Raw genomic sequence first — 144,179 nt, 5'->3', positions numbered from 1 at the left:
CTCTAATCTTAACCCTCACTCAAACACTAACCCTATCCCCACTATAACCCTAACCATAACCATAACCATAACTCTAACCCTAACCTTCACCATGAGCATTACTCTAACCCTAACCTTAACCATAAACATAACTCTACCCCTAACTCTAACCCTAATTCTAACTCTACCATAATTGGACTCTAACCCTAACCCTAACTATAAGCATAACTCTAACCCTAACCTTAACCATGAGCATAACTCTAACCCTAGATCTGACTCTACCATAATTAGACTCTAACCCTAACCCTAATTTTAATCCTAACTCAAACCCTAACCCCAACACTAACCCTAGCCTTACTATAACCCTAACCCTAACCCTAATCATAACCATAACCATAACTCTAACCCTAACCTTAACCATGACCATAACTCTAACCCTAACTTTAACCATAAACATAACTCTAATCCAAACCTTAACCATAACTCTAACAATAACCATAACTATAACTCTATCCTTAACCTTAACCATAGCTCAAACCCTAACCCTAACTCCAACCCTAACCCTAATGCTAACCAGAACCCTAAATCTATCCCTAAGGTTAACATTATATGTAATGGTAACTTTGTCCCGAGCCATATATCTATGTATGACTATAACATTTTACATTACAATATCCCAAAAATAAAATATATTTTTTAATCTAAATTAAACTCCTTATATTAAATTTTTAAAAATATTTTGAAGCATAATTTTATAGAACCTTTATACAACTCTAATTAAAAATTAATTAACAATTTTATAGTAACCTTATCAAAACTAAACTAAAAAAGTAAATATTTTTTCTATTGCGTCATGATTGCCACTAGATTATATATATAACACCGAGAGTAATTGTTCTTGAGCCGCCTATTTTCATAAATCCCAACTATGATTAAAATTACCTTGGGATTAAATAAAAATAGGTGCCTTGAGAACGATTACTATCAGCGTTATATATATATATAAGCTAGGGTGCAAACAATGTCAACTAGGCAAGATCACAAAATCAAGCTTTAAAAGTAAAGCTTATACCTCTAAGGAAATACTTGAAATTGTTCATACTAACTTGTGTGGACCTATTGAAGTACAAAGTTACAAAGGAGATAAGTATATAATGTTGTTTGTTGATGATTACTCTAGGATGATGACAGTCGTGTTTCTAAAACAAAAATTAGATGCCTTTCAAATGTTTAAATGGTACTTGACAAGAGTGGAAAAAGGAATAGGTAAGAATTTGAAATGCTTGAGATCAGACAGAGGAGGTGAATTCACTTCAAATGAGTTTGAGATGTTTTGTAATGATAGAGGAATCAAGAGATAGACATCTTCACCTAGGATCCCTCCACAAAATGGAATTGCTGAAAGAAGAAATAGGTCTCTAAAGGATTGTGCTAGAACACTCATGATGGAGAAGAATGTTGCTCTACAATACTGGAGAGAAGCTATAAGTACAGTTGTATATACCTTGAACCATATGCAACTCAAGAAAGGTACTTATTCAACACCTTTTGAACTATGGCGTGGCCACTCACCCAATGTGAAACATTTCAAAGTATTTGGAAGAAAATGCTATATTCTTAAATATGTTAGAAGTGGAAAGTTTGATGCAAAGAGAAAAGAAGGTATATTCCTCCGTTACTCCACAAGAAATAAAGCTTATAAGTGTTTAAATACTAACACTAACAAAATTGTGGAAAGTGCAAATGTGAATTTTGATGAGTTTATCGAAGTACATGAGGTTGAACCTATAAAAGAACCAGAAGCATACAAATCATTTGTATACTATTATAAAGGAATGCCTGCTAAAGAAGATGCTACAAATCATGTAGCAAGCCACTAGCAAGTTTCTACAACTGTCGAGTCACAGCCTATAAATGCTAAGTTGCATTCAGATGCCAAGTTACAGAATGAGGAAAATGCACAATCTGACTCTGAGATTAGCACACATGAAAGAGATGCTAAAACACCTAATAGAAATACATAGAATGATACTAAAACTGAGAGACAAAATGTAGTCACAAGAAATAAGCCTAGACTATCCAAATATGTCAAAAGACATCATCTTGTAGATTAAATCATTGGAGACAAAGATACAAGGCCTATGACAAGAAATAGATTGAGAGGTGAATCATGTTTTTTAAGCATGAAGGAACCTAAGACAGTGAGAGATGCATTAGAAGATGATGACTGGTACAAGGCTATGGAAGAAGAAATTTAGCAGATAGAAAAGAATAAGACTTGGAGTTTAGTTCCTAGACCAGAAGACAAGAATGTGATTGGCACAAAATGGGTATATAGAAACAAGTTAGATAAGAATGGTGAAGTAACAAGAAACAAAGAAAGACTAGTTTGCAAAGGGTATGCACAAGAAGAAGGAATTGATTATGGTGAAACATTTGCCCCTATTGCAAGAATGGAACGAGTGAGAATTTTGCTTGCTTATGTTGCATACAAAGGTTTTAGAGTTTATCAGATAGATGTAAAGTCTGCATTTCTAAATGGCATATTAGAAGAAGAAGTCTACATACAACAGATAGAAGGTTTTGTTGATAAAAATAATAAGAACATGGTATGTAGACTGCACAAAGCCCTATATGGATTGAAACAAGCACCAAGAGCATGGTATGAGAGACTTCATACTTATCTTGTTAAGATTGGATTTGAAAGGACAGATAATAACAATAATTTGTACATGAAGACAAATAAAGAGAAATACTATTATCTGAAATATTTGTTGATGATATCAAATTTGGAGGACAAGATGCTTTGTGTAAGGATTTTGCAAATCACATGAAGCAAGAGTTTGAAATGTCAATGTTTGGTGAGATCAAATTCTTTGTGGGATTACAAATTTATCAGATGAAATATGATGTATATATCACTTAGTCAAAATATGTCAAAGAGATATTGAAGACATTTGGACTAGAGGATTCAAAGCCAATAAGTACACCTATGGTGATAGCACTCAAGCTATCAAAGGATGATGAATCAGCTGAGGTAAATCAAACATTATACAGATCCATGATTGGAAAATTTCAATATGTAGTACATAGAAGACCTGATATTGCATTAGTTGTGGGGATAGTTGCAAGATTCTCTATTAACCCTAGAGAGAATCACTTGATGTCTGTGAAAAGGATAATGAGATACTTGAAAGAAATAGAAGAATATGGTTTATACTATAAGAAGAATAAAAAGTTTGAACTGAAAGCCTACACTAATACTAATTGGGCTGGAAATATTGATGAGAAAAAGAGCACTAGTGGAGGAGCATTCTTCTTAGGTAGAAGACTTCTTACATGGACTTTCAAAAAGCAGAGTTGTACTTCCCAATCTACTAGTGAAGTAGAGTATGTTGATGTTGTTATTAATTGTACAAACATTGTATGGATCAAACAACTACTTAAGGGAATGAAGGAAGAGATCACTGAACCAGTGACACTTTATTGTGATAATAAAAGTGCTATCAATATATCAAAGAATTATGTAATGCATACAAAGACATAGCACATTGCAATAAAGTATCATTATGTAAGGGAATTGGTTCAAGATAAAGAGGTGAAGATGGAATATATCAACACAAAGGAGAAAATTGTTGATATTTTCATAAAAGCATTACCTAAGGATGCTTATGAGTATCTAAGAGGTAAACTAGGGGTGGTACCCCTATCAAAGGCTATGTAAAAGATAGAGGGAGTACCCTGCATCAAACAAGCTTACATTCATTTCATTCAAATTGATGCAGAGGATCTTACTTTAGGGATTGCCTGAAGTAATCACAAAAATGGAATTACAAATTAGTCACAAGCAAGACAATAGAGGGAGAAAATTGAAGAACCTACAAAAGTCTATATCTCCATATAACAAAGATGCCAAGTGTTGAGTGTATATCTTTGGCATTATTGTCAAAGAGAGAGAAAGTACATTAAATTGATCAAGGGAGAATGTACATTAAACTGATCATCACAAGAGGAACAATGGAGAGAGTACATCATTAGAAGATCAGAAGACTGAAAGAAAGAAAGAGGGAGAAAGAAGAGAACAAAAAGAGGGAGATATTCTGATATTTTGTTGATCCATATAAGAAGAAAATGTTATATTTTGTAACCTAATCAGAAGAGGGAGCTACTGATAGAGGGAGAAAGTTCAAATCACAAGCCTTCTTTTTTTTGTATTGCCTTACTATTTTAACCTAATTAGTCTGATGGAACAAGATGTTCATCATTTGTTTGATTCATTGATCAGTTTGGTTTGCCACCAGTGCGAAAGAGGGAGATTGTTGATATTTGAGTGAAAAGGTTGTTGAAGAGGACTGTGTGTTTCAATCATTCTTTTGTCACTAATGTTAAACCTGCTACATGCTGGTAAGACAATTGTTTATATATTTCAAAACACTATCACTTAGTTGATTGATGAGGAGGATTTGATCAACAAGATGTAACAAAAGTACCTGGAGGAAAGGTTGAGTTATGATTATGTATTGAAGTGCAAGAATCAATTAAGATAGTGATAACATAATGTATTGAAGATCTACTTGAGGTTACAAAATGATTGGCTACACTTAGAAAGTTTCAAAGAGTAAAGTTAAGCAAAGTTCATTTGCCAAGCTTGACCAAATTGACAATAGGTGCCGAGAAAAGTTAGTGGAAGCCGAGCAAAAAGTTAGCTGGAGTCGAGTGAAAGCAAATTCTATTGGATGTCAAGAAAGTTAGTAGGTGTCGAGCAAGTTAGTTGGTGCCAAGTAATTTTCAATTGATGTTGAGCACCAATAAGATCCAGTTGATGCCAAATGATTTTACAGTAGATGTCAAGTAACATAGTATGTGCCAAGCATCAGAAGATTAATAATGTCGAGCTGCTACATTATGAAAAAGATAAAAAATTTGCCAAATAAAAGCCAACAAGTTTATTTTCTTGGAACTTGTGAATTAGGAGGAAGATAGGATTGATGAGTTGGTGGCACATAATCTTATGTAAACTATTTTGGAGGTGAATTCAAATGGATTCTAGGAGAAGTTTCTAGAAAAGACAAGATATGGGGTAGATACATTATATCCTACTTAATCCATCAAAAACCCTAATTTTGGTGATGGATAATGAGCAGGAAAAGAGTTCTCATTTCCTATATGTAGGGATGTCTAGTCATTAAGCAAAAAAAATGGTTAGAGATTTTTTATGCTAAAATCTGACAAGGAGAAGGAAAGGGTTTGCTTCATCAAGTGACCTAAGTAAGAAGTCTACAATGGCATACTAAGAAAGAAGGCTTAAAGAGGATGAATGCTTGAAGGGTAAACAAGTTGTCAAAGCTGCAAAGATTGGAAGCCAAGCAGAGTTGAGGACAGAATAGTGATCTATAATCTACAAGTAAGGTTGTAAGTTGTATTAGATCAAATCTCTACTGTTACTTTCTAACAATTATATCAGCCTAGGGTAAATCCTTTGAAGTAAGTTTGACTTAATAGTCATTGGTAAATCCTTTAATAGGGTGGAATTCCAAGTGAATGGCCTAAAGTCCTCTAACAAGGCTCACTTTTAACAGGGTGATTGAAATCCCTTAACTAGGTCACATTTAACAGTGTGTTGTAACCTTTAACAAGGTTGGCCTTTAATAGGGCATCACTTCAGAAGAGTGAAAAAGGAGTAGCATGTTATTGGTGGTTTTTCTCAAATTGGGTTTCCACGTTAAATCATTGTGCCAAGTGTGTTGATGGATATGTTGTGTTTTATGCTTTACATTTATGCAAGTTGATTTAACAGTAACATATCAGTTTTAGGTAACACACAATGAATGCATGCATGGTTAAGAATGTTTTATGGGTTCACTGAATTGTGAAAAGTTTTATTTGTACATCTGGACCTTGAATAACTGATTCAAACCCCCCCCCCCCGCCGTTATTCTAAAGAATTTCAACACTTATGTCCCCTCTTTCTTACTTTCATTAATATGCCCTTCAAATTTTTAATTAGTATTGTATTTAAAGTTTTTAAGAAATTGGTTTGCACGAGTTCATTTACACCACTCTTATGAGAATAAAATTATCATCATCACTTGTTTTGTCATCACTTTGAAGAACATTTTCTTTTATTTCAGCTCCTTCATAGAGAAGGGATAAATTCTTATTAGTTGGATGAGAATTATGAAGTTCAAAAGGAGGATTATCCCTTATCTTAAAATCTTAACTAAATCTTTTAGGGTATGTCTAGGATCATGGTGTGCCAAAAAGTGACGATGTGAAAAAAGTGGAGTTTAAAAATGTCTAAAAGTGTTTCAAAATCCACTCTGACTATTTTTCACCCATCCTAATACCAAGGCTAAAAAGTTAGGACCAAGCCTTTTTGAGTATCTAATCGGTATTCGAGTATTCAATTTCATATCGAATACTTGATATTATATTAGGTATTTGATATGAAATCGGATACCCGAAACCTATAACATATATTTAAAAGAAAAAAAAAAAACCTGAGAGCTCTTTTTACATTGTGTTTTTTTGGTTTGAGTGTGGAGGTCCATTTGGGTATCAGATTTCAGAACAGGTATTAGTTGAGGTAAGTTTTTTTTTTGTTTTTTTAATGTTTTGAATGAATATTATTATAAATTAGTTATTTATAATTGAATTTGTCAAAAATTAGGTTTTTTTTAATAGAAATTGTTGAAATTAAGGTTGTTTTTAATAGTAATTATGTTTTGCAAATTAATAGGTATGGCTGACCCAAGTGATGATACTAAGGTAGGAAATAATGTTCCTCGTAACCCTCCACCAAATGATCCCCTACCCCCTCAAAACCCTCCTCAAATTAAAGATTTGATATTTGAAAATCTTGCCGAACTAAGGGTTTTGCGAACCACATATAACACTATACCTGCATTGGCTCCCATGTTATCCATGTTAAACACCATAGTGGATAATATTGAAACACTTACCAATGAACAAAATACTGCTCTTCATTGGCATGACCAAATGCATGCCATGTTTGATGATGGGTTGGACTATGATGAGGTTGTGGCCCTAAATATAACTAAAGATGATATATTTAGCCTTTTGGTGGACCAAAAAACTGGTAAACAAGTAGAACGCACAAAGCACAAACTATCAATTAAATGGTGCAGAAAAGAGGCTTTGTCTACGAACTTTTCGGATTGTTGGTGGATGGTTTTTGACATCCCTCCACACAAAAATTTAGAGATCTCATTTTATTTCATTAGAAAAGAATATGCCAAATTTGTGTTGCACCTCAAGGTGAACTATTGGAGCATGAGGCCCAACATGGGTGTAGCAGGAGGAGCTCTTCATAATAGACCCTTTTCCTAGTGGAAGAAAGGTGGCACTTTTGTCCCCCCCTACTAATGACTACGCCCTCCTCTAGTGCAACATCTTGATATCATTATAGAGGCTAACTCTTAGACTATTAGAGCCATCCATAGATTGAGTAGCCTATTGATATCCCAGGCTAGGTTAGTGTTGCCATCGCATGTTGATGCTGCTAGTGTGATTTCATCATCGATGAGCTTATCACATATTTGTGTGCCCCATACTTGCATATCATGCAAGAATATTTGTCCAGGTCCCATAGGTGATCTTTCTGAATATCAGTTTATATTTGATGAGGATACACTAGATGAGTATACAGAGGCTACACACCCTGAAGTGAGAGAGGAGGGGCATGTAGAGGCATGGAATCCTTCTGTGTTAGTACGTGTATACATTTTCTTGTTATGACATATGTGATTTAAAGTTAATATTTATAATAGAGTAATTTTGATTTTTAACCCATACTAACTTATACATGTATGTGATCTTCATTCATGTTTAGTTGATGACTGAGGAGGAGCTCAGATAGGTTGATAATGTCACACTCTTAGCTATTTCATTTGGCCTTGAGACATTTATGGTATATTATTTTGTGTTCTCATTGTTTTTTCTATTTGATATTGGAGCATATATGGTTTCTAATCTTTCTTTTCTCTTGTAGGTATCACCTGTCAGTGGGGAGCAGAGTACGAGGGATGAGGCACAACTCATTGACAAGGAAAAGGTAACTAGGTTCTTTTAAAGTAATTAAATGTTGATGAATTCTTGTAAAATGTTTGTGGTAATGAAATTTAATTACATTATTATTGTATAGGTTGTGGCTACTGGTGATGAATCTAGGTAGATTCTGTTGCAAACCTTTTGGCATTTCCATTCGTAGTGAGAGCCCCATCGTATGTATAAGTACCATTTATTTTTTATTTTCCTTATTTTCATAAATAAATTCAAAATTTATTTCCATGATATTAACAACTAGTATTTTGTATCTCATAGGAAACACCTAGTGCATAGGAGATTGGATGCCAAAGTTTTGTATCTTTGCTGACTCGGCCATTATATCTAGAGGAGGAGTTGACACAAGTAAGTTGTAGTTTGAATTCTTGATTATATGTTATAAATTTAGCATACTATGAATTATAATGTTATAGTTTAAGTTGTAGATTCATCTAACAAACATACTTGAACATACATGAGCCACAATGAATGAGGTTCAAGCATTAGATCGAGGACATATGAGAGGACTCTTGACTGACACAAGAGGTCAACGAGAGAGGTATTTATGATGAAAGTTTAATACTATAAATACTCATTAAAAAATGATCATTATGCATTTGATTAATTCAATGTTAGATACATAGAATCATATAAATTTAGTAGTTTAACTTTGGGTTTTCCTTTTTTGTTTATGTAGGAGATATCTGATCCACCTAATGCAACAAAGAGGCTGCATTTTGATCATCCACCAGCAACATAGGATAGTATAGTTGTCATGGGATGTGTCATGAGACATTTTGAGATGGCATATGCCACATTGTATACATAAACATTGATATTATACACATTCTAAAGGCATGATTAGCCACATTTTGTATATGGATCTATGTATTTTGATATATATTTGTGTAATTTGTCTATGGATACATGAACTTTGATATATATTTGTGTCATTTGTCTATGGATACATGTATTTTGATTTTTTTTTTTTTCATTTATGTGCACAATGATATACATATTAATTTAGTATAGTATTGTTCAATTTATTGTGGATCATGTGTATTGTTCATGTTTATGGAATATCATTCATTTTGATCAGGTTTGTTATATTTGATTCAAATGTATTAATTTGTGAATAACATTTTAACAATCTTTATTATCAAATTTTGATGCAATGTTTAATTTGAAATGCTATCATATATGTTTAATTTGAAATAATCTTTGCAATCCCTTAAGATGTCAATACAGTTCACCTTCCCAAACAGACTTAGAGCACCTTGGAAATGAGATAGGTTATTGTAGGCCTTGACATGACCATCCCATAGCATTAAACATTTCATTGATAGCCCTCATGAGCTTTGAGTTATGACCCTCGAAAGATCGACCTCAAAACACACTAAGAGCACCTTGGAGACTCTTCAGTACAGAGTGGTCGCGAATGATGGAGGCTCTCCATGGCTAGAAAAAGGGTGCAACTAGGGTTCATATGTCCATATAAAGCTAATGGCACTGATAATTTTATGCCAAGATCATTGGTTTCAAAGTTATGCTATGATGCCCCTATGAACTGAGGCACACTGTGAGTTTTGGCATCGAGCGAGATCATTGTGTTGAATCTAAACATAATGTGATCTCTTGAAAATGAGATAGGTTATTTTAGGCCAAATTATAACTATCCTATAGCATTCAACATTTCATCAATATCCCTCATGAGCTCTGAGTTACAACCCTTAAAAGATTGACCTTGAAATGCACTTAGAGCACCTTGGAGACTCTTCAGTACGAGGTGGCTGCAAATGATGGAGGCTCTCCATGACCAGAAAAAGGGTGTCATTAGGGTTCATCTGCCCATTCAAAGCTAATGGCACTGACAATTTGATGCCAAGATCAGTGGTTTCAAAGTTATGTTGTGATGCACCTATGAACTAAGGCACACTACGAGTTTTGGCATCAAGTGAGATCATTGTGCCGAATCCAAATGGAATGTGATCTCTCAAAAATAAGATAGGTTATTTTAGGCCTTGGCATGACCATCCTAAAGCATTCAAAATTTCATTAATATCCCTCATGAGCTCCGAGTTACAATCCTCATAAGATCAACCTCGAAATGCACTTAGAGCATCTTGGAGACTCTTCGGTATTATGTGGCTATGAATGATGGAGGCTCTCCATGGCTAGAAAAAGGGTGTCACTATGGTTCATCCACCAATCTAGAGCTAATGGCACTAATTATTTGATACCAAGATCAGCGGTTTCAAAGTTATGTTGTGATGCACCTATGAACTAAGGCACACTACAAGTTTTGGCATCAAGCGAGATTGATGTGCCAAATCCAAACATAATGTGATCTCTCAAAAATGAGATAGGTTATTTTAAGCCTTGGCATGACTATCCTATAGAATTCAAAATTTCATGATAGCCCTCACGAGCTCCAAGTTAGGAACCTCAGAAGATCGACCTTGAAACACACTTAAAGCACCTTGGAGACTCTTCAATATGGGGTGGCTGCAAATGATGGAGGCTCTTCACGATTGGAAAAAGGGTGTCTCTAGGGTTCACCCACCCACACAAAGCTAATGGTACTGATGATTTGATGCCAAGATCAATGGTTTCAAAGTTACGTTGTGATGCACCTATGAACTAAGCCACATTGCGAGTTTTGGCATTGAGCGAGATCGCTAAGCCAAATCCAAATGAAATGTGATCTCCCAAAAATGAGATAGGTTATTTTAGACCTCAACATGAATATCTTGTAGCATTTGACATTTCATTGATATCCCTCACGAGTTCCAAGTTATGACCCTCAAAAGATCAACCTCAAAATGCACTTAGAGCACCTTGGAGACTCTTTAGTACAGGGTGGCCACAAATGATGGAGGCTCTCCATGAATAAAACAAGGGTGTCACTAGGGTTCATTTACCCATCTAGAGCTAATGACACTAATGATTCAATGCCAAGATCAACAGTTTCAAAGTTACGTTGTGATGCACCTATGAACTAAGGCACACTTCAAGTTTTGGCATCAAGCGAGATCATTGTACCGAATCCAAATGGAATGTGATCTCTCAAAACTGAGATAGGCTATTTTAGGCCTCAGCATGACTATCCTGTAGCATTTAAGATTTCATCGATATTCCTCATGAGCTCTAAGTTACAACCCTTAGATTATCGACCTCAAAATGCACTTAGAGCACCTGTGAGACTCTTTGGTACAGGGTGGTCATGAATGATGGATGCTCTCTAAGGCCAAAACAAGGGTGTCACTAGGGTTCGCCTACCAGTTCAGAGCTAATAGCACTAACAATTCAATACCAAGATCAGCAGTTTCAAAGTTACGCTATGATGCACCTATGAACTAAGGCACACTACAAGTTTTGGCATCAAGCGAAATCATTGTGTTGAATCCAAATGGAATGTGATCTCTCAAAAATGAGATGGGTTATTTTAGGCCTCGGCATGGCCATCCTATAGCATTTAATGTTTCATTGATATCCCCCAAAAGCTTCAAATTACAACCCTCATAAGATCGACCTCGAAACGCACTTAGAGCACCTTGGAGACTCTTTGGTATAGGGTGGCCATGAATGATGGACGCTCTCTGTAGTCAGAAAAGGGGTGTCACTAAGGTTCACCCGCCCATCCAAAGCTAATGGAACTGACAATTCAGTGCCAAGACCAGTGGTTTCAAAGTTATGTTGTGATGCACCTATGAACTGGGGCACACTGTGAGTTTTGGCATCGAGCGAGATCACTATGCCAAATCCAAATGGAATGTGATCTCTCAAAAATGGGATAGGTTATTTTAGTCCTTAGCTTGAACATCTTGTAGCATTCAACGTTTCATCGATAGCCCTCATGAACTCTAAGTTACTACCCTCAGAAGATTGACCTCAAAATGCACTTAAAGCACCTTGGAGACTCTTCGATACGAGATGGCTGCGAATGATGGAGGCTCTCTACAACTAGAACAAGGGTGTTACTAGAGTTAGTATTAAGTAATAACATTATTTTTTACCTCTCTCAAGTTTTTGGCATTGGGAACATTACAAGTTTGGTGTTAGTATGTATTAAAATCATCATTTTTTAGGTCCCTCCACATGAATTGCATTAAGTAAAATCATATTTCTTTCTTACATTAAATCAACAAGTTTACATTTACAATATCTCAATTGTTTCATCATTATTACATCAATACACAACCATCAAAAATCGTAGTGTCAAAAATAGTAGTGTCAAAAATAAAATAGATTTTTCTTCATTCTGCTCCTTATTTAGTTTTTTATCTTCATGCCTGGCTACTCTTAATGATGTACCTACATTTCAATATCATAAAAAATATTAATGACTTATTGTATTAAACAAGATAATCATCGGTTCACCAAATCATTATGAACAAAATAACATAAGAAGTAAATATACCTGATCGAGTGTTCCAGTAGGGTCCTCTCTCTATTTTAGGGTCTCCAATAGGGATTCATGATTAGAATTAGCTATAGTAAAAAGTTATTTTACTTTTGGTCTTCCTTGATGCTTCAAAAACTTCACATTTTTTGCTTTAATAAGATGCGAATATATGAAAAAAAAATTTTGCTTCTGATAGTCCTTGAATGCAGGCTTTCCATTCCTTCTAAGTACACATATCCACAGCCATGTTCTAGAAACAACCACTGAACTAGTAGGATATGTGAATCCATCATCATCTATGATCGATTGTGTAAGCTTTTATTTACCTCTTACACAACGTGCTAACCAATAATCTGATTTCTCATCATTCCCCTGTGGTGCAACCAATACAAAGACATGCCATGGCTGAAGAAGATCTGATAAATGGTTATGCTCAAGTGAACTTTCCATGTCATCATTTCTGATAGAGGTTATGATAGACAATGGAGTAAGATAATGTGGAGCTGATGTCTCCACCCACTCACTCGACTCACAATGATCCCAATCACACCAAAAACAACTAGGACAAAAGCAAGCTACTTGTCGTGTCCAAATGGTCCATGTACTAGAATCAAAGCTTCAGAATGAATGCATTTTTTATGAGTCTCTCACTGTAGCACAATCTAATCTATCATCTTGGACCCTTCCTCAACCAACCAAAAGAACCTGTGTACTACTGAATTAAGAGTCCCCCTTGTGATAATGTTGAACTACACCAATCAACAATGCAACAAGCATCAAAAAGTTGTGCTCCTAAAATCTTCAATTGCTCCTTCACTAGAGCTCTCTTCACACATGCCCCTACTCCATCATGTTCCCCTTTCCCGCGATCGGACTCAAAAAAACTCCAAATATGAGGCACCCCTCTCTACATGCATCCTACACAACCAATAAAACATGCGAGCATTCTTGAATTGACCTGTGCAATTATCTAAGTAGATGATATGTTTATCCATAGCAATGTCATGCTCCTTTAAGAAATCAAAATAATTCTCGAAACAATGTTGCACAAACTCGCGAGAGTGAGATCTATCATCACTCATATAAAAATTGTACTCTCTAATAATCTTTTGATTATCTTCCACACTATCAAGGGCACATCTATATGTTATGTGGACAAAAATAGCAATCTGAATGGAGTTGTAATACTGAGATTGTATCTCATTTTGAGGCTGCAATGTGTAGTTTTTAGTAAAGTTAACAACTAATATAATAGTGTCAATGGGAAAAATTTCCTTACACATTCTATATTGTTGATCTAACCACTGAGACCTATGACTATGTCTTGCATACTTGTAGAAAAGATTTTTCTTGAAATCTAAAATAAAACTAGCCACACTGATTTCTTTTGCAACCAATTCACATCTAGAGCCCTCACCCCCACTCTTCAATGTGTATTTCACCATTTCATATACCTTTTTTTTCACTATTGTCTTCCCAAGATCTTGTTCATACCCCTCATGGAAACATGTGTCAAACTTGGATAAGCCACCACATTCTAAACACTTCTCATTTAAGCAAGCATTTCTATAAAAGAAACAACCATCAACTCTATGACATAAAAATTGATCTAGCAAGTCTCTTGATGATTTTGGAAGCCCACTAGCACCACAATTGTCTAACATTTCTTTACTATGCAAAGTAGAATGGATGGAGCATAATAGTTTATGGTGCATAGAAAACTCAACATGATATTTGCAACATGTATTTTGAATTTTAAGTGGCACACAATAAAATGGCTTCAAAGATTCAAAAGCCCTTTGTGATATAGGCAATCTTGGATGACTCTCTCTAAATTCTTTGAACAACATAGTTTGACTTACCTCCAAATAATGTTTAGGATGTGGTGTGTAGTCTCTAATGCCAATTCTCAACTTTAACACGTCTTTTAGCATTGGGTGATACTCTTGAGCTAGAGTGCCAAAACTATGTAGTTTCTCCCTTCACATCATCAGATAGCTTCTTATCAAAACGTGGAAGTCTCCCACCAAAAGCCCATGTTATATTTTGAAGAGGATCATCGATTCTCTCTCATCTACTAATTTATCTTCTCAAAATAGTATGATTTAGGTTCAAGTCAATACAAGTTTGTCTCATATATCTACCCTTTCTCAAATGATGACTTACCAAAGAGGTTGTAATAACCCTTTGAGCAATTCTCTTATCCTTCTCCCTATTTTTTTTTCAATGCTATTGAGACCATTGAAAAGATTCTTCACAATAATGGCATTTCTTTCCAATTTTTTATTGACATGAATCTTCAATTTGGAAAGCATAGGTCTCGTCTTTTGCATCTTTAATAAGTGCATAAAAAGTTGACATTGCTCCACCACTAACTTGTTGTTGAAAAATATCTTATATAGTCTTGAAGCCCATAATCGAATGGTTCTTTGTGATTTTTTCCTTGCCAAATTGGTAATAAACATTTCATCAATTTCAATTATCTATTTTGATGTTCTAGAACCTTCATGTCGATTATAATTAGGGGATATTTAATGTTCCTATGCATTTTCATTTTTGACATGGTCAATCATGCAATTTTAATTATAAAATAGTAAAATTTTAATTTCCAAATTTTCATTCTCTAAATTTTTAATCCTAACATTATTGTTATCAATTGGTACATTTTCATTCCCCAATTGTACATATTCATTATTTGACTCTATGATTTTACTTTCGATCAATACATTGTCAACTTGACTCACATTTAACATACCTTGTCTCTTCCTTTGGTGATTTACCTTGTCCATTTCCCTATACACTGCAATGTCTTCATTCAATACCTTCCTTTTGCGTTTAGCCTTTCGACAACTAATGCTCCCCATTCACAAAATAATATTGGACACCTAATCATACATTATAGAACTTTTTTCGATCGTATGAGCCCCAAGAAATCATTTTTTCTCCATATCTGTGAAAATGTCCCCAAAAAACATGATTATCGGGTCTATAGTGATAGAGAATATTTTGTTAAAAGTATGCCAATATTTTGGATACGTAATCCCATATCAAGTACCCGAAATGGATGCCCAAATTTTGGAGGGAAGTCAAAATTTGCAAAGTGTGGGCAATGCAAACAAATATGTACAAATGTTATTATTGTTATTATTATTATTATTATTATTATTATTTTATTATTATTATTATTGATATTATTATATTCAATTTAATATAGTAATATATATTATTATTATTATGACCTATAAATGTAATATATTAATATATATGATTAATATAGATGATCATTATATTATATTATTATGATTTTTAATGTTATTATTAAATATAATATAGTAATATATATTATTATTGTTATTATTATTATTATGACCTATAAATATAATATATTCATATATATGATTATTATTATTATATTTAATAAGATATTATATATGATTATTATATTACATATGATTATTACTATTATATATGATTATTATATTATATTATTATGACTTTTACTATTATTATTAAATATAATAAAGTAATATATATTATTATTTTTATTATTATTATGACCTGTAAATATAATATACTAATATATATATATATATATATATATATATATATATATATATATATATGATTATAATTATTATTATATTTAATAGGATATTATTATATTTGGTTGTTTTGAATGCATCGAAAGGGGTTGTAGGTTAACCTATAACCCCTTTCAACGCATATTTGGTTGTTTTGAATGCATTGAAAGGGGTCATAGGTTAACCTATGACCCCTTTCGATGCATTTCATGACAACATATGTCCTTATTGGTTTTAGGACCCCTAGAGACCGATTTGGTTGGTTCGAATGCATCAAAAGGGGTCATAGATAACCTATGACCCCTTTCGATGCATTTCATAACAACATATGTCCCTAGGGGCCCTAGGACCCTTAGGGACCCATTTGGTTGGTTTGAATGCACCGAAAGGGGTCATAGGCTACGGACCCCTAGGGACCCATTTGGTTGGGTCAAATGCATCAAAAGGGGTCATAGGTTAACCTATGACCCCTTTCGACACATTTCATATTTTCCTAGGGGCCCTAGGACCTATTTGTTTGTTTTGAATGCGTCAAAAGGGGCCATAGGTTAACCTATTACCCCTTTCAATGCATTCAAAACAACCAAATAGGTCCGTAGGGGTCCTAGGGCCCCTAGGGACATATGTTGTCATGAAATGTGTCAAAAGGGGTCATAGGTTAACCTATAACCCCTTTCGATGAATTTCATGATAACATATGTCCATAGGGGCCCTAGGACCCCTAGGGACCTATTTGGTTGGTTCAAATGCGTCAAAAGGGGTCATATGTTAACCTATGACTCCTTTCAATGCATTTCATGATAACATATGTCTATAGGGGCCCTAGGACTCCTAGGAACCTATTTGGTTGGTTTGAATGCATCGAAAGGGGTCATAGGACCCTTTTCAACACATTTCATGACAAGATATGTCCATAGGGGCCTTAGGACCCCTAAGGACCTATTTGGTTGGTTTGAATGCATCGAAAGGGGTCATGGTTAACCTATGGCATCTTTCGATGCATTTTATGACAACATATGTCCCTAGGGGCCCTAGTACCCCTAGAACCCATTTGGCATACGTCCCTAGGGGCCCTAAGACCCTTAAGGACCCATTTGGTTCATTTGAATGTGTCGAAAGGGGTCATAGGTTCGATGCATTTCATGACAACATATGTCCCGAGGAGTCCTAGGACCCCTAGGGACCCATTTGGTTGGTTTGAATGCGTCGAAAGGGGTTATACGTTAACTTATGACCCCTTTCGATGCATTTCATGACAACATATGTCCCTAGAGGCCCTATAACCCCTAGAGACCCATTTAGTTGGTTCCAATGCGTCGAAAGGGGTCATAGGTTAACTTATAACACCTTTCGACATATTTCATGACAACATATGTCCACAGGGGTGTTAGGACCCATTTGGTTGGTTCAAATGCATCGAAAGGGTTCATAGGTTAACCTATGACCCCTTTCAACACATTTCATGGTAACATATGTCCCTAGGGGCCCTAGGACTCCTATGGACCTATTTGGTTGGTTTGAATGTGTTGACAGGGGTCATAGGTTAACCTATGACCCCTTTCAACACATTTCATGACAACATATGTCCGTAGGGGCCCTAGGACCCTTGGGGACCTATTTGGTTGGTTCAAATGCATCAAAAAGGGTCATAGGTTAACCCATGACCCCTTTCAACGCATTTCATGACAACATATGTCCCTAGTGGTTGGTTCAAATGCGTTGAAAAGGTTCATAGGTTAACCTATGACCCCTTTCAATGCATTTCATGGCACCATATGTCCCTAGAGGCCCTAGGACTCCTTGGGACCTATTTGGTTGGTTTGAATACATTGAAATTCAATGCATTTCATGATCACATATGTTCATAGGGGCCCTAGGACCCTTGGGGACCTATTTGGTTGGTTCAAATGTGTCAAAAAGGGTCATAGGTTAACCCATGACCCCTTTCAATGCATTTCATGATAATATGTGCCCCTAAGGGCCCTAAGACCCCTAAAGACCCATTTGGTTGGTTCAAATGCGTCGAAAGCCTTTTGATGCATTTCATGACAACATATATCCCTAGGGACCCATTTTGTTGGTTTGAATGTATTGAAAGGGGTCATAGGTCAACCTATGACCCCTTTCGACACCCTTTCGATGCATTTCATGACAACATATGTCCCTGAAGGTAAAACGTGTCGAAAGGGGTCATAGGTTAATCTATGATCTTTTTCAATGCATATCATGACAACATATGTCCCTAGGGGCCCTAGGACCCCTAGGGACCAATTTGGTTGTTTCGAATGTGTCGAAAGGGGTAATAGGTTAACCTATGACCCCTTTCAACGCATTTCATGACAACATATGTCCCTAGGGGCCCTAAGACCCCTAGGTACCCATTTTGTTGGTTTGAATGTGTTGAAAGGGATCATAGGTTAACTTATGACCCCTTTCAATGCATTTCATGATAACATATGTCCCTAGGGGCCCTAGGACCCCTAGGGACCTATTTGGTTGGTTCGAATGCGTTGAAAGGGATCATGCATTAACTTATGACCCCTTTCAACGCATTTCATGAAAAATATGTCCCTAGGGGCCCTAGGACCCTTAGGGACCCATTTGGTTGGTTTTAATGTATTGAAAGGGTCATACGTTAACCTATGACCCCTTTCAATGCATTTAATGACAACATATGTCCCTACATGCTCTAAGACCCCTAGGGACCCATTTGGTTGGTTCTAATGCATCAAAAGGGGTCATATTTTAACCTATGACCCCTTTTAATACATTTCATGACAACATATGTCTTTAGGGGCCCTAAGACCCATAGGGACCCATTTGGTTGGTTCAAATGGGTCGAAAGGGATCATACGATAACCTATGACCCCTTTTGACGCATTTCATGACAATATTATATTTAATAGTAATAATATAATATTGTATATTTTAATATGATAGTAATATATTACTAGATTCCATAACAATAATAATCATATATATTACTATATTTAATTATAATCATATAATATTACTTTGTATATTTAATAATTATTATTATCATATATATTACTATATTATATTTAGTTATAATAATCATATTAATTACTATATTATATTTAATAATAATCATAATAAAAATTATATATATTACTATATTTTATTTAATAATAATCATATCTATTACTATATATAATAATAATAATCATAATCATATATAATAATAATAGTTAATAATAATAATGCCCACACCACCCAAATTTTGGTTTCCCTCCAAAATTTTGCCTTTTCGGTTACCCAATATTAAGTCGGGTACCCGATTAGGCTTGGTATTTACCAAACCTCGTGTTTGGAAAAGGTTTCACTTACATTTAGACTTTGATTAGCCATTTGACAATATTATTTTCATTAAAATTCAATGAAATGAAGAGGGTTTTTTTTATAACACTCTCAAGATTTCATCGATATAATTGTTGTCAAATTTTGAGTTCGATAAGTATTTATTAGTTAATTTTTAATGAAGATGTCTGTAAAGTGTTGATTGACATACTAATTGAAAAATAGCTATAACTTTCAAACAATATAACATTTTTTAAATCCAAAAGTTGCATCACATTCTATGCTTTGCCTAGTACAAGCGAAAAAAAATTAATTTGGTAAAGTTTTCAATTAGTTAAGGTGATCAGACATGGAAGTTTTTTAATTCTAGAAAAGTTATAGTAGAAAATTCATATTTAATTATTTATTTGGAATAAAAATACCCAAAAATATGCGTCACATCTGGGCATGAGTCTACTTTTTACATCTATAATTATATTTAAAATATTATTATTTGATTTTGATTAAGGTGGTTAGACATACACCTACTTTTTTTTTGCCCTAAAATTTTTGTAGTACTGCATTATAATCCAAAATTTTGACCAATCAATTAATTTTTTCTCCAGATAAGGCCTAGTAGTTTAGAAATTACATTCATTTTCCTACAGATTATTTTCTTACAACTTTTTGATATAAAGTCTAGAACCACTTTAAAATTATGTGTCAAGTTGACATAACCCTGATTTGTTCACTGCCACTTAAGGCCATAGTTTGGTTGACAATGATCCTGCACGTACCCTATAGATAGATATAATGCATTCATACTACCCTAATTAATTGCAATACCATCTTTTCAGATTTCAACTCAACCTCTATAATGTCAATTGCATTCTCATATTAACATACAAAAGAAAACTTAGAATTCGTAGATACCCCTTGTGATCCATAAGATAGATTATTCTCATGATATATAGCTAAAAATAATGGTTTTGGGATATTACTTTTCATCCTTATTGAATCAAATTTTAAAGGAAATATTTTTTTATTTCTTGCATAAACAAAATTTCCATCTAACAAACATGAAGGATGGAAATTTGAGTTATTCACACCATTACCAATACTAATCAAAAGAAATTCATGTACATGCATCTCCTTTCTTTGTCCATCTTGCATACATAATGAAAAGGATCTGTAATATTCAATCTTGGCTTGGTGTGGACTTTCTCTCTATTGTTGATACTGATCCCAAGGTGCTAATGTGTATGTTGTTGTTGGTGTAAAATCTTGTTCCCCAAGAACTAAGAAATTAGGAGACAATGATTCTTTATTTTTTAATTATTTCTTTGGTATTTTTGTTGAAATCAAAATCTCTTGTTTTAAGCTCACAATGTAGTAATATCTTTGGTACACAAATTTTAGTAATAGGGAAGATCTTAAATCTTCAAATAAATTTAATATGTTAATTTAAGTATCACAAATGCTTCCTTTAAAGGCATTCCACAAATATTGCAATATTTGATCATTCTCAAAATTCAACTCTTCAACAATTGGTCTCTTTCTAAAATGTTTTCTTGGTTGGACTTCATGCTCACCACTCTTAACGTCATCATTATTAAAAGGACTTTTAGCATTCAAACCAATCTTAGAATAAAGAGAAACTATATTTCTTTTTCAAGGAGATCTCCTTGCTCAATAGTTGACAAAAACTTATGTATGATGTCTTCTTCACAAAGAAGAGTATCATCTAAACCAACCAATACTTCTTGAGGTTGCAACACTTCGTTGGCATAGCTATTATCCTCCTCTACATTCTCTTTAGAATTTCCTTTCTTAATCATATTTTTATATTCTTGAACCTCTTGGACACCACATGGAATTTTTTTTTTCACAAGATTTATCAAATAAAAATTTACATTATATCACTGTATTTTCAACATAAAATGATTTTACAATAGATTTTTTAAAATTATAAACAAAATCATTTGTAATATCCCCTTCTATAAACTGATGCAGGAGTATCCAATAGTGTAAGGGCAATCCTATATCACCCAAAAACATCATTAGTGTTAGTTTCTATTTTATTTTATTTTCATTTCTAGATATCCATTTGGGTCAAATAAAGATTCCAACTCTCATAGCTCCACTATTGGTTTTCTAGGTTAGAGTTTTTTAGTACCTTGGGATACATGCCAATATAGAAAATAGGTTATTTTTTAATTGAGAGATAATTATAATGAGTTAGAGGGTGTAAATTGGAGGGATGATTATACTTTTAATTTAAAGCAATCTAGAAAAAGAACTAGGTCAAAAGGATTTATGGTTTAAAAGTTATTGCAGTTTTAAGTTGCCTGGAGACCTCCTAAGAGCACTTCAAAGTCAAATTTCAGGTACTAAATGGCCTCATATGGGCCTAAAAAATGAAGAATGAGCAAAACTCATCCATAGGGATATAAAGAACTTAGAGAGCTTTTTGTAAATGTAAATGGTTCATCAATTGGAGTCCCAAATCAAAAGTTATGCCTCCTAGAATTTGGACTACCATTTCTAGATTCTTCTAATTTTACACCAATTTCTAATGTGTTTTCTAGAACCTTCCATTTTGGTGGTGGATTACAAAATGACATATTCTAAAATGTATTCCTAACCCTAAACCTAATTTGTTTTACTTAAGGATATTTTTGGCACTGTAAAGGCAATTTTTTTAGTGGAGTTTGGGAGAAGGTACTATGAGAAGGGTTTTCTCCAGAATCTAATTATTGTAAGCCCCATAGGGCATGTCATGGAGTCTATTTTCATTGTACTAAATATAGTATTAGACCACTTTTGATAATTATATTCCCCTTTCCTTGTTGGGTTGTCATGCCCAAACTACGAGGGCAAGAACACACACAATCTTTTCTTTTCTTTTTAATTATAATAATTAGAGTGCTCAAAGTTTTAATCTGATTCCTGCAAGAGAAGTAAAGGTTCACTATAATTCATCTTAAGTTTAAAACTCTAGTGGAGGAATACATCGTTAAGATTGATATCGATCATAAGATACGTTATTTTATTAGCTTACAACAATATGAAACAATTATTTAAATGATAATGTAAATGTATTCGAGATTTAGATTAATTGAAAGGTATCTAAATCAAAAACAACTATAAATCTCTATGACAAATATTGATTAACAATCTAACCGATATTATAAAGTCACTTTTAAGAAAAATGATTAACTAAAATTAAAACTGAATATATTTATCTAAAATTTATTAACTTTAAACATTTCAACTATCTAATCTTACTAAATTTAAATTTCATTTACTAACAACTAACTAAATCTAATACGTACTAACTAAATATAAATCAATAATATATTAAAACTAGTTTAAAAAAACATATTAGAAGAGAACTATAGTTCCACAAGTTAAATGACGATAGAACCTATAATTTAGCACGATACATAATTTATAACAAAATTAAACTTATCCTTTTAATTCTAATAAAATCACCATTCAATTAACGCCAAATTAAAACTATAATTGCTACTAAACTATATTAAAATATATATCTATTTAAAAATACTAACTAATTAAAACCTAAACTATATTACATTTAATATTAATTTGATACTAAACTAACTTAATTTGATATGAAATAACTAAATTTACCTTTACAAAGTTAAACAAAACTAGATTAAAATAACAACTAACTTTAATGACTAATACTAAAATGAAAATTACTAAATTAAATATATATATTAAAACTTAAACAAAAGACTTGCATAAGTTAAGGCTAACGAAAAAAAAGATTAAGAAATTAATTTAACTTAAATTAGACTAACTTAAAAACTTAAATACTTTAAACTAATATAAACTATACTTACAAAACCAACAATAGAAAAGCTAGAACAAACTTTCATAACCTAAACTAATTAACTATTTAAATAAGTTTTAAACTAACTACTAACACCTACATCTAACCTATACTAACTCTCCCTCACATCTTACCCTACTCCCTTAACTTATATCTAACCCAACAACATACCTAATCGCCCCCACTTGACCACTAGCCATGCTGACATGACCCCCCCAAAACTCTCCTCCCAACCAAGCTTGGTGTGATTTCCCAACTTCCTTCCTTGTCAAATCAACCCCCTCCTTCCCTATCTACGCTTCCCAAGCGCTACCATCAAGGACAACGCTCTGCCCAACATGCGCAAACCTTTCCTAAGGTGGCAATCAAGATAAAAATGAAGGAGGGAAAGGAATAAAAAAAGAATGTTTGAAAACTTAAATGCCAAACCAAACACAAGGTAAAAAGAAGACCATCGATTTCCAAGAAAGCTTTCCCCTTGCACAAAGCTGAGATGGTGACAGGGTGATGTCACCCAACATGATTACCATTTGACATTTTTAAAACAAAATTCTTATCAAGCCCTATACAAGGAGCTACGCCCAAAAAGGGTAGAAGGAAATAACATTAATTACATAAAGTTATATAGGTAGATTTTAGGATGTTTAGAAATTTTAGGCTATATAGTATTTTATATAATGATTAAATTATAAAAGTATAATTTTTGAATGATATTAATTCTCTGATGATATTTAAAATATAAAGGAATCTCAAAAGATTCTCTGTCACCAAAAGGATTTAAATTTGGTCTCCCATACAAAAGGCAGAGAGTTTTACTCTCTTGCAACTCTTTTGTTTTTGATGAAATTTTCTAAGTATAGAATTTTCAAGGCAAGTATATATATATATATATATATATATATATATATATATATATATATTTTTTTTTTTTTAAATTTTTTTTTTAAATTTTTTTTTAAGGTGTATTTTTTTTTTAATAGATTTAAAACATTGATACCAAAATCATTTGATCTCCTATAAGCCTTAAATTGGAATAATTCGACCTTTGTCAATAATTTCTTTTAAATGAAAATCCATAAAGCCTAATTACAACCTTAACATACCAAGAATATGAATTATCCATTTTATTCAATAATGTAATACTTGTTTGATTCAAAAATCATGAAAACTGAATCTACATGTATGATCGTAATTTTCATTTTCCACATACAAGAAAACTTGAAAATTTGCCAAGTTAAATCAACATCAAATCCATCCTATTTTTGATATGCATCCATCTAAATTTAAATCGCAATTAAATCACATGATAACCAAAATATACTCAAACACCAATTTTTTATTGGCAAACCTGATTCAAAGGCTTAGTCGAGAAAGAACTAGGAAGAAAACCCGGCTTCGTTGCCATTTACAACAAAGTTTAAAATACAATTTAAATAGGATATCAATCCCAAATTTCAGCAATTTAATTGAATTTTCTTCATGCCCTCATCAAGGGATTTATAATGTTTTCTGCAACACATTTCTAGAACCATGGAGGGAACAGAATCTGATTGGGTGACCAAAAGCATGACCAAGAACAATTCAAACATGCATATTCATACAAGGTTTTCACAATAAGATCCACAATGAATCAACACTAGGGAAAGGTGGATTCTTCCAACCAGGAGAAGTCAAGCACAACACCAAATAGATGCCCAATCAGGGCTATAAACCTAGAACTTCCGTTCATACAAGGTTTGTGCTGACAGGTAGGGGCCCATAACACCCTACCCTTTCTCCCTCTTCTCATCCTGAGAAGAGACTCTACACTGGTTGGAGTCTGACTAAACAGACCTTTCCCAAAATTGGTCACTTCTGCCCTCTCCAAGGGTGAGTAATACCAAAACACCCATGCAAGAAAAATCTCAAAATTGCAAACATAAACATGAAAGGAAAACATCCAAAATAACATGATTTTCAAAGCTTCCCAACATACCCACAAACATACAAACATTGAAACAACAACAACGTAGCATAAACATGAAACAAGAATGAAATCTGAACAAGGGAGATGACAATTCCTACCTGCACAAAGAGGTAATGGCAAATAAATAAGTTTGAGTAGAGCTTCCCTTTCCTTCCTTCAATCTTCAAGAACTCCTCTCTAAATGTAGAGATTGGGTAGCAACCTCCACTAGTCCAAGAAAGGCCTCTAAATAAGCCTCCAACTCAACCACCCAAAGGAATAAATAACTACACCCACCCACTTACAATTCTAGAAACTCCTAACTCAACCCACACTATGGTTAAACACTAAGTGGAGGTAAGGTGAGGTAACTCAAGATAACCACTTGCAATTTTCGCACAAAGGTAAAATGAGACTTTTTGAGTGGCCTCAAAAGTCAAAAAAAGGGGCTTAGGGGTTGGAAAAGACCCCTAACCCATACCCATACCCTTTGGGTATAATAAATTCATGTTTTAAGCCTTAGGAAAAAGGTTTAGAGCCAAACAAAATTTAGGAATAAAATAGGACCATCTAACTACTCTAACATGCAGATTAAGCACTAACCCAGATTAGGGATGAATAACCTCGATTAAAAATCCAATTAGCAAAAGATACTAACTAAATCCGACCTAGGTCCAAAGGTTACACAGCCAACCCTAATTAGCACACTGAAGAACATAAACAATTCACAAGTGTCAAGCGACACTAAAAGAACATAGTTACAAACATTAACATTTAATGATCACATAAGGATACATACATACATCTCACAATACAATACTTGAATTACGAACAACAAGGTTTCCAAAATTAGCACATAGAGATCAGTTATGTTCCTCCGTAGGGTTTCTCGGCTAAATATCTGCACACTCATTGCACACATCAGTAGTCCCATAAAATCACATGTACATATATGTATACGTATCAAAAATCCACATAAATTGGAACATACATCATTCAGGGTTTTCTTTCATCCTACTTAATTATTAACCATTTAAAATCTCTTAAATCAAAGTATCAATCTTACATTTACTGATTTCATTAACATACATATACATATAACATTAAATGACAACCATCAAACATCAGAAAATAACATCACACATCATGTAATAATATGATATGTTCAAGTATCTGAAAATGTCTCAACATCCTAAGCCGTGAGTAACAAAAGATAAAGTAACAACTAAGGCTACGAAGAGTTGGGGCAAGGCCTCACATGGGTTCATTTTTGTCTTGGGTTGTGTCCCCATCAAGTGGTAATAGAGCTAGTTTTCCTAAGTGTGTAGACAAAGTGCCGAATATGAGGCAGTTTGCACCAAGACTACATGGTTGTGGGTTTTGATACAAGAAGATGCCTCCATGAAGGGAGTGTAGTGGAAGGGCTGAAGTTGTTACTCCTGAGGTTAGAGCTCTCTAGAGATAAGTCTAGGCATTGCAGGATGATATTTGCAAAGGTATGAATGTTGTTGTAGGTGAGGAAAGTGAGGAATATTTTGAGTATGAGGATATTGGGGACCCTAAAAGGGTTAAGTTTGCGAAGGAAAAAATGAAAGGCCATGGAAAAATCTAATGGAAAGAGATTTAGTTGGAAAGAAATAGGAGAGGAAAGGAGAAAATCACAAGATGGGATCGCATGGTGGACAAACTAAAGAAGTAGTTCGTTGTTGTTGATTATGAGCTTGATTTGTTCAAGAAGATGTAAGGGTTAAAGAAAGTGGGAAGATCTGTCCAAGAATGCATAGAGAAATTTTACCTTGTCCTTATTAGTGTGGGGCATGCAGAAGCAAACAAGGAGAAGGTTGCTTGTTACCTTAGTGGGTTAAGACCTAGCATTCAAGAGGATTTAAGTCTGATGAATGACCAACATTGAAGAGGCATACCATTTTGTCTTGCGAGTTAAGGAGAAGTTAAATAAAAGGTTTAATGGAAGGCAAAGAGAGCACATTGAAGGAGAAAGGGGCAATGGTAGATCATTTGGAGGCCGAAATGAGAACTAGAAGAAAAATGAAGATGTGGGTACTAGTCGAAACCAAAGGAATGAGGGTTTCAACCACTCTCATGGTCAAAACTTTGGAGATCAAAGAGGAAGAGGAGGCTTTCATGGTACCTATTATCATTGCAATGAAGAAGGTCATCGTGCCTTCAAATGCCCTCAACACCAAGGAAGGACAGATAGGAGAGCTAATGGTCAAGCAAGGGTTACTCATGTGGATGATGATGCACAGTCATTGCATTCAAAGGATGCAGAAAGAGGAGAGGTTCTAGTTAATGAAAGGGTATTACTGAGCGGTGAGATTGAACTTGGACAAAGGAGGAGTTTGTTTCGTACCAAGTGCAAGTGCAAGGGTAAATGTTGTGATGTGATTATAGATGGTGGAAGCACTAACAACTTGGTGTTAGAGGAGATGGTCTCAAAACTAAAGCTCAAGAGGGAGAAACACCACCAACCCTATCAGATTTCTTGGGTGCAGGATGATCATAAGGTCCTAGTTAGTGAAAAATGTTTGGTAAAGTTCAAGATTGGGAGGTACCATGATGAGGCTCTCTGTGACATCATTCCAATGGATGTCTGCCATTTATTGTTGGGAAGGTTGTGGCAATTTGATAGGCATGTTATACATGATGGTCATGCAAATACATACTCTCTGAAAAAGGATGAAGTTCACCACAAATTGAAGCCCTTGATAAAGGAGGGTGAAAAGGTGTGTAGTAGTGCTAGGGTATGTCTTGTTGACGGAAGAAAATTTCTAGATGGCATGAAACATCAACATGTGTTATGCTTTAATTCCTAGGAAAGATAAGGAAGGTAGTAGTGAAATTCCACTTGAAGTTTTAGGTCGATTAAGTGAGTATGGAGATGTCATCTTTGATAATGTTCCAGAAGGGTTGCCACCAGTAAGGCAAATTAGTCAACAAACAGATTTAATCCTTGGAGCTAGTTTTCCTAACAAGGCTGCTCATAGGATGATTCCTACTGAGACTTAGGAGCTAAACAAACAAGTTTAGGAGCTATTGAGGAAAGGTTGATTTGAGAGAGCCTAAGTCCATGTGGAGTACCTATAGAACTAGCACCAAAGAAGGACAAGGAGTGGAGAATGTGTATAGATTCTTAGGCTATAAATAGAATAACCATCAACTATTGGTTTCCTTCGCCAAGAATGGATGATTTTATGGATTGTTTGAGTGGAGCTCAGTACTTCACAAAGATAGATCAAGAGTGGTTATCACCAGATATAGATACAAGAGGGAGATGAGTGGAAAAATACATTCAAGACCAAGGAGGGTCTATATGAGTGGTTAGTCATGCCCTTTGGACTAACCAATGCACCGAGCACCTTCATGCGGCTTATGAATGAGGTACTAAAGAAATTTTTGGGAAAATTTGTTTTTGTCTATCTAGATGATATTTTTATTTTTAGTAAGTCTTTTGATGAACATTTATTACACATTTGTAGTGTCCTTGAAAGGTTGAGGGAAGAGAAATTGTTGATTAATTTGAAGAAGTGTAGCTTTGTCAAAAAGGAGTTAGTCTATTTGGGGTTTATTGTATCAACTAAGGGTCTCAAAATGGACCCAGAGAAGGTGAAGGTCATCTTGGAATGGCCTACTCCAAGTTCTGCCACTGAGGTGAGGTAATTCCATGGTCAAGCTAGTTTTTACAAGAAGCTCATTAGGAATTTTAGTAGTATATGTGTACCCCTAACTGAAACAATGAGGGGAGATAGAAAAGAGTTCAAGTGAACTATAGGAGCTATAAGGAATTTTGAATTGTTGAAGAAGAAGGTGACAAAGCAACCTGTGTTGGCACTTCTTAATTTCAACAAAGTATTCTAGTGGATTGTGATGCTAGTGGTAGTGCTATTAGAGTTGTGTTGAGCCAAGAAGGTAAACCTATTGCCTATTTTAGTGAAAAATTGAATGATGCAAAGAAGAAGTACTCTATTTATGATCAGGAGTTCTATGCAATAGTTTAGACATTATTTGTTGCCAAAAGTTTGTCTTGTATACTGATCACCATGCATTGTAGTACCTAAATAGCCAAAGTAAATTGAATTAGGGACATTTGAAATGGGTAGAGCTCATGCAAATCTATACATTTGTATTGAAACATAGAAGCAAAAGGTTTAATAGGGTTGCAAATGCATTAAGTAGGAGACAATTGTTGCTAACAGTAATGCAGATTGAATTGGTTGAGTTTGATAAACTCAAGAATTTGTACCCTGAGGATCCTGACTTTGCAGAGGCTTGGAAGGCTTGTAAACAACCTGTTACTTTAGATAGGACTAGGTGGCTAGATTACTTGATTCAGGATGGTATGTTGTTCAAGGGCAGACAATTATGTATCCCAAGGAGTTTTATGAGGGAGAACTTGATCAAGGAGAAACATATTGGAGGGATGGCAGGACACTTTGGTTGAGATAAGACCATTGTCATCATTAGAGAACATTATTTTTGGCCTCAATTGTCACATAATGTGAAGAATTTTGTGTAGAGTTGCCAAGTATGTCAAACAACCAAAGGATTTATTCACAATATTGGACTCTATCAACCATTGCTTATTCCATCAAAGCCTTGGAAGGACATAAGTATGGATTTTGTTCTTGGATTGCCAAGGACACAAAGGGTTAATGACTCAATATTTGTGGTGGTTGATAAGTTCTCCAATATGGCACATTTCATTCCATGCCACAAGATTCATGATATAGTACATATTACAGATTTGGTTTTTAGAGAGGTGATGAGGCTACATGGTCTCCCATAAAGTATTGTTTTTGACAGAGATACTAAATTTGTTGGGTATTTCTAGAGGACTTTGTGGAAGAAGTTGAAGACAAAATTGAAGTTTAGTTCTGCACATCATCTGCAGACCAATGGACAAATAGAAGTAGTGAATAGAAGTCTGGGCAATTTTTTGAGGCATTTAGTAGGAGATAGACCCAAGGGATGGGATTTGATTCTATCACAAGCATAATTTTCTTACAATAATTATGTAAATAGGAGTACTGGTAGATCACTATTCCAAATTGTGTATGGGAGTAGTCCAAGGATTGTACTAGAGCTAAGGAAGATGGAGCAAGGGGAGAGGACAAGTGCTAAGGCAAAAGACTTTGCTAAACATGTCATGAACCTACATGAGGAGGTGCGAACCTATATTACCAAGATGAACCTATAGCATAAGGCTAGAGCATATCAAAAGAGGAGACATAAGGAGTTCCAAGTTGGAGATCGGGTTATGGTATATTTGAGAAAGGAATGATTTCCAGTGGGTACCTACAACAAGCTGAAGATGAAGAAATATGGCCCTTGCAAAATTTTGAAGAAACATGATTCATGGAATGCATATGAGGTGGAGTTGCTAGATGGGATTCACATTTATCCTATTTTCAATATTGAAAACTTAACAGAATATCATGATGATGGTGCAGATGAGGATTTGATGCTTGAGCCATGTCTAATTCCTACTTCTATGAAGGAAGAGATTGAAGAAATTTTGGATAGTTGTGTGGGCTAGAGTACCAGAAATAGGCAATATATCTTACTACCCTGCACTTTCTTATCCTGATGATGGATCATGTAGTGTGATCCGAAACGTTGATGAAATAAACAAACACAATCTAATCCAGAAAACTCAGTACTTTACAAATGGATTGTGGAAATCTGTTACTGTTAATTAATATAAAGAATGTTAGGAATAAGGTGTCTCAACCTTGTATAATTCCTATTCTTATTATTTGTTTTGTAAAATGTATTTCTTGCAAATAATGTTGATGTGTCGACATCTTGAATTGTGTGTAAGGAGATCATGACTAAAATGGTTATGACGGATTCCTATGACACGTAAGAGCTATGTTAGGAAGATTCAATGATAGGTGAAGACATGTGGCAACTAAGATATTTGAGTACTATACACTCTACCCCAATAGTGGGGTTCCGAGCATCGCCACAAAATTTTTTTTGGGGTTCCTATTTTCTCGGAGAATGGTAAAACCCTAATACGGTTTACCTTTTGGGAGTAGCCCTAAAGTGAAGTGCATGTTATAAGCGTTTTTAGGGTTGCGAAGAGATGTGATGTGAAAAGGGTGTATTGTTGGTACTGTGAGTTGCTACTAGAGTCTTCTGTTGTTTATGTTGAACTTGCATTGCAAGTGTGTTGTAATCTCGTGTTGAATATAATACATTGTGCAGGTTCTGAAGGGGTGGGGTTGTTTTACCGAAAGGTTTTTCCCCACCAGAAAATCCTTGTGTTATGTGTTCCTTTCTCTGTCTATTTTCTGTCTGCATGGTTGGTTGCAATATTGTTGTTTACATGATATTGAATCTGTAAGTGTAGAAGATTTTAATAGAATTTGCATCATACTTTCCTTATGAGATTAGTGTAGGAAGTTATTTCCGCACCTGAGTTTCCTTACAAATACCTGGTGAAGTGGAAAGGATGACCAATAGAAGACTCAACTTGGATATCCACAACGGAGGTTGCCCACTTGGTTTTTCCTCTACCAGCTTTAAAGTGACAGGGTCACTTTTCAATCTACCCTGGGTATCTGATGCAGGAGCATCCAATGGTGTAAGGGCAATCTTGTATCACCCAAAAATATGTTTAGTGTTAGTTTTTGTTTAAGGTGTTTTCATTTTTAGATATCAATTTGGGTCAAATAAAGATTCCAACTCTCATCGCTCCACTATTGGTTTTCTAGGTTAGAGTTTGTAGCATCTTGGGATACGTGCCAATGCAAAAAATAGGTTATTTTGTAATTGAGCCATAATTATAATGAGTTAGAGGGCATAAGTTGGAGGGATGATTATAATTGTAATTTAAAGCACTCTAAAAAAAGAATCATGTCAAAAGGCTTTACGGTTTGAAAGTACTATAGTTTTAAGTTGCCTGGAGACCTCTTAAGAGCACTTCAAAGTCAGATTTGAAGCACTAAATAGCCTTGTATGGGCCCAAAAAATGGGGATGAGAAAATCTATCCATATGGCTATAGAGCACTTGGAGAGCTTTCCAAAAATGTAAATGGTTTGTCAATCAGAGTCTCGAATCAAAAGTTATGCATTTCAGAAGTTGGACTACCATTTCTGGATTCTTCTAATTTTACACCAACTTTTGACATGTTTTCTAGAACCTTCTATTTTGGTGGTGGATTCCAAATAGAATATTCTAAAATGTATTCCTAACCCTAACCCTAATTTGGTTTACGTAAGGAAGTTTTTGGCATTGTAAAGGCAGCTTTTTTGGTGGAGTTTGGGAGAAGGTACTGTGAGAAGGGTTTTCTCCAAAATTTGATAATTGTAAGCCCATAGGGCATGTCATGGAGTCTATTTTCATTGTCCTGAATATAGTAGTAGATCACTTCTGATAATAATATTCCCCTTTCCCTGTTGCGTTCATTTTTGTCTTGGGTTGTGTCCCCATCATAAACTTTAAGGCTTCATATTCTTCTTAAGTATTGAGATGAAAGATATTTTATATTTTATAACAACTACACATTTCTTGTTCTTGTTGATCCATCATGCTTGCCTGATTTATATCTCGTGCTAGAATTATATTAGAAACATCAAGTGTAAAAGATTGAAATTCTAAAATAAAAATACTTTCTAGAAAGATTTCATTTAATTTTTCATAATCAAATCTTTTTTCTCGTGTTGATTATCCATGACTTCTTGATCAAAATCATTTGTTGAAATTGTGTTAGAATTATTGAATGAAAAGGTTTGCAAATTTGAAAAAGAAACATTTTCCAGTGAGCTTTCATTTGATCATTCTTTGTTAAATCCCTTCTCAATAGAATAAGTATCTACGCATGCCATTAAATTCTCTAATTTTAAATTGTGATCATTGTTGTCTTTAGAAGAATCAACATTCTCCACATGCAAAGGATAAATTCTTGCAATGTGAGGATATATTTTTTCAATCCCAAGACATGCATGAAGATATTAATCAATAAAGATTGTTAAATTTTGATGGTACGAGATAGGAAAAGCTATTTTTTTTTCATCTTTCATAATGCATTTCTTTTGCTGAGGCTTTTTCTTGGAATAACAGTTTTGATCATTAAGACAAATTTTAGATTGAGCTACATTCACAACACATTCATTTATGCACTTCATCTTACTTGAAAATATATCATCATCTATTTTAGTAGCCTCTTTATGTGCATCTTTCAAATTTTTCATTTTCTTGTATTTTAACAGGAGTTTAATCTTAGTTTTTAATGCTATAGTAAAAACACACTACTAATTATTTTCATTTGGTTGGCATGCTTGAGAGATTTTACCAACCCACCTACTAAACCTATCAATAAAATCTCTCATAGATTCAGCCTTTTCCATCTGGATTTGAAATAAATCCAACAACAACTTATAAGTATCAAATTTACATCTTGAAATATTCTAAGAAATTTTACCTTTAAATCATCACATTTGATAATGTATCCCTCTTGTGAATTCTAAAACAATTCAGTAGCATTTCCAACAATTCTCTCAACAAATAATCTGACAAACACATTTTACTTTTGCACTTTGAGAATCCCACATGCAATAGTAACTACTCTAATATGATCATCCGAGTCTTGATTTTTATTTCCAAGAAACTTTGGAGGATATTATCTTGATCTTTTAGGAAAGGTTGAATGTTGGGGTAAAATGAAAGGTCCAATTTGTGTCCCTGTAAATGAGTTGCAACCAAAGCCATATTTATACTAGATTTCTTTTACCAATATATAATCAAATCAAACACAAAATTTCCAACTTTACACATGCAAAAATAAACTAAAGAAATAAAGTAAGAATTTGTCTTTGATTCTGATTCTCCAATGGAGTTGCCAACAATCTGTTAGTTAATAGATTTATCCTACAAGAATAGATAAACAAAATGACTCCAGATTCCCCAAAAAAGAATAAATTGAACTAACAATTGGATAAGTTATCATTAAATTGATAATTCTCCTCTAAATTGAGAAGTAAAACTCCCTCTTAAAATATGTGCAACGAATGAAAATATTGATATGCTTCTTACCAGAAAGTAATAAAGGAAAATAAACTTTTGTCCATAACAATGAATCAAATGTACATGACTCGCCATAACAAAATTGATAAAGATAAATAAAATAATGTGTATTAATCTTCAAACATGAACATTAAGAAAGTTGAAAATTAATGGAGGCTCACATTCTTTTGATATATTTTAATTGTACAAATAAACTTCTAAAATTTATTTATGTACACAACCTCTATGATAGAGAAATATAAATGGGTGATTACAAGATATCAAAATTGCATTAAAATTGGAAGAAATAATATTAACAATGCAAATATTATAATTACTATCTCTCCTTTCATTTATATGAATACAAAAATTCAAATATTACTGTTCTCCACCTCTTGTTACTGTTAGAAAATAAAACTTAGGATGTTTTCTATTTTTTATCCATGCTTTATGGATAAATCTTCTTTTCTTAGTGTGTAAGCTAACTAAAGAATACTTTTGATTTTTTCAGTTTTATTCATACTTTTCCTCTACTTTATGCTTTGAGGAAGCCTAAATTACTGTCATTCTTTCATTGTAATCAATGAGAAGTTTCATTTTTCATCTTTTGTTTTGAATTTTTTCTTTCTACAAGTGCATATTTTGTTCTATCATTCTACATAGATTATTTGTTGGTTAAGCTAGAATTTTACATGGTATCAAAGCTTTTAAAGAATGGATTTTTTAGCCTTTGCTAGTTTGATGCTAAATTGCTATTTTAAATGGAAGCCAAAGATTCTGCTTCGACTCAGAAGTAGAGACTTGCATGGAATAGTAATGGCAACAGAGGTTGAACTAAATTCTATTGGTTGATCACAAACAGGTCGAGATCATTCTCGTTTTGCATGGGGCTTGCCTACATCTTCTTCTTAGTGACACACAATTTTAGTGGACCTGTCATGCCTTTCATTTCAATATTTTGGAGGGTTTTCTATTGTTAGTGTCAATGCTTCCTTGGTTCCATATTTGATCAATCTTGTAGACAATTGGCATCTTTATTTTCAACTAGAAATTTATTTTTGCATGGTTGAGTAGTGTTGTTTGGGTCATTCATATAGATTTATGTGTCATCTACATCCTTAATTGATAGATGTTTTGTCTTATGCTTGAGTAGTGTTGTTCGAGTAACTCGTATAGATTTATGTTCATCTACATCCTTAACTACTATGTTTTTTCTTTGTTTTCCATTCTATTCATTGTTTTGGGGCTTCTATCCAGATTATTGTCTTTTGTATCTTCGGTTGACAAATGTTTTGCCTAGTTTTCCATCTACTCAATATTAGAGTAGTGTCATTGGGGGCACTCATGCAAATTGATCTTGAGTTTCATCTTGGTTTAAAAGGAGGTTTTTCATTTAGCACTATGACAATTATCATTCGACAATCATCCACACTTTTCTTGTGTCTCAAAAGATGGTTTTCTAATGCATATTTTGAGGGGGGGTTTTATTCCTACTATTTTTTCCCTCTTTCCTCTTTCCTATTCTTAGGCTTTTGTATCCTTAGTTAGACTTGGGGGGGTGATAGAAAATAAATCTTAGCATGTTTTTTGTTTTGTATCCATGATTTATGGATAAAGCTTATTTTCTTAGTGTGTAAGCTAACTAAGGAATACTTCTAATTTTTCCAGTTTTATTCATGTTTTTCCTCTGCTTTATGCTTTGAGGAAGCCTATATTATTGTAATTAGATTTCATTTTAATTAACGAGAAGTTTCATTTTCTCTCTTCTATTCTAATTTTTTTTCTTTCTATAAAGCTGCATATTTTGTTCTATTATTCTAGCTCGATTATTTGTTGGTTAAACTAAAATTTTATAGTTACAATTATAATGCAAAAAATTAATTCCTTGGGAGCCCCTTTTCATAGTACACAGTTTTCTATAAAAAAAATCTAAAGAAAAGGAAATTTTTTATTTTGGGAAAAGCTTGCTTTTTTATAGATATTCTCAACTCCTTCCCATAGCTTTCCTAAATAACTACTTTGTGGTGATTCTTTTTTTACATCTTTCTCACGTTTGTGAGTAAAAATCAAGTTAACTCCTCCACTTTCTTTCCTTCATTACTAATTTTTTATATAGAGAAATAAAATAATTCCTCCTTATTTGCTACATTTCCAACCAATTATTTAAGCATTACTTTTAATTTTTGTATTTGGGAAAGTAGTAAAATAATATACCATGTATGCTTATATGGTTATAAAAAATAAATCAAGGAATATTTAAGGCAAAAATGATAGGTGGGTCAGCCTTAGATTCAAATAACTAGCAACTTTCTTTATTGTATTTTTGAACCTACAGATGTGTACATAGAAATCAAATGCCATGTTGAACCAATGAACATGCTAAAATAGTTGAATAAGTTTTAATCTAAGAACATGTCAACCTAGTTGAACTCATTTGAACTTGGATGGATGATATTGAACTTTTGAACCTAGTTGAACCCATTTTCAGAACTTATTGAACCTAAATTTTAAATTTATAAGTCCTCCCAAAATTATTTTCCTTCTTTGATGGAATTTTCCCTTTCATTTTCATTTATGTCAAACATTTTGAATCTAGTTGAACCACCTTGAACCTTTGAACCTAGTTGAATTGGTTTATGGGGTTCAGTAACTTGTTTTTTCACTTAACAAGAATTTTAACGTGTGAATTTAAAGGGGGGAATGACTATACAAGTATGGCATGCAAATAAAGGGGTTGGCTTTAAAAAAATATTTTGGGGCACTATAAGTGGACTAGCAACATTGAATAGGACTACCACAAGATAGATAAGGATACATATATTTTAGTACATTCTTTAGCGAGAACCTTCTATTGATACACCAACAATATCTATACACATCAATTGATACAACAAAACCATTGAGGCATAAATGAATATCCTCTATGCATTAGATATGTTGACCTTAATGACAACCATTAATGACAATTACATGATTAGCAAAAAGATCACATTTTAAAAAAACTCCCCCTTTTTGTATTCATGGTGACATTCATCAATAAGAAAATACACAAGCAACATCAAATCTCATTACCAGTTCTTCTCTCCCTTTAACAACAATGAAAAGGGTTGTAACTCCTCCTTATCGACTAAATCTATTCCCCATGAGAGAAATTCATCTAGCATAGACTCGAAAAAGAATAAGCATGCAAATCACTTGACCAACACACACATTGGTGAATTTAGTAAACACTTGGAAGGGGAAGAATGCCTAGCTTCTCCTTGAGATACTCAAAAGTATCCTTAAACAAATATTTTGTAAATGTATCTAATAACTACAACTTTTTTGACATACTCAAGCTTTACTACACCTTTAAACAATTTATTTCTCAAAAATTGATATTTAATAGATATATGTTTTTTTTAGGGAATGCTTGACTAGATTCTTTGGGAGATAGTTCATCAAAAGTGATTCATATATCCTTAAAAGTTTATTTCATCCACGATAATACCTAAGTACAATATAATGACTTTGCAAATTTGTTGAGTGTCATTTTCATGTTTAATGGAAATGGTAGAGGCATAAATTTGAAATAGATTTCTCTCTTAAATTGATGGTAAAATAAACCCCAAGGTTCCTTTAAGAGGTTTGTTAATTGCCGGATAGCTCAATTGAAGACAAATGTGATTGTTCACAAGCAAGCCTTTATTGATTTTGTGACAATATAGGTAAGATGACATAAAATACTGATATTATTTCTATTTTTATTATATATTTTAGTTATATAATGAATATAGATTTATCAGTGCAACTAAAATGACTACAATGCCATACATAAATCATGAAGAGATTGAGGATCACAAAAGCATAAGTAAATCACAGAAATTAAACCTAAACGAACATAGTTGTCGAATCCTCTTGTGAATTAAAACATCAACAAGATGAGGGAAACCCTCGTAGCACATAGAAACACAACTAAAACTTCATAGGTGCAATCATTGCTCAAGGAATTTTGTAGAAGATGTATGATTTATCAAAATTTATCAAATTGCGAGGCCACCTTGATGTATGTACACACAGGATGAATTTATCTTAATAATCCATTAGAAAATATTCTCTATAATTCATCACAACAAAATAATTTAAATAATTAAAAGCTCGAAAAATCCTAATAAAAACATATGTAATAATCAATTAGAACAATTGGTTCTTTCAATTATATAAATTAACAATTCATAATTCATTAAAAAATGCCTACAAGCATGACTAACCACACTATGTATTGAAACACTAATTGCATATACTTTATTGAAAATTTTGTCAACCCTTATTACATTATGATTTAGTACTTTTATATTGATTATTAGTTAAACTAAGAAACCCCTAGCTAGAGTTTTTCCTATACTAAAAAACTAAAATAGTATGCAATTATAATTATTTGTAAGAAAAAATACCCCTAAATTTTTTGCTAACTAGCATGCATGGATTTTCATTTATTTTTCCTATGCATGAAATCATTACATGTTGAGAAAACAAGGGAAAATGAAGAAAAATAAAAGAAGAAAGAAGTGCATCAAAATTGGTATTCAATAGCTTCCTTAAGCTTCACTTCCAAAAATAACACCAAATTTGAATGCATGACCTTATCTAATGATGCACAAATGATTGATAACTCAAAGGCACTTAAACTTATCCAAAAATCTACATGGAAGCCCAACAATTTAAAAATGCCAAAACACATTGTGGACCAAAATTCGTGGAACCCAACTTCAAGTCGAAATTTTTTTCTTCAAAATTTCCTTGAGTGTTGATCACTTTTAAAAGTTATTAGTGTTAGTGTAAATAATTATTATTTACACTTTATTTAAGTTTACTTAGGATAAATGCATTATTTTATTATTTCTTAGGTAGACACTTAGGAGTTTGAGTACTTATTTGAGTTGTCATGTTGACAACACTGGAGTAAGCAACTCTATTTAGCACATGGTGTCTACAACATAATTATACATGCTACACCTTCATAGACTTATCCTCTCATCATCGCACTAACTCCTGTGCTTAATGGAGGATAATCCACTCCTTGTGGACATGTGCCTAGTTGTAAGACTTATCATGTTGCTAACTCCTAGACATTCTAGATGCATCATAGAGGCCTTTATATAAAAGCACCTCTAGTGTACTATACAATTGAATTGAATATCATATTTTTATTCTGATCATACTCTCTTGGTCTTTTGTGTTAGTTGTTGTGCTTCTTGATTTTGGGTGAATTCTACCCTAAAGAAAATTCTTACATGGTATCAGAGCTATACCAAATTTTTACATGGTATCAAAGCCATAGAGGCATCATTTCGTAGCCACTAGAGATCAATCTTGCTTCACCTCTTAAAGAACACCTCGACATAGATCTGGAGAATCCATAGATATTGGGAGTGTCTAGAGCCAAAGCAGACCTCACCATTGCGTCTGGAGCATTGATTCAATGAATTTTGACTATAAACTTGCCTATGTTGGACAGTAGTCAAAATTGAGGCAATTTTTTTTGCAAACCGATACCCAAAGGTCTGATTTACAGAATTGATATGATCATTTCAGATCTCTGAATGTAAATTTTAGATCTGCATATTTTATTATTTTAGTCTTTGCAATTTCTCTGCATTATTTTTCAGATTTGCATATTTTGTCCAGAAAATTTTTGGCCATCAAGCCAGTAGGAGATATTTTTTGCAAGTGAAGATTGGTGCTTGCTAGTGCAAATCAGATATTGACATCATATTCAAAAGGTCAAAAAACCCCCAAATTGACTTTTGTTTCACTAAAGTTGGACATTTAAGGTGAAATCTAGAGTCACATTTTTGGAGGTGCGACAATGGTGATTTAGGAAAAATAATTATAGATGTGATTTTCAAACAACAATATCCGCCTCATACAAACTCCTTTTTGCAAGCAATTTTTTTTTTGTTTTGGGGTAGAATTTCATGATTTACACATTAGTGCAAGATGTTTGACCTCTCTATTCCTAAATTTTTCTGCAAATCATAAATCCTAATTTTCGCAACTTCAAATGCTTAGTACGGGCTCATCTAGACACATAATTAGGTTCCTTTTTTTTTTGAAAGAGAATATTTTTTCATCTACTTTTCAGATCTGCAATCAAATTATAGGTTTGAGTAGACAAAAATATCACTTTTAGAAATAGGTCCTTTCTTTGCTTTATATTGCTTCAAAATTATTGTACATTTTAAAGTTCTAGATTTGAACTATCCAAGGAGGTTGTAAACTAAAAATCAAAAGCCTACTAAGGTCAAAATTGACAAAATAGCTCATTGTAATCACACTACTTATAAAGTTCCAAATCACACATTAGGGGGGGATGATTGATTATTTTTGCATTTTGTGGGGTGCATACATAAATTAATCTCATGGAGTTTTGTTTCACATGTTGACATAGAGTTAGACCCCCGTTGATAAAGAGGAACTATCAAACATGGAGTGCCTTAATCATTAATCATCTACAGAGAGAGCATACGGAAGTATTTCCTTGTTTATGTTACAACAAACTGATCTCTTCCACTGAAGAACAACCACCTATTAACAAACTCTTCGATATTATTATATTCAGTATCAATTTTGATTATTGGCATGTCAATAAAAAGCTCATTCACCCTTATGATATTTGGATGGCTCTTTGGAAAGAATATGGAGATCCCACAGTTCCTCCTTTTCCAGAGGACATTATATCTTTAGTCGCTTCAGTAATGTTCCTCCAACTTGAGATGAGATCCCACCTCCTGATGCTCCTATTGATTTTACTGATCTAGTTCCAACCACAGATGCTCCTGATTTAGTGCAGCAGATATCACCATGTCTTCCTACTTTAGCTTCGTGGGATAACTTCCTTCTAGGCATTGCAGGGTTGTTTGTGGAGTCTGACATTGAAGATGTGGGAGACATCACCGATGACATCAATTTTCTCTTTGTTTAGGAGACTTCTTCACTTGTTGCGAGGGCATACTCTAACCCTCAACCACTTGATCATTCTGACATGATTGTGGCTTCTTTATAGTAGTTAGAGGAGGACTCATTTACTTATGAGGAGATATATCATTCTGTGGTGATTGTATTTTAGTTTCCTCAAACATCATATTTTTTGAGGATTCTTCCTACTAGTTGGGGAGCATTCTCTCCCACACCTATGGCACCATTTCTTCCCACACAGAGGACCCTCATTCAACTTTCATGGTGTAGCTTCTTCGATCATCAAGGAGCTTCTTTCATAGGTGTGCCTACACCATTGAAGGGAGGCAACATTGCTTCTCTTCCTACATTTTCCTATTTGGATGCTTCATCGTCTTTAGAGTTTGATTCAGTTTCATGCATAGACATGTTACCTTGCTTGCCACCATATTTTGGGCTTCCACTAGATTGGTTTGTGGCATCATTCATTAAGGACTTGACGACATTTGAGTAGACTTTAGAGGCCGCATCCACTACGTACTACATTTGGATCCCTCTTCCATCTTCCTATCCATAGTGGGAAGCATACTTGCACCTATATCTGGTGTATCTTCTTCCTAGAGGGAGAAACGTTGTTTGTTGGCATTATATTTTCTTTTGTCTTCAAACACTTATCATTATGAGATCCTTCACTAAGAGGGGGATTTCATTGAGGAATTCTCTATTGTATATGCATGATGTATGTCATAATGGGGGGCAGGGGGGGGCGGGGTGTCCTGATTACTCCATCCATTCATGCATCTTTCTTTCTTGTACTTTTCTCTCTTTTTGGGGGAGGGTTTTTCCCATGAGGTTTTCCCTCTTTCCCCGTTTGTAGAGAGATTGCATTGCATTGTGTGTTTAGCATTGCATTTGTACTTAGGTACCTAACATGGCCTAGTGGTCGGGATCCATTATGCATTTCATCATAGCTTTTGTGAGCTTAAGTGCATTCGCCTAAGTTGCACTTAAGGTGGGGTGTTAGTATAAACAAGGGGAGCATGCACCAAAGTTCCTGCCTTCATGTTTTTATGGTTGACTGAAGTAGCTTCTGCAATGATCTCTATCTTGTCAATGCCTCTATGTTTTACTGATGGAAACTTATGGCTCAAGATTAGTTTTTTGTGTTTAGTGAGGAACTAACAGAAAATGTTGAAGTGTATTTTAAAATGGAAACATTCATAACATTTTTTTTGTATATATACAACTAAGCTAGTGTTGATATCAAGGATGTCTATGGCCCATGGGATATAATGTTATATGAAGAGAGAGCTAAAAGAGAGAATGATATGTTATTATAAGGACAAGTAAAGGTAGAATAATAGAGAGAGCTGAAGAGATTTTGAAAAAATTAATAATTTTATTATTTAAAAAATATATAAATAACAATAAAAATTATATTGTATGAATGAACTACTCATTTCTACCAATTCAATTATAAGTTGAAATATTTAATTAATTTTTTTTTTGATTACTTAAATCAAAGTACCAAAATATGTAGTAAGTTTGAGGGGTATTATTAATCGTAGGAAAAAAAATTGAGCAAAATTGTAAAATAGTAGAAAATAGTAAATGTGTTTAAAATGAGAAATATATTTAACTTTATATTTGATTAAAATATCTATATTTGAATAACATTTTACAAATTACAAAAATAAACATCAATGTAAAAATAGTAATAAATATATTTAAAATAAGAAATATAAAACATTGAAGTCTATGTTTGAACTTAATATAGATAGGAAAAATTACTATTGATTAGACATATTTGTGGGGTGGAAGATAAAAATGATTGTTTTTTAAAAAGTTTATCCACTTGTCACAAATGTTGCAAATATAAAGTTGCAACTAACGCATTCATTAATAGAGGTATTATACAAATAATTTTAAAAAAAGTTTATCCACTTGTCACAAATGTGGAAAAGATAAAGTTGCAATTAATGCATTCATTAATAGAGGTGTTAAAAAATATATTTGTATTTTTGTTGAAGAAAATTGAATTTTTTTATTGCCTTTCTCATCATCATGACCCAATAGTTTATTTTAAAATTTTTTATTTTTCAATTAAAATTTTAGATTATATAACTAAAACCTCATGATTCCATCGTGGGCGGTAACTAAAAATATTAAAATGATAAATAATCTTTTTCGTAATGCGATTTGTACAAATTTATTTTCAGAAACTACCAAAGTCAAATGCAAAGGCAAATTAAAATCGGGTCCTAGACGATGATGTGGCACTTGCTGTTGTAGAAAGACATCACATAATTGAATGCTTCCTCTCGCGAAAACTGACACACTAAGAACTTCAATAAAGAATAGGTCATTTAATCATTGGCCCCAACTTCGTAACTCTCAGAAAGATACTTGTTCAGGCTTCTAGTAATCACCTAGGCTGCGTTTCTTCTGAGGAGTGTGAGTGTGTCAAAGTTCAGCCGACCGGCTCTTTTGTGACTTTTGAGGTAGTAGTGAACTATCGTTGTTACTGTGGGATGTTTTATATTTTATATGTGATTTGTATATATTAAAATTTGGATAATCTTTGTCTGCATTGAATTTTTGAATTCTTCCTTAGCAGTTTCGTAAGGATCATTTGATCTTTCAGAGTTGTGGCTTTTGTATCTGGACTATTATATTGATACAAATTTATTGTATATTTTCATTTTTTTATCTCAGTGCTTTGTAATAGTTGTGTTTTTTTGGCAGGGCTGTATCTAGACACGCCTTAATGGCAACGGAGGACACGCAGTCATCCTCCCCTTCAGCGTTACTGGGTAACAATATTCCTCCCAGTGATGCATGGCGGCAAGCATATCTCAGAGTTGCTTTTCAATGGAAACAATTGAAGCAATCAAGGGTTTGCATTTTCCTCCTCTGGTTCCGTTGCAGTAATTTTTGTGATAAGAATTGAAAATGTACTCGATGTTTGAACTGTTGATCCCAGGGTTTTCTGTATAGTTTTCTGCATAATTAATACTTCAGCATCAAGATTCATGTTTTGAAACAAAAGGATACTGTGTGGTTTTATATTTAACAATGTTGTTAGGATTGAAGATAAAAGTTTTAGAGTTTCTTGGTTTATGAATCTATTAGATTTCGTAGTGCGAAGAATTGGAAATCAGAGAGTGATTATTTGGATTTTGTTTTCAGAGACCTCTTATTCAAGTACCAATTTCAAGAGTTAACCAGCTTGACGCTGGTAAACTTGATGTTGAAATCTCAGCTATGTTGAAGGAACAGCTTGTTAAGGTTTTTTCCGTCATGAAGGTATGCATGTGCACATTACGTATATGTGTCTGCCATTTTTTTGGTTATATTGGAGCACTCAGGAGATTGATTATCTGAGGGAATAATGTTGGAGTAGATTGTTGGATGTTGGTATTTGAGACAGTTTGGATTTTGGAAACTATGAAACAGGTTATGGAAATGTGCTTCTTAGCAATTCAAACTGTTTTTATTATGTCTAGCCAGGATGGTTATTTCGATACGAGCCAGAGCTAGATGCATTTCTTCAATTCCTCATTTGGCGTTTCTCGATTTGGGTGGATAAGCCAACCCCTGGAAATGTACTTATGAACCTGCGGTACAGGGATGAGGGATCTACAGTGGTGGTGCCTAAAGAGGAAGGTTAGGTGACAAGACATTGCTTTCTTTATTAGAAATTTATTATCTTTCTAATCAATCATTAGGCATAGGAGACCCTTTTGTCTTTTGTTTGTTGTTTTGTAAGGATTAAATGTTAAGCCGTGATACTTAGCCTCGAGGGATAATGTGATTATGCAACTAAATTTTTCTTTTTGAGGTTTAGGGCAGCTTTTTCTTGATAATAAGGTGAACCAAGGGCCATTTACTTGTTCCTATTTATGATTATCTAATTGTCCTGATATGTGATGGTAACGGCAGTTAGAGGCTAGTTGGTACTTACGTTTTAGTCTGTATTCATAAGCTACTTGACAATTCAGAAGTAGATGACAGTTTTAATATCATTGGGCGAGCAATTCTAAATTTTAAATGTGATGTGCACTTGATGTTAAATCCTTAACGGATTTCACAGTTTGCATTCTTGTAATATATATATATATATATATATATATATATATATATATATATATATATATATATATATATATATATATATATGTATGTATGTATGTATGTATGTATGTATGTATGTATGTATGTATGTATGTATGTATCTCAATTCAATTTACTTTCCAATGTGACAAATCAATGGATAACAGTCACAAGATGATGTAATCACAAGGTTTAAAACCTATGGTAATCAGAGACTAATCTTGTTGACACAATGTCTACTAGAAATAGAATACTAGTTTCTTCAAATGAATACCAGGGCCAGCTGTGGACCAAGTACAAACTGCTGACAATAACAGAAAACAGATTGAAATGCAGAGATGAGTATTGTGATTTCTGACCTTAATTACGGCAGAATTAATCCTTGATCAAATTCAGATTTGAGCACAATTCATTTCCAGTTTAGAGACACATTAGCAGATCAAAATAGATGATTTATTTATCCAGATCTGAATATGATTACAATGCCCAGAACTTCCTGGGTTTATGTCCAGCAACAACCATCAAGCCATGCACCTCATTAGCACACTTGACGTCCCTGATGGTTGCAACACTCATGACAATGGACTGGATTTTTCAATTAGCTAGCTGCACGGCAGTCCTCTAATCCCAGTCAAAGAGGCTTACTGTTTAATAATGATAATCAGATCCCATGCCATGAATAGCCCCAATATTGTAGCTTGAGAAGGCAATAAAATTAAATTGCAGACAAGCCAAAACAAGTGAAATGGAAACACCAACACCAAGACATAAATTTTCAAAGCAGGTGAGCTTGAATGCTTAAGTAATTCATCCCTTTCTGATTCAATCAGCAACAGAAAACTGCAAATGCATTTCAAATTGTTCCAGCAGGGAATAAATACTGAGCGCTGACCTTTAATCTAAAGACCATTCTCCAAAGACCAACTTGATCATCTTGAGTCCAGACTAGGTTTGCAACTATAACTTACCAATCACAATCTGCGAGGAGAAATGGTGTCCAGCAGTGGCTGAAGGAAACTTGCCAAGACTTTAATTGGAGCTGAAAAACATTTTTTTTATAGAACTCACAGTTACTTGGCTGGAAGGAATTTAACCAGCGACCCTCATTGTAATGACTCCCACATGTCCTGGAAGGTAATAGAGATTCAAGTCAAAGTTAGTAGAACTGTAGAAGCATTGGCTAGTTAATATGGATGGTTCTTGTTCCCACTTGATTATTTAATTTCACTTACAGATGTCTGTCTGTAATGTGCCCTTTTTTAAATAAGATTGAATAATAAACTTAAAATACAAAAGCTTAAAAGTTAAATTTAAATTTAAAATATAAGAGAGTAAAGTTAAAATATAAGATAATTAAAATGTGGCTAAATTTAATGAATGGCCAAAAGGTGTGAAATGAAAAGTTGCGTCTCCCTCAAACATGAGATGTAAAAGGTAGAAGACAACTTCATTTCAATGAGGGATATGGAAGGAGGAAAAACAAATGGAGCGGATGAATTGGATACTAAAAACAAGACAATAATTTCTACATACTAGGGCACAAATCTGATAACAAAAACTTTTACAACTGGGGCATAAATATGGATTCTCTTTTCATTACAGTAGTTTCATTCCAACCCAGAATTTCTGATCAGATTTCAGTTCAGGATTAAAATTGAAGAGATGCAAAATTCTGATTATTACACTTAGAAAATGACATTTTAAACACTTGTAACTCCTCAGAAAATTCCAAAACTAAAATTCAGACATATCCATCAAATAAATATGGAGATTTTATACCAAAATAGTCCAGATTTGTGTCAGATTTTTTTTTTCCTTAACCCTAGCCGACCTTCCAAAAGTGGTGTTGGTCTCCCAAATTGATCAGCATTGAGTCTGAAACTGATGCTCTTCAATAGCTGTCCACAGAAAATTCAGAAATAAATAACTTGCAGTAGTGAATGTTCCCAGATCGAGGCTCTGGCACTGATGTTGTCCTCAATTTGGCCTCTGAATCTGATGAGTTTTTGCAGCTAAGTTTTAACAATGTGCTAGGGTTTCTCAAAGTGGAGGTCTTACACCAAAACAACGTTATTGTTACGAGGGAGAGCCCATATATCTCACCAAAATCAGGGACACCCAAGGGTTTTAATCATCAAGCCAAGTTGCATCAGCAGACAAAAGCAAATCTCATCACATAATAAACTCAAAATGAGCCTTTAGGATGTTATATGACAAGTCCTAACAATATAATTTAATCTCTAACCTCTGAACTTAATTTCTTTATCCAGGGATTTACGATTAAGAAAAAACCTGCTTTTATCAGCTTTCAAAAGCTGGTTGCCCCCTAGGTGAATTGCCACATGTTTTAAGATGTCACTTAAGTACATGAAAAAGTGACAACTTAAGTCCCATGGTTAGGCGTCACTTTAAGCTGCCTAAAAAGATGTGCCCAACTTAAAATAACTGAAGATCCCTTAAGTTGCATAAAAAGCTGCGCACTCAACTCAAAAGTTAGAATTTGGAACGAGCCAAGGACTTCTTTTTGTACCCAATGATGCTCTACGTCCTCTTTCTTGTGGATAATCAAAGGAAATGACAGCCAAACTGCTGCTACTTGTCTTGATTTGAGTTGGGGACATTACAAGGAAGAATAAAGAAATGGGAGAAAATAAGGAAGTGATTTTTCCAAAGGGAAAAGGGTTGTATCTCTTTCAAAGGGTGGTAACTATAGAAGATTATGACTCCCTCAAAGGGCAGGAATGGCGAAGGGTCGTGACTCTTTCAAAGAGTGCTAATTGTGAAAGGTTGTGACTCTCTCAAAGGGAAACAACGATGAATGTTGGGATTCTTTCAAAGGGTGGTAATTATGGAAGATTGTGAAGCTTTCAAAGGGTAGAAACAATGAAGGGTTGTTACTTTCTCAGAAAGTAGTTAATGTGAAAGATTGTGGTCATTGCAAAGGACATACATGATGAAAAGGTGTGGCTCTTCCTCACATTGGAAGATATATGTTAATGTTTTGCCTAGAAATAATGAAAACAACAAGAAAGAATAACAAAAATAAGTACAAAAGACACAATGTGTTCAGCCCGTAGGTGAACAAAGGAAAGAAACATATAACTACTTATCAAAGTAAAATACTATTCATTAATCAAATGCTTCTATACATAACAGTAATGTTCCATACCATGATGCCAAATACATAAGTGAAAGCCACATTTATAATATCTGATATGGTGCTTATGAAACGACACAATTGTGCCCGTACTGGTAACTGTTTAACGACTTAATTTGCCAGACAACATCATCCCCCCCAAAAAAGAAAAGCCGTCTCCTGGCGACTCAAAACTGACAAAATTAGGAGACAACATACAAACATAGAAACAACATAGACTAAGGAGGAGGTTGCGTCCCAGGAGTGTTCAATTGCTGGCACAACTCGTAAACTTGATCAGTGTGTATCCGTAAGTCTTTTTACGTCTGTGTGTTAACTTCCACTGTCTCTTTCAGGAGAAGTATTGCCTCCATGGCTTGAGTCTGGGCCACTTGCAATCCTTGTTCGGTTGCTTGCAATCCTTAATCAGCCTTTTCCTTGTCTCGCAAGAGCGCTGCTCGCTCGGCCGCCCATGTTGCCTGTTGGTTAACCAATTCAGCAACTATCTTCTCTTGAGCTTCTACCTCAATTGCCTTGGACCTCACAGCTGTAACCCTCTTTGCTTTCCTATCTACCTCTGCACGCCGATGAGCATAGTAGACGTCTTTATACACCCCTACTATCTCTTGTGCAACCTTCTCCATAGTAGTGTTGCATGGTCCCAACTCAGGCTCTGTAGTCCAATTAGCCAACATATCTGGTGTTTCCACGATTGGTTATCCTTTGGCCTCAAAGCAAGAGCGAAAACGCTTTGGACAGACCCTTTGAATATAGGCTCGAACCAACTGCAACTCCCTCCTACGGGTCAAAGCTTGATGCCCAACAATTCGACCTCTCTCTAGCACAACCTCCATGGCTCTGATGTATGCCTTGCATCTCTCCTCATCCGACCCATAATTCACTCTGTCCTCGGTGCTGACATCTTGCGCCATATCTGTATCCATCTCTGTCTCTTCTGTAGTAGCCACGCCCACATCCGGTGCGACCTCCTCATCTCCGGGCGCATCCTCGGAGTGTGGTCCTCTTGACTCCTTTGGCACTAAAATGGCAGCTACTCCCGGGGATACTTCTCCCTCCCTTTGGCCACTTTCTTTTGTCTTTCCCACGGCTAACCCGTTTCGACGAAGTTTTTCCTTCTCTTTTCCTGTCTGTTGCTTTTCTCTTTCCTTGCGGAATGTCGCCCTACTCTTCTTCACGAATATTGTCTTGTTTTTCCTTTTTTGCGGATGGCGGACCTTTCTCCTTTTTGTGTAGAATGGTGTCCATGGGATGGCATCATTCAACAAAAATCTATCTTGCTAATCCATCTTTTCCTTCTGCAAACCCTTGTTATTTATCTTCTTTGGCAACTAGAGGATTGAAAGTTGCCCTCATTATATATCATAAAGCTCGATTGTATTTATTATCTCTCCGCAGACTCTCTTGGCAATCTCTGTGGGAGTTCCTGTTTTCGCTGATTCTCCGCAGGGTTTTCTAATTTTTTCCTTTCACCACTGCAGGCTCTTATATGCAGGCACAATGTTCGTGGGGACATTACCCGCGGAACACATGTCCGTGGGGGCCTTGTCTGGGACATTGCCCATGGGACACATGTCCGCAGAGACAATACCCGTAGGACACATGTCCACGGGGATATTAGCCGTTGGACACTTGTCCGCAGGATACGTCCAACACATTTAATTTTTAATTATTTATTATTATTATTTTTAAATTTTAAATTTTTTTTCAAAGTAAAATACTATTCATTAATCAAATGCTTCTGTACATAACAATAATGTTCCATACCATGATGCCAAATACATAAGTAAAAGCCACATTTATAATATCCGATACAGTGCTCATGAAACAACACAACCGTGCTCGTATAGGTAACCATTTAACTACCCAATTTGCTGGACAACACAATGCATTTATTTGGCAAAACACTACAATCTAGAGGGAAAATCCCAGCCACACCAGAAAAATATCACTTTTATTGATAATAAATGTTCAAGAACAACGCTTTTCCACACAATGACATGTCACATTACACTAGGCAATTGCACAGAAATATTGAAATGAGAGACTTCATATCACACTTGAAGGTCTTTTCAATTTCCAATTACAAGAGTCTTCATGTTTTCAAATGTATGGATCTTTGCACTACACATCTCTTCCTATAATATTATCTCAAATATATAAATATCTTCTCCAGCTGTTGACACAATCTACTCTATTTCAACATATAGAAAAATTAGAGATAAAGATCTCTATCTCAGCTACAATCTTCAACACTCCTTCTTAGCAAGAGGGAGATCTTTAGTATGCCAAACAGACATAGCTGCAGTCAAAGATGTCAATTATAAATTCCCATCACATAGATTCTTATAAAAATATGTTATCTCAGCATTACGTAGTTCAGCATAGTTACTTCCTAAGCACATAAAATTGAAGTCATGGAGTCACACACATGATTTCCACCATGCCTCCTTATAGAGGGTTGTCCACCACACCTACTCATAGAGGGTGGAACAAGGGCTTTCACCTTAGACTTCTCCTAGAGGAGAATGCATTTCTACCATGCCTACTTGCAGAGAGTGGTCCACCATACCTACTCGTAGAGGGTGGAATGGGGGATTTCACCTCAAACTTGTCCTATAGAAGAATGCATTTCCACCATGCCTACTTGTAAAGGGTGGTCCACCATACCTACGTGTAGAGGGTGGCACGAGGGCTTTCACCTCATTCTTCTCTTGGAGAAGAATGTATTAACAAGTAAGAATGGTTGAGATTTTCTCTCTACAGAAACACCCTCTTAGTAGGAATAGCTTTGAAAAACACAATAAGATAGCTGATTCCAATTTGACCAAACAGGGAGCTTTAGCAGTTCTACCGCCACATAAGCATGCAAAGAATTAGATGCAAGCTCCCTCTGAATATCATTTCCTATGTATGATCTTTCTCTTTTAATGAAGAAATGTATCATCAATTCAGTCCAAGACTGCAAAGAGCGTCCCCATATAGTCTGCTCTGCTTTTCATATAATCTCTTGTCATCCCATTGCTTCCTGATGCATCCTTCAACCAAGACAGATTAATAATAACTCATTAAGTCAACCTATCATAAAGAACAATGCAAAAACATACACTAATAACAAAAATTCATAGTCGTAGAATACTTATCTCTTTTAGATAGACTTCCATGTGATCCCAATAGAGATGACTCCGAATCACCATTGATTCTGACAAATCAGGAAGACAGAAATATATTAGAACAGAGATAGTAAAATCTCAGCAAAAAGACTATAAATATGAATAACAGTCTGCTCATAAATAGTGAGCATGCTGAAGCAAAAAAGGAGACATCGATTTGAGACTTCAGTATGGTCACAATTTCAAACATGATAGATCGAGTGTACACAACTAACAAAAATAGCCACAACTCCAGGGCAAATTTGAAGGTAAGGACACCTTATAACTCAACTCATGCATTCAATGTAGAAGTTTACATCAAGAAAGCAATATATAAAATCAAAATGGAATAATTTCTTCGCTGATTGTATCTCGTTTAACTTATTACAAAGCTATAGATAAAACAAAAATAGGCAGATGTTCCCTTTACAGAGAAATGGAAATAAAGGCAAAAATCCAATTCTGTTTTCTAAACGAACAAGTATGAGACATTTCAGAATGCAGTAATCCAAAGAATCCTAAAAGCAAAGTTAAAACTCCACGATTCATATCGTGATATGTATGAACTACACAGCAGAGTCAGATTCCAGACCAAACGCATTTACCTTGCAAACATCATAGATGTTTGACATAGCTCCAGTGCAAACAATTAATTGTTTAATAAAATAAAAAACCAAGCTAATAAAAACTATGTTTTGAGGATTCTTATCACTATGTTCTGGAAAAAATTATCTATTTGACAGTGCTCAAAAGTTTCAATTGTATCTGCAACATTGTTACTGAAAATGATAGGCAGAAGGGGTAAAGAGAGGACCCTCGACTGTGCATACGCCCTTGCATACATCTAACAAAGACCTTTCATTTTTAGAATAAATCATTAAGCATGAGTGAATTGCAGACACCCGAAAGACTCAAAATTTATATATATTGATCTTATGCAGATAAAGAAAAATTAATATCTGTTCAGAAATCACCCTGTAGTAAATCACATGAAAAACTTCTTCTAACAAACACCATGGATAACACACACACTCAGGCAGCCCTGCACATGACACCCAGGCACACAGGCAACAATCAATAATCGCATCCAAACTACTTATGCTGTGGAAAAGCCATTCTCCCTGAGCTCATACCAAAAACATGCTTCTATGAGAAACAAATAGTCTTTCACAAAGGGAAATGAAAAGTCCGCGGTCACAATCATAATCGAACCAAATCAACATATAGATAGTGACCAATAGTTATGAAATGTTGGTATACAAAAGAAAGCATGACCACGATGGCAAGGCATTAACCCATGATGCCAAGTCATCCTTTCTCAGCAGTGCTGAGTAGTCACGGCTTGAAGCCACATCAAAACCCTGATCTGGCAAAATCTTTCTATGCAAATGATGAACAAAACAGACAATAAATTATTGTATTGCATTCCCACAAACTAGAGAAGCCATGCAGACACTAAATCAAAATTCCTTCGACAAGATAGAATAAATGAGCACCATCGAACACAATAATTGCATGAAACAGAAGACCCTAAATTGATGACATGGCCAAGTCATTCACAATGTTGAGTCATGCCCATCCAGCAATGGAAGAATACGAAACCATAGGAATAAGCTGAGATAGAAAGCACTGAATAAAAAGTATCTGAAACATAATAAGGAAGCCAACTGCTAGACCACAAAACAGAAGCCAAGTCGGGTCTCTAACTAGAAGGGAATGATAACTGACAAAGGCCAAAGCACTTTGAAAGAATATGAAGTTGCTCTTTATTAGAACAATCTAACAACCACTTTCACCGGGTCTTAAACTAACAACTAGTCATATCAAAGAATACAGTTAATACTTCATATTCATAGGAAGATAGTTATAACAGATATGTTCATGGAATGGGATCAATGGTTAGAATAAGTTAAACAGAAATTTCATAACTAACAATGAAGATACCATCAACGAATTTAACACGAAACTTAAATTCTACATACCGTAGAATTCAAAACCGAAATCTGTCTAGGGACGCTTTTGCAAAATCTAGGTTAGTCTATAAATACTACTTAGGAACAAATAGCTATACCACTTTATCGAAATGACAAATACCATCAAATACTCCTATATCATTTAGGTCATCAAATACCATTGTATCTTTCCTTCTCCTTCCATTGCTAATTATGGCAATAACATACAGTTTGAAGATACGTTCATATTCAATATTCACATAAATGAAAGATAGAAATAACAATCCATCAGATAAACCTATCTCTTGCATATAGATATATTCCATGTTCAGTTGGAAGATCAACCGATCTAACTAGTTGCTAATTTCATTGACAAGTAAAGTTGTTTTCATTTAAAGGAAATAACTAAATCAATGATATAAATCAATCTCTCATATCTTTTGCTTGTATAAACATCAAAAAAGTAGAATACATGTTACCAACAAATGTTTGATTGCATAACTTATCTTTGTCTGGTGCATGTCTTGACATCTTGTGGAGAGGGGAAACATTGTGAGGGGCTTAACCTCTCAAACCTAGACCCTTAAAATATCCCCTCCAATTTCATTCGAGAAAGGCCCTCCCTACCCAAAATAGACATAGAACACCTTGTCCAGCCACTGAGCATTCTGGTTCTTAATTCCACCACTCAACTTGGTAGCAAGGTACACATTGGACAAACATGAGCTTACTTGGACGTTCTTAGAGTTTAATTATATATTTTATCGTGTTTGATAGTTCTGATTTCTGTTCTTCCTTTTGCAGGGATCTCCTCCACCTCTTCACCCTCTTTTATTGGTCCTTCCAACCAGGGCGGATCCTTGGTGATCGACCATGCTGTTAAGCATGGAATTCCTCCATTAGCAGTATATTGCTGACTCTCAGTTGAAAACATGAGATAAAACAACTCTAGCATTAAGCTGTTCTTGTGATTCAGAAATCATGAAATAAGTTGTTTCACAAATGTACATAGAACTGTTCTTTATGATGTTCACACTTGTGCATTCCGACTCATTTTAGATGCAATACAGTTGGCATTTAATCATGAAGAAAGAAACAATAAAAGCCGTTAGACATGAGCCTAGTACTAATACTTCACTTGTAACATTGAATAGAAAATGGTTGAGGAACAATGGTAGGTTTAGATTAATCAAGATAGTTACTGGCATCGATTTCTGAATAAGAAGAAATGGAAGTAAACATAACTTGATTGTTGATCACTGAGACTCAGAATGTCTTGTCGTTCTCGACTCAAGCCTTTTGAACTATAGAGAACAATGCTAGCAATCTGGTATGTAAAATTCATTAGATAGATAAAGCTCGACCTTTTAATGTAAAGAAAGTCGAGAGGGAAGAAAGGCTGAATGTCATTCTCGGCAATGTGAAAAGTTTTAAATATAATGCCGTAGCCCAAGGCGGTAGTTTAAAAGAACAAGATCCTCAGTTTTTTTGAATTCACCGATTTTAAAAGGAAGAGGTGGCAAATGTACTCAACGTCTCTCATAGAGATTTATAATTAAAACCAATATCAAAGGGCTCCTTTGAAGAGTTATTAAAAACAAGATCTCCTTATATATATATATATATAATTTTCAAAATGACGTCATCATACTATTATTATGTCCAAGGTCATACCTATTAAAATATGCATATCTATATACATGCATAATTCAAAGAATTATGATTTATCTTAACCTCATATCCTCTCAATATATATGCATGTATATATTTATACATATGTTACTGGAGATGAACTATAGATTTAATATCATGGTGGTATCGTACATATCTATATATATATATATATATATATATATATATATATATATATATATATATATGATGATGATGATGATGATGATGACAATGAAGAAGAAGAAGAAAAATGGAGACGCCATCATAGAACAACAAAGGTAATGGTTCTGAACGTGAATTTTGATAATGATAGCTATATATTTTATATGTTTCACCAAGTAGCTCATGGTATAGTCCAACGTAAACTCTTGCTTGCCTAATCATTTACCCTTAGCCATGGTGATTCAAGGTTCACACCTATTTGCCCAGTGATGGTGGTGCCCCCATGGCCAATTCTTTTCTAACAATGCTTCCACCCCTTCGACGCGCTTCTACAGGGAATTCTCCAGGATTATATCATATTCCTCAATATAATAATAATTTACCATAACAAGTTATTATTCATAAACTATCATAACGGCTAACCACCATTCTACTTCCCATAATGAATAACCAACTTTCTAAGATTTCAAGATAATCATATAATAGCATCATAACGATTAACTAACATGTTATCTTCATATGAAATTATAGCGATTAACCATCTTACTATTTCACATGATCATAACAAATTTTAACTGTCAATTGACTTCATGTAAAACCTCCACGACTATATGAACATTTTAAATTGGGTCAAAATTTGGGATGTAACAAACAATACATACCAAAGATATTGTGGCAGAGAGACAACAACTCCAGAGAGTACAACATAGAGAAACAAGAGTATAGAATACCATCAAAGGGGTAAATAATATCTATTGGTGCAACCAGAACTTCAACACATACAGATAGCCTAAAGCACTCATGAAATTCGCAATAGATTCATGAGCTAGAGAAAAGAGACTTCCTTAATTGCTGTTAGCTAACCTAGCTTTGATACCATGTTAATGTTTTGGCCAGAAATAATGAAAACAACAACAAAGAAGAACAAAAATAGGTACAAAAGACACAATATATTTATCCTGGAAAAATCCCCCAATCTAGAGGGGAAAACCCAGCCACACTAGAAAAATATCACTTTTATTGATAATAAATGCTCAATTACAATGCTTTTCTACACGATGCCATGTCACATTATGCTGAGTAATCACATATATAAATTGAAATGAGAGACTCTTCATATTACACCCGAAGTCTCTTCAATTTCCAAATTCAAGACTCTTCCTATTTCAAACACATGAATCTTGGCATGATGCATGTCTCTTCATATAATATTCTCTCAAATATATAAACATCTTCTCTAGCTGTTGACACAATTTAACTCTATTTCAACATGCAGCAAAATTAGAGATAAAGATCTCTATCGCAGCTACGATCTTCAACAATATAAAGGGGAGAAGGTTTCATTTGAGGACATCCAATGGAGATCAATTTGGGGAATAATATATTATTCACAAAGTCAACAATGAGAAGTGGTGACCCAATTCTTATGAAAGGTGTTGATCCTTTCACCAGTGAAGTTTAAAGGAGAATTCATTCTAAGTATTGAAGTATCACTTATAAATTGCCATTCATGACTTCATCAAAACAAATCCTCATTCATCTATTAATCATTAACACCTCAAGAAATTAAGCAAACAATCAGTTGACAAGATCGAGCAAACGATCATCAAATCCGCATCAATCATCACTTTGCCTTGCTATCAAGAAAGCAAGCAATTCAATAATCAAGGATCTGTCTATCAAATCAGCTTTCATTCAATCATTTTTCGCTAATATATCATACAACATTCATTACATTACCACTCATCGATCATCTAATGAACAATCAATTAATCATCAGTCATTAATACCTAAAATCACACAATCAAAGGAATTCATTAGGCAATCAATTATTCATACATATATTAATCATGTAACAAATGATCTAGTGATCAATTGAATGTGATCACATCTGAGATAAGGAATCTGCATTGAGAAGACAACAAGCTTGTGATCTAATAAGCATTGTGGAAGGCAATGTGATGATGTGTTTAATATCTTTCGATATAGTAAACAAGGTGTCAGTATCAAGGAACATTGAGAGGGAAGGGGTTTGATTTAGTGTTCTACAACTTTTTACTTTATTCGATTGATTTCATAACCATAAACCAAGAAGAATGACAAATTGCATAGGCCAATCATTCTACAGTTATAAGAGTGGCTGCATCAGGATAAGTAAATGCTACTTGACTACTAAGTAGGATATCAAGTTTTGGGTAATTTGACCTCTGAGCTCATTCACCTACTCTTCAACTTCTCCTTTGTCGTTATCAATGTTTTGATCTTGTCATTCAAAGATATGACTTGAATTGCATGCCCTAAAGAGAAAGTTGTCAAAGGATCATATGATTTGGATATCTCAGACAACTTATCTTCACTATACCTAGTTACCTTTTCAATATTTGCAACACATTTTTGTGTATTCAGTGCATGCTCTATATGTGTTATTATTGTGACCTTTTCATGCCATTACCCATTACAAATGGGGACACCCTCTTTTACTTGTAATTGTTAGGTTGGTTAGATTTTGGCACTAAATTTAGCAGTTCGGTGCTTTAAAAGATTTGAGGGATGGCAAAGAAGTCAAGTCTCCAAGTTGTGGTCTAAAGTGGAGACGTTAAAATTGAAGTCTTTTGGGATCAAGTTATAGTGGGTTGAACGTGAAATCCTAAGTCTATTTAAATTTTTGCTAGTCAATTAGTCCAAACTTACACATAAAGGCATATTCCATGTATAAGGGCCTAAAAACTCTTATAGAAATTGATTTTTCATACTTGAAATTGCCAGAAACCTAAGAAAATTTCTTTATAGAAGTACACAAAGGAATAATAATGAATACATCCACTCATTTTGATCAAAATCCAGACTTACATTGAATTTCTCCGCTTATTTTGATCCAAATCTGGACATAGCATGAAATTTTCCACTTTTATTGGTCTTTTCCTGAATTTTTTTGAAGTGTTGGGGATACAATCTACATCCTATGAATTTCCACCACTTTGGATGACATTTGCTGAAATTATGTTAAGTGTTCAAATTATCTAGAAATGGGTTGATTTCCCCCATTTGGAATCCAGAGACAAAAGATGAAAATGATGAGTCCAAACACGAGACAAATTTTCCTTTGGTTTTTTACTTAGCCAAAATTTGGAGGGCGAAGTTGTAATTATCCAGGCCCAAGTCATTTTTCCCTTTGGAGGTGTTGACATGAATTCTATTCCATTACAACATACAAAATCAAATGCTCAATGTTTTGAAGTGAAAGATCAAACACTTAATCCTCTCTTGAATAAGGTCATGTTTCATGCTAAGTTTGCAAAGTAAAATCACGAAATGACTTCAAGGTTCTTTCAATTGTGGATATTCACTTAGTTGAAATCGTGTGATTTGCTTGATCAATAAGGAAACTTAAGTTGGTTAGAAAGACTTGGGAATAAAATTTCTAAAGCTTTGGCTTACAATATGCAATGAAAATATACTTTATGGTTTACCAACTTCTTCTTCAACTTGAACTTAAACTTAGCCACTACTTCTACTTCTAACTAGGAATGGAAAGAAGTAGGGACGAACTTGGACTCTACTAGATGTAGTATAATCAATGACTCCACCCACCTAGTGCAAGCTTCTAAGGAATACTCAATTTATTTTTAAATCAATATCTCCTCTTTAATCCCATCAAATGGATACAAACTAAAGATTCAACACCAAGTGAAGTTAAGAACTTCATTCATCGACTAAACACACAAGGCACACTTACAATATGTGAGAGGTTAGTGGCTCGGATTTGTTAGACTCAAGCAAGCAAACATCCACAATTTCTTTCGTTCAACTAGATTACTTGAACCAAAATCTATTTTAAACAACTTGAAATGAAAATCTATTGTAAATGAGGGATGTAGATCACCATGCAACAATGCAAACTTGATCACAACAATTCACCATGCAAGACACAACAATGGAGGAGAGCAAATTTGGTATTATATTAGCAATGGTTCTCAAGCAACCTCTTCCACAAATAAGAGGGGTGGGGGTTTATTTAGGAGCCCCAATTAGAATGAATGACTAGGATTGATTTGAAATCAGTGGCTCATATTAAACCATTACAAACCTTAATTAGGCCAGCCAAAAAAAGCCAATAGAAATGAAGCACCACAATATTAGCTAATGAGAATACTCAAAGGCTTGAGGACCAACAAGAAGCAAGGAATTTTCCTAGTCATCATACGTATCAATATCCAAGATGTACACTCCTTTCTCCTTCTCCCTTTTATTAAAATCAATAAACCTAAGTAAAATTACTCTTCCTCCTTGTCAATATTAGGAAGGCTTTCATGTTGTATCTTCAAAACCTGTTAACTTTTCCATGCAAGATTCCTATGTCCTATCCCAATCATTTATAAGAACCTTAAGTGACAGGAATCCATTCAGTCGACTCTTCTCAAGAGAGTCTATGTCTCTGAAATAAACTAATTCCATTCTTGTCTTTAGCTCATTCAAATCCAGTTCACAGGAAGCATCAAAGTTAATACCAAGCAATTCCTTGATCATAACAAGGACCCTCAAACATATCCCTATGAGAGAACCCACAATATGTTAAGTAAAGTCCACACACAATTGAGGGGGGGGAGGGGTGAATCAGTTGTGAGGAAATAAACTTAAATCCAAACTTATTAATTCCAACTCCAACAAATAAAACAATGATGCACAACAAGAGAAAACCATACACCATAACACAATGTTTTGTTGACTAGGGAAACACTTGATTAGAAGGAAAACTTTGGTGGGGATGGCACTGACAAGATATTTTACTAATAAATAAGCTCCTTGTGAAAGGATGTGGCCTTGTTAAGAGCCAGTTACAATCCATTCAGTACAACAGTTTTTGCTAGAGGACAAATCCCTGTTAGGAGACCTTGAACCCTTGTTAGAAGGTTCTAACCTTGTTAAAGGTTAATAAGGAAACAACTAGACCCACTATCTAAATTGCTCCAGCAACTGTGAAGATTAAACTTCAGGATAACATATCCAAAACCAAGTGAACTGACTGATCTGCAACTTGCCCAAATAGTTCCTTTGAAACCCAATACAATATACCAACTCAATATCTGCTTTGCTATGTTCATCCAACATTAAACTCACATCCTCTGACCACATCCATGATTCATGATAAATGTGATACTTTACAACAAAGGAAAACATCTTTCCTTTATTAGATCAGCCTATTAGAGCTTCCCTAATGTATGATTAATATCATAGGACCACACTAAGGCATACATGCCTTCTTAAGCGTCATTACAATTATTACATTAAGGTTCTCACACATTACAATACAATTAATACATTTTAAATGAAGATCAATATGTTTTTTTAACATAGTTGGTTATTAGTAAAACATATCATATGTTTCACTTCAATGACCTTCCTGGAATGATCTCTAAGCCTTGCTATCACGAACATGGCATTACAAACATGTCTTCAACCACGATTCAAGCTCATTGCCGTTACTTATCCTCACTAATAAGATATAGCTGATATGCTACCAACAATCTTTGACAATCTTTCCAGTACACTGGTCTACTCCCAGTCTTCACCAAATGAATTGTAACTCAACCAATACTCAACATAAACTCTAGCGAACATAGATGTGATATCCGTACTCACCCATGAACATAGTCCTAAGCTCGCATAGCTTAATGTGTTATATGCCAACTTCATTGTGCCAATAATCTCCCTACGATATAAAGAATCTTTGTTTGTCATGATCACATAAACTTATGTTGTCATCAATGACAAATCCTGTCATTAATACAACACATAAGTAGTATATCCAAGTGCCAATCAAACCTCTATTCCTAACATAATATCCTCACTCTGCATGCGTACATGCTCTCATGTAGTCCTCCTTGTAACCAATGAGAGATACCAATGGCCAAAGTCATATGCACTCCCTCTATCAAAAACTCCCTACCAAGTCAAGACCGATGTGGGAATAGTCATTAATGCCTTGAGATGAGGAATAAACTCATGTTTAATGGGCTAAAAAAAATTCCACACCTCATACAATCCCTGCATTTCATCTATAAGTATTGTGGTCCTCTGATGTTCTGGAACCATCTTAATAAGAAATCTCTCTGCCTCTTCTATGATATAGGAAGGCATTCCCTCTTTATGCTTATCCTTATTCATACAATAAAACTCTGACAATTGCTTGGCCACCTCCATCAAGACCATCTTATTTGTAGGATACTTAGGAAGTTTGTAAGCTTTTGAAGAAAATCCCTTGGATCCTGATGTAAGTAAAAGTGGGAATTGGATGTAACGATATCTGTACTTTTTGCCTTCCTAGATAACCTCTTATGAAGTCCACCCTAGAGTGTGTGTGATGTTCATGGCAAAAATATCATTGACTTTCCTATAGCTATCTCCTCCATGTAGTTGTAACTCAAGATAATACTTTGATACCTTGAAATGACCCTTATCATTTCCTTTTTTTTTACTAAGTTCCTTAGTGTGTCAAGATTGTTGCTGATCATCCTGGCCCAATTCATGATCATATTTCCTGAAGCTATTTACTCAATGAAATAATACATCCAAGTATGAAATAAAGTCCCTTGGGGTGTTCCTATGATCTTGTTCAATGTGAAAATCATATCACTATAATCATCTTTGAAATCCTCATGTACAAACTTGTTAGGTAATTTGGAGCGATGCTTCCTAGGTTCACTAGCCCAATTGTTGTTGATGATATCCATGCACACATCAAGTTTCTTCTCATACAATGCTTGAGCCTCTTCCTTTTCTTATCTGCATCCTTGGGTAATATGGAATTTTAAATGTCTCTCTTATTGCCTCCTCATTTATGAATGCCAACAGCCTTCCTTTAACTTTGATTGTCCTATCTGAATTGTAATTCCTTGCGCATTCCACCAAAAGTTCATTGCACCAAACAGCAGATGGGAATCCAGTTACTGGTAGAGGCCACTCTTCACTATGTTGACTACCATGCCTCAAGACAAGTGGTCATTAGCTTTGAACATCCTCTGGTTCATTCTCCTTATGTTTACCTGTGTTTTATGTGAGTATCTGCAATCTTCATCCATTTAGAGATCATCAAGTACTCAAGATAGAACCCCTTTTTTGACAGCTTCCTTATCAACACTTTCCTAGCTGCTATCCCTTTGCCTTCTGCCAATCCCTGCTCAAAGCTCGAAGTCGGTGTAGTTTCAGGGACCTAAAAAAGGAACAATTTTCAGACCTTATAAACATTTGATTCAATCCTGAAACCCAATTCAATGATTTTGAAAATTTATTTTCACAGGCTGCAAATGAAATATAGATTGGAATAAAGTCTAAGGACAATAAAAATGAACAAATTTAGCTTTTAATGCATTAATTTACATAGAAAATCAGGCTTTTGAGGTCCCTAAATTCTGAAAACAAAGTCTGAGGACTTAGCTTGCAAACTATGTCCACAGGCATATCTAAGCGGATCTCAGGACTACTCAAATATGTCTTTAAATGACCAAATTTATCTTTTAGAATGACAAAATTTGGACCTCATTAATAAAGAAAGAACTCTGATTTTCTGAGGACATCCTTAAATCAGTCCTAAGTTCCTATTACTTTGTCAAATTCATTTCAAATCATGATCAAAGGTTTCAACACAGATAAGAGATCAGATTGCAAACCCAAATTTAAGGCAGAACAACTTTTATCATAATGAAAAAAAATTGGCTTCCAAGGACAATTCTGAAACTTCCCTCTTTCTGGATGATTTTAACCCTTAAATTGGTGCCTTTGGTGCAAGAGTACTCCCCCAACACTCAGCAACAGCTCTTATAATGATTGGACAAGTTAATGATTTGTGGTGATTTGTTCAAAAATCACCCCTGCCTAGGGATCTTCAGACTTAAATCTGAAGAAAAATGTGTTTTTGCCGCTTTGTTGCCTTGGAATTTGCATCAAATCTCTCCAATAGATCTGCAATTTATGGCAATCAGACTTGATGACATAGAATAAACTTAGAATATTTTCAAAGAAAATTGAACCATATGGAATAACTTTTAGTAAAACTCACCAGTTTCAGCTCCTTAGTTCCTTAGCTGCCTCAAATCAGTCCCCAACTCTGATTTTAACCTCTTAAACAGCCTCCAACCAAGTTTGGAATGATTTAATTGTTTGAAATTTTTTCATGATTTTCCAAAAAAAAATTGCACCATGTAGGGAAATCTTTAGATTTAGTTTGAGAACACCCACTTACAGCTCCATAGACACCATTAAAATGGTCTTGAAACTCAAGTTTTTTCTTTCCAAATACCCTTGCAATCTGACATGGTTGGGTGAATTAGGAAAATTCCAGAAAATTTGAAAAAATACTTCCGTGGATTAATTCTCAGATTTTAAAATCTGAATATACTTGTTCTTTGTCATCTTACATTGTGCTTATCTCCACCACTTGGTTTGATTTTTAGCCCTCCAAGCCTTGGGTGATTTCTTTTCCAGCCTCTTGGCTTTTGTCTTCACCACCTTTGTCCACCAATAGTTAATACTTTGCATTTGCATATTACTGTTGCGTGCCTTTTTAAAGTAGTTCTGGGTTGAAGCTTTACTCACACAACCAATGTAGGACTGAAACTACTTACATTGAAATTCATGCAAACATCATTTAATTTATTTCCCTTTTATTTAATTTATTTCCATTTTGTTCTACTCAGGGAAATCTATTAGAATATAGTTTTTATTACTATTTAATGGTCATCTTTGTATAATATGTAAAATGTGTAGATAAGATCCTTTCTTCGATCATCTTCAGTTTCTTATTAGAAACTTGCTAATTTTGTGTTCTTGTAAATCCTTTATAATGAAGCTTCTGATCATTTGTTAATACAACAAATATCTAACCTATTATTTGTCAGTAATAAAACCAACTTTGATAAGGATTGCATTTTTTTTGTAAGTCATCTCTTTATGATCTCCAAAGGGAGAAGTTCGAACTGCATAGAGATTGTTCATTATTTCTTTTCACTTGTCCAATTTGGGGAATTCAATCGGCATAGGGATAAATTCCCATCTCAATGCTCAGTCAATTTAATTTCAGTTTGTCTGAAAAGGGGAAATATTATCCCCATAAGAATTTCCATTTGTTTCACTTCAATTATCCAGGTGAGGAAAATCGATACTCATCTGAATAACAATAATTTTCATACTTAGAGTCTTTCACTTATCTTTAATAACCTCCAAGGGGAGAATCAACCTCCATTTGGATTTTGGGAGACTTCTATGTTCATCTCGACAAAGAGAAATTTCATATTTTGTCCAGATCTCTTGAAAAGGGGTAAAAACCATACCCATCTGGACAAAGTATCGTATAAAATTTTCCAAGTCCGATGGGAAAATCAACCTTCATTTGGAATGTGATGTCCCTATTTTGAAATAATAAATAAAAATAACTTAATTTAATAAAATTTTAATTATATTATTAATATAGTATATTAAATGATATATATACTATTATATTATTAATCAATATAACATAATAATAATATATTATAATATAAATAAAGATATAATAATTAATTTAATATCATTTCATAATAATAACAATAGACTTAGAATATAGAATATATTTAAATAAATAAATAACATGATAATGACATGATATAACCCATACTTGACGATAAAATGATAACAATAATAATTTTATATTAATGGATTACATAATAGTAATTAATGATATACATGTTATAATATTAACATAATAATACTAATAAATAATGAACAATATTAATAATTATTATTATTAATAATGAATCTTAAATATATTTGGAGATTCATGTTTCCTTATTTTCGTCCTGAGGATATAAAATGGCAGAACTATTATCTCTCTAGGGCATCGGGCAATCGTTCATATTTAAAAGTTTATGTTCTGCTTTGTAATTATAAAAAAAGGCAATCAAGGGCACGCACTTCCAGCCAACAGCGTATCAACCTTAACCATTCGAAAAGGAACATTACAAGTGTTATCAGAGCATGTTCCTGCCAGCTTTAAGGGAAGAATAAATTATATAGAGACAAAGATATAACAAGTATAAGAATATCCATCCAATGTTGTGCTCAGAAAATGTATAGGGATGGCAATATTGGTATGTTGGAGGTATGCTGTTACAGAGGAGGAATACAGACGAGTTTTCTTAGGAGATCAAGATGGTCAAGAATTCTTAAAACTAATAAATGATTCCTGTTGGAGATCATATAAGGAATCTATGACAAGGATAAAGGATATGAAAGAGTCAAAGGAAGTTCACGAATTGATAGTTGGAAGAAAACAAGCAAACACCATGGTTTTAATCTAAACACTATTGTGCGTTGCTTAGATGGAGGGAATGGGTCGCAAATATGAAAGGAATATTGGAAGAAATATATCTCTCTTCTTAGGAGCTTGGTAGTGGCACATTGTTCCTAATATCATAACAACGATTTGTGTGCATAGATGGCGATACTCTACTGGACACATGTCTGGCAGATAGTCGAAGATATAGTGCCAAACCTATAAGAGAGATATATGGTTTCAGTCAATATCAAATATCACAATGGATGTAGCATAGAGAGAGAAGACAACATGAATATAAGTCACTTTGAATGTATTAGTGCTGCAAATAATTCCTTGGCAAATCATGGTTCTACTTTGACCATAAGGAATTATAGAGGACGGGAATCATTATAAAGTTATTCACCTAGTATAAATTTTGGATACTCATCAATTGAGAGTTTCTCTCTTTTACTTATTATGCCTGATGGATCTACGTTGGGTGGATAGATTGCGTACACCCCTCATCTTTTAGATCACAGTAACACTATTGCGAATAATAAGTCAGTTAAAGCTATGATTTTCCGTAAGGGGAGAGGCAAAAGGAGATTGATCGCTCCACCCACTACACAGACCAAAGCTGCATCAGGCATTCATATAAGGATGTCATCAGCAAATTCAGATTAAATATCCAGCGAATAAGCATCAAACAAAGGAATAGCCGCCATTAATAGGAAGAGTCAAACAGGGAAAAGCATAGTTAGCTGCACTTATTGGAAAAAAAAGTCTTTGAAGGCTGTAAGTCAGTGTAGAGGATCATCACATAATAGAAGGAATGAATTTGATATATATTAGATCTAGAATCAGAAAAGAGATATGATCTCCAATGTTGGTAATCATCGACAAAAGCAAGAGATAGAACTTATTTGAAATATTAAATGTAGTCAACAACATAAAAGGAAGGAGAATTGGAATATGTGGGAAGTTAATTTAGGGATGACACTATATAGAAGAAAACCCCCATAGTAGACTCTCATGATTGACAAGGATATTCTTTTTCAGACACTACAATAAGAAGATAAAGCAGAAGCATTGAAAATTAAATGTCTGTGTAATATCTTATAGGGAGCTTCATATTTGGAGTGTGAGGCTCTATACTTAGTAGAGAAGGAAATGAAGAAAAATAGAACAATTAGAAAAATAGAGAACAATCAACTATTGATTCAACAGTACGAACGAAAAAGGAATATAAGAAGTTAATTACATGTACAATCTGCAAACTGCATATCAAATACAGACAGTCCCCTGCTCTGCAAACTGCATACAGTTAGGTCTCTTACTAGCCAATATCATCGAGCAAGTCAGGAAGACATTCAGGTCATAAGACAAAGCTCTATGAATCTGGTAAGAACAGTATTGTCTATATAAATTATATCAATAATATCTAATAAGAAGAAATATCAGAACATTATCCTTACTTAAATATACATGCTCAAACTAGTTATTATTTCTAAGCTAGGAAAGAAGAGGAGGAGTGCAATAAGGGAGAGGCCTGCATAAATCCAACCAACAGGTCATTCCCAAGACAGGATAAGGATCAACGTCCCTGAGTGCCTTGCGGACAAGTCCAAGGAAGGCTTGAGGGCTTGGACCTATAAAACCTTGAGGGAAGTTGTTAAGTTTGGTGTCTAAGCAACCTATTGCATCTCAGCATTCTTCTAGACTAGAATAGCATGATCTTCTCAATTCACATATAGCTTATTCTCTAATTTACCTATAGTTATCTTTAAAGCATGAATTAAGTTAATTAAAGTATATTAACCATAGATTCATTTATGCACAATTAGTTGAACTTAGTTGGTATTAAGTCCGAGAAGAGAGAACATAGTTGTATTCAGGGAAGCCTAGTGTAAATCCAGGCAATTGGTTATTCTTAAGATACGATAGGTATCAACAACCCCGGATGCCTTGCGGGCAAGTTTCAATGAAGTCTTAAGGGTTTGGATCTGTAAACTTTGAGGGAGACCATTGAGTTTGGCGCTTAAGCCATTTTTTACATCCTAAGCGTTCTTCTCCATTGGAATAACAATAAGAGAAAAACAAACAAGCATCCGATATAAGTATGGAAGCAAAATAAGCATCCCACTAAGTAGGCCACCTCACACGGATGCTTAGGGGGCTAACGTTCCACTCTTGGACTTAGTAAGGGATTGGCTTGGAGTAATTTATCGTGACTCATAATTTTTTGAAATTTATATATACATGTATGTACCTATGATAACTTGGTGGTTGTAGAGCTCATAATCAAAAGCATAAGGAATAAGTAAATTTTGTAAATCAGTTTTCCTTATCCCAACTCATTGTAAATTATAGAATGTAAGGTTTAATTAAGAATGCGTGTATTATGGGTCAGCATTGTGTATGCTTTGTGTCTATGTGCATTCATGTCGCTACATCTTGTATGCTTCGTGTCTTCATGCATATGCATCTTCTTCATGTATGGATCATGTATACTACATGCATCATTGATGTCTTCTTGCATCCTAGTGTATACTTGTATGCTATTTCAATGGCAAAATTTGAGAGGGGAGAGTTGTGATGTCCCTATTTTGAAATAATAAAACTAAATTAATGAATAAGTAATAATAGAATTTTAATTATATTATTAAAATAGTATAATCAATTATATATATAATATAATATTATTAATTAATGTAATAGAATAATATTACAATATAAATAAGATATAATAATTAATTTAATTTCATTTTTATAATAATAATAATAGACTAAGAATGTAGATTTTTTTTGCAATAAATAATAAGATAATAAAATGATATAAACCATGGGTAAGGACACTCCTAACAATAAAATGGCGAGGAGCGCGAAGGTGTAGAGGATGTACAAAGATCATCGAATGCAAGAAGACTCAAGGCAGATCAGATCACAGTCTCTCTAGGGCGATTTTCAAAGACATTAGTATGGCAAGTCTTATTACACCAATAGGCGACAATCTCCCAAAGATTGGAGCATAAGGAACGGGTTTGAAAGAAGGTTTGTGGACGAAAAATTCCACAATTACTTGCGAGGAAGCTTCCAGGGAAACAATACGAACAAATTTGGAGCAGGTTTCAGTGGGTGGAATCAGCGAGCTAGATTTCACCCCTCTTCAAGAAACCCCAACTTCATCCCAATCCAAAATCATAGGGAGCCAATCTTCAGTAAACCACGGAATAGATGGGGACACTTGGAGATCTTTAATGGAATGCAAAATAAGCCAAAAAAAGGGATGGAAAAAGTCTAGTGGCCCCAGATCCCTTTGTCTAAGGATTTGGTTTCGAGACCATCTACATTGGAGGATAAAGTGGCGGATATTGTTATTGATCTTAAGCTTGGAAAGCTTTCGTGAATCATCTGAAGGAGCGATCTTTTTTTATGAAATGAGGAAAAGGTTGGTCCGCTTTCCCTAAAATTTGCAAATGGCTTGATGAAATGTGGGCTGAGCATATCTCTATCAAGACAAGACCGAATGAGTTCTTCCTTATCACAATGGGTAGCGCTTGGGAGAAGTCACAAGTTATGTTCAACGACCCCTATCTAATGGACGACATGGGCTTCTATATCAAAGATTAGATTCCGAGTTCCGATCCAATTAGTGCGTAGATCAAAGAAGTCCCAATTTGGAGTTGTCTCTACAATCTACCACATGAGTATTGGAATGAGGAAACCCTGAAAATCATTGGAGAAAAACATGGCAAATTTGTTAAAGCTAATTAAGCAATTGCAAAGGAGGATTTCAGCATGTATGCACACATCTGCATTCTTTGGTCTCCCCATCCGCCTCTTCTTAAAATGATTGAGATCCAATCTCCTGAAGGGATTTGGTGCCAAGATATTCAGGTGGAAGAGTGGCTAAAGCAATGCAAGACTTGCAAAGATTGGGGTCATGAGGAAAAAGAGTGTTTATATAACAAGAAAGGAAAAGGGAAATCTGAGAAGGTGATGGAAGATCAATTATTATCTGAAGCTCTGAAGGAAGCTCCTAGGAATTGCTCTAGTTCGCTCCCTCTGGATCGACTAAATGGTCGGGAAATGTCAGATCAATTGCTGAACGTTGTGGATGTTCTGGCTGAAGGTGACTCACTCCGAACAGAAAATCCTTTGAGCCCATTTCATAATGAGTCTATAGGGGGAACCATCAAATCCTGTAGAGCCTAGAATTCAATCTATCATTGTCAGCAATAAGGCTGATCAGAATGACGATCTCTCCTTTATGAACTAGACTGTGGAAAAATCAAAGATTCTACCCAAGTTCAGATTGTGGCATCATTGGAAGTGGCGGAAGGGATTAGTTTTGAGGCTTGTGAGGAGGACAATCCCTTAGGGGCATCAAAAGAAATTTGAATAGAAGAAGTGAGATCAATTTTATAAATGAAGGCAAATTCATCAAAAGTCAAACAGGTAACCAGAAATCAAGGGGGAGAAAGTCGACTCAAAGACTATTAGAAGATGTTGGCAATATGAAGGGTCAAACAAACCTTAGATAAGGAAGGGGCGTGGTCTCTCCTAGGTGGCTGTGCGGCTCCTAACGTGGAATGTTAGGGTTTGTAATGCCCCTGACAAGGCTCACTTGATCAAGCAAGGTTTTAATCAGGCAAAAGCAGATATCATCTGTGTACAAGAGACAAAGCTAGAAGTTGAAAGCGCTGCTAGGGTGTTTGGGGTGCATCAGATTTGTTCTAGTTTTTTTGTTTATTCGGTGGGAGCTTCAGGCAGTCTAGGGATAATATGGAATCCTAGAGGAATCACAATGGCTCCAATTTCAATATCACGATTTTGGAAAGTAATGCAATTTTTGTCCAGCATCATCAATTTCTTGGGTATCATTGGCAATGTGTATGGTGTTAGTAACATGGATTGGTTTCTGCAAATGTAATTATATTGCCATTGTTATAGATATGTTCCAAATGCAGATTTGGATTTTATATGAGAGGAGACATGTCTCTAATGTTTAATCATCATTTTATTAATACATATATTTCATAATAATAATTAGTATAATAAATATATGTATATATATTAATATATGTATATGTATAATATATATATATTATTATTATTACTTAAATACACATATATGTAGAAATTGATGATCTACCAATAATAACAACGTATCTCAAATCGAATTTATCCGACTGAAGCTACAACTTTAACACTCCGTCTTAGCTAGGGAGGATTTGTAGAACACCTTGTGCTCTCAAGTATATGAAGAGATATCAACTTAGTATGATATTCTTGGAATGACATATATAAGGATATCAACATAAATCCATCAACACAAATATATATATTAACATATATTACATATGGAATTTTCTTCAATTCACTATGAGGCTAAATTTCTCAACACTCTATGGTAAGGAGAGAATTTCAGCAGTTATAATACAAGATTTGAATGCCACCTTAAGTGTGGTCTAAGATAGATTTAAGTTATGGTGTCTGGCAAGATCTGGCCCAAAGAACCATAACAAATTGATTTTTATGGTGTCCAGCAAAATCCGGCCCGAAGAACCATGATGAGTTGATTATCAAGGTGTCTAGCAAATCCGGCCTGAAGAACCAAGATAACACTTGCTCCAACAATTTTTGGTGTTAGGAGATAGGTCAACTATTGATAAGATCGTCATCTTACAATAGTTACCTTCTATTCGTTATCATAACTTCCGGCACTCTAGGACAACAACTTAATGTAGTTTGTTATGATAACAGGTCCAGCTATTGATAAGATTGCCACCTTTCAAAAGCTCCCCTCTAAATATATACATCAATGAAAGATTGTCACTTTTCATGACATAATCACAACAACATCATGTAGTAAGTAACTCACATGATATCCACCATGAACCAAGTCAGAGGCTGGACCTACCATAGCTGCTACTAGAGGGTGGAACAAGGGTTTTCACCTCAATTCTATCTCATAGAGAAGAATACATTACAATAAATTTTACTTAGAACTTCTCCTCATAGAGAAGATATCATTTACAAAGGATTGCACCTCAAAATTCTCCCTTTGAACTTCGATCTTGGAAAGTCAGGTCCTCTAGTTACTTATTGAGAAATCTCTCTTCACCCAATGATGCTTGTTGAACTCACTTTGCATCTTTTGATTTTCTAGTGATAAGTCAATACTTCCCCATAATGCACTCAAAAGTAGGCCCATCAAAATCATGTAGTCACACACTTGTATTTCTAGACTTCCTCTAAGTATCAATCTTCTAAGCTCCTGTGTTGCCTTCGAAGAATTGTCATACTCCCTCTTCATGTAGAAGAATCACATAATCTCAACCATCAAAGATGTTTGCTTCAAGAGCCTCATTTGATTCATTTTGATCATCAGGGTCTTTGGAGCTACTATCACTAGATTGAGTTTGCACAATATCTAGTAGCATGTGTAAAGTACCAACTTTCTTTTTCTGTAAGAACATCCTCAAACATAAAGGAAAAGATCAAGGCAAATAACCTTTATAGTATGTATAGAAATACAAATAAGAGAGATAAATGTAAAAAAATAAGAATACTTATCTGCACATGAAGATTCAGAATTGTCTACTTAGATTATTTGAGAATGGAATGTCTCCCCTCTAAAGGAGGTTTAAGTGGTAATGGAACATTGACTATTATTCCCCCCACAATGTAAAATTTTCACTAATTCTTATATTATAGAGTTTTCAGTCACAATCAAGTCCAATGAGAGACAATTAATCAATTTCCACTCATCTTTGTGGTTGCATTAATAACAGTTCTCTGTGGCTGTGTTAAGAGCATTAGTTCTTCTATAATCATGACTGCCACGTCACCACATTTGCCATCAACTTGACGCGCTTGGCTATAGTCTGTTTATTTGCTGATCATTGAGTTTTCTAATTTGTTTGATTTTGGCATATTGTTTATTCCAAGTTTGTAACTCTTATTGATGCATATTAGCAGATCTTTTAACAAATGCCAAATTGTAATATGTACTCACAAGTCCACAATGTTCTGGATTAACATCCAATTATAATGCCCATCTGCTGTTTATGGTGGCAGGAATAGCTAGTTGAAGGATTGTGCTGCCTAGATAGAATTCTTCAATATTTGACACTTATTTCATATAACATATCTCAAGTGTCAAAAATGCCACTTTTTCCATCCTTAATGAATTGAGTCCATTTGTTGCAGTTTGAGCCATGTCAAATAGATCATGCCTCTGATTTGGAATTTTCAAACATTTTTCTATGTTTCCATACTCACATGCACAGTTATTGATTAAGTAGTGACCATATTTCCGAGTCTCCAAGTATTGAAGGATGCCAACCATCTGAAAGAAAACCGATATAATCTATCTCCCTCTCTCCATTTATTATCATAACCAGAAGCTTTGTTTCACGAATTTTACAATCAATCTCTAGAAGCTACTGAAGTCAGTGATGCAGACACTGATCCATCAGTAGTTTTGTCAACAATATTTAGAACAAGCACATTAAGTCCGGAGACAACCAAGATTTCTTTGTTGAATCTCAAATATAGTAGTGCAGATGCGGGATCAAGTTTGTTACACTCACTCGACATATCTCTGGGATCATCTCCAAGGTCTTTTCAAATTAATATCTGATCACACACTTGAACATAGTCCCACATATTAATATAAGACTCTCAACCTTTGTAGTTTCCGAATAATACCATAGAATGTCTAACTTTAGTTTCTGAATTTGAGCTATTTGAATATATGTACAATTAATCTTTAGATAAAATCATAGCTTCTCTCTGAGGAATATTACTAAGAAAGAATCGGAATGATTATCAGTCCAATTATAAATTTAATCCTCCCTTCATCTTTTGGCATTTTACTATTGTGCACTAGTAATGGTCATCTTTACTATTTACTCCTTATGATTCTCCTTATTCGTGGGTGCGATTGTGCGCAGAGTATGGTGATTTAGATCCACACTATTCATTGTCAAATATGTCTTAAATTGTCTGTCTGCTGGGATGTCTATTTGATAATATATTTCACTGTCCTGTAATGAACTTTATCAGTATTTCTAGTGCGATTATTCTGCTCTATATTCTCGATTTCCCCCTGTACTTCTAAGATGGAAATTATAATGAGAGGTAAGATATCATACTCTGTTTTATTGTTTGTTCATCCTCCTTACTTCCTCTTTCTATGTGATCCCTTAACGTGAGTTGCTGATCTGATAATAATGCTTGCTGATTTGATCAATTTCTTCTAATTAAATTACTGTCTGGTGTATTTTCTTGCTGTAATTTCTTTATCTTTTTCCAGAATCTGTTCTTGATGTTTTGCTTTATCTGACAATCCTTTCTTCCAAGTGTGATACCCACTTGATGCAAATCAGTGGGCTAGTGATTGTGATAAACAAATTTGAAGATCTATTTATTGTCAGTATTCGTAGGGGAATTGATGACTTCTAATGCTCTGTGTAGTGTTCACCATGATAATATTTTGCTCAAAATGTTTATTAAGCTATCGATGGTGATCGTTGAATCCTCACACGAATGACATAGGTCTTTTGAATTCTCAGTGGCCAGTCTTCCTCAATGATCACTGTTGGACTTGATGAAACAATGCACGTTAAAATCCCTATTTCAAATTTCTCATACAAAATCTCTGATTCATAATAAGCGGATTCTCCTAAACTTAGACCTGCATTTGATATCGTTTGCAGACATATCTAGATGTTGAAGATCAATGTTATCCCCATTTTTGGAGCGTACCATTTTATCCCCAAATCCACGATAACTCTGGAGTTTGTTTTTATTTTGTTTCCTTCCCAGTATCTTACAAACGTCTTTCCTAGTGGCATATCTTGATCGGCATAGGTGTCTTCTTATTCCTTATCGAGAGTATCCAACAATACTCCCATATCCTTTCTTATTTCTGTCAACTCTTTCATCTGTTTCGGATTTATATCTGCAATCCTTTGTTTGGGGTGCTTGTTCTATGTTGACAGTAATTTGTTAGTTTCCACATTGCTAGGTTTATCGATGTCGATATTCGTCCCTTTTTATTGTTGATCTCCTATGCTTTGCTGGGTTGTGTCCACCGTATTTGTTTATTTCACCATCTTTTAGCTTGTCTATCAACACAAATTCTTCTTGTGTTGATTTTCCAGTCTTCGAAGCACACAATATTGTCTCTATTGTGGAGTGGGTAAACGCCACTTCATTTTAAAGCTTTGATATATACACTTGTGATGCAGATTTGATGAATATCCCTGTTTTCTTTCTGATCCATTCTTACATTTGCAGCCTGGCTCTGATACTATGTTAAGTAACATGGATCGGTTTCTGCAAATGTAATCATATTGCCATTGTTATAGATATGTTCCAAATGCAAATTTGGATCTCATATAAATATGAGAGGAGACATGTCTCCAAGGTTTAATCATCATTGAATTAATACATATATTTCATAATAATAATTAATATAATATATATATGTATATACATATGTGTGTATATATATGTATATGTATAATATATATGTATATTTATTATATATATATATAATATATATATATATATATATATATATATTATTATTTCTTGAATACGCATATATATAGAAAATGATGATTTACCTATAATAACAATGTATCTCAAATCGAATTTATCCGACTGAAGCTACAACTTTAATACTCCCTCTTAGCTAGGGAGGATTTGTAGAACACATTGGCCTCTCAAGTATATGAAGAGATATCGACTCAGTATGATATTCTTGAAATGACATAGACAAGGATATCAACATAAATCCATTAACACAAAAATATATATCAACATATTTTACGTATGGAATTTGCTTCAATTCCTTGTGAGGCTAAATTTCTCAACATATGGCCCAAAAAGAACAAATAAAAGGAAGAAAGTCTAGCTGGAGGTAAATAAGGATTTCTCACATGTAGCAATAATCTTGAGTGGAGACTTTAATGCCACATCATCATTAGCTAAGAAACGTGGTGGCAAAGGATTTGTGAGTCAATCTCAAAGAGACTTCCAAGAGTTCATTGTTAATAATGGCTTGTGTGAGGTAGAAGCAAAGGGTGGATCCTTTACCTGGACAAACCGCAGAAAAGGATTCTCCAATATATCTGAAAAATTGGATTGATTCTTCCTTGTAGGAGCATGGAACTCTCAATCCTTTCTTTTTGAGGCTTGTGTCTTTGGCATTTTCGGGTCTTATCATTATCCAGTGTCAATGGTAGTCTCAAAGGATAATATTCCTTCAAGATGTCCATTCAAATTTGAGTTAATGTAGTTTTGTGAGCCAAGATTCATGGATTTGGTTTCTTCCTGGTGGTTAATTGCTTCGAGTATTGATGGGAACCTCACCTTTAAATTATATGAGAAACTGAAATTTATTAAGAAAAGTCTCAAAGAATGGAACAAAGCACACTTTGGCAACAAATTTAAAGAAAAAGGGGAGTTGGAGGGATTTCTTGAGGCTGTCAACCGTAAATTTTTGGAGGATGGCATGGATCAAGTGGATTTTGAAACTGAAAAAGATATATTGTCTAGGTATGGGGAAATCCTTTAGAGGGAAGAAATATACTAGAAACAGAAGTCTAGTGCATCGTGGCTCAAAGAAGGTGACTGGAACACAAAATTCTTTCATTGTTCTATTAAAACTAGAAGGAATTTCAATCACATTCTCTCAGTCACTAGGTTAGATGGGACAATAGCTGATCTTCCCGAGGATGTTAACCAAGAGGTGTGTTGAGTAAATTGGATCTTTTCTAAAATGTACTAACATGGCCATTGTAATTGATGTCTTCCAAATGCAAATTTCGATCTCATATAAATATGAGAGGAGGAGACACATCTCTTCAAGAGACATGTCCCTATAGTTAATCATCATTAGTTAATAAATAATTATATGTATAACTCACCTTTAAGCATATAATATGTAATATTAATATATTAATCATATATGTAATATATTATTATTATATAATAATATATAATGCATGATGTATATTATATTACAATATCTCATGATAAAATCAATCTGATAGAAGCTAAAATCTTAACAACAAAGTCATGTCTTGTAGAGACATGACTCTACATGGCCAAAGGCTACGTAGGATCATTTCCCTATTTAATCACTGTCAGTGTATAAGAAAACACAATTAGTTTACTTCTCAATCAATAATCATGAGGTGGTAAAACAATTACATTCAGGAACTCCATAACATAATATTCTTTTCTGATTATAAGGGCCTGATTAGTTAAGTAAAGTCATTTATAATTACCTTCTGTTTGTTCGTTATCATGATTTCTAGCACTATGGGACAACGACTTAATAAAGTTTGTCATGATAATAGGTCTACCATTTATAAGATTGTCATCTTATAATGGTTACCTTTTGTTTATATATGTCAATGAAAGATTGTCACCTTTCATTATATATCATATGTGAAATAGTAACCACCATGAACCTAGTCAGAGGATGTGTAACAAACGAATTTTCATAACAAAATAAAGGTGATCTAGATAGAGTTTTCCTCAACTAATTATTGAACAGAATATACTGAACTCCTTTTCATGAGACATTAACAACTTTTAACTACCAACGATTCACTGAGATAATAAAACTCAACTGAAATAACTGTAACAATGATCAACTGTAATAACTGAAATAACTATGATAACGATCATCTGAAATAACTGCAACAATGATCAACTGTAATAACTGTAATAACTATGATAATGATCAACTGAAATAACTATAACAACAATCAACTGATATAACTGAAATAACGATTTACTATCTTTCCTTGCATACAAGTAAAGTAAATACATTACATGAAATAGAAAGAAGAACATACGAGGAGTATCTGGTGAGTCTTTTATTGGTTGTGCAAGCATCAGCTTTCGGGAAGAGGAGAAGCATTGACTTAGGCTTAACCTCCCAGCCTCAGACCATATTCATCCCCACACACACTATTGAATAGAAAGGCCCTGCCTAACCTGGGATTAGGCTTGGGATACTTTTAATCCAGCCACCTGAACATGTCTGAATAAATGGCTCTCAAGTGATCATAGATGGTAAACATGCCTTTAATGACCTTGGCCAAGGTTTTCTAATGGGTTCAATGACTCGATCACCACCGCTCAACTTGACAATAGGGGAACAATAGTATGAACAAGCATGAGCTATTAAAATGAAATTAATTTAGATTTGTTATGTCATGTCTGACTTTTATTTCCATGTTATTGCAGAGTCCATCTCATCTCTTCACCTTTTCCATGGCCATACAACCAGTGAGTCCTAGGTGCTCGAATATCAAAGCAATTGGCTCTATCCGTTGATCCTCAACTGATATATGAATATTATGTGTTTCTAGCATATCACAATCTGTGATTTGAGAAATGTGATCTTAAAGACTTGCAGAATAAATATCATTTGATTCTAACTTTCAGTGGCATAAATAAAATATGATATCATGTCGTGGATACTTGGCTTTTTTTTATCATAAACAACTCTATCTAAGAGAGGGTCTAATCAATGATATTTAAGCAAAATGATTTGCATCATAATATAATATTGTATGTTACTACTATAGTAATCAAAATGCACTAATATCTAATAATGGAACATATTGCAATGCTTGGAATATGGATAACCACATAACTTGGTAAAATCTAGAAGTAAAATGGAGTCTTGCTGGACGCTATCAATCAGCCCCAACCTTCTCGGAAGAAATCTTAAAGTGCAAATCCCAGTGTGATTATCTATCACATCTTTAGCAAAACATCAATATAAAAGGCAATTCGTAGAAGGAAAAATGCAATGATTATTGCAGTGAAATCGTGTGATATCTACAGAGATATCAGATGGTATGAAACAGAGGTTGGGTGATGAAAAGGAAGTCGGGTGATGAGTTTTCCGTCTCTCTTGGCTTCATAATATAAGAAGGTATCGAAGTCTCTTTGGCTTCCAAGAAGCCGTAACTCCTAAAGAAGAGACTTGGCTCTTGATCGCTAATAAAATATGACAAATGTTCATTTCGGTTTTAGCAAGAAATAAAAAGAATAATTATGGAAAAAGATTTGAAGTTTATAAATCAAAGATAATTATAATTTATATCTATCTACTTGCATGTAGATGTATTTATGAGGTGGCATCATATTATTTATAAAATTAATATTATGGTCACTTTTATTCCTATATCTATGTGCACGTACATAGGTATACATTATAATGATGTGGTGGTAAAATCGATCAAAAATCATTTGAGGTAAGCATTATTTTTAATTAAAATAATTAATGTTTTTTTAAAAATGTTTACTTAATAGCTCATGCGAGTCCATCGATTGTATCCTGATGTTCAAGTCGCTAGGTCCTTTCTAAGGCAATTAAAGGTCATACCTATTAACCTGATAATTGGACTAAGCTAGTATCCCATTCCGTTGATCTCGTTTAGCAATGTTTCTCCCCGTCATCTTCTCCTACAATCACCTGTGCAATATTTCCATGATAATAACAAGTTCCATAACAATTCCATAATAACATTAAATATAGATAAATAATTTAATTATTAACCATAATTCCAAAATCAAGCAACTGCTAATCATCACATGACAAATAATGGATAACAACCATCTTCATTAAACGGTTAATACAATGGATATATTTAACTACCCTCTTTACACAATTATGAAGAGAAATCCATTCAGTCTAACGGCTATAAATAAATTTAAAATTAGGCCAAAATTTGGTACGTAACAGGGTGGTACAAAGGCTTTCACCTAAATTTTCTCTCACAGAGAAGAATGCATTTCAAAGAATTTTACTTAGAACTTCTTCTCATAGAGAAGATATCATTCACAAGGGATTGCATCTCAAAATTTCTCCCTTTGAACTTCGATCTTGGGAAGTCAGGTCCTCTAGTTACTTCCTCAGAAATTCTTTAAGCCCAAGGATGCTCGTCGAACTAACTCTAAATCGTCTGATTTTTTGGTGATAATTCATCACTTCCTCATGATATACATAGGATTAGGCCCATCACATCATGTAGTCACCCACATGTATTTCTAGACTCCCTCTGAGTATCAATCTTCTAAGCTCTTGCGTTGTCTTAGAAGAAGTGTCATACTCGCTCTTAATGTAGAAGAATCTCATAATCTCAATCATCAAGGATGTTTTCTTGAAAAGCCTTAGTTTGTCTATATTGATCATTAGGGTCTTTGGAGCTACTGTCATTAGATTGCACAATATTTGGTAGCATATGTAAAGTACCAACCTTCTTTTCCTGTAAGAACATCCTCAAACATAAAGGAAAAGATCAAAGAAAATAACCCTTGTAGTATGTATAGAATTACAAATAAATGAATAGATAAATGTAAAAGATACAAGTAGTTATCTGCCAACGAGGGTCATGGAATATCTCTTTTTCTAAGGATGGTTCAAGTGGGAATGAAACATTACCTATTATTCCCCCCACAATGTAAAATTCCCACTCTTATAGCATTGAACACTTTTACATCACATCAAATATGACAACTCCTTTCTAAGTTCCAAGTTCCAACTTGCTCTTTTCGTCCATAGAAGGTCCAAAGATTCATTAGTGTCTCACAACAACTCAAATTTGCTTACAGTAACTTCTGCAAAGACAAGTGACATCATTTTAGAAGTCATCTCTTCCTCGTGATGCACACGGGGGGTAGGTCCATTCAATCACATGGTTAAAATCACATGGTCACGATGTATGAATCACGGTCCTCTTGACAGTAACAATTTATTGATCACTAGAGAAATCCATCTCATTGTTTACTCCCTCTCTTTCAAGGTTGCCTTTAATGAAATGACAGGCTCCCTATGAATCTCGATCTCCTACTTCCTGCAATAACATTCTCGGAGGAAAAGATCAAGGCACATAGTTCTTATAGTATGTATAGAAATACTAATAAGAATATTAACATTAGTTAGGATGTTAGTAATTTAACTCATGTTTATTACTAACAATAACATAAATAACTTTTTGTTTTATATCTCCAATAATAGAAACATAATATTAAATCTTTACCTTTCATACTCTCATAATGAACCTCTTTATATTTAACAACCATTATATCAAATTATTAAATATCATTTTGAAAGAATGTTTATAATTCAAATATAATTATATATATCATTTAATATTATTAGTGACATTGAATGTATCAAATTACGTAATAGATGGTAGAATCTATAACATGAAAATTAATCCAACACTTCGTACTAATTCTATTTATATAATTGAATACAACTATATATTTATAATATTAGAAATTGTATTTCAAAATAATATTAAAAATTAAAATAAAACTCGAGATTCATTCTTTCCCAAAGACAATATAGGTGTCCATAAAATTTGAACATGGTATCATTTAAGTGTCAACCAATAAAAATTATATAAATTATCATCACATTTAAATTCATAATGTCCATTTCTATATATAAATGAAATAACAAATGTAAATAACACATACCTTATGCGTTGTCCTTTAACACACTTTCCTAAACTCGCACAATCACAAAATATATTCATAGGCCATTCACATGGCTATGTATTTTGGTGGAATGGTATGTTATTGCATTGGCGACATATGGCTTAGGATGCCTTTCGTACATTCACTTTGGTGTAGCTAATAATCCCCTTTATCAACCTTTCTTTAATATTCTTTGTTGCTCGATTTATGGCGGGTCCCTTGCTAATGTGGCATATCACTTGTGCATAATGGTCATCATATTGTTTTATCCCATGCCATTTAATACTTGCTTTCGTTAGTGGTGGGTTCACCATTCCACATCACATACGAATGACTCCCAAGAGATTTTTTGTTTTGAGAATTGCTTTCTCTTTACTTATAATTGCTTCTGCCTATATCTCTTCCAATCTTTGGTGCTGACCTTATCTGTTGGCAGTCTTTCCTCTAATTTTAACTTGTATTTCTTCCATCACGATGCTTTCAAATTGATGTGAGATGGGGTTGGATTCAGATGAATTAGGGAACCTTCCCATCCACATTGGTTATTAAATTTTTATGCAGCGTGAATGCCATCTTTGGGATGAACTTACTACATTGAAATAAAGGGTTTGGACCAGCAGCGGGCAGGCCCTTTGGAACATTTATTTTAGCTGTTTCCTTTCTTGGTAGTCAATACTCGTTCACTTTAATGTCTCAAGTCAAACTTAAATAGAATACTTCTATGCTTGGCCCTTCTGCTATAGAAGTAATGTTGAGCCATTCTCCCAATGTAATATATTTTACCTTTATAGAGTTGGTGAGCCTGTCAGGGGTTGGAAACGTCTTGCACAGGCATTACCAGATACCTTTTATCTTGGTTTTCTTTATCTTAGTTTACACACGCTTTGCTTTTAAAATATATTTTCGGTGATCTTTACCATTGGTTATTTGCACGTAAGTCTATGCCCACATCTAATTGTTCTTTACTCTCACACAGTGAAGAAATGGAATATAAGATGTATTTGAAAGTATTGGCTTTAGACCAATTTTTATATGTGTGTGTTGGTTAATAGTTTGTTCTCCTATTAGATCTTATAATCTTGACTCTTTGATACCCAATGTTCAAAGAGACAAAAGGATGTTCCCCAACAAATAGGTCAGTGTATGTATTCTATCACTGCCCTCAGAATTGATTAGGTACAGCTCCCTATGATTTGGAATGATATGCAATGAATATGTTTTTATAAAATCAAAAGTCTTGACATTATAAGCTCCTAACCTAAGAGCAGTAAAGGATAACCAAATTGTTTGTAGGCACAAACAATTGAGACAAAATAGACTCAAATGACCTATCACACCCATGGAATGATTGTAATAGATGATCTTGAGATTTCCTAACTTTTACTTCTATTCTAAATGCGGTATTAACCATCTAAATGCAAAAGAGGGATGGAAAAAGAGATGCACATGAGGGCAAATGGAATTGCTTTGACTACCAGACTTGAATGAAATGGAATTCAGGAAGTTGCTAATGGATTCATACACATCTATTCTTCAATTCCCAATGAAACTATCTAGCATAATATGAAATGAACAAGAGAGGAAGCAGAATCATATATGAAGAAAGTAAATAGAATCACTTTTATTGCAAATAACAAAATGAAATGGAATCCACCTGATTATCACAGGATCACATATAACTGTCCTTCAACTCTTAATGCGGAACTAATCTATGCATGGGCAACAAAACATGACAAGCAAATAGGGTAAATGGAATTACAAACCAATTCAGCATCAAGTTTGCTGACCTTTGTATTGTCAAATGAGGTTACATTTATAGTTTGTTGTCATCCTTTCTTAATTATGGTAGAGAAAAAGTCATATAATAGAAAAGAAAATGAGAATAAAATATGAAATTATCCAATCTGCATCGTGATATGAGCACGTGTTATCCCCTCTATTGATGATTCTGAATCCACGATGTTTTTGAATACACACGATGACTATTCAACTTCATGTAATCTCAGAAAATCCTGTAGAAAATCGTTTATTTTTCATCTTCTGTTGTTTCGCGCCAAACCCATGCATTTCATATTCCAACAGTCATTGCATTTTCGAATTCTAGTTGTCGATCTTAAATCAACGATTGCGATTAAAACATTATGACCTTCCTTTATAACTTTCTCCGCGGGTCCCTCAGTGTATACGTGTATTTTCATCATTGTATTGCTATAATTATTTTTCTTGCAACTTTACATAGTGAGATGGCGACCAACGTAGATCTTTTTCCGATTTGACGGTGGTAATAAAATGATGTTCTCTTTGTTTCCTGGCGTGGATCACTCTTTCCAACTAGGCACGTTGTGGCAGACAAAGGACAATAACTTATTGCTTGGAAAGTCTGACGATGGTAGAATGTGATGGGCCCATCGAGACACGTGCCTTCACGTCACTTTGTTGCATCGATTATCAAACGAGTATCTTTTTATGACGACATAATGACCTCCGTAGATCTTTGATTTGACAGTGATGAAAAAGATTTTAATTGTCTGTCTTGTTTTGTACTATGGGTCCATTTTCTAGCTATACACACCGTGGCGAACAGTTGGCACTTTTTTGTTGCTTGAAGAATTTGACGTTGACTTCCTTTGCTTCGTGGCACCTCGTGACTAGATTTTGACTGCGCTTTGTGAAATGTGATGACCCACATGACATGTGTCGTTATGTCATTATATTGCTACGAATAATGATTGAACAACTTTTAATAACAACATAACGACAATCGTGGATTTTATAAGCTCTGACAGCTGAAAGCATTCAACTTTTTGTTTAATATTAGAATGGGACCTGATCTGACAGATAAGCATTTGATTTGACAGATAAGCATTTGGACTTTTCAATTGGCCAATAGCACGCATTTTTTCGTTCAATTGATTTTTCAACTTTACAACGTATACACACGGATTAAATATTAACTATCGATTTCATCTCAAAAAGAATCATACCACCTTTGACTTGGTTCTTTCGCCATTTCTACATTTTTAAGCATTCACTCTGTATTTAATTCAACCGATCTTGCTTCTAACTTGTTCTTGTGATTTGCATATCAATCTTTTAGTCTGTCTTCGATGTTCTCTACTGCATTTACCCTATATATGTTTGTGATCTCTTTAAATGTATCCTTCTTTTATATATAAACCTTTGACCATGGAGTTAAAAACTCTCAGAGATTTAGAAATGCTTTTATGAAGAACTGCTTTACAACATGAATCTTTGTCTTTGACATGATTAGGAACAAGAAAATATGAATTAGCAAAATATTAAGACCTTCTCATCGGGATAATGCATAACAAACCCTCCAAACCCTAATCACCCAGCTGAAAGCATTCAACTTTTGTTTAATATTTGAATGGGACCCGATCTGATAGATAAGCATTTGGACTTTTCAATTGGCCAATAGCACGCATTCTTTCGTTCAATTGATTTTTCAACTTTGCAATGTATGCGCACGGATTAAATATTAGCTATCATTTCATCTCAAAAAGAGTCATACCACCTTTGACTTGGCTCTTTCACCATTTTTGCATTTTTGAGCATTTGGACTTTTCAACATGAATCTTTGTCTTTGACATGATAAGGAACAAGAAAATATGAATTAGTAGAATATTAAGACCACCTCATCGGGATAATGCATAACAAACCCTCCAAACCCTAATCACCCAGCTGAAAGCATTCAACTTTTGTTTAATATTTGAATGGGACCCGATCTGACAGATAAGCATTTGGACTTTTCAACATGAATTTTTGTCTTCGACATGATTAGGAACAAGAAAATATGAATTAGCAGAATATTAAGACCTTCTCATCGAGATAATGCATAACAAACCCTCCAAACCCTAATAACAAAAAGGTGACAACTTGGAAGCAAAAAGAATAGACTAAACTAGGAAAACAACAACAAACTACCTAGGGAAACAAACAACTAAGCTAGAACAAACTGCAAGGAAGGAAAATCTACTTATCTAGCTACTATACAAGGGTTACTTGCTTTCAAATTTGCATTTGATATAACTTCAGATCCTGCCCATTATAAGAACATGACAGGTTTTCTCCTGTGAGATAGGCCAACTTGAAAGAGTTATTCTGATTTGCTTGTATGATATGAAATGATCCTTTCCATAAAGACTAAAAGTTTGTATGCATACCTCTTGGTTCTTGTCTCTTATCCCATAAGAATACCAAATCACCTCCCATGAATTTTCTAGGCCTTGCCCTTTTATCAAACAACTTCTTTACTTTTCCTTGGTGTTTAGTAATTTTGTCAACCATCTTTTCCCTTTCTTCTTGCAGCTTAGTGAGATACATGATTCTTTTCTCTAATCCATCTTTGAAAACATCTTCTTCAATCACAGTCTTCAATTTACATGTAGTAAGCTCTAGAGGTAATGGCAAATTAGCTTCCACTCCATAGACTAATTCAAAATGTGAGATACCCTTAGCTCTTTTAGGTGTGGTTCTATCAGCCCATAAAGCATCATGAATCTTCTTGTGCCAACCTTTCTGATTGTCTGAGACCAATTTCTTCAAAATATTAATCACATTCTTATTTCTAGACTCAACCTGTCCATCTCCTTGAGGAAAATAATTAGAGGAATGCCCAACTTGAATACCATTATCATAACGAAACTCAACTATTTTTGCAGAAGAAAATAAGAAGCGTTTTCCATTATCAATTTCACAGGAACTCCAAACCTGATCAAAATATGTTCTTTGAGAAAATCACATACCACCTCTGATGAAGTCTTCTTCATTGGCTTGGCTTCGATCCATTCACTGAAATAGTCTGTGGCAGTCAATATATATGCATGTCCTTGACTGGAAGAAGGATTAATTGGACCTATAAACTCTAAACCCCATTGATGAAAAGGAGCTTCAATTACCACTGGCCTAAGAGGTAGGGCAGAAAGCTGAGGTTTACCAATAAACATCTTGCATTTCTCACAATTAGCAACCCACTTATATGCATCTTTAAACATACCAGGTCAATAATAACATTGTCTTAGAATTTTGAATATAGTAACAGTGCTAGAAAAATGTCCTACACATGCTTCATCATGAAAAGATCTTAACGACTTTACCTGCTGCTCCTTATCCACACATCTAAAAAATGTTCTATCAATTGCTCTCTTGTATAGGACATCATCATGAATCGCATACTTCAAGGCCTTTGTTTTTAGATCTCTTCTTTGCTTAGTAGTTAATCCATCAGGGCATTCACCATATGTCATAAAATAAGCAATGTTTGAGAACCAAGAATCTTGAAGACTTACCATAAGAACTTTCAGAGTATCTTCTTTGCATTGTTGATCCTCTGCCAAGGCTTTGCAAAGTGCATTTCCTCTCACAAGTTTGGTTGGCTTAATTTCTATATCATATTCTTGGAGCTTTGCTATCCACACTACTCTATTATTGCAACCAACATCTTGTTGTGTCAAAATACTTTTTACTGATGGATCTGGCACACATATTACTAAGTGAGAATGCAGTACATAAAACCTGAAATTGTTAAGGGCTCTCACCACTGCATATGCATGTTTTCCATCTGTGAGTATCTCAATTCTTGATTCTTTAGTGGTATACTCATGAAAGCAATTGGAGCTTGTATTCTCTCTTTGTTTTCTTGCATCAATATAGTTGACATAGTATGTTATGAGGCATAACATAAATGACGAATTCTTTAGTGTAATCAGGATGTACAAGCACAGGGGGTTTGGCAATGGCATCCTTGATATCTTCAAAAGCCTTTTCCCAACATCACTCCATTTGAAAGTTTTATTGCCTTTCATCATATCAACTATACATTTAACTATATCAGAGAAATCAGACACAAATCTCCTCAAGAAATTTCCCGGCCAAAGAAGGACTTCACTCCAATTTTACTCAATGGCAGACTTGATTGCTGAATGGTTTTAACTTTGTCTGGAGCAATCTTCACTCCTTGGGATACAATATGACCAGGCAACTTGCCTTCTGTCACACAAAATAATGACTTCTTTGGATTCAATGAGATACCATGATCTTTATATCTTTGCAACACCTTTTCTAAATCTCTGATATGATCTTTTTGTTGGAAATATATGATAGGCTAAGTTACTAAGAGGGGGGGGGGTTGAATCAGTAACTAATAAAACTTTATTTACCAATTAATCCTTCATGAGTAATCTGATCTAATTGCATACATGAAAAACTAAAAACATTAAAACATTTATAGCACTTTGACACACAATATGGGGACCCCAAAACCTTCCAAATAGAAAGTAAAACTGGGGTGGGGATGATACCCACAAACTTTAGTACTGTAGTACAAAGTTGGCCTGTTAAGGCTTATAATGATCATTTCTAATGATCTGCCATGTTAGGAGCAATAAAGACTGCTAGGTCCACCTTGCAAAAGGATTTATAAACATACAATGAAGTATGCACTCGGTAAAGAGATTTACAAAAGACTGTTAAGTCTACCTTGTGAAAGGATTTAACTGTTCCACCTATTAGGATGAACCGGTGGCTGATCTCTGATCTGCAACTTGAATTGCTGAATAAGATTCCTTTGAGTGTAATGATCACCTTGTTGTGATAGATAAATCTTTGTTGCTTCTTATACTGCTGTAGCCTTGAACTTCACACTTCTATGATTTTAGTCTACTTAGAATACTTCTCCTTTTTGGACGTGATACAATACACTACATATATACCAATCCAATTTACAATTCATCAAAGTCGACTACAATACAAGTTTCACAAAGTCGGCCCAACTGCAGGAACTTGGGTTTTGAAGACAAACTCGGTGAGGTTCTGATACTTGGCATCCATTGTCAATGCTCGGCATCCATTGTCAATGTTTGGCATCGTCATGCACTCAATAGATGTAGAAGCTCGGTCCATACTACTCACTTCTTAGTAGTCTAAACTCGATCTGCACTGGTGACTTAGTGAACATTGCGAAACTCGACATATAAACTGAATCACTTGATTCACATTGCATAGCTCGGTCAATGCTATTACTACGAGCTCTATATAAACTGAATCGCTTGGTTGACATTGAATGGCTTGGTCAACATTGGATTCACATCATTGAAACTGCGAACTCGGTATCCATTGTAGAACTTGGCTTGCACTAAGAGACTCGGTAAACATTATGAAGCTCGGTTTACACTGACAATCATCAACTTGGTAGATACTGCTCGACGCACACTGAATATTGTTCTTGGTACTCGGTAACAATTGTAGAACTTGATAGAGCCTGAATTACTTGGTTAATACTATTACTTGTACAATAAGCTCGGTAGATACTAGCTGTCTGAATAAGTGTGTGTGTTACTAATAAACAAACTTTATTGTAATGTCAACTATCTCCCCCTTTAACATTAGTGACGAAAACAGTTATCAATCAAAACTGTATTCTCAAATTTTTTAAATGATCTTAAGTCTTTATCTTGTGTCTTCAACTCAGTGCCATACTATGTTTTTGAGATTTTTCAAAATTGTTTTTGTAATCTGAATATCTGTACATGTATGATGATGCTCCCCCATACATATATATTCAATATACTTTACATTATATACATCTTCTCATGTCTTATCTTCTTCCCCCTTTATAACACATCTACTCCTCCTTTGTATATCACATCTTATATTATACCTTCTCCCTTTTTACAATATGTTGTATACATCTTTTCCCCCTTCTTGACATAAATGCCAAAGGTGTATTTTACATGGTTATACCAAAATGTGACAAGAAATCAGAATGTACCTTTAGATTTAGTGCCATTGTCTTTTCCCAATTTTTTTGCAACACCTTGCTTGTGTGCAATGCAATCTGAACTTTTGCTGATAATTCTATCATGTGATCAACAATGGAGAAGTTGTTATCATGGATGAGGGTTTTAACTGTGCAATATGTTTCTGCAATGCATCCATGTTTGGGAGAATCATGCCTTATATGTCTACTAGTGTAGCTCTTATCTTGACTCCTTCCCTTAGCAATTCTGTCTCCATATTAGTTAGAAATCTGATCTTTGTATAGTGAGCAAAACTATAGCTCAAGTCAAGTGACAACTGTTGTGTACTTGCCTTCAGATCCTCATTAATCTTGGAAAGTTTACCTTTGATTTACTGTGTGAAAATGGATGTGTCACAAAGTTTATTAAATAGCAAAGTTACATTGTTGCAAGAGGTTTCCAATGAGCCTAAAATAGTAGACAAGTCTATTTGATGTATTGTAATCTTTTGTGCAACTAGCTCCAATACTTCATTTTCAAATTTCTTTTCTGTTCTCTGCAACAATTTCCCTTGTCCATTCAAATCTTCATTGAATTTTTAGACCACTTCTGCTAGTTGTGCCAAAATAGGTTGAGAAGTGTCAACCTCAGTGTTGAGTGCCTCTGCAAGAATGTTCTTTGCATCTTCAAGCACTTGAAAGTCTCTGTTTCTTTCCTCTTTAAGCCTCTGTTGCTTAGCTTTCTTCTATAGTAGCTCTTCTATTATATGCATTTGATCAGTAGTTAGATTAGAGATATCCCAATTCAGGATAACTATATCCTCATCAAGATCAATGTCTTCTTCCTTATTCTTGCCTTTGCTAGACACTTTTGTACTCGGTTGAGACTTGCTCTCAACTATCTTAGTACTTATTATTTGCATGCTTGGAATAGAAACAATGGTAGAAATAGAAGGACTGATAGTAAAAGTAGATATTGCACTTATTGAGGAAATACCTTGAAGCCGAGTGACCAAAATTGATGGAGGAAGTACTGATTGCTTGGTAGATGAAGTGCTTGTCACTTCTATCAATGAAATATTGAGCTGAACAGGTGCAAAGATTGGTTGAGTGCTTGGATTTTCTATGTTTTACACAACCAACCCGGTAGTAGCTTTCTCTAAGCTTGATGTTTCCAATGCTTCGCTTGGAGAGTGAGGAATTGAGGCTATTACTGCTGCTGCAATCTTTTCAAGGTCGGTCTCCTCAATGCTATCTCAGGGAGATTCTCTTGTTCTTGTTACTCATCATGTACATTCTCATCATAGGCTTCTTCTTCATCCTCTTTATCCTCTCCCTTGTCAGTTTCACCATCATCCTTGGCACTGACATTAACAACAAAATCACTTTGCTTATGAAGATTATAGATATTTTTCCATGTGTTGGTGGCATTCCTTACCACATGTTCAATGTCATTGATCAATATCAACCAAGTGTTGAACTTAAAAGTAAGTTTCTCTTCATTCTTCTTGATGGATTCTTTAACTTCTTTATCACTCAAGCTCGGCATGAGTTGCCTCAGGGTTTGCTCACATATGTCTTTTGCAATTTTCTTTGCATGCTCCCATCTTGGCTTAATTTTCTCCATTAATTCTTTGAGAATCTGTTGTACAAGTTGGTCTAGAGAGTATTTCCATTTTCCTAGCTTTGCTATGACCATGTCTTCATCTTGCTGTTTTTCCTCTGCATTTCTGATTTCATACTTTAATGATCTGAAATTTGTTATGCCGGCACCAAAATCAATTTCCTTCAATCTTTCTTGAAATGTGGGTGGAGGCCGTGTGAAAATCACACCTCTTGCTTCTTCACCCAATTTCAATTTCTTCCTACATGCCCTTCTTGTAAATACTATAGTAGATGTCTTGGCAGGTTTGGTTATAATAATCTTACCTTTCTTCTTTATTAGCTCTTCTTCTTTTGATTTTTCTTCATCTTCAGCATCATCTTCTTCTATGTCATCTCCTTTACCTTCTGTTAACAAAAGAGTAGAACTAGTTTGTTTCAATTTTGCTATTCTTTTCTTTCCTTTGTTGACCGCCTAAGGTAGTTTTATCTCTAATTCAGTTCTTGCTTTGGCTTCCTCATATGTTCCAAAGTATGTGGCTTTTGAATCAACAGGTTCATTTATTTATGCTTTAATGATGTCCTTGGTTTCATCTATATTAACCTCATAACCTAGAGGCTTGACCCATACAATTCTTGGTCTTACTGATTGTATATACACTTTATCACAATCGTCCATAAAAAAAATATCATCTTTGTAGTCTTTTACAAGTTTCTTAGGTATCCTGAATTTGTTATTCATCTTGTCCTTAAATGCATCAAAATAGTTGTCCATGATACTGACATAATTTTCTCCAATTTCTGCTATATAGTCATTGATTTGATAAAGAACAGGCACATCTTTTCTCTATACAACTGTACCTTTTGATGGGGAAGAACTTTTGCACAAAGAAAAATAAACAGGTTAAGAGTGAACCGAACTTACAAGGGTTATTCTTTGAAGTTTTGATGCTTTCCATATTTTTGTTGAATTGGTTCAACAACAACTCGGCAAGGTCAAAGGACATTGTTCTTGACCACTTTGAAAGCGAGATCTACATTTTCACATGATACACTATTGAGACGGCTAGAATTGTATATCTTATGTGCAATTATATGAATACCAAATTTTAGCTCCATATCAGTACCACAACTGATCTTTATACCCCTTCCATCCCATTCGGCAAGGGTTTGCTTCTCCAGTTCTACCCGACTTAGGATTTTGGTGGTTTTTGCCTTAGCCAACATTGGAAGTCCTATGATCTGATGGATCATTTTCTTTGTTATCAAAATAGGTTGCTCCAACCATAACTACCTATTATGCACACGATTGAGGATAAATCTTATCCACTTTATCTGAAAATCTCGGAGCATGTGTGGGATGTGAGTCCAACCCTTCGCTTCTAGCTGTTGATGCTCCGGTTTTAACGCACCATTCACGCAACTTCTTCAAGGTTTCTTCCATCTCTAGGGTTCCTATGTCTTGAATAGAACATAAAAAATGCGAGTGAATATCATTTATTAGAAGTACCTTAGCTGGGATTTGAGATTGAGCTCCGGTTGGATCTAGGCTTTCTGCAATAGCTAGACTAAGCTTGAAATTAGGTACTTTCTATTCAACACCTCGAACTAGCATCTCAGACCCTTTCTTTGTCTTACTACTGGAGGATGTCATCGCTCGGTAGGGTTTCAGAAAATACGAAAAACTTCAACAATAATTCATACAGATCATTCGGATGCACAGAAATCGCTCTTCATAGATAGCTCTTGAAAATTCACGGTGACAAATGAATTCGATTACGCCCTTTTTTTCAGATTTCATCTTTCAATTGCCATAGATGCTTGGTACGTTTGTTTTGTTGATGATAGACTGTCTTCCACTCGGCTTGAATTAAATGCTGGGTAGGAACATTCATGACTCGGTGTCCATACAAAACTTAGTTACTCCTGACCTTGCTCGGCAAGGTCTTGCAACCCTACCTCATTCGGTAGTGTCCAGAATTTCTTTAGATGCTCGGTGATCCCTTTGCATCATGAATGCTAGTATGGATCTTTTCTTTTTGCCGACTGGAACTGATGTAGGATGTCTGCTTCAAAATCTTAGTTCTAGTACATCTTGTGAGAGATCAAGTAGAAATGCTTGAGTCACCCAATTCTTGAGTGACATGTACTTCATTGCTTGGACTTGCATTCTCAGAAGATTTCGGAATCCATTACTGTCTCATCTGCTTTTTGATGTTGTCAGCCTTGGCTTTCTTTTCTTCTTCAATTCTTCCAGTATTCATACAGTTCTTGGCAAGATGACCAAGTTCTGTACAAATAAAACATCTTCTAGTGGTGTCTCTTATTCTCTTATCCTTATGTGATGTTTTACACAGTTTATTCCAATGTGTCCAAATTCTCCACAGTAGTGACATCTGCACCAAGTGTTGTAGTCCCAACCAAATATAACTTTTACAATCTGTTTTGCTGGATTCAATATCTTAGTTTTGTATTCAGAAGATTTGTGCCCATGCTTCTTGCATTTGCAACATTTGCCTTTAAATTTAGGTTTCTCTTTGCATTCATTAGCTCAATGACCATGCTGATTACAATTGTAGCATTTTCTTTGAATTTTGCTTTGCCATTGCTCCAGCATTTGTTTGATGTATGACCTAACTTACCACAATGACTGCAAGCAGGTCTTTGATTCTTTTAAGTTCCTTGCTTGGATGATTCACCTTCTTTTGTATATCCAATTCTTGCTTTGCCCTTTTGTTTGTATTGGATTTGCTCATTTAGTTGACCCATGTTTGCTTAAGATTTCATCATCCTCTCATTGGTTTGCTTTTTAGTGTTTAGATCATTTTGCAATCTTTCATTCTCTGTTCTTAGATTCATGATCTGTTCATTTGCATTAGTAAGCTGATCAATGAAGTCTGTCTGTTAAAGGGATAGATTCTAAATTTCATTATTCTTTCCTTCTAACTCTTCTTTTATTTTGTTTTTCTCTTCCATGACTTCACACAATCTTATTGACTAAATTTCTTGTTCTCTTTTCAACTTTCTGACTTCTTCTTGAAGGTTACCATTCTTTTCTAATAGTTCTTTGATTTCTTTATTAGCTTCATCTGAATGACTTTCTGAATGGATGTCCTTAGTTTCTTTCTTCAATATAGAGTTTGTCGTTCATCTGTACTGCAAGATCTTTTCTCTTTTTCAGAGATTGAGAGAGTTGCTCCTTTGCTTTCTTAAGTTGCCCAATAGCCAATTCCAAATCTAGCTTTTCATTGTCAAGTCTTATTAAGTCTAAATACCTCCATTGCCTCTAATCTTTACTCAAGCTGTTAAATTTTTTCTCTGAGAACCACAAAGCTCTGATACCAATTGTTGGAAATATATGATAGGGTAAGTTACTGAGAGGGGAGGGGTGAATCAGTAACTAATAAAACTTTATTTTTCAATTAATCCTTCATGAGTAATCTGATCTAATTGCATAAATGAAAAACTAAAAGCATTAAAACATTCATAGCATTTGACACACAATATGGTGACCCAGAAACCTTCCAAATAGAAAGTAAAACTGGGGTAGGGATGATACCCACTAGCTTTAGTACTACAGTATAAAGTTGGCCCATTAAGGCTTACAATGATCACTTCTGATGATCTGCCCTGTTAGGAATAATAAGGATTGCTAGGTCCACCTTGCAAAAGGATTTACAAACATACAATGAAGTATGCATTCGGTAAAGAGATTTATAAAAGACTGTTAAGTCTACCTTGTGAAAGGATTTAACTATTCCACCTGTTAGGATGAACCAGTGGCTGATCTCTAATTTGCAACTTGATTTGCTGAATGAGATTCCTTTGAGTGTAATGATCACCTTTCTATGATAGATAAATCTTTGCTGCTCCTTATATTGTTGTAGTCTTGAACTTTGCACTTCTATGATTTTAATCTGCTTACAATACTTCACCTTTTTGGATGTGACACAATACATTACATATATACCAATTACAATTCATCCAAGTCGGCTACAATACAAGTTTCAAAAAGTCGGCCCAGGTGCAAGAACTTGGGTTCTGAAGACAAACTCAGTGATGTTTTGATACTTTGCATCCATTGCCAATGCTCGGCATCGTCATGCACTCGATAGACTTAGAAGCTCGGTTCATACTAATCACTTCGTAGTAGTCTAAACTCGGTCTGCATTGGTGACTCGGTGAACATTGCAAAACTTGGCATATAAACTGAATCACTTGATTCACACTACATAGCTCGGTCAATGCTATTATTGCGAGCTCGGTATAAACTGAATCACTTGGTTGACAATGAATGGCTCGGTCAACACTGAATTCACATCACTGAAAGTGCAAACTCAGTAACCACTGTAGAACTCAGTTTGCACTGAGAGATTTAGTAAACACTATGAAGCTGTAACAATTTTCCTTAGGGTAGAATTCACCCAAGACCAAGGAACTCAAACACAAGCACAACAGTAGATCAAAGAGAGAGTATGATCAGAATGATGATATATTCATTCAATATGCCATATAAAGTACACTAGGAGTGCTTGTATATAAAGGCCTCTGGAGAGCTTCTAGAATGCATAGAAGTCAGCAACATGATAAGTCATACAACCAGGCACATGTCCACCAGATATGAGTTATTCTCCATTAAACACCGAAGTAAGTGTAATGATGAGAGGATAAGCCTACAATGGTGTAGCACGCAAAATAGTGTGGTAGACAACATGTGCTAAAATGAGAGTGCGAATAACTGTGTTGTTTACATGACAACTTAGTGAATGATGCAAACTCCAGTGTTCTAGACACCATGTACTGAATTAGAGTTGTGTACTTCTGTGTTGTCAACATGACAACTCATGAGAGTACACAAACTCCTAAGTGTCTCACCTAAATAAATAATAAATAATGCATTAACCAAAGTAAAGTAAGTGTAAATAGTAAATACTTATTTACACTAACACCCCCCCTTAAGTGCACCTTAGGAGAATGCCCTTAAGCTTACGAAAACTAGCATGAAATGCATGATGGGTCCCAGCTACTAGGCCATGTTAGGTAGCCATATACATAATGAAATGCAATCTCTCATAAAGCGGAGAAAGAGGGAAAACCTCCTGGGAAAAACCCTCCCCCAAAAAGAGAGATGAAAAACACATATGATGTATGGATGGATGGAGTAATCAGGACCCCCCTATTACGACATACATCTAGTATATACATAAGAGAAAAATGAGGAGAGGAAGAGAGACAGGATAGGTTTCCCCCCCCAAAGAAGAATGCTTGTCAGTGATTGCTCTGATGAAGAAGCTGATCCAAGACTGTAGAATGGTGTTCCTCCCCTTAGGAAGAAACAATGCCAAAGGTACAAATGAGACGCTTCCGCTGTGCATGGAAAGAATCCCATAAATAAGTGATGTCTCTGAAACCTGCTCAACTAGCTGAAGAACCTGTCTCAAAGAACTATCTATCTGCTCAACTGATGAAGAACCCTTCTACAACTATTGGTCATAAGTATCTACAATCACTTCAACCTGTAACGATCGATCATGTAGAGAATGAACAAGAGGGTCGGATGGAGCCCTTGTAACAACTGAAGAAGAAGCTGCTTCATCAAAAAGAAGAGGTAGATCATCAATACTATCCCCCAAATGTGTCACTGATGCTGGACCTGAAAGATTGGATGTACCCTGTTGTGTTGGACCTATCATTGTGGTGATATATGCATGTGGACTGGATTGATGTAGTGGCCTCTCACTGCAATTGTCGATAGAACCCCACGTCTCTAAATTTGTTAGAGCACAATCGTTACTGTCATTATCAATTTTCACATGATATGATGTGTGGAGAGGATTAGAGGACAAGCTTGGTGAACTTTCCTCAAAAGTGTACATCCTTCTCCACAAAGATCTGATGTGTCTTGGGATCCAATAGTTTGTATGCCTTCACGCCATCTTTATAACCAATGAAAGTACAAGGCCAAGGTGATTGTGCCTTGCATCCCCTAAAAGATATCTTTGCCCATGTAGGACAATTGAAGACTCTGAAGTGTGTCACAATAGGTTTTCTGCCGCACCATGCCTCAGAAGGAGTCTTGCCATCTAAGGTTGGATGAGGAGACCTGTTAAGAATGTGAGTGACACTACTAATTGCTTCGACTTCAAGTGATGGATCTAGAGACTTGGTTTGTATCATGCAACTTGCCATAGACTCAAGAATGCGGATCTTCAATCCTGCTACATTTGTCTTATGCGGACTGAATGCTGGTGGATTCTGAAGATCAATTCCCTCAAGTTTGCAAAAGTCTTTAAGTCTTCTGTTCACATACACGCTTCCACTGTCCATTCTAAGAACTTTGATGGCTTTCCTAGATTTTTGTTCTACATGAGACTTGAAGGCTAGAAACTTGTCCAACACTTCATTCTTATTACGAAGAAAATATGGCTGACTGCAAAAGGTCCTGCTAATACCATGTGAACCATCTGTAGAACACTTGTTGCTTTTGAAGACTTCCTCTCTGTAACTTCCCCTCTGGATGTATATCCACTGAATCTGTTGAACATTTACCGTGGGAAAAGTTGATTTGAGGTAGACCTTTGACCATTCTATTTGTGCAAAGTTGCTGAAGATAGCGGAAGGCAAGATGACCAGACTGCTCATGCCATAATTGCATTTGAGAATTTGATTGAGATAACAAGGCCTTTGAAGGAGACTTGGGCACAAAATGGGAAAAAGAGTACAACCTTTTGTCATGATTCACTTTTCCCACTACAACCAATGAGTCATCTTTTAGATTGTGCACCTAAACTGAGTCTGGAAGGAACTCAACTCTATGTCCATCTTCGAGGTGAGTGATTTGGTAGATTGATAGGAGATTAGAACTTAGGTTTGGAACATAGATAACATCTTGAAACTCTCCATTTTCCATTTCCACGTTTCCTTTTCCTTCAACTTCCATTTTGGTATCATCTCCCATGAAGATGTGCGGTACATTTGACTGCTTCATTGAAGAAAAATCCTCCTTTAAAGAACCCATATGATATGAGGCACCTGAGTCAAGGATCCATTCCTTTGAAGAGTTTGTATTTGCCATGAGTGCTTGCCCTTTGCTCTTTGAATCTAAAGAAGACCCTTTATCCTTATAAGCATTAGGCAATGGAACATTATGTTTCTTCATGATGTTGGTCAACTCATCAATCTTCTTATGATAACACTCATGTTCTTCATGACCCATTTTCTTGCAATAAGCACACTTTTTCTTCTCCTTATTGTTGTCCCCCTTATTGTCGGAATTTGAGGAAGACTTGACTTGTTGATTGGATTGTGGTGTTGTCTTTTCTACATCCTCTGATTTGGTCTTCTTCCACTTCTTATTCTCACCCTTTCTTTTATTTGAAGACTGTCCAGCTGAATTTTGAGAACCCTCATTATTGGCCACCAATGCTTTAGACTTAGGTGAATTGAGAATCCCCATTGATTTCAACTTCTTTTATTCTGTATCCAATAGATCAGCATATTCATCAAAGGAGACTTTCTTATAGGTAGACCTTAATGTAGTCTTTGAGGTGTTAAAAGAAGAAACAAATGTGGAATACTCCGATGGCTGTTTGTTATGTATGAGATAGATCAATCTGTCATCTTTGATAGAACTCCCACAATCGGCAAGCTTTGTCCTTAGTTCATTCACCTTAATGATGAAATCCTGTATAGAATCAAATGACTTAGGATCTAAGGAGGCAAGCTCATCTTCAATTTTGAAAACATCCTCTTCAGACACTTTACCATATAGGTTTTCGAGGGTATCCCAAGCTTCCTTGGATGTAGAAGACTTCTTAATTTGATACATGATCTTGTCATCAACCCCCAAACATATATCACCTAGGGCTTTCTATCCATTGCCCCCCAAGCTGAAATATCACTTGTTGATACCTTATCACCTGCTGTTTTAGGAAGAGTACCATCTACATATTGAGAAACTCCATTATGCATTAAGTGATACCACATTTTGATGGACCATGTAGCATAGTTATGTGGAGTTAATTTTGGAAACTTAAAATTTCCCATAATGCAGAAAATGAAAGAAAATTGCAAAAAAGAAGGAACACAACACCAAGAACACCCTCCCTTTTTCACTAAATCAAGAAACCCCCCAAAATAGATGCTTTTGGCACTTTATAAGTAGTGCGATTACAATGGCCACTTGCCAATTTTGGCCTTCGTGGACTTCTAATTTTGCTTGTTACAACCTCTTGAAAGATTAGAAATCTGGAACTTTACAATGTACAACAATTCTGAAGCAAGACAAACCAAAGGACCCTATTTCTGAAAGCGACACTTTTGTCCACACAACCCTACAATCGGATTGCAGATCCGGAAAGTAAACGAAAAATAATGCACTTTAAAAAAAAAAGGAACCTATTTTCGAGTCTAGATGTGCTCGTACGGAGCATTTGAAGTTGCAAAATGCAGGATTGGACAGGTGCAGTTGCCAAAAGACGCAATTTCTGACAAATCCGTGCACCAAAACTAGAAAAAGCTGCACCATTGAAAAGTTTAGGAATTCTACCCAATTTCAAAAAAAATTGCCCTTGACTTGGAGTCCGGATGACTGAGATATGGCCTCCTAAAGTAGGACTGCAAAATCAAAAATCAATCTGGAGAGGGGTTGCATCAGCAAAAGATGGGGTTAAATTTGACGGTCATACGATCGTCGCAACAATTCAAAATTGCCTTGGAATGACGGTCAGATGATCGTCAAATTTAGGCACGTGAATTTGATGACATTAGCGTACTCGGGCCCTATGATGACGTTAGCATGACGTCAACATCGTACAGATGATGACGTCAATGTACAGAGTGTACGAAAAATGGTGTTGTGGTAGGGTACAACTGCTAACTGGATTGCTGATGTAGGCGCCACGTGTTGGGTGATGTGTCACAGAAGCTGACTGGGCAAGTATTCCACGTGTCACTATTCGACAGTCTATGTAGCGGGTGACATGGCACCTCGCTGTACTGCTAACGTGGGCTCTGTGCAGCTTGCGTGGCTTAGACCGCTGGCGACGCATGTCACAGTTTGATAGGGTCACGTGTGCAATGTTGGCAACTGATTGTACCTTGCTGGGCATGTATGGTTGCGAAGGTGGCAACCAAGTATAGTGTCCATGTGGTTGGAGATGAAAACAGTGGGTGGGAGTGTTTGAAAAAACTGGTGCCGGGTTTCGTTCACGGGCTGGTAATATAAACCGAGCCGAAATTCACAAATGCGATGGGTGTCGTGAAAATCCGATGCTGAGTCTTTGTTTTCGGGCATCGGAAAGTCATAGCGCGCCTCAAAATCCATGTCGTATTTGGAATCTTATTTGGCGGGAACCAGGTCTTCAAAACACGGTAGCAAGATTTTTGTTTATTTATCCCACATTGAGTGGGAAAGCGCTTGCTATGCTTTATAAAAATGAAATGCAACAAACACTAATACAAAGCTGTCGGTGTGTGGAAGATTGACCGTTGGGGGTTAAGTGCTTGGCAGTGGCTTATTGTAAGCCGGATTATAATGAAGCCCAAAATGAATGCCGGAATAAACAGAGAAGCCAAGCTTGCCGATTAATAAATTCTTTGCAAAATTCCGTACGAATATTGACCAAAATTTGCAGGGTCAGGGTGCGACTGCCCGGTTTTGCAATTTTTTTTTTCTCTGACAGCTTGATTGGGTAGAACAATTCTCCAAAAATAAAATTCGAAAAATAAAATTGTAGAGACTAAATAATTCAGATCCAAAAATAAATAATCAGATCGATTAAATGACCAAACTCGGTTTGCAAATCGGTGCCTTCGGGTGTTGGTCTACAATTTTTTTTTGCCTTATGATCAACTTTAGCCCAGCATAGGCAAATTTATAGTCAATCTTCACCGAAACAATGTTTCAGACACAATGGCGAGGTCAGATCTGGCTCTAGATGCTTTCAATTTCTGTAGATTCTCCGGATTCGGGTCGAGGTGCTGAAGCATGAACGGTCTCGAACGGCTATGTGTAGAGAATCTCCCCGAGCTCTGATGCCATGTAAGAATTTGCCTTAGGGCAGAATTCACCTAAGACCAAGGAACTCAAACACAAGCACAACAATAGACCAAAGAGAGTATGATCAGAATGATGATATATTCATTCAATATGCCATATAAAGTACACTGGGAGTGCCTGTATATAAAGGCTTCTGGAGAGCATCTAGAATGCATAGAAGTCAACAATATGATAAGTCATACAACCAAGCACATGTCCACCAGATATGGGTTATCCTCCATTGAGCACAGAAGTAAGTGCAATGATGAGAGGATAAGCCTACAATAGTGTAGCACGCAAAATAATGTGGTAGACAATATGTGCTAAAATGGGAGTGCGAATAACTATGTTGTCTACATGACAACACAGTGAATGATGCAAACTCCAGTGTTGTAGACACCATGTGTTGAATTAGAGTTGCGTACTTATGTGTTGTTAATATGACAACTTATGAGAGTACACAAACTCCTAAGTGTCTCACCTAAATAAATAATAAAATAATGCATTAACCTAAGTTAACTTAAGTGTAAATAGTAAATACTTATTTACACCAACAGAAGCTTGGTTTACACTGACAATCATCAATTTGGTAGATGCTACTCAATGCAAACTGAATATTGTTCCTGGTACTCGGTAGCAACTGTAGAACTCGGTAGAGCCTGAATTACTTGGTTAATACTATTAACTGTACAATAAGCTCGGTAGATATTAGTTGTTTGAATAAGTGTGTGTCACTAATAAACAAACTTGACTGTAATGTCAACACTTTTCTCTTCTTCAAAAAGACTATCAAATAATCAAGGAATATGACAATAATTCTATCTTTCAAATCTTCAAAGACTTCATGCCACGCTGAAAAGTTGCACTTGCATTAATTAGACCACAGGGCATTCTATTTTAGGCAAAAATACCCCATGGTATAGTAAATGTAGTTTTGAACTGATCTGCTTCGTCTACTTGAATCTGATTATATCCTGAAAATCCATCTAACATGGGTATCATTTTTGATCCTGCAACAGTTTGTAAAAGATGATCCATATTAGGGAGAGCAAAATTATCTTTGAGTGAGGCTTGATTTAGATTTCTGAAATCTACACAAATCCATATCTCTCCATTCTTCTTCCTCATTGGCACAATATTAGCAACCCAAGTGAAATGATGAATAGGATATATAATCCTAGCCTGCAGCATCTTGTCAATCTCCTTGAAGATTGCTCGTTCAACTATAGGGTTATAGTTTTTTTGTTTTTGCCTTAATGGTGTTGCTTTTGGTTTAAGAGGGATTTCATGGTTGAACTTTCCACCCATGAAATTCTTTGGGTCTTCATAACTCCAGGCAAATACATCTTGAAATTCAATAAGTAATTTCCTGATCTCCATCCTCTCCTCTGGTGTGCAACACTTTCCTATGTTTATCATCTTTGGGCTAATGTCTGTCCCTATATTGATTCCATCATATTCACCACAAGTTTTTCCTTTCTTATCTCTTTCCCTCTTTATGTATGCATCATGTCGATCAAAAAGTTTTTTTGAAGAGATTAGATGAGGTGGAATCTTATTACCTTTCAATTGAATCATATCGAATCATCATCCCTTGCATTAGTACTTCCTTCAAAATACAAGCATTCAAAAGGATCTTCCCCTTCAATGAATTTTAGTATGTGTTTATCATCTTCAAACACCTGCCATGAATCTTCATTATCAGGGAAATTAGGCCTGAATAGAACTTCTACTTTATAGGTCTAATCTTTAAAATCAGGATGTGGTAAGAGCAATGATGCAGAAACTGCCAAAGAATCAACTCTTGAATTGAATTCTCTAAGTACTGATGTAATTGAGAATGCATCTAAATCCTCAATTTCATCCCACACCTTATTATGGTAGCCTCTCAATCTTGAGTTCTTTACTGCATATTGATTTTTGACTTGTTTTACCACCAACTCTGCATCTGCTTGAGCTTTAAGTATCTTGACTCCTTTTTGTTTTGCTGCCATTATTCCAAGGAGAAGAGCTTCATATTCTGTAGAATTGTTAGCATTTTTGAAATCTAACTTATAGGCCAAGCAAGTCATTTCCCCACTAGGTGATGTCAACACTACCCCTGCACGTGGACCAGCATTAGGACATCTGCCATCAAATTCTAGAGCCCACAATTGATCACTTTTATTTTGTTTTGGTTCTTCTAAAATATCAGGGGTGTCAGAGAAAAGCATGTAATTACCAAACTGCATTTCATGATACAAGATCTAAGATCTGGGGTCATCTGATTTCAAGACAATAAACTTTGCCTTTTCGTCTGGTTCTAACTTCACCTTCTTATCTCTAACTTGGATGGTAGCACAAGACCAGTCTAGTTTTATCTCTCACCCCATGTCTTTGCAAAAACTTCTAATGAGGAGCATTCCATAGCTTGTAGGGATGTCTGCTACTAGGATGGTAAGTTTAAGTCTTTTTAAAGGATAGGTAGCTAGGGCAACTTGAGCATCTTTTATTTGTCCAAGCAAAGACACTTTTTTTGCATCCATTGAATAGCATCTACCAAAGGTTTTAGTTAGTGGAAGCCCTAAAGCTTTTGTTACAGATTTAGGCATTACATTATCAAAAGCTCCTGAATCTATAATGCAATTCCTCAACCTATTCCCATTGATGAACAAGGAAATGTAGAAAGGATCTGGTTTTTGATTTGGGCATGTGGCTAAGACAATGGATTCCTCTTCTTGAAACAACTTAGGGAGTGCAATATCTTCACTAGTTAAAGAAAATCTAGTAGTACTAGCTTTACTGAGATAACCAATATTAGCATTAATACCAACCTGTTCTTTATCTTTATTGCAATGCTCAACTAACCTTTTCAACTGATCAGGATTATCTTTCAAGTAAGCTAGTGGAGATATTTGAATTCTTGTCTCTTCACAGTATTGAATTATGTCAAAAGAATCAGATGATTTACCTTAGAGTCAAGTTTTCGAGACCCCGCTTTAGTTTGAGACCTGCTATTCAATCTAGAATTAGCAAGGGCATGGGATCTCTGACCATGATTGAGAGATAGTGTTTTAGACATCATTTTTAGGACATTTCGTCCAAGCTATCCCTCTTGAACTCCTTGGTTAGACCGACTGTTCTTTATGGCTCGGTGGTTTGGGGGCCTTCTCTTCTTTCTTTTGATTGGGCCTCTATTGAGCGTGTTCATATCTTGTTTTTACAGCACATCATTAGGTGTCATAGACTCACCCCCCACAACATTGTCCTAACTGAGTTTGGAGCTCATCCTTTTAGGCTTGTGACCAGTTTTGACTTGATTTGGTTTCTCCATTGGCTTTGTGGTTTCATGGATTCTGATGTTGACTGCCAGAGATACTCTCATCTAGCATACTATTCTTCTGTTTAGATTATGAGATCCAACCCTAGCACTAGATCTTGCTGTTGGTACGCCCTGGCCACCTCTCTGTTGGGTTTGATCGGGATTGACATTGATCATCTCCCTCCATACCAGTTCTTACTAGATGCTTTTGCTCATCTCCTTCCCTCTCGTAAGGAGTTGAATAAGCATGTTAGACAAGATATCTACAGGTAGTACATTATCACTACTTGGTGTAATCCTCCCGGTGGATTACGCTCTAAGATGAGATTTTATGCAGAGCATTTTCTTGAGATTTAGAATGCTATTATTGTGCCTCTTGCTTATCTCTATCGGTGTTGGTGTCACGCCCTTTGATTCTCTTTGGGCTCCTTCAGAGTTGGTTCTCATCGTCTTCGGGTCCGGATTGATCACCATTTGGATAGAGAGGATAGAGTTTGTAGATTGTGTACTTTGGCGAAGGTCAAGACTGGCACCCATTTCTTATTTCGATGCCCTATCTACTAGGAGATCAGAGGGAGATTTTATTGTCTTTTCAGAGATTGTTTCTCTCTTTCTGAGTTCTTCAGCTATGTTGATCAGTAGTGTCTTGCACTTTATCTTCAGGAGGCTACCCAGCTTCGTGAGCATACCCTTCAGTCAACCACATCTCAGGACCACACCTCAGACCAGCTCATCACCGCCTTTTTCTCCCCTTTGTCTTAGTATGGGCGTGAAAATGCCTTCCAGCATCACTCCTTCCAAATTGGTTAGACATTGTACCAGTCTTCTAGGTAGCGACACTCCTCCAATGGGTCTCGGCGGTGATCTATCACTTTGTATCGTCCATGGTTATATCCTTCTGTGACTGACTACTTTGTACCATGGAAGGATTCTTAGTCCTTACCTTGTGTTTCTTGGTCTTGTTTCTTGTTATGTTTCTTTTTTGTCACCTTTTGGTGATCCTGCTATTGTCAACTCTTCTGTTAATATGCTCAATCCCATAAACCTTCGTAGTTTTTTTGTTGGACATTAATATTATTATCTTACCTTTGTGTTCCTTCTATGAAGTTGAAGTTATCATGCCTTTATCTTTATCAGTTTTCTCTGATGGTGCATTATTTTTGACAAGGACTGCATTGTTGATCTGATTTCTATTTTTCTAACCTCTGGTCATTACTGTCAACTGAGGTCCTTCTAGAGTTGAAAAGTAGTCACCTCCTGTTTTTTAATCTGATTCATACTCCAAGAAAAAGTTTTCTAGAGTCGCCACAAGGAGCATGATCATCCTCACTTTTAGGATATTCAATTGTTTGTTCTTTGTTGTCCACCATCTGCCTATATTTGATCATATCAGCACATGTATCTCCATCATGGTCTGCCCTTAAGTGAAAAGCACACATTTTGTCTTTTGGGGGCACCTTTAATTGCTAATCTCTATTGAATAGGAGTTATTTGTATTGCTTTACCTCCATTTGGGTTTCTATAACCTTCTTGATGAGGTTGATGAAAAGAATTAGCAAGCCTATTAATTTGTTTCTTCAAAGAAATGAGCTCATTAGACAATTTTTGAAGCATGACTTTCGTATTGGTTGAAGTACTGTTGATGGTGGGGGTGTGTTTACCAATGATGCTTCTCCTTACCTCCTTCCTCAAAGCTCCAAATACAAAACTACTCACTACTCTACTCCTACTCTTGTGAATGGAAAGATTAGCAAATGGACAGGGATCGAATCTAATGAAAGCTAACCAACGACTGTACTTCCATAGATGCAATGATTCAAGGGAAAATGACTAGATTACCATGCAAGGCTTCCTAACCAGCTGCTAGGATGCTAGTGGCGTAGTTTATAGATCCCTATCAAACATCCACTAATATCACCATGCAATTATCCATCTACTCTTACTCTTACTAACTTTCTTGAAATGAAATCTACTTTAACAACTTCAAAGGAAATCTAATTCTAACTATTGGAAGTAGAAACCATGCAATAACACCAAATGTTCTTAATCACCATGAAAGTCACAACAATGATAAAGAGGGGCAATTTTGGTATTATCTTAGCAACAATTTTCTCTGGCACTTTACAAATGAGAGCAAATGGCCTTATATAGAGGCCAAAATTACAACCAAAGGTAGAGATTAAGAGGCAAAACCAACGATCCAGATTGGATCCTAGAAACCCTAATTAGGGTTGCCACCCCATCGGCCAATGAGAAGACACCACCTCATCAATGGACCAATGAAAAAAAGGGAAAGTGACAACCAATGAGAAGTCACCAAAATGGTAGCCAATCAAAATCAGACACCTATCCTACCCAAGAAGAAGGAGAATTTGCCACTTGGGCTTACATCAAATGATTTTCTAATATAGTTCTACCCCTTTCTTTCATCTTTTTAGCCAAAGTAATGAACTTGGCTAGCTTGTCGTTGACTTCCTTCTTGGGAGGGCAAAGTGTATGTTTCATCTTGAGTTCAACTGAATTCATCATATTGCTCGCTGGTTGCAATTTTTTCTCATGATCCTTCTCATATTCTTTCACCTATCTAATAAAGATATTGAGGGAGGCAAGGATGCCCAAATGATTCTTCTTGATGGCAACCTTCCCCAACTCATCCAATCTTGATCCAAACTCTATCTCATTGACGTTCTCTTCTTTGAAATCTTCAAAATCAAGCGTAGCCCCAACATCACTCATCATGGTTGAGATGGAAGTGTCAATGCCTGGACTGTGTTGTGCAATCTCGTTCTGTATCTCTTCAAGTATTCTCAATCTGATAGTCAAGACAACAAACCAAGACTCCACCGTACTCAATCCTCCTTCATCATCAACTTGACTCTTTCCAAATATTTCTCCAGTAGCTCAATGAATGCCTGTTACCTGGGAATGGCTAAGTCCTTGATTGGAAGGAAATCCATCCACTCTCCTTCAAATGTTCTGAATTTGTCTCTGATAGCCACCAATGACCTAAACATTGAGATAAAGGAAGGCAAGAAATTTCGCCCATCTTGGATTGTATCATGGATCCAATCCTTGACTTCATGTAATTGGGCCGATATCTCTTCTATGTTGTTCCTGCTGTCTTGAGGAAGGGCTGCCTGGTGCAACTGTTGGATAGGCTGACAATCTCTCCAATACTTGTTCTCGGCCTCCAACTTTACAATCCTTTCGTTTGCCTTCCTCAACCTTTCTTTGATTGAAACCATACCTTCTTGGATCTCCTTACATTCCATGTCATCTGTGATTCTTCCCAAGTTATGTTCAACTATCTCATATTCTTGAGCTACAATCTCATCCAATGCCTTGTTAACCTTTGGTATAGCAATCTAAACTTTTTGGTGACCATCATTGTCGCTCCTGAATACCTTTGCCACCGTTTTTGCAATTTGTTTCTAGTTCTCACTATCACCGTTTTCTACTAATCCTTGGATGTCTTCAACTCTTCAGACAGTCACAACCTCGCCTATTGGCATAAGCATTTGCCTCAACCATAGTGGTGCAGTGCATCTTCCCAAATCTGGATTCGGTTCGACTAGCAAAGCATCGCCAACGGCCTTGGGTGCCTGGCTCATTTCCTCAATATCAATTGGCTGATCCTCTTCTTCACTAGTGACTGTTACATCCTCTCCATGTTTCTTCGAGAGAGGAGAGTACTCGGTGCTGTCGCTGTAACCACTTGATTCTGAATCAGAGCTCACCTCTACTGCGGCCCCTTGTCCACTTGTATTATCTTCTTGGCTTCTTACCTCAATTATGCTCTCCCTTGACGGTGTTGCATTTTGTTTCTTTGCTGGAGGTTCTTGATGTTCTTTACTTTTCTCAACCTCCAAACACCTCTTCTTGCCCTTAACTGTTCTTTGCTGCTAGCTATTGACCTCGCCTTTCGGTCCGACTGATTCTGCTAGACCTTCCTTTGGTTTCATCTTCTCATAAGTAAGGTGTACCCTTTGACTTTGTAATTTCCTTAACTTCTAATTATACCATGACTCGGTGTAGATCCACTGCCTTTATAACTGCCTCCAAGGAAGGATCTTGATGATCATCCCAATCCACTGGATTCAACTCCGTTCCATCCACTGTATCATAATCTTTTCTCAGCACATTTTCATCATCTTCTAGTTGATCGGGAATATCAAGGCTTCTCCATCTAATTGCCCTCATCAGGCTCACTAACAATCTTGAGAAAGCTAGCTTTCTCACATGAAAGTTGTCCTGGGCATTGGCCCAAAAATCTTCTATAGTAGGAACATGTCTAAATGTATTTCCGTGAGATGCCTTGATAAGACCATTAGGATTGAATCCTTGCCTTGCTCTATACCATCCTAGATGATACCATTCTAATTCTTTCTCCGTAACTGCAAAAGCGACAGGATTGGGGCAACTATCATTGTCAATTCCAAATGAGAAGGTAATCCCTGTCTCACCTTTAAGTTTCATCATTTTGTCATAATGCTCAAGTTGCCTAGCCAACTCCATCAAAACTACCTTGTCAGGTGGGTACCTTGGAAGTCTCTTGGGACAAACTATACTTCCTACTACTCTAATGTATGTGAATTGCGAAAATTGAATGAACCAACTCCCATACTTCTTAACTTTTGCTTCCGCTTCTGAGGAGAATCTCTTAGCAGGTGTCCCTTGTAATATCCTTACTGTCTTCATGGAAAAGGCGTCATAAAACATTTTATAATCCTTGGTGTTGTGCAAATGAAGCTGTGGTGCACCAAACATTGCCTCGACCCATTGCCAATTACTCCTAAGGCCTTAAGTCCAGGATTTTCATATAGTCTCGCAATCAGATAGAAAAGATAGGACCCCATATAAAATTGCTTTTGATTTTGCATGGTCCTAAGTTGCAATTCTAAATTTTCGCTTGTAATCCTAGCCCAATCAAACCTTCTCTTTCCATTTTCAATTTCATCAATAAAAAAGTACATCCGGTTTTCGAATTGCATACCTTGAGCTAAGCCCATGATCCGACTGAGAAGCGCAATGAGATCGCCATACTCTGATTTGAAATCCGACTTGGTGAGCTTTGATGACTTGATAACTCCCTTCTTGCCTTCATGTAACCAATTCCGCTTTAGATGAATGGAGTAAGCCTCCTGATTATCCTAAAATAACTTAGCCGCCTGATCCATCATTACCACTATCATGCTTTTATACTAGGGTATATTAAATGCTTCTTCGATGACTTGTCCGCCAATGTTGGCCAATACTCTCTTCCCTTCATCAAAAATGATGGACTTGGTAACAATATCAAACCGAGATGCACACTCCATTACCAATTCTGGACAAGGCAAGGTAAGAGGGAAAGCTGCATCGTGTACAATTCTGCTTTTGTAGATCTTCTTTGCAATGGGGGATTGTCCTTCCTTCGATCTATCCTTTAATTGTATCATGCTTATTGTACCGATATTGGTATCACTTATCCGCCTCACTTTCAAGAAGAAGGTGGTCTTAGGCATCATGTCTTCCTTCTCTTTTTTGGTATTCGTTCCCTTTGGATTTTTGCTTGCACTAACATCTACCATCCTAAACACTTATTTTTGCCCCTTCGTTCTAAATGATATGGACTACATTATCAATCTCCAACCTTCTTTCTATCAATAAAATCTAACTTATTTCTGCCTCGCCAAAGTCCTATCTCTACACTTATCAATCTCCAACTTTCAACCTAGGGGTGGGACTACCACTTATTTCTGCCTCTCAAAAGTCCTATCTCTACATTTATCAATCTCCAACCTTCAACCTAGGGGTGGGACTACCACTTATTTTTACCTCTTTGTTACCTTGGGATGGACTACACTTATACCTCCCAACTTCAACCTAGGGTGGTCTAGCTTATTGCTGCCTTGCCAAGTGTCCTATCATGAAATCTACACTTATCTCTCCAAACTTCGACCTGTCAATGGAATGATGAAGTGGTGGATAATGAACGCAAGAAGAATATAAGGGAAACGAACCAAGCAAGAACAAGGAATAGAATCCGCCTTTAACCCAAACTTCACCTCTAAAATGAATAGAGTTTTACCTTAAATCTGCCTTTACCAATAACTAGGCCCTCTTTAAATTCGGATCAGATTTCAAAAATTTCAAGTCTCCTTGCAAATAATGATACCCTAGGAAAAATCAGAATTTTGACCTCCTTGAAATTGCCCACATTTGCCAAAATCAAACCCTTGGATCACATGGCCTCCTCACCAACAAAGTCGCCCAAATGTGGAAATTGAAATCGCAGCCTTTGGAAAGAAAATCAGACCTCACAAAATCGTCCAAGCAAGAAAAAATTCAGATCTACCTCAAAAAATCGCCTAAGGGAGAAATTTGCCCAAGATGGAAGGAGAAAAATGCCACCAAGCAAGGAAAAATCTGCCCAAAAAAAATTGCTTAAATCTGCAAGCTGCCCTTCTAGAGAAAAATCGCTCAACACATGAGGAGGAGGAAGATGGAATGAGGAGATGAGAGAGGGGGGAGCTTCTCTTATACCAAAATTTCCATCTCCCTCCAAGGTGGCCGACTTGCCTTGGAGGAAAACAAAATTAAATTAGCATCTTTATTAATGGCCCAAATTTAAATGCCATGCTAAAATTACTTTGCTCAAAGTGAAATTAACCCATTTAATTGCCGGTTATGATAATAAATTACAAAAATAAAACAAGGAAAGCTTAGGAGATGCCAAAATTTTCATTTAACATCGTTTTGGTAATTAAAATATCATTAAAATCGAATTTAGCAAGCTAAAATCGAATTTCAATTTTAATTTACCAAATTCCTTTCAACATTTAAAAATCTCCTAAGCAATATTTCAACCAATTTAATGAGATTTTGCAATTTAATCCACTTTCAATTTTTTAATTTTTAACCAAAATAAATTATTTCTTTGGCATTCAAAATCGATTTTCCATTTTCAATTTCTCTATCAAAAAATTTCCTTTTTCATCGAAAAAAATTAAGATTTTCCAAAACAATTAAATCTAAATTTATTTTTTTTGAAAATTTTCAAGTCTTTACAATTATATCAAATTTCCAAAATCCGTCTAAGTCCAAAAATTTGCAAATTTATCCTGTGTTGTTTTTAAAATTTGTTTGGCCTAAGGATAGAATTACATTTTTTGGAAAATCAAGTTAACACCGAGTGAAATTTTTTTTAAAAAAAATACATCCCTCCTGGCCCGAAAGTGTCTAAGGTGTAAAATTTTCAAATCGAAAACTTTTGAACAACTCTGAAAACTTGCCAAGGTAACTGAAAAAATTCCAAAAATCTACGAAAATTGCCAAGGCTTGCCGAAAAAAGGGGGTCCCCAAAACTTTTTGGGGTGATGGTGTGAAAACCTCACAACAAGTACTAATTGTATTACTCATGGTTCCAGATTGGAATGCTCTCATCCACTTACTAGAAGCTATCATATCATCCTCCATTTCCACAGCTAGTGTCTGGGCAGCTTGTAAGTTTGCTAAATTTGCTCTTCTAATTTGATATCCTAAATCAGGAGGCATAGAACTAATGTACAAAGTATTCTTATTATCATTTGTAGGTGCGCTCGTAGCAGGTATTCTTTTGATGAGTTTATTGAATCTTGCATTAAAATCTCTCATGGAAATTGATGGTTCTTGCTTTATCTGTGCCAATTGCAACAACAAAACTTGTGCATCCTCTGTACTTTTGTAATGTTCTTCAAACCTTTGTTTCATGGTGTCCCAATTTGTGATGCATCCTGCAGGTAGGTCTTGAAACCAATAAGCAACATTGTCCACCAGTGTATCTACAAACATTCTGACAGCCACATCTCATGTTGAGGATTTACTACACGACAAACCTTATGGAAAGCACCTAAGTGCTATTCCCCAGAGGTGGTACCATCACCATTAAATCTTGGGAAGTTCTTCCTTGATGCTCTTAGCAAATCATTATTAGCTGCAAGGGCAAGAGGACCAATAGCATTTCCCCATGGTTGTGCCATAACTGCTAGTACAATGATTTGATTTTTCTAAAAAGTAATAGAAACTGGAAGTATTGCACCAATCAACAACAAAGCATCAAAAGCAGTAGGAATGGAAGCCCTAGCAATAGGAGCAGAAGATTGACTTCTCGAGGAACAATTGTAGAGAAGAGAGTATCTTGAAGTTGCTTGGTTACAGATTCCCTTGCACATGTTCTTTCTTTTCTGCAAAGGTCTTCTAGGATAGGAAAGTTAGCCTTCTTGAGCTCTTCGTATGTTGGGTCAATCTTTCCTTTCTCCTTGGCACTCCTGGTATATTTGGAATCCAGAGTGTATCAAATGTTCATAAAATGGTGTTTTGAATTTATCTTACCAGTCTTCAACTCCGGATATGGAAAACACCTAACTACCACAAGTCCTTTCTTGAAACTCAAATATACGAAATTAGATTGCAAATTGATAAGGAAAATTCTTCAGAGCTTTCATCTGAATCTTCCCAACAAAGTCGCCAAAAACTGTTGGTTAACAGTTTGTTCTCCAATTAGATCTTATAATCTTGACTCTTTGATAGCCAATGTTTGGAGAGACAAAAGGATGTTTACCAACAAATGGGTCAGTGTATGTATTCTATCACTGCCCTCTAAATTGACTAGATACAACTCCTTATGATTTGCAATCATATGCAATGAATATGTTTTTATGAGATCAGAAGTCTTGACATTATAAGCTCTTAACTTGAGAGCAATAAAGGATAACCAAATGGTTTGTAGGCTCAAACAATTCATGCAAAATAGACTTAGATGACCTATCACACCCAATGGAATGACTATAATAGATGATCTTGAGATTTCCTGACGCTTACTTCTATTCTAAATGTAGTATCAACCATCTAAATGCAAAGAGGGATGGAAAAAGAGATGCATATGAGGGAAAATGGAATTGCTTTGACTACCAGACTTGAATGAAATAGAATTCATCAAGTTACTAATAGATTCATACACATGGATTCTTCAATTCCCAATGAAACTATCTAGCATAATATGAAATGAACAAGAGAGGAAGTAGAGTCATATATGAAGAAAGTAAATAGAATCACTTCTACTGCAAATAACAAAATGAAATGGAATCCATCTGATTAGCATAGGATCACATATAAGTATCCTTCACCTCTTAATGCGGAACTAATCTATGCATGGGCAACAAAACATGACAAGCAAATAGGGTAAATGGAATTACAAACCAATTCACCATCAAGTTTGCTGACCTTAGTATTGTCAATTGAGGTTACATTTATAGTTTGTTGTCATCCTTTCTTAATTCTGGCATAGCAACAGTCATATAATAGAGAAGAAAATGAGAATAAAATATGAAACTATCCAATCTGCATCGTGAAATGAGCATGTGGTATCCCCTCTATTGATGATTTTGAATCCATGGTGTTTCTGAATACACACGATGACTATTCAACTTCATGTAATCTCAGAAAATCTTGTAGAAAATCGTTTATTCTTCATCTTTTGTTGTTTCACGCCAAACCCATGCATTTCATATTCCAACGGTCACCGCATTTTCGAATTCTAGCCGTCGATCTTAAATTAACGATCACAATTAAAATGTCATGACCTTCCTTTATAACTTTCTCCGCAGGTCCCTCGGTATATGCATGTCTTTCCATTGTTTTGTCGCTATAATTATTTTCCTTGCAACTTTACATAGTGAGATGGCGAAAAACATAGACCTTTTTCCAATCTGACGGTGGTAATAAAATGATGTTAAGTTCTCTTTGTTTTGCGGCGCAGGTCCCTCTTTCCAACTAGGTACATCGTGGCAAACAAATGGCAGTAATTCATTGCTTGGACAGTCTGACGATGGTAGAATGTAGTGGGCCCACCGAGACACGTGCCTTCACATTGCTTTGCTGCATAGATTAGCAAACGGGTATCTTTTTATGATGACATAACGACCTCTGTAGATCTTCTTTGATCTGACGGTGACAAAAAAGGTCTTAACTCTTTGTCTTGTTCTGCATTGTGGGTCCATTTGCTAGCTATACACACCGTGGCGAACAGTTGGCACTTTTTCATTGCCCAAAGAATCTGACGTTGACCTTCTTTGCTTCATGGCACCTCATGACTAGATTCTGACTACGCTTCGTGAAATGTGATGGCCAACAAGACGTGTCATTATGTCGTTACGAATAATGATCGTGCATTTTATAAGATCTGACGCTCAAAAGCATTCAACTTTCGTTTAATATTTGAATGGGACCCGATCTGATAGATAAGCATTTGGACTTTTCACTTGGCCAATAGCACGCATTCTTTTGTTCAATTGACTTTTCAACTCTTCAACGTATACACGCGGATTAAATATTAACCATCAATTTCATCTCAAAAAGAGTCACACCACCTTTGACTTGGTTCCTTCATCATTTTTGCATTTTTGAGCATTCACTCTGTATTGAATTCAACCGATCTTGCTTCTGACTTGTTCTCCTGATCTGCATATCAATCTTTTAGCCTCAGCCTTCGATGATCTCTATTGCATTTCCTCTGTATATGTCTGTGATCTCTTTAAATGTATCCTTCTTTTAGATATAAACCTTTGACCATGAAGTTAAAAACTCTCAGAGATTTAGAAATGCTTTCATGAAGAACTACTTTACAACATGAATCTTTGTCTTCGACATAATTAGGAACAAGAAAATATGAATAAGCAGAATATCAAGACCTTCTCATCGGGAAAATGCATAACAAACCCTCCAAATCCTAATCACCTAGCTTTGGACTGATGCATTGCTCACATGATTCCCGCATTAGGTTAACTCAAACGAATGATGAGAAGGAAGGCCATCCTATAGGCAATTAGACTCAGACTCAAGACTATGGCACTTGACTCAAAACCCTAGAGCAAAAGATATGAACCGAAACTTGGGCAACAGTGTGCAAACCCTTCCACATCACAAGAAGCTTTTGTTTTATGTAATTTTGTTTCATTGATGATTGTTAATGTAATTCATCAAATATATCTTTGCCCATTGGCTCTCATGGTGTAGGAATTTTGAGCATTGTTTACGTTTGTACGCCACCCCTCCCACGGTATCTTTCTTCCTCTCGGCATTAGATGCTTAAATCAAAACAAACCATAATATTTCTAGATTAATAGAAAGTTCTCCTGAAATTGAATTATGTAGGATTGCTTATTCCACATAAGTTCTGTTCATATTTTAGGTATACAATAATGGCAACAAATTAAGATGGGTGTTTGTGTTTAATATATAGACCAATATTTCCACTGTCTGCATTATTATATTATACCATTTGCATATGGTTTCATTCAAGCATTTTATCATTTGTCTATTCTACTTCCTTCTATTCATTTGCAATTTGGCTCTGATACCATGTTGAGTAACTTGGATCTTTTCTGCAAATGTACTAACATGGCCATTGTAATTGATGTCTTTCAAATGCAGATTTGGATCTCATATAAATGTGAGAGGAGACATGTCCCCATAGTTAATCATCATTAGTTAATAAATAATTATATGTATAACTCACCTTTAAGCATATAATATGTAATATTAATATATTAACCATATATGTAATATATTATTATATTATTACATTATAATATATAATGCATAATATATATAATATATTTATCTTAAAGATAATTTACCATCAACGAGGTATCTCATGATAAAATCAATCCGACAAAAGCTACAATCTTAACAACAAAGTCATGTCCCGTAGAGACATGACTCTACGTGGCCAAAGGCTATGTAGGGTCATGTCCCTCTTTGATCACCGTCAGTGTATAAGAAAGCACAATTAGTTTGCTTCTCAATCGACAATCATAAGGTGGTAAAACAATTACATTCAGGAACTCCATAACATAATAGTCTCTTTTGATAAGAGTTTGATTAGTTAAGTCATATATATATATATATATATATATATATATATATATATATATATATATATATATATGAGACATAAAGCAATGTACATATAAATCATGAATACAAATGCTTTACGTAATGAGTATATCACTTCAACTGATGCTATACTTCAACAAGGCAGTGGCATTTTTCTCCTCTTTTTGGAGTGCTGAACCAATCAATAAGCTACAGCCGTAGGAGGAACCGTTATCAGTGATTCCAGAGTTAGTGCTAGAAGCAGATAACATGGAATTAATGAGGCCTGTTATGTTGAAGGATCTAAGAGCTGCTGTATTTGGACTAGGCGAGGATGAATCCCTGGGACCAGAAGGTTTCCAGGCAATTTTTAATCAGAAATTCTGGCACATCCTAAAGACAAAGCTGCTGGCAGTGGTTGAGGAGTCCAGGAAAAAGGGGTTTATTTTTAAGATTTTAATTTCGAAGAAAAAGAAACCCAGCTCTTTTGATGGATTTAATCCGATTTCCTTATGCAATACAGTGTACAAAATAATAACAAAGGTGGCAGCAAACAGATTAAAATCACTGCTAGAGAAGCTTATTTCTCCTGAACAAAGCAGTTTTACCCCTAATCACAACATAGTTGATGGAGGAGTTCTCGCCCATATAGCTATCTCTTCTGCTCAATCAAGCAAGGAAAGGCAGATGGTGTTGAAGCGGGACATTCACGAAGCTTACAATAGGGTGGACAGGGAATTTTTAATAATGGCTTTGAAAAAGTTTGGATTTAGTATAGAGTAGGTCAATTGGATGAAAGGAATGATAGCCAATTATAGAGCTTCAATCCTGGTAAATGGAAGCCCTTAGGGATTCTTTGAGACATCTCATGGAATCCATTAGGGCGATTTCATCTTACCATTCTTGTTTATCCTTATTGCTGAAGTCCTTGGTAGATCCATTATAAAGCTAAGGTCAAATGGTCAGTGGAAAGGCATCCGAATTGCCTGGAGTATGGAAGCTGAAACACATTCCCAATTTGTCAATGACACCTTTTTTGGCAAAGCAACCATGGAAGAAGCAAGTTGTGCCTCTGGGTAGGCAGTAAATTGGAAGAAGTTCAATTCTGAAGCAGCAACCCGACAATCCATCGCTGATATTTTTGGAGCAAAAGTTGGAAAGATCCCAGCAAAGTTTATTGGGATGCTGCTCTTTGAAGAAGCAACAAAGAGTGGCCTATGGAAGGAATTACAGGATACTTGTAACCCTAGAATCATAGGTTGGAAAGGTTCTTGGCTTAGATACCGATTCGTGCCAGTAGGGCCTGGCTTCCGCATCCGATGCGGACGGATGCGGGAAGCCTCCGGATGCGTTGCGGGTGCTGCCCGGAAGCCACCCGTAGGCATCCGGATGCGGCTAGAAGCTGAGTGCAAGGAATCTGGGAGCATCCGGACGCATCCACAGGAGTTAGGCGGGAAAACAATAAAATATTGTATATTTTAACTTAAACTTTCATAACAACATGTGACTAAAAGCATTTTTTAAAGTGTTTTTTCACAATAAAACCCTAAAACAACCCTAGAAGACAACATAGAAGCATTCACAAGAGTGATTTTAGAATTTTGTTTGCACCTACAGCCACTCCTTCATTGTGAAGCTAAGTTCAGCATTTTCGAAGAGGATCAATCGAAGAGGATCAATCGAAGAGGGAGAGATAGCTTTCTCAAAGAAGTTTAAACCATTCAAGGTAAGTGTTCAATTCTTTTCTTGAGTATTTAGATGAATTTTTTTGAGTTTTTGATGATTTTTTTCAAGTTCTTGAAGATTTTTTTAAAGTTTTTTTTCAAATTTTTTTTTTTGAAAGATATGTAGAAGCAACTTTGGATATCTATTTTAGTAGTTTTTCTCACTTCTTTCCACTTGTATGCATGATCATTGATGTTCATAGTTGTTAGGAACTAATTGAAATTTATTTATTTTCTTATAAAAGAGGCCCATTGGACACTGCATTTAAAATGGGGGCAAGAGACCGCGCTGAAGAAGCTATTGCACGTTGCCTCTTTGCGAATGGGCTTTCTTTCAACTTGGTGAGATCATCATATTGGAAGGAAATGATGGCAGCAATCAAAGAATCACCAACTGACTACACAAGCCTAGGCTATGTTAGTGTGGCACGTGGTGCATCTAGCATAAGTGGAACCATGCTTGGTTCAAATGATCTTTCAGCAGTTGGAGATGACAATGAGAATGTGGATTTTCTTGTGAATCCCTATGATTCAAAGTCAAACTCTGATTGATTGAATCTTCAGACTTCAATCATTTACCATGTTTTTAAATTTTATTTTGTTGGAATCTTGAACATGACATATTTGAACTTATTGTTTAAGAGTCAAGACTAAATGCTAATGTTGGACAAGCACATATTGATTTTGATATATGAATATCATATGAATTTTGAAATATCTTGAATTTTGTTTAAGGGTTCCAGTTAACTGTTAAGTATCATAGATTCATAGTCATATTATGATTTATCAAATGATTTGTTTTTGTGTATTTCTTGCATTTCTTTGCATATGTTAATATTATACTATATATATATACGTTTCCTCTCGCATCCGCATCCTAAAAAAAAAAAATCTCCGCATCCCGTATCCGCTTCTGGAATCCACTTCGGAATCCACATCCAAATCGGTAACTTAGGTTCTTGGTTATCTCTGGCAGGCTGCCTTTTAATTTGAGATCAGTAATATCTGCGCTCCCAATTTACTCATTGTCATGTTTCAGGCTGCCAAAGAAAGTCATCAATTCCATCCAACAACTTGTGAGAAAATTTATGTGGAATGGAAATGGTAAACAGGACAAGTATCTGCTAATGGCATGGGATCGCATCTGCAACCTGAAAGGGGTTGGGGGTGCTGGAATCAGAGATTGGAATCATCTGAATATTGCCTTGGGAGTCAAGCTTGTCTGGCAAAGACATGCTATGCCGAGTCAAAGATGGGTGAGACTTTTGAAGGTAAAGTATCTGGATAATATGGATGATGAGCGGATTTTTACCTTTGCAATCCCACCACGTGGATCAGCAATCTGGAATTTCCTCATAAGCTGCAGAAGCCTGATAACTGATCATCTGAGTTGGCAGATCAAAAATGGCGAGAAAGCGAATTCTTGGCTCGATTCTTGGGAAGGGAACAAATTGTTGGCTGAGGAAGGCATCCCATTGAGCGTCATAGAAACATCTAGAGAATGGGGAACTAAAGTCAAGGACTTTATTGACTGTGAAATAAGTTTGCGAGGTAGAAGTGTAGCGTGGAAGGACCCTTCCAATTTAGGACTCCCACCAACCGAGGTGGAGATACTCGTGAATCTCTTTAGTGTTAAGTTTGTAGCTTTAGTCGGATTGATTTGATAATGAGATACATTGTTGTTGGTAAATCATCATTTAGACAAATATTCTTATATATATGTGATTAATTATTATTGTTAATTATTATCTAATGATGATTAACCATAGAGACATGTCTCCTATCATATTTATAAGTTTTCAAATCTGCATTTGGAAAAACAATGGCAGTGTTACTACATTTGCAAAAAACGATCTTTATTACAACATGGTATCAGAGCAAATAACAAAATGTTTGATAGAAATAACATTTATTTGGTTTGATGACTTTTATTGGCAAGGTTGTCTTCAACGGCAAATAATAAATTCATCGGGAAAGATATCCATTGCGAGTTCAAAATTTAAAGCAGAGTGATACTTGGAAGAGATGAATTGTAATGGTATTCATTTAATCCTCTAACCCTACTAACTATTGGGGTAGGCAAAGAAAAAAAAAATAAAGATGAAGAAAGGGATACATATTGCGCAATAATGGATAACAATGGCGATGCCATCTGGAAACCTTTTATTCATATTGATCACTAGACTATAAAGAACGTTGAAAAATTATAGCGGAAGGTGGTTGGATATATATACCATGAAGGCCACTTGAATTTTCTGAAGAGAGAATATCCAGTTGATTAGAAGCTGCAATAATATCTGTGGAGCCACCTACAGTCCTCACACACTGTCTCATGGTGCTGCTCTTCAACATTAATAAAGCTGCAAAGGCCATAGAATTTAGTGATATTTCGTAGTATTGTGGGTTGCTCAAAACAAATACTTCCTAAGACAAGGGCATCGAATGAAAGAAAATACCGCCGACGGACAAATCAAGGACCATAGCATTATTGAGGATGATCGGAGAACATATAGCAACATCAGACAAGGTATTATGATGAGCATATAGTCAGACACACCGTTCAATCATTCTGCAAATACCAGATCACCGTAAAAGCTCAAGTGCAATCTCACATATATTTGATTGATTGGGAATTGACGACACATCTTATTTGGATATAATATTATTGTTTTTATCTTATTGAGTAACATTACACATATCGGGCAAACCTTATAATAAGATAAAAATAGACATAAGATAGGAATGAACAGAGATTTGCGGGAGTATTACAATTCACACTGAAGGATATAAATTATGAGCTCCTCAACATTATCATAAACATTGACAGAGGAGACGTGAGATGAAACACCTAGTCAACGGACCATACATACTTAGCATCGAACAAGACAATTTGTTCTATGATTTGTGAAGATCACATCTGACGCATAGGGAACCAACATATATGGAGAATGGCAACTCATTTAGAATCCCTGTCGGAGCGCATGAGAATGATATCCAATTATATAGATCTAATTAAGATCCTTGTAGTGCGAAAATCACATTGAGAAACACTGCTACAAACATACAGATCTTGTGATCACTCAGTCAGGCATTACTAGTTCATATCGTGGGAAAAGTAATATACAGATTGACACCCCAAGAAAAGTAATCATATTACTTGGAGGAGCTCAGGTATTATATCTTATTGCTATCACAGAAACTGGGTCTTAATAGTTCAAAGTTCAAACTATAGATGAAGGTCATCGGGAATATGAAAACAAATGAGACAGAGGATATAGTTACATAATGAAGGTCTTCTGATGTATGAATACATATCAGCTGGAGAATGCAATAATCAAAACAAAGGTCATCTTCTAGTCAGCAACAGCCATCAACATTGAGAATATATCACAAGGGGTTTAATTGGGAATGATAAAAGGTCTAACAATTACAAGGAAGAATATCATCGTAGAGATAAAGACATGGTGAAAATAAGTTTACCAATAAATAAATATGGATTATGAGTTAAGAATTGAGTAGTCATCTAGTATTTTTATTTTACTCCTTTTTTTGGGGTCAAGTGAATACTTACAATTCATAGGTCAATCATCAAGAAACTGACCAATTTGAGACCAACAATCTGCTGTATATTCAGACTTACCTCTGTTCCAGCAGACTTCCATTTGGAATGTAAAATTAATCTGGAATATAAGGCAACTTCAATTATAAGTTAGTTATTGCATCATAAGGACCATATCAAAATATGCAGCAGTCATTGCAAACATTAAGCAAGACATATTGGAGAGTGATTATACAACAGATCCATATAAGACCATAGCAAGCTACACATGTATGCTAGTTGTATATTATACACTAAGTGTCTATATTACAGATGATGCCTCATCAAAGCTAATAATTACCCATTATTAGCAAGAAGATTAGTTATGATTACTGATGATAACAACAAATTGTTAAGAGAACAATAATAATTGATAAAGTTGGTAACAAATACAATGATCAATTATTAAGTCATACAAGATGTGCTTAGAAAGAGATCTTGGGTATGTCTCTTGGAGGCATCCTATCTGATTGTGCAGTAAGGAGATCTTTAGTTTAAAGGCTATGTCCAAAAGTGTGAGATGATTATGTTAATAAAGCTTACATATTTGTAGAAGTGATATACATTGTATCGATATAATATTTGAATGTTATATGATTCACGGTATTAGAGCCATTCAGAGTCAGCTCTAATGCATCTTCCCATATTATTACTCATCCAAACTGAAGATTTGTTGCAGAAGGAATCAATAGAGAACACTCAGTTCTGGAAGGAATTTGGAACAAAATGGACTAGGCCTCAGTTCAGTACCTAGACTAAGAATATACAAGGTGAATCAAACAAAGTTATCTAAGTTTGCGAAGGAAAGTCCTTAGCTCTTAGCAGCTGTAGCAAAGTAGGCTAATTCACTCGTCATTAGATTGCATTTTTGGAGCAAGATATATTCCATAATTGGGACCATGTGAGTTGGGTGTGTTTATTAAAATAACCTTCATGTTTCTTTTTAATGCTCACTATTGTATCTTATTATATCTCTGTAAATATTAGAATGTTTCTAATATTTAGGTGTAGTCTAGAGTAGAATGTTTTTATTCTATTCGACTCTCCTCTTTGTATATATAGATCAGTTTGATCTTTGATTAATTCATTCAAGTATTCTGCCATTTACATTTATAACATGGTATCAGAGCTAGGGTTTAGACCCTCTGTGCAAATCGACTGAAAAATTGTGTCTTCAGCTACTGGCGTTCTTGGAAAATTGTGGATTTGTTTTCTGCCAATTTTTTTCTTGGAAACCCATGGCTTAGTCTATAAATCACAAATCTAAAGGTCGTTTTTTCAAATCTGGAGGTCATTTTTTCAAATCTGTTCACACCCAGAGCTCAAAAAGTGGGATTTTATGGTTTTTTTTTCAAAAATGGGTCTGTCTATCCCTATTGGATATTCTGCTCACATTTCAGCTGCTGGGTTTAGTTGTTTTTTTACCTGCAAACATCATTTTTCTGCCTTTTTGACCTCTTTGGCGGCCGACTGTTATTCTGCTCGAAACCCTAGTTTTTGACTTTGGAAAACTTTTCTGATTAAATATTCTTGGTGGGTTTTTTGAAATCTCAAATGGGTCTTCATCAGATTTTTGTGGGTGCCTCGTTTTTTGTGCCTCAATTTTCGAGCCAGCAGATTCGGATTTCGACAACATTTTATTTTTGGGTTTTCCGAGCTCTTTTCTGGGTACTTCTCCAATTTTTTTGGGTCTTTCATTTTCTCACCTCGAAGTTTGTGCCATTTGAAATATTCACATATTATAAGCATCTGTATCAGCAACATCAGAAGTCGGACTCAATTAAATAACAAGCTAATGCTACCCAACACTCAGAGCAGAAAGAATCTATCTACCATGCCTTTATAGCCAGCATACCTGCAAATCATGTGAAATCTTTTGCCTAGTACATCGATTCTGGTGCCTCCCGACATTTCACTCATAGGCGTGATTGGTTTGTTGAATTCACTCCCTATTCTGACTCAGTAATCTTTGGAGGCAGCGAAGAATATAATATTGTCGGCAAGGGCAATGTTCAGATTCACTCTGGAGGAAGAAAACTCATGTTTCTCAATGTATGTTATGTTCCTGGCATGAAACATAATCTTCTGTCTGTTAGTCAGATTATGAAGCACTCTCCTCAGTTGGATGTCATTTTCAGTGGAAATAAGTGTTCGATTATTGATCGTGCTTCTCGCACTACCCTTGCTTTCGGTCTTGAGGATCATGGTATTTATAGGCTTGTAGATTCAGGCGATTCCCTTGAGCATGCCTTCATTGCCGAATCATCCGCTCTCAGCAGTCTCTGGCATCAACGATATAGTCATCTGAACATTCAATATCTAGCACAACTTGCTCGGGATAATTTAGTCCATGGCCTACCTAATATTCAGACCCAAAACCATCGTGTTTGTAGAGCTTGCCAAGCAGGGAAGTAACATAGGATACCATTTAAGAATGGTGACTAGGCAGGCATACAGAGTACTCCAGCTAGTCCATGCTGATGTATGTGGTCCTATGAATACTCCTATTACTGGGAACAGGTATTTTTTACTCTTTGTGGATGATTTCAGTCGCAAAATGTGGGTATATTTTCTTAAGCAAAAATCAGATGCCTTTCTTATATTTCAGCAGTTTAAAGCTCTAGTAGAAAAAGAGTCTGGTTCCTCCATCCGTACTCTTAGGACCGATAATGGGGGGGAATTCTGTTCTTCTGCTTGCTCTTCCTTCTGTACTACTCATGGCATTAGACGTCAGTTCACCACACCTCACACCCCTCAGCAAAATGGTGTTGTAGAGTGTCGAAACTGTACCATCACAGAAATGGCTAGGGCTATGCTAGAACATAGAAATGTTCTTAGAAAATATTGGGCAGAAGCAGTATCCACAACTGTCTACCTTCTTAACCGGTCACCCACCCTTGTAGTTAATCATAAGACTCTTGAGGAAGCCTGGTCTGGTTGCAAACCTAGGATCAACCATTTGAGAGTTTTTGGCTCTCTGGCATATGTATGGATTCCTGATGCCAAACACACTAAGTTGGATTCCAAAAGCTAGAAACTTATGTTTACAGGATACAATCACACACATAAGGCCTACAGACTAATTGATGTAAATACTGATCGTTTAATCTTCAGTCGTGATGTTGTGTTTGATGAGGAATTTGGACCATTTTTGATCTCTAACTCCCCACCACATTCCGAGATTCAGTCTTTAGCAATCTCTGACTTGGGTTCTTCTATTTTATATGAGTCATCTGATGCTACTGATACACCACCTCAGTCACTTTCAGATAATACAACTCTTGTTGCTTCTCATCCAGCTATTCCGACAGCATCTGATATTGGCTCCTCGACCCTTCGGCCAAAATGGTGGGCTCAAACGATTAGTGATCTTCGTCCTAATGAACTCATTGAGGGTAGAACCTCCAGAAATAAGAGCCTTCAGCACAACACAGTTAATATAGCTCTTATGGCCAACATCCACAGTATCCTTGAGCCCCAGATATATGGAGAGGCCAAAGGAATTCCAGAATGGGAACAAGCAATGGATGCTGAGCTTCAGAGTCTTTCAAAAGAACCACACTTGGGTTCTTTTAGATCTCCCTCCTGGGAAGAAACCCATTAGCTGTAAATGGGTCTATAAGGTCAAGTACCATGCAGATGGTACCTTGGACAAATACAAAGCCAGACTTGTTGCTCGAGGATTCACCCAGTGCGAAGGCATTGATTATGAGGAGACATTTGCACTGACAGCCAAGATGAGCACTATTCGCATTCTTCTTGCAATTGCAGCTCAATATGGTTGGAAAGTTCATCAGATGGATGTGAAGAGCGCCTTTCTCAATGGTGAATTACAGGAAGAAGTCTACATGACACAGCCCCCAGGTTTTAAGGTTGCCGGTTCAAAACACAAAGTATGTAGACTCCAGAAGGCCCTCTATGGTCTTAAACAGGCCCCTAGGGTTTGGTACATAAAGATTGATCATTACTTGGTTGCTCAAGGATTTCAACGTAGTCTGTCAGACAATAATCTGTATATTAAACACTCTGGTAATGATATTCTTTTTCTTGTTGTCTATGTGGATGATTTGATCATTATTGGAAATTCAGAACATTTGATTTTAGAAATCAAACAGGATCTATGCAAAACTTTTGATATGACAGATCTCGGATTGCTTCATTATTGTTTAGGTATTGAGGTTTGGCAAACTGACAACATTATTTTTTTGTCTCAATCCAAGTATGCCAGAAGTTTGTTTGATAGGTTTCAAATGCAGGATTGCAAATTTGCCTCCACTCCTATGGAGAGTGGTCTGAAATTGTTCGCACAATCTGTTTCTCCTCCTATAGATGAAACACTCTTCAAGGAGCTAGTAGGTAGTCTCATCTACCTTACTACTACTAGAAATGATCTCAGTTTTGCAGTTAGCTACATCTCACGGTTCATGACAAACCCCAAGAGTGATCATTGGATTGCAGCGAAATGTGTGTTACGCTATGTACATGGTACTTCAGATTATGGTCTTCTTTACACAAAAAGTACTACTCCTCAGCTCAGTGGATTCACTAATTCCGATTGGGCTGGCTCAGTTGATGACAGGAAATCTACTTCTGGCTATGTGTTTAGTATCGGATCTGCAGCAGTTACTTGGACTAGTAAGAAGCAACAGGCACATGCACTCTCCTCTACAGAAGCAGAATATAGAGTTGTCGTCAAGGTAGCTTGTGAAACAGTTTGGCTCCAGCAGATGCTTGCAGATATGCATATTCCTCAAGCAGGTCCGACATCTTTGTTTTCAGACAATCAGGGCATACTCAAACTTGCCAAGAACCTAGTGTTTCATGAACGAACCAAGCACATAGAGCTTCATTGCCATTACATCTGACAATTAGTAGAAGATGGATCTATTCAATTACGCTATGTTCCTACCTTAGAGCAATCAGTAGATATTTTCACAAAACCCCTTGGTCCTGACAAGTTTGTTAAATTCAGGGGATCTATTGGTGTAGTAAATAGATTGAGCATTAAGGGGGGGTATTAAAATAACCTTCATGTTTCTTTTTAATGCTCACTGTTGTATCTTATTATATCTCTGTAAATATTAGAATGTTTCTAATATTTAGGTGCAGTCTAGAATAGAATGTTTCTATTCTATTCAACTCTCCTCTTTGTATATATAGATCAGTTTGATCTCTGATTAATTCATTCAAGTATTCTGCCATTTACATTTGTAATAGTGTTTCCACGTCAGAGGGAGAAATTAGAGGCTTTTGATGGTCTCAAATTGATTGTCAAATAGACCAAGGTGTTGAGATCCATTAAACATAAAGAAATTTCCCAGCCTTGATGAGATGCAAAATTATTCAAGGATATAAGAATGGGAATTTTACGTTGTGGGGAGGAATAATAACCAATGTTTGATTCCCACATGAACCAACTTTAGAGGGGAGATGTTCCATTCTCAAATAATCTAAGAAGGCAATTTTTGATTTATTGTCTATGGACCTTCATGTGTAGATAAGTATCTATTATTCTTAAGTATTACATTTATCTACTCATTATAGTCTCTTCATCATTTGTGTTTTTATATACTATGAGTTATTTTCCTTGATCTTTTTCCTTTGTATCTGAAGTTGATCTTGCAGGAAAAGAGGAATGGTACATTAGGCAGCTTATGATAGTAGCTTCAAAGAAGTTGTGATCAGCCGAGATAAAGTGAGGCTCTTGAAGCAAATGTCTTTGATGATTGAGATTATGAGTATCCTTCTACATTAAGAGGGAGTATGACACTTCTTCAAAGGCAACACAACAACTTAGAAGATTGATACTCGGAGGGAGTCTAGAAATAGATGTGTATGACTGTATGATCCTGATTGGCCTACTCAGTTGTACATCATGAGGAAGTAATGACATCACCTAAAAATCGAAAGATCAATATCATATTCATAGGGAGTCTGATAGTCATCCTTGGGCGAAGAGAGCCTCTAAGGGAATAACTACAGGACGTGACTTCCCAGGATCATTGTTTAGAAAGAGAATTTTGAGGTGCAATCCTTTCTGAATGATATCTTCTCTATGAGGGAGAAGTTCGAAGTGAAATTCCTTATGAGAGAGAAGTCGAGGTGAAAGGCCTTGTTCCACCCTCTGACTTGGCTCATGGTGGTTAATATTTTGCATATGTGGATTATGTCATGAAAGGTGAGGAGAGTGTTAGTAGCCATGATAACGAATGTATCATGATTAGACTACATTAACTTGCTGTCCCAAAGTGCTGGAGATAATGATACTTATCATGATAGAGTTCATGACATGTTGATTACTAGTTATTTGATCGACTTCATTAAGTTGTCTCGAAAATCAGATAGCTCATATCCGACTAGGATATAACATATTCTTTTGGTATGTGTCCATACCAATAGAATATAAGTATGATGAATATCAAACAATTGTTATTTCTTGTTGAAACATATGTCAAATTATATTGAAAGACAACATCCAAGTTGATGGATATATGTTGATATCCTTAAATATGTCATTCCAAGAATATCATACTGAGATGATATCTCTTCATATACTTGAGAGCATAATGTTTTCTATAACAACCATCCCTAGCTAAGAGGGAGTGTTAAGTTTGTAGCTTTAGTCAGATTGATTCGATCATGAGATACATTGTTGATGGTAAATCATTATTTAGACAAATATTCTTATATATATAATATATTTATGGTTATTTATATTATTGTTAATATAAATAATATTACATATATGGCTAATTATTATTGCTAATATATTATTATTATCTAATGATGATTAACCATAGAGACATGTCTCTTCATGACACATGTCTCCTCTCATATTTATAAGTTTTCAAATCTGCATTTGGAAAACCCCAATAACAATGGTAGTGTTATTACATTTGTAGAAAACGATCTTTATTACAACAACATTTAGAAATATAAATTAATTGCTTCCACGGTTCCGGATTCCTTGAAATGTGTGGCGCTAAAAGTGGGCGCTACTCAATTAAAGTGGGATACTCACTACTGGAAAACATTCATTCCTCAATTGAATGGGAAAAGAGTCTTTGCTTGAATAATGATTGCCTTCCGAAAGCTGGGGCATTTCCCTGGTTGACAGGTTATGCTTGAATCTTAATTGGTGAAAGGCTTATGAGGTTTGGAATGGTGGGCCCATATAGGTGTGTTCTTTGCAAAGAGGCAATTGATTTGCTAAATAATGTTTTTCTAGAATGTGAGTTTTCTGTGAAATTATGGGAGTTCATCAGGAAACGATTAGGCTGGCAGGGGCCCACGCCAAACAAATTGGCAAAATGGCTAGCAGCTTAGCCGGTCTACAAGAAAAAATCTTGCTCCTCCTCAATTTGGTCTATTCTGGGAGCTCTGGAAAGAACGGAATCGGCGAATATTTCAAGACAAGAGTGAAGCATTGCCTAGATTCCTGGTAAGGCTTGAGAAAGCTATCTCAAAAGTAGTCTCAAATACAAGCACATGAGTGAATCAGTTTAAAATCCCATTCAACTAGCTTGATGTTGCAATTTAGAAGCATTGGCCAATTATCAAATGCATGCCTGTTAATGGGCAATTGAGAGTAGATTCTCCTCCTATGTTGATGAGCCTGCCTTAGTCTCCTGTGGAACAAGGATGAATCAAAGTCAACTTTAATGGGGCCTCCAAAGGAAATCTTGGCCCTTATGGTATTGGAGAAGTTGCTAGAGACAATGAATGAAACATCTTGGCTATTTGTGCAAAGCGAGTCCCTGATGGTACTAGTAACCAGGCTGAATGCATGGCGGTGGTTGAGGCAGATCTGACAGTTTGAAACATGGGGCCAAAAGGCTTCATATACAGGGTGACTTGATGATCATGATCAATGGGATTGCTAAAGGATCCCTTGATGCTTGGTATCTGGACAAATATGTCAAACAAGTTCGCACTATCCTTGAAGATGTTGAATTCAAAGTGACCCATGTTCGCAGAGAGGCATGCAGACATGCTTTCAAATGTTGGTGTGAAGGGTTCGCTAGAAGAAAACTCTGGGATTTGGGAAGATTTCTCTCAATTCAGTCCATCAGACTTGGAATGAATAGATCACTTGGAACCATGGCATATCAGTCCCTGTCTCCTTGTGAGATGGATATGACTTCATCACAATAAAGTTTCCCAATGATGATATTGCATGTTGGTCACTAGTGGCAGAAGGACAATTTGGCTCCTCTAAGTCTCACATTGCAATCCTTATCCCTAAGTACAACGGGAGTTATTACTAAAGATGGTGCTCAGTCCATTGCCAGTGCAGAAATGCTCCAAAAAGGTCTGTGGTTGGGAAAGAGCTTGTGCATGGTTTGGAGGGATTAAGGTGGAATTGGTGGCGTTTCAGTTTCCTGAGGTGAATTTGCAGGATGGTGTGTTGGATCAGAGAACAACTGGTAGACCTGATGTGTCAAGGGTCCTGGGCCTTGGTGAGCCTAGTGCCGCTGAAGGAATGGAGCCTTGAGTGGGTAAGTGGAACTGCCAGGAGGTGAGGGATACGCCCTTTGTGACTGAATTTCCTCCGGGTTGACTTGTGATAGTCGATGTACTTCGATTTTATCACATTTTGTACGAGTGCTCAAATCTTTGGGTTTGCAGTCTTTTGTCTTATTAAATATGGGGTATTAGGATAGCTGGTTGTCTGGATTCTGGAAGTTTCATTATATGTCTGTTCTCTGGGCTGGTTTGTCAAGAAAATATTGCTACAGTATGGTAGCAGGATGCAAATTTTTTATTTCGATATACTATTACCTGTAAAAAAAAACATGATACAAACCATAGTTAACAACAACAATAAAATAATAATAATTTTATATTAATGGATTACAGACTAATAATTAATGATATAATATTAACATAATAATAATGAACAAAATTAACAATATATTATTAATAACGAATATTAAACATATTTGGAGTCATGTGTCCTTATTTTCCTTGTGAGGATATATAATGGCAGAACTGTTATCTCTCTAGGGCATAAGACAATCATTCATATTTAAAAGTTTATGTTCTTCCACTCTATAATTATAAATAAAAAGACAATCAAGGGCACGTACTTCCAGCCAACAGCATGTCGACCTTAACCATCTGAAAGGAACATTACATGGACACTTCACTTTGTTCCAATGCTCATGTCTTTTTTTATTACAAATCTCTCTTCAAGTGGGGAAATTCTATTTCCATCCTGATTTTCATCATTTTTGTTAAAAAAAAAAATTTGATTTTAATTAGGATTTTACACATTTTACTATGGAAAATCAATTTTTAGAAGGATTTTAAGGCCTTCATGCATAAACTATGCCTTTATAATATATTCTGGACTATTTGAGTAGCCAAAATATTAATGCTCTTAGAATTTTTATCTCAATCCTTTGTAACTTGATCTAGAAGAATCTTTATTTGAATGTTCCATTTTTTTGTAATCCGACAACTTGGTTTCTCAACCAGCTTTCAATCTTTTAAAACTTTGCTGCCAAAACCTATCAGCTATTAGAAAAAGAGGGCCACCTCATCTACGATGGGGCAATGGTGTGAAAAAGGTCACAAAAGGTCTTCTCCATCCCCAAGAGTTCTTAAGAGTAATTCTTATGGTTCCTCCCAAGGAAATGTAGGACATTTGGGAATTGGAGGTATTGGTAGGGACAATCTCAGTACTGTGATCTTACTTTCTTCTTGTAGGGGATACTACACTATTAAATCTTATGAAGGCTTTAGCTATTTTTTATGCTCTTGAAATGGGGATGTGCTCTCGGTTGGCACAAGGTTATCTATGAGTCTGATTCTCAGGTTGTGATGAACATGTTGAATAAGCAGAAATTGGAGGATGTTGACTGGCATCTGACGTTTGTTGGTAGACAAATTTTGAGTCTGATAAATTCTCCAGACTCAATTTTTTGCTATATTCGTAGAGAGTGGAATAAAGCAGCAGATTGTTTGGGTAAGCTGGCTTCTAAGAAGAGGATTGGCTGGAACATTGGGAGTATTGGTGATTTGCCTTAGGATTATGCTCAAACTTTTGATAAGATTGTGGAGGATGATATGATAGGGTAGTTTGTGGCTTTTGGGTCACATTTTATTTGGTGCTTCCCGTAGCTTTCTGTTCTTTTGGATTTATTAACTCTTTACCCCTTTTTTCAAAAGAAAAAGAAAAAAAGCTTTGTTGCTCTGAGTTTCTGGGACAAAGGGACAAGGATAAGGGTTTCCGGGGCATCTTTTTTTTTGTTTTTTTTGCCTGTAGCAACGGATGACTAAATGTGTGTGTGTGTAAATCTGAAATTTCAAACATTATCATGAACTATGTAACATTGTAAAATTCAGCATAGCAACATAATAGTAGTTATAAATCTAAAATCAATGATCGTTCATCGACTTATCATAGAACATAGCATCAAATGAGAGGTCAAATCTCAATTTCATACATTCATAGATATAATTCCTTGAAACAATGAAAAGTAGCATATCATATATCAAAATGCGCAAAGGCTGCAAGTTTCAACAAAATGAAAAGCTAAAGACTTAAAGTATCATATCTTAGATTAAGATTCAATTATCATTGCATCAGTGTATCGTATACTGTCAGAAGACTTTAAGTCCCAGACTTCAAAGTCAAAATGGAAAAAATGATAGTATGTTGCTGCCCCTAAGATTTGGTTTTAGAATACTAAATATTGCTCAGATTTACACACTCAATTTTCAGATTTTCACCAAAGACTTCCAGAATTCATAGAATACTTTTTTCACATGCTAACAGAAGCAAAAGTAAATGATTATTCACCCAGGCATAACCCTATTCACTCTGGCTATCTATATGCAACTTGAAAGGAATACACTATTTGATATTTTTGATCGTGTGCTTGAGATTTGATATAATATTAACGTATTTTAATATTTAGGTTTTGCTTGAGGTGTGGGGCCCACACAAGATTAAAGAAATTTGCAAGTATTTTTATAAAATTATCTTACTATTTGCCTCCCGGTGCTAGAAACAGCCACTAGTCCCCAGGACAGTTAGGGGACGGCTTGGCCATCCCCAACTGTCCTGGGAACAGTCAAAGGTTTCTAAAACTTCCGTTGACTATCCCTGAGTTTCTAGGACGGTTTCTGAAATCTTTGCTTCATTGGGAACAATTTGGAAAAATTTCAATCCACATCCAATCCTTGAAACACTTTTTGTTTCCAAAATGGGTGCATTTAGGGTGGAAATGCGTTTCCAACTTTCTGGGTAACACCGGAAAAAAATCTTAGTTGCTTTAGTAAGTTTGTATTTTCTGTTTCTGTCACAAATCTTTTGTTTAGAAACATCGTCATATAATCTCTTATAAATGGAATCTTTGCAATCTTTCGTCTCTATTGTATTTGCCAATTTATGATCATAGGGTAGCTGGATTTGTCTTACAGATACAAGGCCTTAGCTGGTTTTTCTGAGCGACGTTTATAATTTTCTAAGCAAAACAGTGATGTATATTTGGAAAACAGAAAAATTGCATATGGATATGAATTTATTTGCTTCTTTCTTGTTGGTTTACAGATGCCGATCAGGCAGTTCCAATAGGAAACTGACAAGATATGCTTTTTCTCTGGGAACATGAGGTGATTAATAAAATGAAAAGTCCATCTCCACGAGCATGAATGGTCAACTTAGCACATAGTGTATCTAGGTGATGCTCGCGTTGGTGAAGCACTGGGAATTCCTAGGAAGTCACCCATCATAGTATTAAACCAACTCAAGCATGGTTGACCCTAGAGTTTGCCCTAAGATCAGGCTTATTTGGTTTGCTTTCCTATTTGCAACACATTAAGTGTTGTGTTTTATAGAACACTCATTGCAGAGACCCCATAACTCATCTAATGACAAGTAGGAGGTATTTAGACTGTATCATATTTCGTTCATACCAGACATGCAATATCTTTTTACTACAAATATAGTCACAACACTGTACAGCTCAAGAATTGATAGGTGATATCTTCACAATACCAGGTGGAACAGACAGTATTTTCAACAACAAAGCTGATATTTTTACGAAACAAGCTGGACCAGACAAGTTTGTGGAGTTAAAAAGTACAAAATTTGTGTGTGGCCATTTATGGTTGGTATCTATAACGCATGTTGTGATGATAATAACTTTTATAAATTCTGTTGTAATTTACGCATGACCATCAAGGGAGGTATTGTACTGTATTACAAATTTAGAATGTATGTCATTGTCATAACGAATATAGGTCAGTTTGTAGTTACAAGCTGACAGTTGGAAATTTGTTGAAGAACACTAAAAACGAAATGCACACATTAGCATTAAAGAATGAAGCGTCATGCTCACTTTTCTTTCAGTTAGCTGGTGTTCTATCTCATTTTACCTGTATTAAATTAGATACTTATAAAATATGTTTAGACAGGTTAAATTAAGCCTGACACACTAAGCCTTTGTTTTCACTGTCTCTTAAGCCAGTCTGTTAACGACGGTAAGTTGTAGATGTTGGTTCAATGTGTCATTGATGACAAAATAGAAGAAGTCAGAACATATGTGCAAATATGATTACTCAGAATATTAAAGATGTAACATACAAGTATCTTCAGAGTATGTATATTAAGCAATTCCTTTAGTATGTACCTACAGCAATTCAGTACATATCTTCAGAGTATGTATTTTCAGTGATTCATTCAATGTGTCTACAGAAATTCAGGTATCAGCACTGGATTGAAGCTTTGTGTTCGTTCTTTGATAAAGTTCGCAGCAGGTTGGAAACAATGTTTGAACGACGGCTTGTGTTCATTCATTGATAAAGTTTGGCAGCAAGTTGGATACTTTGTGCGAATTACAGTTTGTGATCATTCTTTATTGGTTGGACCGTGTCAAGTCTGGTTGAACAAGTTGCTATTAGTGAAATGGTTTACAAATGAAGTATTCGCTGAAGGTTTTGTCGGGCTGCATCAAGTCGTCTCATACAGAAAGCTGAAAAATTTGTTTCTTGGCAGGCAAACTGATATAAAAAATTTGATGTAGTATCCCTGGTGTGTGAGCGGATGGTTGACACGTAAAATACAATAACAGTATTCATTTATTCAAATGTAGATTTCTTAGTTTGTTTTATTCAGCTGCTTAATAAGATAGTTTAGGATTGCCAGAACTGCGGCATCAGAAGTTTTCAAGGTAGTTTTCTAATCTGTACGCAACTGAGTAATGGTATACAAGAGAATGAAGATATATATATATATATATATATATATATGATTCCAATTCATTCTCCAAGCACTAAAAACTGAAAAAAAAATTGTGAGTAGTGATTGAATGGGAATATCCACTACATAAGCATATGAGAAAAGATTTGAAGAAGAAGAAAAGTAAAATACGGGGAGAAGTCTTTCAGCTGTAGAGGTTGGTAACAAAATATTATTGAGAAGTAGACAGAAACTGGTAACGATACTTTGTTTCAGAAAACATTCAGTTAACTTATTTCAATATATTACACAGTGGCTAGATTCTCTAAGAGAAGCATTTTGTTTCAGCTTATCAGAGAAACAATAATGATATTTGATTGCACACAAAATTGATATTCTGGAACTGAGAGATGTGACTACATACAAACTGATATTCAATTCATTCTCGATGAGCACTGAAAATGAGAAATTTTTTGTGAGTAGTGATTGAGCAGGAATATCTGCTACATAAGCATATCAGAAAAGATTTGATGAAGAAGAAAAGCAAAATACGGGGAGAAATCTTTCAGCTGTAGAGATTGGTAACAAAATATTATTGAGAAGACGACAGAAACTGGTAACAATACTCTGCCTCAGAAAATATTCAGTTTCTGTTTAACTCATTTCAATATATTACAGAGTGTCTAGATTCTCTTAGAGAAGCATTTTGTGTAAGCTTGTCAGAGAAACAATAATGTTATTTGATTGCAGACAAAAATGGATATTCTGAAACTAAGAGATGTGACTACATACAAACTGATATTAACATACAGGAATTCTATATTATGATTATATTGAAGTGACTTCTCAGAACTTACAGAATTATATCAGTTTTGAATAAGTTATTCAATAATCATAAAATATTATAAAATCATTATCAGATTGAACTTGTGATAAAGAGTGATTGTTACAGTTGGTTTCTGAAGCATATTTGAATATCCTTATCTCAATCTGTAATGGAATGTGACCAAAGATGCAAATTTGTCAGAATTGAATTGTTTTGAGATCTTTAAATTATCTGTAAACTATAATTGGATTGGTGCTCAAAATTGTTGAGTTTGTGCTTAGTTTGAAAGAGTTGTAGCTCTAATAATAGGGGTTGAAGCTCCTAAGGGTTGGAGCCCTTAAACTTTGTAATTGGACAGAAGAAATAGAAAGACTGGATTAGGACAGTAGCTCCTAGAAGTCTTTGTGTTGTTGGTTTTTCCTGCATTGGGCGTCCATGTTACAACTTGTACATTGTTTCTTGAGCATTGTCTTAGGTCTACTTTTGTTGCTGATCTTATGTCAAAACGAAATGTTCATAAAATAGACTAGTCAACAAACTAAAATTGGTTCAAAGGTTTTATACACTCCTAATTCACCCCACTCTTAGTAGTGTTTCTGTGTTCTGCAGTAGACTTTTAAATAGATCAGTCACTCAAATTGTTGAACTTGACATAATTTTCTAAAAGAATAAACAAAAGCATCTGAGTGACAATTAATTACTAGAAATGCAAACTGTTTAATGTGCACCAGAGTTTAGGAAGTTTTGCAGTATTGACTGAAATTACCTTTAATAGCCACCATATGGAAGACATCAGCTCTATATGAGACAAACCTAAAAATCGAATCTAATGACAACAATTCATGCATCCATGTTTCAGAATGAAAGGTTGGATAACTACTAACTTGGAGGAAATTGAGGGAGTATTGAAGGAATGTAATTTATTTTTCTAGTACAAAAACATTTTTTAAACAAGTGATGAAATGATAGATGAGTTCGGTAACTTTAGAGTGTAAATGGACCTGAAGTAATTTGATTTTCTTGTGGAAAGTCATATTTTCTAATGGCCGCTACAACTGATGGAAAAGTTTTGTAACTTCGTGTGTAGCACGAAAATGGACCTCAATAAATTTGATTTTTCTACTCAACACCCTTCAGATTGAAATACTTTATTTTGATACAAACAGATCTAACTAAAGTTTGTGTTGTCTTTTATCAAATAGAATTTTTGGGTTTTTTTGAAATATGATTCATGATGAATAATTTGATGTGCTAAATTGACTTGTCACTTGCTGTGTAATTTCTGAGTACTAATAGATGTGAGACAAGGAATTGCTATGGCAATTTTGATGTAAAATTACAAGGCTCTGTTTCTATAGATTTATCATATTTTAATTAACCTAGTTCTTTGATATGGTGTTACTTAAACATCTCATCTCCTTAAATATCTCAAAGGTTGCTCAATATGATGAGGTTCATTTCTACATATTATTACTATTTCTTAAATGTGACACTGTTAATTGCTTGCTATTTCTTTTTGTAGATGTGATTAAGGGAGAAGTCCTTAACACAGCTTTTGTTTTCTATCATATGATTGATTTCAGTCAGGACGGGGTTGGAGGGTCCTGGTCTTACCCGGTCTCAAAAGCTATGGTACTGCCTGGCCACAATTGGAGGCCAATATGGATGGACCAGGCTGCAGTCTCTTTCTGCTTATCGAAGCTGGGGTGACAGTGAACATGTATTTTCTAGGTTTTTGCATGCTGTATAAGAGAATTTTGTACCTGCAATAGTTTGATTATTCTTAAATTCACTGCAGTATTTTCTCATTTGCATGTCCTGCTACGCAGAGATCTTGGACTCGTCGAGCATGGGTTCTCCTCCAACGAGCAGAGAGTTTCTATCAAGCTGCATTATTTATAAACCTCCTCACATTCCTTTACACAGGAAGGTATTACTTCTCTTTATCAGATATTCTTGACCAGGTCTGACTTCAATAACTCCATGCTGATGGTAAAACAACAATGTTGCAAAGTCATCTTATTGGTTAAAATATTAGAGAGCTTGTGTAAAGTACAATTTTGGAAACAAAAGCTATGAAAATCTTAATTAAGAAGAAATGAAAAGTAATTTTCCTTCTTGAACAAAGAAATTGAGAAGTTCTGTTATATGCAGGTACAGAAATATTATTGAGAGGTTTTTAAGAGCTAGGCTTGTTTATGAAAGGCCAAATATGAACCGCAGTGTCAGCTTTGAATATATGAATCGTCAGCTAGTATGGAATGAGTTTTCGGTATTGATATCTCTTGCCTTCTTTTATTTCAGATCTTCTGAATAAATAATAGTTTGCATTATTGCTCTGTTCGCTTTCCTTATTTTTTATATTTGCCATATAAATTTTGATGTACTCTTTTTTAATCAGGAACTACTATTATTAGTGTTGCCTTTATTGAACACAACATCGATAAAGAAAATCTTATTTTTCCCCTTCTCAAAAGATAAATCAGATGGAAATTCTCTGGAAGTTGATGCCTGTCCAGTTTGTGGGGCAAATCCCATCGTAATTTCTTTCATTGCTGTTCCATGTCAGCACAAGTACTGTTATTACTGCCTTCGCACTAGATGTGCTGCTAGCTCATCTTTTCATTGTGTGAAGTGCAATGCCCAGGTGGTGGCCATGAAAAGAAACAATATTCGCATAAATACCATTGAAGGGAATTAAAATGATTTGTCCCTTTTCAGTCTTTTCTTGGAAAGCGATATATAAGCAGATTGTAAGCTTGTTTGCTGTTTTTTCTGAGTTTTTTGTCTGATCTTTCTGACCATTGGCTCACATGAAGGTATTTTTGGTTGTGAGCTTTATGTATTATAAATGAGATTGGATTTCAAATATGTTATTATGGTACAATCTTGCTTCTTTGGTGACATTCAAATGGAACTTGAACTATTATGCAATTTCCATATCAATGTCATTCAGTTTGAAGTTACTTCTACCAGATTTAAAATGTTCTTGGATTGTATCTAACATTTTTTTTCAATACAAAAATATTGAATATACCCTTATCAGTAATGATAGATCACAAAGTCTGAATTTGGCTCCATTCCTGCAAATTTCAACAAAACTTATCTTCTCCTAATGATACTTTCCCCTGTAAGAGTTCCCTTTTAAAAGATGATTGAGGCTCATTAGACTTTACATCATCTTTTGCAAGTGATTACAAAATTCCTCATTTCAACACAAGACTCTCTGAAGTATCCAATATGTTGTTTGTTCAATTGTCTTCTCTTAACAATTCAACTCATAATCTCCAACATTGTTTAGGATGTATACAACAATGCTTTGAGCATTTGGTCTCACACCTTTTCCTTTGCCAACGTCCCCTCTTCATCATCTAATTGTGACATAAAAATTAGGGGGTATTAAAATGGAACATATAATTATGGTTTTTGCAAGATTTAGATAATTGCTCCTTAATTTTTAGATGTCATATTGGAGAGTTGAAGTAGAACCCTCAAGCATCACCTTTCAAAGACCTCAAACTAGATCGACATAACCCCAAGAGAATGTAAGGGATGTCAATTCTAAATATAAGATCCTCTTCAAGATGTATACCCAAAGGTCTACTTTCTATTGGATATTATTTCCCTTTATTGTAGTATATTTTATTAATTTTATTAAGTGTAAACAACTTGACTAAATGAGGTGCGAACAATGAAAGAATGCATATGATGACTAGATGCATGAAAGGATCAATTAGACATAAAGATAGATGTTGTGAAATAGAAAATTGAACTACAAAACTCACATTGAAAGCCAATGAGGAGAATCAACTAAGATACAAAGTAGTGTGCAGTGATTGGCTTCTACTAGATTCTTGTGACTTCAAGGCTTTATGTGGCCTTCAATACATCTTCTTGGATCATGTGTGGACCTATCTTTGTGTCCATGGATGTTAGTTTGCTTAATTGTGTGGTTGCAAATTTCCCCTTTGGGGAAGGACCTATATTTTTGTAATAATGTAATTGTTAGGTTGACTTGTGGTATTGATGGCTATATATTTGAGATTTAGGATGAGAGTAGGTATGATTAGGATAGTAAGAAGAAAGATAAAAGTATTTTGGCTCTGTAACCTTGAGCTTCCAAGCTTGTAGATTGTAACTTTAGTTGTATATGGCTGCAACTAGGCAGGTGTTATGTCTGACACATCGTAAAGGAATTGTTTAGAACATCTTCTTTGGAATAAAGATATTGTTTGTTCTTCCATCTTTTGGTTGTGCTTTCGTGTGCAACTCTAGCAAGGTGGTTGGTGGGTGCTTCTTTGGAATCATTCTATCCACAATTCTTTGAGTCAGGTGGTATCAAAGTGAAGGTTTCCTTCCTTGTGGAATCTTGGATCATGAAGAACCCTGATTGGATTATAGGGTTATGATTCTTGCAGGAACTATTGTCAAAATGGTTCAAAGTAGAGGAAATGTAGATAATGCTATTATAGACATGTTGAGACAAATTACAAGAATACTTGAAGTTGTTGAGACAACCAAGAGAAGAGTACATCTTAATGATGTTAGTGATGAAGAAGCAATAGTTGCACCTACTCTTGAAGCTAAAGTGGAACAAGACGAGGAGAGACTCTTGAGAGCTTTGACTAGAGCAATTTCTAGACATTTTGATTCTTCTAGTTATTATGGAAAGCTTGATACAAATGCTTTGTTGGATTGGATTTTTGAGATGGAAAAGTATTTTCATTATGAAAGTACCCTTGATGATAGGAAAGTGGGGATAGGTCACTAAATTGAGAGGACATGCTTCTTTTTGGTGGGAAAAATTACACACTGATAGGCAAGGAAGAGGAAAAGAAAAGATGAAGACTTGAGTGAAAATGGTTGGTAAGTTGAAAACAATAAAAATCTTCCTATTGATTATCATGTTAATTTGTTGAGGAGAATGCAAAATTTGAGATAGAAAGACATGACTATAAATGACTAGATTGGGGAATTCTCAAGTTGGACCTCAAATCTAGACATGTTGATTATGAGGTTGAGAAGGTTGCTAGATATCTTAATGAATCAATAACTTCAATTCAAGATGAAATTAGTTTCATGAAGATGGAAACTGTGGAGGAAGCATGCTTGTATGCCTTAAGAGCCAAAGAAATTTTGGCAAAGAAACAAGAACATAAACAAATGACAAGAGGAGGAAGATTTCAAAAGAGGTAGAGGTAGATCTTACGTGGAAAGTAATGGAGCTAATAGTACATCTCATTACAAGGGAAACTCAAAGGATAATGGTAGCAAAGGAAGAGCTAACTACATTGAGGTAATTTTACTGGTTACTCTAGGAATAATAGTAATGACAAAAGGGAAGATAGATCTTGGTTTAAGGGCACTTGTTTCAAATGTGGTGAAGGACATGGAGCCTTTGAGTGTACATTTTCTAGCAAGAAGATTGGAAGTAGTAGCAAGAACACCTCAATTCAAGAAGTTGTTAATCTACCTAATGAACTTAAAAATGGAGAGAACTTGATGAACAAAAAATTTGTGGAATGAACAACTGAATGAAGAACCTATTTTGAGAAAAAGTCTTTTCAAAACTAGATGAGATTGAAGGGAAATGTTGCAAATTAATCATTGATAATGGTAGTTCAAATAATTTGGCATTAGAAGAATTGGTTTCTAATTGTAGTTGCAAAGGTTGAAGCATCTGAAATCTTATCACATTGCGTGGATCAAAGATGAACACAAATTACTAGTAAGTGAACAATGCCTTGTGATGTTCAAGATTGACAATTACTATGATGAAGTCCTATGTGATATTATGCCTATGGATTGTTGTCATGTTCTTTTGGGAAGACCTTAACGATATGATAGTTAAACTTACATGATGGTAGATTGAATCAATATGTGATTTAGGCTAATGGAAAGAAGCAAGTCTTGTTACCTTTGTAGAGAAACGTGAGGAAAATCATTGTACCATCGTTAGAGTCTGCTTTGTTGAAAGAAGTTAAATTGTCAAAGACATGAAGAAATAGAATGTGTGTATTGTTTTGATCCCTATAAAGACACAGAAATGTGGTGAACTTGAACATGCACCTAATATTAGATCTTTATTGACAAAATTTCAAGACATTATATCAAATAATGTATCTTTTGTTTTACCTCTTGTGCTAAGTATTAGTCATTGTATGGACATAAAACCTAGAGCTAGTTTTCTCAACAGAGAACCACATAGGTTAACACTCGCAAAGAATGAAGAATTGAATAGACAAATGCAAGAATTGCTTGAGAAGGGTTTGATCCAAGAAAGTTTGAGTCCATCTACAATACCTATAGTATTGGCACTTAAGAAGAATGGATAGTGGAGAACGTGCATTGATTCCAGAGCTATAAACATAATAATAGTAAAGTATAGGTTTCCTTTGCTTAGGATGGATGATATTATGGATTGTTTGAGTGGGGCAAACTACTTGACCAAAATTGTTTTGAAAAGTGGGTATCATAATATTAGAATTAGAGAAGGGGATGAATGGAAAACTACTTTAATGACTAATGAGGGTTTTCTATGAGTTAGTGGTTATCATGTTTGGTTTAACAAATGCATCTAGCACTTTCATGAGGTTGATGAATGAGATATTGAAGGAATCTTTGGACAAATTTGTGATTTTGTATCTCGATGACATATCAATATTCAGTGAGACTAAAGAAGAACACCCAATGCATATCAGACAAGTGTTGCAGAGGTTGAAAGAGGAAAAATTGTTGATAAACCTAAAGAAATTTTCTTTCATGAAAGAGGAGATTGTGTACCTTAGTTTTGTGATCTATGTTGTTGGACTTTAGATTGATCCTAAAAAGATAAAGACTATACTTGAATGGCCTACACTTGAGAATGTTGGATGAGTTAGATCATTTCATGGACTGGCAAGTTTCTATATGAAGTTTATCAGAAATTTTAGTTCAATATGCAATGTTATGATAGAGACAATGAGAGGGGATAAAAAGGATTTCAAATGGACACATGGAGCAAACAAAAGCTTTGAAATATTGAAACAAAAGGTCACAAAATTGTATGTACTTGCTTTACGCCATTTTGCAAAAGTTTGTCAAGTTGATTGTGATGCTAGTAGGAATGCAATTGGAGTTGTCTTGAGTCAAGAAAGTAAGCCTTTAGCTTTCTTTAGTGAATAGTTGAATGATGCTAAGAGGAAATATTCAATCTATGCTCAAGAGTTCTATGCAATTGTTCAAACTTTGAAAAAGTGGAGACATTACTTGATGCCTAAGGAATTAGTATTGTATATTGATCATAAGGCCTTGCAATACTTGGGTAGTTAGAATAAGTTGAATCAAAGACACGTGAAATGGGTAGAGTACATGCAAAACGTTTCTTTTGTATTGAAACATAGGAGTGGATGGTTAAATAATGTAGCAAATATTTTGAGCAGAAGGAGAAGCTTGTTGACATAGATTAGGGTTGAAGTACTTAGATCTAATGATTTAAAGAACTTGTATGAAACTAGTCTTGATTTTTAAGAACCTTGGAAGGCTTGTAAGAATCACATACATGATGAAAAGAACATATGGGTTGAATATTTCATTCATTAAGATATGTTGTTTAAAGGAATTCAATTGTGTATACCAAGAGGATCTATGAGGGAAAACATCATTAAGAAAAAAAACGTAGTGGTGGACTTGCAAGACATTTTGAGATTGATAAACTAATGAAGTTTATTTTTGAAAGATACTTTTAGCTATAGATGTATAAGGATGTTCAAAAGTTAGTAAAGATTTGTAGAATTCATCAAGTAACTAAGGAAACTAGTCAGAATGTGAGCTTGTACACACCTTTAGATGTTCCTAGTAAACCTTGGAAAGACATCAGTATGGACTTTGTTTTTGGATTGCCTAGAACACACAGAGGTAATGATATTATTTTGTGGTAGTTGATCATTTTTCAAAGATGACACATTTCATACCTTGTAAGAAGAGATCCTTTGCAGTACACTTAGCAGATCTATTTTTCAGAGAAATTGTGAGATTACATGGATTATCGAAGACTATTGTTTCAAACAAATATACTAAGTTTATTAGTTACTTTTGGAAGACACTTTGGAAGAAGTTGAATACTGAACTTAAGTTTAGTTCTACATTTCATCCATAGACTGATGGACAAACTGAAGTTGTGAACGAAAGTTTGGGTAATTTGTTAAGATGTTCTGAACGAAAGTTTGGGTAATTTGTTAAGATGTTCGATTGGAGATAAGCCTACTAATTGAGACTTCATTTTGGCACAAGCAAAGCTTGCATATAATAATTTAGTGAAGAAAAGTACTAGGAAGACACATTTTGAGATTGTGAATGGTATGCATCCTAGAGGTACTACTGAGTTGAGAAACTTGAATGCTGAAGTAAGGAACAATGTCAAAGTAGAGGGATTTGTGGACTTAATGAATAATTTGCACGAGGAAGTGAAAAGTAATCTAGATAATAGTAATGAGGGATATAAGGAGAGAGAAGATAAGAAAACAATACATGAAATTTTTAAGGTTGGAGATGAAGTAATGGTGCATTTGAAGAAGAACAGATTTCCAATTGGTACATACAATAAGCTAAAGATGAGGAAGTTTGGGCCTTGTAAGAACTTGAGGAAGTGTAAGTGGAAATGCTTTTGAAGTGGAATTATCAGGAGACATGGATATTTCACCTATATTCAACATTTTATACATTTATGATTACTTTGAATCTTATGAAGAGACAACTGGTAATCTTGATTATCCTAAGAAGACGGAGAGAATTGAATGAATCTTGGATAACTGAGTGAGCAAAAGCAACAGAGGAAAAGACTACAATGAATATCTAGTTCAATGCAAGAATAAACCAGTTGAAGATAGTTCTTGGATATCTCAAGTTGAGTTGGATCTTTATGATTAATCTCGGAATATGAGGGATTCCTTATGTGGATATCAGTCTTTATTTACCCTAGGTGTCTGATGTAGGAGCATCTTGGGTTCTTAGGCAATCTTGCATCAAACATAAAATATCTCTAGTTTTACTATACTAGTCTGTTGTTTGAGGGACAACTCTTATTGTTCGTGTTCTTTCTTTTCATGCAGTTGGTTACTTGATGTAGACCTATCATGGATCCTTGTTTTG

At 35.3% G+C, this 144,179-nt stretch overlaps 1 protein-coding gene across 2 annotated transcripts; it reads left to right on the top strand.

Annotated features, from left to right (window-relative positions):
- The first annotated feature begins 43,384 nt into the window (after positions 1–43,384).
- On the top strand, positions 43,385–137,937 carry TED3 (Pex2/Pex12 N-terminal domain-containing protein / zinc finger (C3HC4-type RING finger) family protein). 2 transcript variants are annotated; one of them, XM_089801450.1, is made up of 8 exons: positions 43,385–43,595; positions 43,840–43,990; positions 44,284–44,400; positions 44,601–44,760; positions 136,634–136,770; positions 136,880–136,980; positions 137,205–137,322; positions 137,452–137,937. In XM_089801450.1, the coding sequence occupies exons 2-8, from the start codon at positions 43,862–43,864 to the stop codon at positions 137,749–137,751; spliced, it is 1,062 nt and encodes a 353-aa protein (XP_089657576.1). In that variant the 5' UTR covers positions 43,385–43,595; positions 43,840–43,861; the 3' UTR covers positions 137,752–137,937. The 2 variants fall into 2 exon arrangements, with proteins under 2 accessions (XP_089657576.1, XP_089657577.1); XM_089801451.1 differs by having other exon boundaries at positions 43,408–43,548.
- The last annotated feature ends 6,242 nt before the right edge of the window (positions 137,938–144,179 follow it).

The sequence above is a fragment of the Cupressus sempervirens genome, chromosome 9 (assembly GCF_028749045.1).
Source record: "Cupressus sempervirens isolate cs-2001-9-10 chromosome 9, ASM2874904v1, whole genome shotgun sequence".
Classification (NCBI taxonomy): Eukaryota; Viridiplantae; Streptophyta; class Pinopsida; order Cupressales; family Cupressaceae; genus Cupressus; species Cupressus sempervirens.
Note: the sequence above shows the minus strand (reverse complement) of the source record. Positions and strands in the feature narration are given on the sequence as shown.

Excerpts from the sequence above, each read along its gene's own strand:
- TED3 (XM_089801450.1), top strand. The coding sequence starts at position 43,862 with ATGGCAACGGAGGACACGCAGTCATCCTCCCCTTCAGCGTTACTGGGT. Across the intron at positions 136,771-136,879 it reads GCTGGGGTGACAGTGAACAT|AGATCTTGGACTCGTCGAGC; the intron begins GTATTTTCTAGG and ends CCTGCTACGCAG. Across the intron at positions 137,323-137,451 it reads TAGTATGGAATGAGTTTTCG|GAACTACTATTATTAGTGTT; the intron begins GTATTGATATCT and ends TTTTTTAATCAG.